We start from the raw sequence: 144179 nt of genomic DNA on the forward strand, positions 1-144179 counted from the left end.
AAAGAGGCTTAACTGTGACCTCCACAGCATCCTGCCCCCTTCACAGTGACCTCCACAGCGGCCGCCCCTTTATTAGTGACCTCCACAGTACCCTATCGCCTTAACACCTTAAGGACCTTGCCATTTTTCACCTTAAAGACCAGGCGGTTTTTTGGAAACTTGACATGTGTCACTTTATGTGGTAATAACTCCAGAATGAGTTTACTTATCCAAGCCATTCTGAGACTGTTTTCTAGCAACACATTGTGCTTCATGACAGTGAAAAATTTTAGTCGATATAATTTACCTTTATTTAAAAAATCCTAAATTTACAAAGAAAAATGAAAAATTTGTCATTTTCTAAATTTTTATTTATCTGCTTTTAAGGCAGATATTGATAAAAGAGGTATTACTTTAGATATTGATAAAAAGAGGTATTACTTTACATTTCCCATATGTCCACTTTCATGTTTGCATCATTTTGTAAATGTAATTTTTTTTTTTTGGATCTTATAAGGCTTAGAATTTTAGAAGCAAATTTTCAAATTTTTAAGAAATATTTCCTAAACCCACTTTTTTTCAGACCACTTCAATTCTGAAGTCACTTTGTGGGGCTTACATAGTGGAAACCACCCATAAATTACCCCATTGTCAAAACTACACCCCTCAAGTTATTAAAAACTGATTTTACAAACTTTGTTAACCTTTTAGGTGTTCCACAAGAATTAAAGAAAAAAGGAGATTTTTCATTTCACTTTTTTGGCAGATTTTCCATTTTAATTAATTTTTTCCTGTAACACATCAAGTGTTAACAGCCAAATAAAACTCAATATTTATTACCCTAATTCTGCAGTTTACAGCTACACCCCACATGTGGTCGCAAACTGCTATACAGGCACACAGCAGGGTGCAGAATAAAAGGAGCGCCATATGGATTTTGGAGGGCAGATTTCACTGGGATAATTTTAAGTTGCCATGTTAGGCTACTTTCACACTTGCGTTCGGAGCGGATCCGTCTGGTGTCTGTACAGACGGATCCACTCCTATAATGCAAACGCTTGCATCCGTTCAGAACGGATCCGTCTGCATAACTGTTTTTTTCATATCTGATTTTTCACTTCGTGAAAACTCAGATCCGACAGTATATTCTAACACAGAGGCGTTCCCATGGTGATGGGGACGCTTCAAGTTAGAATATACTAAAAGAACTGTGTACATGACTGCCCCCTGCTGCCTGGCAGGCGCTGCTAGGCAGCAGGGGGCAGACCCCCCCCCCCTCCCCCCCTGTATTTAACTCATTGGTGGCCAGTGCAGCCGGCCCCCCCTCCCCCCCTAATTAAAATGACCGACCCCCCATCATTGGTGGCAGCGGAGAGTTCCGATCGGAGTCCCAGTTTAATCGCTGGGACTCCGATCGGTAACCATGGCAACCAGGACGCTACTGCATTCCTGGCTGCCATGGTTACTTAGCAATTTTAGAAGCATTATACTTACCTGCGATGTCTGTGACCGGCCCGGCGCTCCTCCTACTGGTAAGTGAAAGGTCTGTGCTATAAGCAATGCGCCGCACAGATCTTTCACTTACCAGTAGGAGGAGCGCCGGGCCGGTCACAGACATCGCAGGTAAGTATAATGCTTCTAAAATTGCTAAGTAACCATGGCAGCCAGGAATGCAGTAGCGTCCTGGTTGCCATGGTTACCGATCGGAGTCCCAGCGATTAAACTGGGACTCCGATCGGAACTCTCCGCTGCCACCAATGATGGGGGGGGGTCGGCCGCACTGGCCACCAATGAGTTAAAAACAGGGGGGGGAGGGGGGGGCCGGCCGCACTGGCCACCAATGAGTTAAATACAGGGGAGGGAGGGAGGGGGGGTCTGCCCCCTGCTGCCTGGCAGCACCTGCCAGGCAGCAGGGGGCAGTCATGTACACAGTTCTTTTAGTATATTCTAACTTGAAGCGTCCCCATCACCATGGGAATGCCTCTGTGTTAGAATATACTGTCGGATCTGAGTTTCACGATCTAACTCAAATCCGATGGTATATTCTAGCATAGAGGCGTTCCCATGGTGATGGAGACGCTTCAAGTTAAAATATACCATCGGATTGGAGAAAACTCCGATCTGATGGTATATTAATAGGGACTCCTGACTTTACATTGAAAGTCAATGGGGGACGGATCCGTTTGCAATTGCACCATATTGTGTCAACGTCAAACGGATCCGTCCCCATTGACTTGCATTGTAAGTCTGGACGGATCCGTTTGGCTCCGCATGGCCAGGCAGACACGAAAACGCTGCAAGCTGCGTCCGGGTGTCCGCCTGCTGAGCGGAACGGAGGCCAAACGGTGCAAAACTGATGCATTCTGAGCGGATCCGCATCCACTCAGAATGCATTGGGGCAGTACGGATCCGTTCGGGGCCGCTTGTGAGAGCCTTCAAACGGAACTCACAAGCGGAACCCCGAACGCAAGTGTGAAAGTAGCCTTACATTTGAAGACCTTCTGATGCACCCCTAGAGTAGAAACTCCCAAAAAGTTACCCCATTTTGGAAATTATAGGATAAGGTGACACTTTTATTGGTACTATTTTTTTGGTATATATGACTTTTGATTGCTCTTTTTTACGCTTTTTGTGAGGCAAGGTAACCAAAAAATGGCTTTTCTGGCAGTTTTTATTTTGGTTTTTTACGGTGTTCACCTGACAAGTTAGATCATGTGCTATTTTTATAGAACAGGTTGTTATGGACACGACAATACCAAATAGGTCTACTTTTATTTTTCTTTTGTTTCAGTTTTACATAATAAAGCATTTTTTAAATAAATCATGTTTTTGTGTCTCCTTTTTCTGAAAGCCATATTTTTATTTTTGGGCCATTATCTTATGTAGGGGCTCAGTTTTTGCAGCATGAGGTAACTGTTTGATTGGTACTATTTTGGAGTAGTGTTGAGCGTGAATATTCATATTACAAATTTTTATCGCGGATATCGGAACTTCAAGAATTCGCAAATATTTTGAATATAGCTCTATACTTTCATAATCACGAATATTCAATTTTATTTTTTAGCCAGCACACATGATCCCTCCCTGCTTCTAGCTGGTGAGCCAATGAGAAGGCTGCAATATCTTTGTCAGAGCTTAGCAACATCCCTAGAAACCAATAGGAAAGGTGCCTACCTCTTCACTATACAAGAACCTCCCAGCAGCCATTTCCTGCTGTTTTTTGCAGTTGTGAGAGAAGAGTGTCATTTCTTTGCTTTGCTGTGTCAGACTCGTTACATTATATAGCTTATATACAGTATTATATACGGTAATACAGATAGTTAGTGGGAGATACTCAGTGTAGCTTAGTTAGTGAATAGTATAGCTGATAGGTTCAAGTGCAGGGTGTTAAGTACATTATATAGTTAGCTCATGTATACAGTGAGGAACAAAAGTATTTGAACACCCTGCGATTTTGCAAGTTCTCCCACTTAGATATCATGGAGGAGTCTGAAATTCACATTGTAGGTGCATTCCCACTCAGAGACCTAATTAAAAAAAAAAATCACATTGTATGATTTTTTTAATAATTTATTTGTCTTGCACTGCTGAACATAAGTATTTGAACAGCTGAGAAAATCAGTGTTCATATTTGGTACAGAAGCCTTTGTGTGCAATTACAGAGGTCAAATGTTTCTTGTAGTTCTTGACCAGGTTTGCACATACTGCAACAGGGATTTTGGCCCACTCCTCCATACAGATCTCCTCTAGATCTGTCAGGTTTCGGGGCTGTCGCTGAGCAACACAGTTTCAGCTCCCTCCAAAGATGTTCTATTGGATTTAGGTCTGGAGACTGGCTAGGCCACTCTAGAACCTTGATATGCTTCTTACGGAGTCACTTCTTGGTTATCCTGGCTGTGTACTTCGGGTCGTTGTCATGTTGGAAGACCCAGCCATGACCCATCTTCAATGCTCTGAGGGCAGGAGGTCGCTCAAAATCTCACAATAAATGGCCCTATTCATCCTCTCCTTAATACAGTGCAGTCGTCCTATCCTCTTCGCAGAAAAACACCCCTAAAGCATGATGTTACCACCCCCATGCTTCACAGTAGGCATGGTGTTCTTGGGATGCAACTCATCCTTTTTCCTCCAAACACGATGAGTGAGGTTTATACCAAAAGGTTCTACTTTGGTCTCATCTAACCACATGACTTTCTCCCATACCTCCTCTGGATCATCCAGATGGTCATTGGCAAACTTCAGACGGGCCTGGACATGTGATGACTTGAGCAGGGGAACCTTCCGTGCAATGCATGATTTGAAACCATGACAGCATAGTGTTCTACAAACAGTGACCTTTGAAACTGTGGTCCCAGCTCTCTTCAGGTCATTGACCAGCTCCTCCCTTATAGTTCTGGGCTGATTCCTCACCTTTCTCATCAGTGATACCCCACGAGGTGAGATCTTGCATGGAGCCCCAGTCCACAGGGAGACTGTCTGTCATCTTTAGCCTCTTCCATTTTCTAACAATTGCTCCAACAGTTGATCTATTTTCACCAAGCTGCTTGGCAATTGCCCCGTAGCCCTTTCCAGCCTTGTGGAGGGCCACAATTTTGTCTCTGGTGTCTTTTGACAGCTCTTTGGTCTTGCCCCTGGTAGTAGTTGGCATCTGACTGACTGTGGAGTGGACAGGTGTCTTTAAAAAGCTCAGACAGGTGCTACTAAGTTAGATTAATGAGTGGAGTAGATAGATTTTTCTAAAGGCACAGTAACAGGTCTTTGAGAGCCTCAATTCGTGCTGTTTCTCAGGTGTTCAAATACTTATGTTCAGCAGCACAAGACAAATAAATTCTTTAAAAATCATACAATGTGTTTTTCTGATTTTTATTTTATTCTGTCTCTGAGTGGGAATGCACCTACAATGTGAATTTCAGACCCCTCCATGATTTCTTTTTTTTTTTATCAGATTCTTTTTATTAAAGATTTTCAAATTTAACAAAAGACAGAACACTGTCACCCCGATCCCCCCACCCTCCATGATTTCTAAGTGGGAGAACTTGCAAAATCGCACAGTGTTCAAACACTTCTGTTTCTCACTGTATATAATACAGATAGTGGAAGATACTCAGTGTAGCTTAGTTAGTGAATAGCGTAGCTGATAAAAAAAAATATTTTGCTTGCTGTTTTAGTGTCATTGTCTTAGGGTTTTGTGCGCTAGGGAGATATTATTGTCAGTTCGTGTTTTTTTTATATTTTGCTTGCTGTTTTAGTTCCACTGTCTTAGGCCTCTTTAACACGGGCGAGTTTTCCACGCGGGTGCAATGCGTGAGGTGAACTTATTGCACCCGCACTGAATCCAGACCCATTCATTTCTATGGGGCTGTGCGCATGAGCGGTGATTTTCACGCATCGCTTGTGCGTTTATCACGCATTGCAGGCCCCATAGAAGTGAATAGGGCTGCGTGAAAATCGCAAGCATCCGCAGGCGGATGCAGTGCGAATTTCACACATGGTTGCTAGGAAATGATCAGGATGGGGACCTGATCATTATACCATGGTTATAAGGGAAAATAGCATTCTTAATACAGAATGCTTAGTTAAATAGGGATGGAGGGGTTAAAAAATAAATAAAAATTTATTTAACTCACCTCAGCCACTTGTTCACGCAGCCCGGCTTCTCTTCTATCTTCCTTGATGACCTAGGAGGAAAAGGACCTTTGGTGACATCACTGCGTTCATCACATGGTCCATCAGACCCCTGCCTCCTGCACCAGGCGCGAGATTCAAACTTCCTGCGCTCCTCTCTCCCCTCTTCCTGTCCAGCACCCTCACCGTGCAGCATCAGCTCCTGCGTCCCCCTAATCGTTATCCATCACCCTCCTGCACCCATCGCCACCCCGGTAGGTTAGGGTCAGTGAGGGAGAGGCACCGTTAGGAAGGGAAAGAAGGGAAAAGTTAGTTAGGGGAAGAAGAGAAGAAAAAAAAAAAAAAAAAAAAAAAAAAAAACAACTTACACTAAACTTTCTTTGATCCATCTATCAGACCCCAGACCCCCCCCCCCCCTGCCACTTTTAGTACACGAACACCCGTTGCCCCCACACACATATAATAAAGTTTGCCACACACACAGCCCACCGGGTGTTCTCGGCCGAGGAGGCATACGCCCAGATTGCCTCCGACTCAGAGAGCCCCAGTGAGGATGACCCCACGTTCCTTTTATCCTCCTCCTTTTATTATCCTCCTCACCAAGGCGGCGGAGCCAGGGGCCCCACATGCTAGGGATCCTGTGGCCCATCCTAGTACGAGCCGCCCTCGGGTTCGTACTGGTTTCACGGCCCACCAAATAAGTCCACCGGAGCCCCCTGCCGATAAACTTAGCTCGTGTCCCGCAGTGGACTTTGAGCCTGAAATTCCGGATTTTGCTGGCAATCCTGGAATCCAGATTCCCACAGTGGGGTTTACTGAAATTGACTATTTTAGTTTTTTTTTCAGTAACCCACTGGTGAATCTGATGGTGGAGCAGACGAATCTGTACGCCCAACAGTTCGTCACTCAAAACCCAGGCTCATTTTTGGCTAGACCCGGTGGCTAGACCAAGGTAATCCTGCCTATAACCGGCTGTATAAGATACGGCCGGTCATCGATCACTTTGGGGCCAAATTTGAACAGGCCTACGTACCTAAAAAGGTAGGTCGCGGTTGATGAGTCTCTCGTTGCGTTCAAGGGGAGACTCAGTTTCCGCCAATATATTCCCACAAAGCGGGCGAGGTATGGCGTTAAGCTATACAAAATTTGTGAGAGTACCTCAGGGTACACTTACAAATTTCGTGTGTACGAGGGGCGAGATTCCCGTATTCAACCCCCAGAATGTCCCCCCCCCCCCCCCACTCTGGGTGTTAGCAGGAAACTCATGTGGGACCTTATGTACCCACTGCTGGATAATGGTTACCACTTGTACGTGGATAACTTTTATACCAGCATTCCCTTGTTCAGGTCCCTTGCCGCCAGATCCACGTTCGCTTGTGGGACCGTGCGGAAAAATCAACGCTGCCTACCCCCTCCAGGTACCTATCTATCCCCAGGGGTGAGACCCATGCACTTACCAGTGGAAACCTGTTGCTGGTCAGATATAAGGACAAGAGGGATGTCCTTATGCTGTCCACAATCCACGGTAACAGCACCACCCCTGTCCCTGTGCGAGGTACCGCGGCAACGGTCCTCAAGCCCGATTGTATCGTCGACTACAATCGGTATATGGGAGGAGTTGATCTCTCTGATCAAGTCCTCAAGCCATATGCCATGCACAAAACCCAGGCATGGTACAAAAAAGTTGCGGTCTACTTGGTATAGGTTGCCATGTACAACTCTTTTGTACTATCCCGAAGCGCTGGCAGCACAGGGACATTCCTCCAGTTCTATGAGGCAGTCCTCAACGACCTGATCTTTTCGGACCGGGAAAGAGCAGGCCGGAGTACCTTGGGAACTGGAGGCGCCCGGATCGTCCCTGGCCAACACTTTCCAGGTGTGGTCCCCCATACTGGAAAGAAGGGACGAACCCAAAAAAGATGCAGAGTGTGTCACAAGAGGGGGATACAGAAGGACACCACCACTCAGTGTGAAACGTGCCCCGATCATCCGGGCCTCTGCATTATCGATTGCTTCAGGGAGTATCACACTTCCATGGAGTACTAAATTTTTAGAATCCCCAACAGTCCACTAGAGAACATAAAAAAACTATGGCTCTCAGACGTTGGAGACACGGAAAAAAAAAATTTCCCCAAAAAAATATTAGTTTTAGAGCAAGCATCCTCAAACTGCAGCCCTCCAGTTTCCTAGATGGGGTCACTTATGGAGTTTCTACTCTAGGGGTGCATCAGGGGGCTTGAAAGGGTACATGGTGTAAATAAACCAGTCCAGCAAAATCTGTCTTCCAAAAACCATATGACGTTCCCCTTCTTCTATGTCCTGCCGTTTAGCCAAATAGTAGTTTACGACCACATATGGGGTGTTTCTGCAAACTACAGAATCAGGGCAACCCATTTTGAGTTTTGTTTGGCAGTTAACCCTTGTTTTACTCATGGAAAAAATGTATTATTGGAAAATTTTCCAAAAAATAGAAATTTCGAAATTATTTCTCAATCTGCCATTAACTCTTGTGGAAGACCTAAAGGGTTAATGAAGTTTGAAAAAACTGTTTTGAATACCTTGAGGAGTGTCGTTTCTAGAATGGGGTCATTTTTGGGAGGTTTCTATTATCTAAGCCTCACAATATGACTTCAAACCTGAACTGGTCCCTAAAAAGTGGGATTTTGAAGATTTCTGAAAAATTTCAAAATTTGCTTCTAAACTTCTAAGCCTTGTAAACTCCCCAGAAAATAAAATATCATTCCCAAAATGCTACAAACATGAAGTAGACATATGGGGAATGTCAAGTCATCACAATTTTTGGGGGTATTACTATGTATTACAGAAGTAGAGAAACTGAAACTTTGAAATTTGCTAATTTTTCAAACATTTTGCTAAAATTTTTATTTTTTTAGGGAAAAAAAATTAACTTTTTTGACCCAATTTTAGCAGTGTCATGAAGTACAATATGTGACGAAAAAACAATCTCAGAACGGCCGGGGTAAGTCAAAGCGTTTTAAAGTTATCAGCACTTAAAGTGACACTGGTCAGATTTGCAAAAAATGGCCAAGTCCTTAAGGTGAAATAGGGCTGAGTCCTTAAGGGGTTAACCGCACCCGGGGACCGACGGGTGTGTTTACTCAATGGGCCCCTGGCAAGGGTTATCACCCAACATCTGCTGCCCTTCAATATTGTGGACTGCAATGCATTGCAGCAGATGGCGCAGGCCCAACCCAGATGGTGTGTCCCCAGCCGCCATTTCTTTGCCAGGAACGGCATCCCTGCCCTACACCAGCAGATTGTGCAGAATGTATCCCTGTCGCCGGATCATGCTGTCAGCGACAGGGTGCATCTCACAATAGATGCCTGGATCAGCAGACATGGGCAGGGACACTATCAGCTTCAAAGCCCATTGGGTGTCCCTCCGAGGCGCCGGGGAGAGATAATCAGATGTGGCAGCATCTCAGTTTGTGGTACCTCCCCGAGGTGTGCAGGGGAGAACTGCTGCTCTCCCTCAAGCCACTGTCTTCACCGCTGCCGAGCCCCCCAACAAGCATCCCCATAGCTACACAAGTGTGGGGCACGTCCGCTGCCAGGCCGTGCTCCAGCTTGTGAGCTTAGGTGAACAGAGACACACTGGACCTGATGTTCTGGCTGCCCTCCAGGCTCAAGTCCACAAGTGGTTGACACCCTGAAGGCTCCAGGCAGGTATGGTTGTCTATGACAACGGCAGCAACCTCTTCGCTGCCCTCCATGCTGGCAGTCTAACATGGCACATGTCCTCAACCTTGTGGTACATCGTGCAAAGGATACATAGGATTTCCAACCACCTAACAGGCGGATTGGGAACAGTGACGCGGTGGAACTCCACCCTCCACATGCTGGAGAGGTTGTGGGAGCAGCGATGGGCAGTGAAGGAGTACCTGCTGGACCTATGCACTTCCGGGCCATCACACCCACTCCCCTACATCACCAATGCAGAGTGCGGGCAGATACACCAGGTCTGCCACATGTTGGCCCCATTCGAGCAGGCAACCAAGAGTGTCAGCGGGGAGCATGTCGGCCTCAATGACATGCTCACCATAGTGTTCCTGCTGGACAGGACACTAGAACGCCTGCTCAGTGCTGAGGAGAGTGCCTTGGTGGAGCAAGAAGAGGCAACACTGCTCCACCAAGACCAGGCCCAGGAGGAGGAGGAAGAATTTTTGAGGAGATTGTTGACATGAGGGCACCGTTAGTCCGGAGGTGGGGCCAATCCCAGAGAGCAGCAGCAGGACCAAGACGTCATGGTCACGGGCAGCCAAGAAGAGTCACAGTGGGCTGTCCTCTTCCCCATGCTGCGCTGCCTCCGGAGGGACCCCCGGATCAGGAAAATTGAGAGGGATGATTTTTGGTTGACCACGCTTTTAGATCCTCGCTGCAAGGGGAAACTGGAGCAGTTCATCCCAGCCAGCCAGAGGGATGCCCGTATGCAAAACCTGCGGGTCTGTCTGCTCCTCTGGCTGGAGCAGGCCAACCCACTGCCTCACGCTCCAGTTCTCCCTGCTCATCTCACCCAGCAGGTGGCTGGCCCAAGCAGCTCCAGCCGAGCAGGTGATCTTATGGGTGAGATAAGGCTGTTCTACCAGCCTGCGCGATCCAGTAGCAGCAGTCACCACCAACGGCTGGCCCGCATGGTGGCTGACTACATGGGGTCAGTCTGTGCTTCCGACAGCATGAGCACCGACAACCCCATGGAGTAATGGGTTGCCAGGCTAGACACCTGCTGTGAGCTCGTTCAGTATGCACTGAGGTACTGTCCAGTGCAAACTGTGGCACAATTTTGGAGTCAAAATCTTCAAGATATGCGAACCAATAGTTGGTGGTCATAGAAAAGTGGCTATTCCTGCACCACATTCATCATCCAGTCTGAGTCCGTGATAAATCTGGTGCAGGTGTAGACAGCCTGTCTAAGCTTATGCCACCTTTACAATTAGTAAAGATGGGCCACCAGAAAACACTATAGGGAATGTAAAAAAAAAAAAATATATAAAAAAGCAAGCATTTATCCTGGCAATTTTTGCTGAGAAACATCAAAAACACACTGAAAAAAATAAATAAAAATAACCTATAGGATGTGATAAATATGCAGATGTACATGGCTATATTTAAAACATGAAAAAATCACTTGATAGGGGTTAACTATCAGATCAGAGGGGGTCCACTCCTTTAAGTATATACTACAGACAAAAGTAAAACATCCTGCACATGTGCACAATGTGATAAGTGTGGATGTACTGTACATGGCTACATTTAAAATAGAAAAATCACTGAAAACAACAATAGATGCAAACATATGGACTAAGCCCCCACTCTGATAACATCCAAGACTCTCAGCCGATATATTTTGATCAAAACACAGCTGTGCCTACCTACCAGCGCCAAGGTGGTCTCAGTCAGGCAGGTCCTACTCAAACCTATGCCATTGGGCATCTACATAGTGTTTTGTCTGTAGTATATACTTGGAGTGGCACCTTCAAGTCTGAATGTGGTTAAAAATATAAAAATAAAAAAAAGCCACACAAGTAGCCCCATAGACTTATGGGTGCTAAAAACTGCCATGTGATGGTTGTTACACACTCGTGTGGATTACCTGCAGAAAAACCATGGTAGTACAGTACCAGCAAAGTGTATGGGAAAAATCTGGTGGACACAGTTTCCTTAGGTATGTAAATTGACCTGCACGGATTTTGAAATCTGCATGTGAATTGTTGTGTGGATTTCACCCTTGCATTTTCCACAGACAGCACACAGACCATTGGTAGGGAGATGCTCTGGAAATTTTCAGCTGAGCAGTGCCTGTGGAATAAAGGACAACACATGGACCAAACAGATCCTTCATGGATGAATTTCTCCACATATGTTAAACGGATACAGAAATGTGAACAAGGCCTCAGCTGTATGCAGCTGTGCACGGCACCCACAGGAAAGTATGAGCCCATACAAATTTTCCACTTGAAACTGGGTTCTTCACGTTTAATTTACGAAAATGACAAGATTTCAAAATTAATTGGTAAAACTTTATTCTATTTCATTTTTGCCATTAAACAGAAAAAAAAAAAAAACCAGAGCCAAGTTTTGTTTTTGTACAAATGTAAGATAAGTCTTCAACAGAAGTTCCCAGAAATCAGAAAAACAAAAACAAAAAAGGGTATGGAGCAAGAAACCAATAAACTCTTTAACCCATAAAAAGAAATTTCTTGATCTTCCTGGTTTAAAACACTTGGGAAATAAATTATTTCCTAACAGGCAAGAGAGGGGGAAAAAAAAAAAAAAAAAAAAAAAAAAAAAAAAAAGAAACAGACTACCCACATGGTTGGGTGAGCAGCCCGCTTCAGGTAGTGACAGGTTAAACAAAAAAACAAAACAAAAAAAAAAAAGTATCAAGTGTTTTTACCATACGGCAATGCAACTAGGAACAGTATGAGGAGTTCCTGTCAACTTGGAGGACCAAGGAGGAGAAAAATCAGGGGCCGGGGAGCAGAAAATAACCACACAGTTCAGGCACATTTTATTCTTTTAAATTTCTACATGTCAAAGCTGCTGTATCTTAGCAGCAAGGGGGGGGAAAAAATAAACTGCGTTTCCAAATATTTTTAAACTTTACACTGATGGCACATGTCACCTTTGTGGTTAATCTGCATTTCCAAAGTCACTTGCTTACACAAACAAAAAAAACAAAAGCAAATAAAATGCTTTTAGAATCTAACAGCTTCCGTTCATACATCTGAAATAAAATATTCAAATCTGATATATAAAAAAAAAAAAGCAAACATTTGGCTGTCGTTAGATGAAGAAAATAAGGTGTCTGAATAGAATATATTCCACCGTTACTATGTGGTCCTCTGATAGATGGGGGGGAGGGGATGAAAGAAAAATTAAAATCAAGTTTGCAACTATCGGAGGTAGAATATATACTAAACAGTATGCAGTGCAGAGTTTTGAAGGGTAAAGTCATGGATTATTGTGGACTGGACTCTTTAAGGGAATCTGTCACTGGAAAATTTACTGTTAGACCAGGCGCAATGCCTTGTAAGGCTAGCTCAGCTAAAAGGTAATGCCAACTTTCACTTAACCATCAGTTTGTTCGTTCTGGAGAAAAATCTGTTTTAATCCATATGCAAAAAGGCAGGTAAGTGCACCGAGCACAGGCCCAAGCTATTCTGTCCATCCTTGCTCCTCCCACTTTCTCTGCCAGCCCCTCCCTCTCCATGACCAACAGAACAAAGTAAGATGACTATACAGGAACCTGGCCCTGCCAATTAAGGAGAGGCAGGGGCTGACAAAGGTGGAGAAGCAAGGGTGCAGAGTGCTTGGGCCAGCTCTTAGTGCGCTTAAAAGGGAACCGGTCAACTTTATGCTGCCCATACTAACGGCAGCCTAAAGTAGAGACAGGCGAGTTGATGTCAGCGGTCTGTCATTTAAAAGTAAGTGGTTGCAGAGAACCAACATTACAATCATTGCAGACTGGGCCTGGAAAAGCGTCCCGGCCACCTGAGAAGTTAGTTATTCATGAATTCCTGCTCTCCCTGTCCACCTGCTGATGACTGACCGGCTTCTACCTAGTTTCCTCCCTTTCTAGTAGAGAACTGCCAATCATCAGCAGATGTGCAGGGAGAGCAGGAGATTAGGAATAACCAGGACTCTTCTCAGGTAGATCTGACTCTTTTCGAGGACTGGGCTGCAATGATTGTGATGCTGGTTCTCAGCAACCACTGACTTTTAGCTCATGAGTGACACCACTGAAATCAGCATTTCTGTCACTATTTTATACTGCCCTCAGTGAGGTCAGTATAAAGTTGATAACAGGCTCCCTTTAACTGTTGATCTGCATGTGGATTAAAAAACTGTTCAGAATGAAGCGAAGGATCACCAAATGAGAGGCGTCATTACATTCATCTGAGCTAGCTCTACAGGGCATTGTACCTGGTGAACTTCCTGGCAGACTCCCTTTAAGATGCAAAACTCAAATCAAACAAGGTTCTAAGGAGGGAAAAAAGAAGCAGAGGCTCCAACTTAACTCCTCTATTGCAATGTGCATAATTTAAAAAGAATTGTGTCTTCAGGATTTCCCCAACTTGAGTGCAAGATGGAAATTTTTAAAACGTAACTGTTAGAGAATAAGGTTTTTATTTTTGGGCTGCAGAGAGATGTTGCGTTTCATAATGTCCCTTGGTTTGATCATACTTGATTGGGTAATGTGCTTTCCCAGATGGAAAAAACAAAAAATTGTGAATTAGTCGATGACACCAGCTTGACGGATCTTTCGCTCTATGCCAAATCCCTGTGAATGCAAATAAAAAAAAAGATTAGGTCAAATGTATATCTAAAAATGTATCTGCTTGTACTTGGCTACCATTTTAGGCACTCTTAGCAGTCGCACAGATTTGAATGGAGTGGGGGACACATTTAAAAAATTAACAGTTTTCACTTTCAGTATCCATAGACTATTGCTTCCCCTTTCTCACTGAATCCAGTGAGAGCAGCTCTGATGTCTTAATCTGTAGCCCTTATATCTGAATTCCTGACAACTTATGAACACTAATGCAAGCTAAGGCCTAGTTCACACTTCAGTGATTTGATTAGGGATTGTGAGCCAAAACCAGGTGTGGGTCAAAGACACAGAACAGGGGCAAAACTTTTCCTCCTCAGTGTAGGCTCCACTCCTGGTTTTGGCTCAGTCACTGAAGTGTGAACCAGGTCTAGATTTTTATCAAGCTGATCTGAATTTAGCTGCAGATCGCACTCAGAGCATCTCTGCCAGATTCAGGGTAGAGCTACAAGGCAAAGTGAATGGGATTGCCACAGCTGTCGCAAGAAATGCAATTTTATCTGAGAACACACGTAATGCATTAGCAATAGGGAAACACACCCTGGCCATTTTAATATCTGCATTTGCTTCACATAAGCAGCAGACAGATTTTGAAATGGGGAGGTACTGACAGACATTAGAAAGCTGCAGAAAATCTCATTTATACAGTAAATCTTGTAAACAGAGGGAGAAAGAACTTACCTTTGTGTTATCTGGACCTCTGGGCTGACGCACGACCATTAGACGTGGTGCACTGGCATCATCCAGTGTTATACTCTTCAAACGACTCACTAATCTATCTGGACGAGGAGCTGCCACCAGTTCAGGGCCTTTACTACAATAAAGGGGAACACACAATATTGAGGCACTTAAAATACCACCAATTACATTATAGTGTTGGGACAGAATCTACAACAGTCAAAATCCTGCCATGCACTATAATACCATCCATATATATGTAGCTTGCAGAAGGTAATTACTCAGGCCTAGCCATTTGATCCAGTGGGTACCAACTCCAGGCTTCTGTCCCAAAAAGCAATTACAATACAATACAAGCCCTGGATGATTTATAGAAAGTAAATTTTGTAGGTTATGTAGGGTGCATTACCGGACAAATGCACGGGAGAGTGCCTGGGATCGCTCAGAAGGAATCTCTTACTTTACAAATCCTTACACAATAAACTCAAAACGTGACACGCAAGATGCATAACCAATTATCTACCTGATTAGTGTGACATTACAGCCGCTGCACTTCCCAGTTCGCTGATTAAGAATAACCGAGAATTCCACTTCATCCCCAGCCTGCAGCTCAATGCCATCTTGTATCTCTTTCACATGGAAGAAGAGTTTCTTGCTGTCCCCAATTTCGTAGTTAATGAATCCAAACTAAGAGGAAAAACAAGAACATAAGCCATAGCAAAAGTCATTATGACAGTATCAGCACTACACCCAAAATAGGTAAAAAACTAACGTGTAAAGATGGCAAAACTTTCCATGGTGTTAGACTCTGGTCCATTTCATCTCATTTATTGAAATGGTACACAATGGCATGCAAAAAGTTTGGGCACCTGGTCAAATGTACCGTACTTTTCAGCAACACCTGCACAAATATGGCCTTCATGGAAGAAGACTTCCTGTATCCTCACATCTAAAGCCTGAAACATTTTGGAAACAATTCCTATGGACTGATGAGGTTAGACATCTTCAGCCACAATGAGCAAAGGTATTTTTGGGAAAAACAAAAACAAAAACAAAAACCACAAAATTTCATGAAAAGAACAACTTGTCTACCATTAAACGTGATCAATTGTGCTTTGGGGTTCTGTTGCAGGCAATGGCACAAGGAACATTGCACAGTAGGGGGAAGAATGGATTCAATGAAATTCCAGCACATTCTGGAAGCAAACACCACCAAATGTAAAAAAAAAAAAAAGCTGAAGTTGAGAAGAGGATGTCTTCTACAAATGGATAATGATCCTTAACACCTCAAAATCCACAACAGATTACCTCAAAAGCTGCAAGCTGAAGGTTTTACCACAGCCCTCACAGTCCCCCGATTGGAAAATCATTAAAAATCTGTGGATAGAACTCAAAAGAGCAGTGCATGCAAGACGGCCACGGAATCTCACAGAACTGGAAGACTTTTGCAAGGAAGAAAATCTCTCAAACAAGAATTAAAAGACTCTTGGCTGGCTACAAAAAGCTGTGATAATTGCCAAAGGGGGGTGCTACTAGGTACTAACCATGCAGGGTGCTTAAAGTTTTGCTTTGTGGCCTTTCCTTTTTTGAAAATGTAACAAAAATATATATATATATATATATATATATATATATATATATATATATATATATATTTTTATTTATTTTTTTTTCTTTCTTAAAATAGAAAAGGCAACATGTTATCTTTAACTTTGCGCCTTTTGGAGATAATTTCATCTTCAACTTTCTTAAAGGAGTTGTCCCATGAAAAAATAATTAATTATACAGTTTTGAAACCAGCACCTGGATTTCAATACTTTTGTAAAATTTAGCATAGCCACCGAGTTATGCTATAAAATGTATCTGTATAGCGCCATTTGCTCTGTTTTTTCTTATTCCTTTGTCCAGCTCATTGAGGCCGCACATGCTCCGTTTCATCCCTACACTGCCCCCTGAGCTGTGATAGGGAGAGCTGAGACACGCCCCCTGAATGGCAGCAGACAAGACACTCCCCTTGAGCTGTCAGCTTGATATAAATCCAGTAAAGCAATGAATGAGGAGATCTCTGGAGCCATATGAGGACAGGGCTGGTTCTAGCTTTGTTACAAAGAGATCGTCATGTACTATATGATGTCCGATTTAAATTTTTTATATTAGTCATGGGACAACCCCTTTGCCTTTAAGGCCCCCATGCCTTTAGATTCACCAGAGGGTCTAGAGCCGAGATCCCACGCCTACGCACATCTTTGCCTTCAGGCATGGGGACATGATCAACAGGAGAGGGGTCATTATAAAGCAGGGATGGCCAACCTGCGGCTCTCCAGCTGTTGTAAAACAACAATTCCCACCATGCCCTGCTGTAGGCAGTCTTTGCATGCTGGGAGTTGGTTTTGCAACAGCTGGAGACACGCAGGTTGGCCATCCCTGTTATAAAGCAACAGGGGCGTCGGTGAAGCAGTGCTCGAAGCGGCATACGCCCCCCCAAGTGCTTGAATACTTAATTTGCATATTTAATTTTCTCCACAACCAGAATTACAGAAGAGTTTTTTTTTGTCAGTGTCAAACCTAGGGTTGATCTGGGTAACACAGCCTCTTTAAAAGGGAACCAGTCAGTGGCAAAAGCCATCCCAAACAGCCAGCAGTACCTTTAAGTAGCCGTCAGTGAGTTTCTAATGATTTTCTTACTGCATTCTGATGAGGCAGAAGTATGAAACTTTTTTATTCTCAGTCTGCACCATTTTCAAGTCAGGCTTGAAGTCAAGGGGGCAGCGGCCTCCTTGCTTCAAGTCAAGCTAACCGCGCCCCTTTCCTGCCCCTTCACTGTGACTGACTGCACTTATGCCCGATAGCCAGCTGGCTTTGCCGAACAGCCGGCTGTCAGTCACAGGAGAAGGGGCTGGGAAGGAGGCGCAGTTACCTTGACTTGAAGAAAGGAGGCCGCTGCCCCCTTGACTTCAAGCCTGACTGGAAAATAGTGTGTACAGAGGATAAAAACGTTTTTCATACTTCTGCTTCATCAGAATGCAGTAAGAAAATCATTCGAAACGCAATGCTGGCTACTTGAAGGTACTACTGGCGGTTTGGGTTTTGCCGCTGACAGGTTCCCAGTAAGCTATTCATCTTGCATTGCTAAAAGGCAGGTGCCTCTGGGACCTTTGCTCAGGTTCTGTCTGATCAAAGCTAGGGCTACACCGTTTTTGTTGCACAGCACAATGATGAATAGTAGAGTATCTTCTGTTAAAAAAAATAAATCAAACATAAAAAAAAAAAAATAGTAAAGTAAATGGTATATTTACCTGATCTTTCACACACTCAACAGTACCCCTGCGGAGGGCCTCAATGTTACAGGCCATGGTCTGCCCATTCTGACTTAACACACAAAGCTGGAACTTAACAGCTTCTCCTTTCTGCAGACAATCTGCTTTATTTACCATTCCCACGATGCCAAAGGGAAAAAGCTGTCCTTTCATGCTACCTGAAAGTAATAATGGTATTACAGCAAGAAACGGAGTGTCAGGAATTTAAAATGACTGTTCTAGTAAAAGGGGCTTGTCACAGTAAAATCTTTCTCGCTTGATTCATTGGGGGGACACAGGACCGTGGGTATAGCTTGCTGCTGCCACTAGGAGGCGACACTAGGCTGAAAACTGTTAGCTCCTCCCCTGCAGGCTATACCCCCTCCAGCCTGGAGAGAGCATTTCAGTTTGTGCTCCAGCAGTAGGAGAGACCAAATTAAAGTAAAATTCAACAGAAAACTGTCACGAGACCGAACCAAACACAAGGTCCCAACAGACAAAACAGAAACCCCACTTGCCTCACAATAATATGTGGGTGGGTGCCGTGTCCCCCAATGAATCAAGCGAGAGATTTTACAGGCGAGTTCACAAAAATCTAATTTTCTCGCTCATATCATTGGGGGACACAGGACCGTGGGACGTCCTAGTCCCCGGGGAGGGAAAAAAATTCTCCCAAACTAACTCTCTATGGAAGTCCCTGAACTGAGGCCTGCAGAACCCTGCGGCTGAGAGAAGCATCCGCCGAGGCCAATGAATGCACCCGGTAAAATTTACTAAAGGTGTGTAGAGAGGACCAAGTCTTTACACAACTGAGACGCAGAAGCGTGGTGGAGGTGTGCCCAAGAAACCCCGACCGCTCTGGTAGAGTGAGCCGTGATCCCGGGTGGAGGAACCTTGTCCCTGGAACGATAGGCCTCGGCAATGGCCGAGCGAATACACTGAGCAATAGTCACCTTTGAAGCCGCTAAACCTTTACGAGGGCCTTCCGAGATAACGAACAGAGCGTCAGTGCGTCTAAAGGGGGCCACCACCGACAGATAGATCTTCAAGGCCCGTACTACATCCAGACGATGGAGGGAGACCTCCTGCGGAGGAGAAGGCTGAGGGCAAAACAATGTCTTAATTCACGTGAAAGGCAGAAACAACCTTTGGTAAAAAAAGATGGCACTGGACGAAGAACCACCTTATCTTGGTGAAACACCAAAAAAAGGGTTCCTTGTAGGAGAGAGCTGCCAGTCCCGAAACCCGTCAAATAGAGGTAATGGCCACTGAAAAGGCCACTTTCCAGGAAAGTAGACGGACGGAAACTTCACTCAGGTTCGAACGGCGCTGTCTGGAGTGCACCGAGAACCAGGTTCAGGTCCCAAGAATGTAATGGGGGCCAATATGGGGGAACGGTATGAGCTACTCCTTGCAAGAAAGTCTTGACCGGACCTAGGACGGCTAGAGTACGTTGGAAAAAAAATGGACAGGGCCGAGACCCGCCCTTTGAGGGAACTGAGAGCCATGCCCAGGTCCAATCCCGACTGAAGGAACACTAGAACTGTCGGAAGGGAAAAACGCCTGGGAGGAAGAGCTCGTTCCTCGCAGAAACGCAAGAAGGATTTCCAGGTCCGGTAGAAAATCCTAGAAGAGGAAGGTTTCTTGGCCCTAATCATGGTTCGAATGACCGCATCAGAAAAACCTCTGCGTTTCAACAGAAAGGTTTCAACAGCCACACCGTTAAACGTAGCGTATCTAAACTCTGATGGAAGACTGGGCCCTGGGAGAGTAGATTGGTTCCGATTGGCAGAGGCCACGGAGCATCTCCTAGCAGAAGAAGGAGTTCTGAGTACCAAGCTCATTAAGGCCAGTCTGGGGCGATCAGGATCGTCTTGATGCCTTCCTTCCTGATTCTGCGTAGGACCCGAGGTAGAAGTGGTAACTGTGGGAACACGTAAAGAAACGCAAAGCTGTCCCAAGGCACCACGAGCACCCACGCCGTGTGCTGCTGGATCTCTTGCGCGAGAGAGGAAGCACAGGAGCTTGTGATTGAACCTGGACGCCATCAAGTCCCCTTCCGGACGTCCCCACCTGAGACAGATGGCCTCGAACACCTCCGGATGGAGGGACCACTCCCCCGGGTCCACTGTTGTCCGGCTGAGAGTCTGCCGTCCAGTTGTCCACTCCCAGGATAAAGACTGCCGAAATCGGAACATGGGACTCCGCCCACTGCAAAATCTTCGCAGACTCCTGCATCACTGGAAGGCTGCGAGTCCCTCCTTGGTGGTTGATGTAGGCCACAGCTGTGGCATTGTCAGACTGCACCCTGATCGGACGACCCTGCAGAAGTGGAGTCCAATGGACAAGGGAGAGATGAATGTCCTGGAGTTCCAGTATGTTCATGGGAAGTTTGGACTCCGATGGAGACCAAACACCCTGGACCGTCCGTGTGGCGAGAACTCCACCCCAACCGCGAAGACTGGCGTCTGTTGTAATGATCGTCCATATCACTGAAAGGAAGGATTTCCCTGCCAACAGATGCGCAGACTCTGTCCACCAACCGAGGGCTGTACGCGTTTGGAGAGACAGCCGGATCCGGCGATCCAGAGAATCCGGGGATTTGTCCCAAGATGACAAAATGGCTCGTTGAAAACACCTCGTGTGAAATTGAGCGAAGGGAATGGCCTCGAAGGAGGCCACCATCATGCCCAGCACCCGCATGCAATTGCAGAGACATATTGCGGCGTTGGAGTAATATGCGTATAGATCTCTGAATGTCCATGCTCTTGTCCAATGGCAGGCGTACCATGGCTGCACCCGAGTCTAGTATCATGCCCAGAAACCTGATTTGTGTGGTGGGCGATGAGCAGGATTTCTGCCGATTGACTATCCACCCGAAGCGGGACAGGGTGCTCAAAGTGATCTGAAGACTCTCCTCGCATTGGGAGACTGTAGATGCTTTGATCAAGATATCGTCTAGATAAGGGAGGAGAGTGATGCCCCTGGAGCGCAGGCGACCCAGGAGGGGGCAAGCACCTTTGTGAACACTCTCGGAGCTGTCGCTAGGCCGAATGGCAGGGCGACGAACTGGTAGTGACATGCATGAATGGCAAAACGAAGAAAACGTTGATGAGCGGGTGCGATGGGAACGTGTAAGTAGGCGTCTTGGATGTCTGTCTATCGATGCCATGAGTTCTCCCTGTACCAAAGAGGCAACCACGGAGCGGAGTGACTCCATCTTGAACCGTTGAATGCAGAGGAAGCGATTTACTATCTTGAGGTCCAGCACTGGGCGAACATCACCTTCCTTTTTGGGTACCACGAAAAGGTTTGAATAGAAACCTGTAAACCTTTCGTGTAAAGGGGACCGGAATTATCACGCCCCATATGAGAAGGGACTGGACTGCTTGGAAGAAAGCAGCCGCCCGACCTGGATCCTTGGGCGGCTGGCAGAGGAAAAAACGGTTGGGTGGGATAGATTTGAATTCTATCTTGTATCCTGATGTCACTACCTCTCGTGCGCAAGCGTCCGATATACGAGTTCACCACATTTCCTGAAAAAGGAGGAGACAACCCCGCACCTGTAAGGGTAGGGCCGCACCTTCATGCTGAAGGGGTTTTTCCTGGGAGCGGAACTAGGCTGTTGCGCTTGCGGACACCATGCTGGCTGGGGTTTGAAGGATGGGCCTTTTCGCTGGTCCCGATTAGGTGGCCTAGATGCAGGTGAGGCCGCCGGACGAGTGCCCGCAAACCTATGAAAGGACTGATAACGGGAAGATGTGACCCTAGGACAAAAGAAACGTTTCGCCTTAGGTTGCGGTAAATGGGTGCTTTTTTCCCCCCTGTTGCTTCCGAAATAATATCATCTAGCCGGGTACCTAAGAGTGGAGACCCGGCAAAGGGAAGTCTTGAAAGAACGTTTGGAGGATGAATCCGCCGACCAGACTTTAAGCCACAGCTCTCGGCGGATAGATACCACGAGAGCCGAGGAACGGGCGACCATCGTCCCCGCGTCCAGAGCTGCTTCGCAGAGGTACTTTCCTGCCTGCGAAATTTGTACTGCCAAGGACTGGAGTTCCGCCGGAGGAAGATTGGTCACAAGGTCTTGGTTCAAACAGAGGGCCCACTCCGAAACCGCCTTGGCTACCCATGCCGATGCAAAGATCGGGCCTAAGGCTGAACCACTGGCTGCAAAGACCGACTTCGATAGAGAGTCAATGCGCCGATCTACTAGGTCATGGAGAGAGGAGCCATCCGCCACCAGAATAGTAGTGTTCTTTGCGAGGCGGGCGAGCGACCGGTGGGTCTACCTTCGGAGGCGAGGCCCATTTTTCCACACAATCAGTTGGAAAAGGGTAGAGCAAGTCTAACCGCTTTGGGACAATGAAGCCCAAACCTGGCTGGTCCCAAGCCTTTGCGACAACAACAGAAAAGTCGTGGTGTACAGGGAAGGACTTAAGGGTCTGCTTTGTACGCAAAAACGACACTCCCCGGTGGCGGGGAGTTCCTCCTGAACTTGGAAAGTGTCCCGGATAGCTGAAATCAGACTATCTACCATAGACACAATCTGGGAAGACTGCTCCAGGCCCATCTCCGTATCCGAATCCGCAATCTCACCATCTGATAGTGCGTTACCTAAAATGGAGGACGTCTGAGATCGGGAAACGGGAGGCAGAGGCGTCAGAAGAGGAATGACGACCTGATCTGGGACGCTTGCTAGTAAGCCTGCTCCTAGTTTATGCGCCTTGCGAAGGTGAGTGCTGCACTGTGGGTAATCTCTCTACCAAACGACCCAGTAATGAAAGGGTGGAATGGGAGACTTGAGAGGTCTTCTACTGCCCGGGACAGGGACCTTGCCCAGTCAGGTTCTCCATAGCCAGAGGGGTCTTGAACTCCTGTGGGTTGTGACAATATGGATGGATGGCTCTGTGGGGCCGCCTGACATGCAGAGCATAGAGAGTGACTGGCCACGAGGGAATTTAAAGTGCAGGCATAATAAGTGGTCCTGCAGGGTGCCTGGGGAGGGGTCTTGGCTGGGTCTGACATTGTGTGGCTTCTCTATGCTGGAGGGGGTAGCGATCTCCTACCATTAGAAGTCCCAGGTCCTGTGTCCTTGTGGCAAGGGAGCGCTGGAGAGGTCTTCCGGAGTGCCGCGGTGGGAAAATAGGCTCCGCCCCCCGCACGGGTCGTGTGAGGAAATGGCCGGGAAGAAGTTAATATAGTGCCGAACATGTTGCCTCAGGAGATGCCTGGAGACTTAAAGTGGGGATGAAGAGCGCTGAAGGAGAGATCGGACCACTCTCCTTGTAGTAGCAGAGCTGCTGCAGCCGCGATGCTGCCGACATTAACCGCCGCAGTGCTGTACTGCCACCGCTGAGGATCTGAGGGAGATCGCTACCCAGCAGACAGGTGAGTATTACTCCCCTGTCTTCTGTGGACTTCGCCCTTAGATGTCGTCCCAGCAGGGCCACCCAACGACTGCTGGTAGAAGACATCAGGGGTCCGGGCAGTATAGGGCTGGTGAGTAGGTGGCCCTATTGCTGGTAGGAAGCAGGGGAGCGAGGCTGCCCTGGTCCACTTGTCTTCTTGGGGGGGGCAAGGCGGTGGGACAACCGACACCGGCTAGCCTCCCAGGGAGACAGACTCCATGCGAATCTGTGCCCCATGAACCAAATAAAAATAAAAATTTCCAAAAGAGTCACCCTGCTAAGCAGGGAGGTCTGCCTCCTACGACACTAAGCTAAAAACTGAAATGCTCTCTCCAGGCTGAAGGGGGTAGAGCCTGCAGGGGAGGAGCTAACAGTTTTCAGCCGAGTGTCGCCTCCTAGTGGTGGCAGCAGCAAGCTATACCCACGGTCCTGTGTCCCCCAATGATATGAGCGAGAAAGTTTTTTTTGTAGCATAAATTGCATGAAAGAAACCTGCAAGCTGGGTCAAGTTGTGTATATGTCATTCTGTATTCTACCCTAACAAATCTTCACAAATATACTACGTCTGAACATGACTCAATACTGCATATGTTGGGATTTACCAAACATATCCCATGCTTGCTCTCATTCTTTAGTCATTGCTTCTAGAAAAATGTAAAAAATGCAATAATGTAGAAGCAGAGTTCTACAATACATAGGTTTATATGATTTTGAGCAGGATTTCCGAGTAAGTCTAAGTCCTGACAGGACTCATGGGAGATGCGGCAAGTCCCCATAACCTAATCCACACAGGATGTCTTCTGAAACCTGTAAACGCCTTGGTCAATGGGACCTCTTAAGAGCGAAGAAGCCATAGGGTTTTTCCCCAGCTCGTCAACAGGCATACTTCACAAAACTGCGTTTCCCTCCAACGCGATACAAAAATTAAAGAACCAATCCCTCATGCTCTCCTAAGGGCTGTTGCACACGAATGAGTCCATTGTGGGAATCATGATCAGTGTGAGCATCATCCTCCATTCTGGACTTGCAGGAGCACATGGCATTATGATTCATAATGCTATATGCTTCTGCTTTACCTCATTTCTATAGAATCCGGTCAGAGGCACATAGCATTATAAGTCCAGAACGTAGGGTCACGCTCATACATGGAGCACAATTCCTGCAATGGACTCACTCATGTGAACCAGCCCTAAGGGAACCATTTCAACATCAGTTTTCTATTGGCTCAACTAGAAGAGATGCCAAATGCAGGAAGACTAACTTTGCTTGTTGGTTTCAGTGCTAGCTTCAGCTTCTGCTTCTGCTTCCTCAGCTTGTTCAGGAGTCTCTTCAGCTATCTTCTGTTTGTCCTCTACTATTGGTTAAAGATGAGAATCAAAATTTGATATAAGACTCTGTAACAGTAATACTTTTAGCCAGAAACACTCTGGAAAGTAGGCTTCATTCACACTCATAATGAAAGAGGGAATTACTCAAATTAAATACAGCTAATTTTGCGTGTGTTCTTCATGGGAACGCGATATGTTGTCTTTTCTTCCATACTGCTAACATGGATCTTCAATGGTGATCTGGGTTTCTTTGAGGCTCCACTTATGTGGAGAACCACATCATAAGGTATTTGATTGTGCTTGGTGAATATGATTTAGTATGAAAAAAATATAGCTGTATAGAAACACTGATGTCTGAAGAGCTCCTTACAAGAAAGCTGCCTTTACATTAGGAATCATGGTACTAAAAAGGACCCTTTACAGGAACAGAGAATCCGCAAGATAATCGCTAACAGGCATTCGTAGGAATGTTTGTTAGTGATTATCTAGTGGTGTAAGGGTGCTGACACTTTCAGGCTTTTTCATGCAGTTTTTGAAGCCAAAAATCAGGTGTGAAAATATTTAGGGAAAGCTACAACTTCTCCACTTTTTTCAATCCACTCCTGCTTTTGGCTTCAAAAACTGCATCAAAAAACCTAAAATGCGAATCAGCACCCTAAAAGTGCCACCAATGAAGAAAACACTCATGCGGGACCCAAATTGTTTGCTGGCAGCAGATCGTGCTGTGTAAACGATTCAGTATAGGGAAAAGCGATGGCATTAGCGATCACTCCTCCCTATACTGTGGAGGAAATCGCTGCATGTAATAACAGCGGACTCTCACTTCCTTCCCAACAACCTGCAGCTGTATTGTCCCGTGTAAAGGGACCTTTAGACAAGTGTGAATGAGGCCTTACTCTCTGAACATCATAAAACCATTCAATGTTTGACACCATCCAAGGGGAAACTGTAAAGGACACTTACCCTCTTCTATAAGCTCTATCATACCCTGATATTCAGTCTGTGTTGGATCTACACTCCGTAAGGGTCGAACTACTTTACCCCAGTGCACTACTGGATTAACTTCATCAGCTGATCCGTTAACTAGTAGACAAAAATTTTGAGGGGGGAAAAAACAAATAATAATTAGACAATCATACCTGTCAAGTCTAGTTTGTAAAGCTGCACTTTATTCACCATAAATTAAATCCAATAAGTTAAATGAATACAGTCTGACAGTGACTAGAGAATAAACCATGCATAATCCAGATCCGTTCTTACCTTGATGAACCTTGGTGACCCTCTCAGCGCAAATCTTGTTTCCCTTTCCTTTGGACAAGCAGTATTCCACCATATCTCCTAGGTCTAGGTTATCCACATCTCCAGAATACTCACTTAAAAAAATAAAATAAAAAAAAGGTCTTAAAAGGGAGGGGGGGGGGGGGGGGGGGGAAGCAAAGTAAGCCTTCAGTGTAAAGATTACCTGTAGTGAAAGAAGATCTCTTTGTCATGATTTGCTGTTTCAATGAATCCAAAGTTATCTTTCAATGTGGCCACATATCCATGAAACCTTTTACTATTGGAATTTCGCCCATAAACTTTTAAGTTAACTGCACTTTGCTGACCAGTCCTTTTGGCTTCACAAATACTGAACTCGACCTAAAGAAACAATGAACATCAATGTTAACGATGCTGCCAGAGTTACAGAACATATCTAGCTCCAGCCAGTGGCAGACTCCTGCCATAGATTACTTAGGACCTACAAGTCTTCTACTGGCCCCAAGACGTTTCTACTTTAGCATCGCAGAAGCAATGTTGTTGCCTGTAGCAATCTCACTTAGGACACAGCCACCAGGAAAATACACACTAGACCAGGGATCAGCAACCTTCGGCACTCCAACTGCTGTGAAACTACAACTCCCAGCATGCATACCTATTTAGCTATTCTTGTAACTGTCAAAAAAGTGAAAAGGAGGATTCTGGGAGTTGTAGTTTCAGAACAGCTGGAGTGCCGGAGGTTGCTGATCCCTGCACTAGACAATCAGGAGATAAGTCACCACTCAGGTGTCTCAGATACCCCAAAAGAGCTACCTGGCTATATCATCCACCAAGCCTACTGGTTGTGCAGAACACTTAATGCCACAGCAGAAAGGACACCAGTCCTAAGTGTAGCCCAGAACCTCATCTTCCATCAGCTCATTTGGAAATGTCCCCGCTATATCTCCTGGAGTCAGAGGGGCTTAAAAACGTGATATGCACTTCCACAGATCCCCCACTGCTTCACACTTTATCCCTGCCAGCTCTCATCTTGACAGACACACAGTAAACACCATTAATGCATTTCCTGTGTTAAGACGGGAGCCAGAACTAGAGAGAAGTAGGGACCCAAACGCTCATCTCACACAAAAAAAAAAAAAAAAACACAACAACAACACAACAACCATACATCCTAGTACATGCATTAAATACATGATATATGGACTCACTGGGTAAACTTGCACTCAGACCCTATCCATTCACTTATCCTATTTATCACATGTCAGCCACACCAGTGCATTAGCGCAAAAACCATGTGCAGCAAAAACACTTCGAGCAACTAACTTTGTCTCCAGGTTGCGGAGCAGGTGATCCTTCCAGATCTTTCAGGTGATAGGACACAGTAAGCCTGATGCCACAGTCTTCATATGAGATGATGCCTTCTTCACCTTCCTGTTAAAATACAATTTGTTGAAGACTGGTCTTTAATAAAAATTACTTTTTGTAGGGCAAGTATACCGAGTACTACAAATTGGCTACATTACCTGTTAGATTTGTGGGAAAGAGCAGTCTAAGGAAGTTAAGCTAGCACGCAAAACGTTGCCTACTCTTTCAGACCATACATGCTTTTTGACCAGTATGTTCAGTTAATAACCCTTACCTGGTGGTGTACCTTTTCAGAAGTGTAAACAGTTATATCTACTTATTCTAGTTATGATGGATAGTTTATAGTTCTAGGCACTCTTCTCCCTGTACACAGCAACAATTGGACAGACCATCAGCAGATTTGGTTTCCAATACCATCTCTATGCTGATGACACAACTATACACTTTATTCCCTGACATCACACCTGCTGTATTACAGTTCACCAGCGACTATCTCTCTGCTGTCTCTAACATTATGTCCTCTCTCTGAAAATCTTTCAAAAACGGAACTTCTTGTGTTCTCTCCATCTACTAACCTACCTAAACCTGATGTCTGCCTCTCAGTGTGCAACAGTCATCACTCCTAGGCAGCATGCCCGCTGTCTCGGCGTGACTTGACACTGATCTTTCTTTCACCCCCTATATTCAATCTCTCTCCCGCTCATGCTGCCTGCACCTCAAACATCTCTAGTATCCTGCCCTGATCCACTCCCGCCTTGATTACTGCAACTCACTATTAATTGGCCTCCCCCTCACCAGACTCTCCCCTCTCCAATCTATTCTTAATGCAGCAGCCAGGGTCACCCATCTGTCCAACTGCTACTCTGATGCCTCCGTCCTGTGTCAGTCATTGCACTGGCTACCCATACACTATAGAATCCAATCCAAACTGCTCGTCCTCACCCACAAAGCCCTCCACAGTGCTGCACCACCCTACATCTCTTCCCTCATCTGTCTACCACCCTACCCGTGCTCTCCGTTCAGCCAATGACTTACGGCTGACTTCCACAAAAATCCAAACCTCTTTCTCCCAGCTCCAAGATTTTTCTTGAGCTGCACCGGTTCTCTGGAATGCCCTACCCCAAGAAATCAGGCTTAAAAGGGAACCTTCCACCAGTTTTATGGTGTCCTAACTAAGGGCAACATAAATAAGTGACTGATTCTCTTAGCACAATGCTGGGTCACTTTCTTTAATTGACCTAGTCAATCTGCCAACATCTTGTATTGAAAAGCTCCAGCTGATAATGATGAGTCCTGAATATTCATGAGCTCCTGACTCTCCCCGCCCACCTGCTGCTGAATGACAGTTTGTTTCCATTTGAACCAGCAGCAGGTGGGCAGGGGAGTGGCTATAGCTCTGAATTAAATATACGCTGGACTCAATGACATCACGCTGGACTCAAATCAGCTCATTAGCATGCGGCATCTTTGTGTGTATATTATGAGATAACCATCTGTCACACCAGTAAGTGAATGGATCTAAGGCACTTTTTAGTAGTTAATGATTGTATATAATTAGTTAGATTATAATCAAATATCCACATGACAGGTTCCCTTTAAATCATAACATGCCGTTTTAAGCGTGCGCTAAAAACACATCTTTTCAGGGTGGCCTATCACCTCCCTTGATCTAACCTCCCCATAGCCCATTTATCATTTCCTGAAGCTGAGCCTCCACTGCACCCAGATGCACTTTGTATATTGGCTGCTGACCGGCTCATGTGGCTTTATATCTGCTGTACTATTCTCCCAAGATGGCTGGACTATCGTACATAACAAGCACTTCTACCTTTTGTGTCACCCCTATCCCCTCATAGATTGTAAGCTCTTGCGAGCAGGGCCCTCATTCCTCTTGTTGTAGTAATCAACTTGTCTGTTGCTATGTTATTTATGACTGTACATAAACCCCTGAATTGTAAGGCACTACGGAATATGTTTGCGCTATATAAAATTAAGATTATTATTATAAGATTATTATAGCCACTATTTTTGTATGGACTTTTGGGAATGAGACTTCGTTCAGAGGAAGTTGTGTTTTTGTAACCAATAGTCAATCGTCATTTAGACAGTTAGAAGATACACACCACCTGTGGTGGTAAAAGGCTTCATTGTATTTCTTATCTGAACATAAATTCCACAATGTGAGAAGTGTCAAGATGTTCCTCCAAGTCTATATTATAATTGGTTCATGTATCAAAGTTTGTCCCTCAGCTCTGAGATAAAGCTTCCAGATGTCAAGAGTGTGTAGTGTTGAAGATGTCAGGCATGTATGAGTTAACCCTTAATGGTATGATGCTTATAGCTTATACAACAGTGCCACCTGGATATAGTGTTAGTGCTACATCAATATTGGCAGTATTCAGTGAAGATGCATATCACTGAATAAAAAGATCTAATATTGATATCAAGAGAACTTCTCTGTTGGGAATCTTTATTCCCTAGTTTCATATCAAGCCGATAATTTATAAGCTTTATTGCAATACTACCAATACAGAGATTAATCATATTTTTGGCAGAGCAAGGGGTCGTATCTGTCATTTTCTTGATTTAATTTCTGTGCATAATCAATTGATGGTATCTCTCATAATTGTAAGCAGTATTGCATAAATTCTTGTGTTGGTTAAAGGGGTTGTCAGAGTTATGAAAATATAGCACTGAAAATCTGATCTATAACTGAGCTAAGCAAGTTTTATGCAAAAAAATAAAATATATATTTTTCCTCATTTCCCTGGTTTTTTTCTGGCCCTTAGTTTACATGCAATAAAAACAATCTCTGCCCCTCCCCCTGCTCTGCTAAGGGAGTGAATACAAGAGCTGCCCTAAATGACATGTCTGCAGCATGTTGTATGTGTAGGACTACAAGTCCAAGCTGTATAATGACACTGCTAAGGGAGTGGATACAAGAGCTGCCCTGAGTGCTGGGAGAAACCAGCAACTTGTAAGTGTAGAACTACAAGTCCCACTTGTATAATGACACTTCTAATACACAGGATCTTCCCCCTACCTTCTTGTGCAATGCTCTCTCTAGTCTGTCAGCTCCTGTGCCCAGAATAGTCTCACTGCCTGCTGCAGCTAGCCAGTATGTGCAGCTGAAGGGGTTAAGAATCTTAGGAGAGAGAGCAGACGCAGTAAAGGGGGGGCATGGCCAGCACAGTAACATCTCGTTTACAGGCTTGTAAACAACCTTTATCAGAACAGGGAGAGAAGCTGACATCACAGGTCATGTGACCCTCAGTGAAATCTGAGAAACCAGCCACTGGAGATAAAGTGAGTTAATTGGAAAGCTGTTACATTTGCTTAGTTAGGAACATAGAAAGAACAAAAAAATAACTCGGATAACCCCTTTAACCACCTCAGCCCCCAGTGCTTAAACACCCTGAAAGACCAGGCCACTTTTTACACTTCTGACCTACACTACTTTCACCGTTTATTGCTCGGTCATGCAACTTACCACCCAAATGAATTTTACCTCCTTTTCTTCTCACTAATAGAGCTTTCATTTGGTGGTATTTCATTGCTGCTGACATTTTTACTTTTTTTGTTATTAATCGAAATTTAACGATTTTTTTTGCAAAAAAATGACATTTTTCACTTTCAGTTGTAAAATTTTGCAAAAAAAAACGACATCCATATAGAAATTTTGCTCTAAATTTATAGTTCTACATGTCTTTGATAAAAAAAAAATGTTTGGGTAAAAAAAAAATGGTTTGGGTAAAAGTTATAGCGTTTACAAACTATGGTACAAAAATGTGAATTTCCGCTTTTTGAAGCAGCTCTGACTTTCTGAGCACCTGTCATGTTTCCTGAGGTTCTACAATGCCCAGACAGTACAAACACCCCACAAATGACCCCATTTCTGAAAGTACACACCCTAAGGTATTCGCTGATGGGCATAGTGAGTTCATAGAACTTTTTATTTTTTGTCACAAGTTAGCGGAAAATGATGATTTTTTTTTTTTTTTTTTTTTTTCCTTACAAAGTCTCATATTCCACTAACTTGTGACAAAAAATAAAAACTTCTATGAACTCACTATGCCCATCAGCGAATACCTTGGGGTCTCTTCTTTCCAAAATGGGGTCACTTGTGGGGTAGTTATACTGCCCTGGCATTCTAGGGGCCCAAATGTGTGGTAAGGAGTTTGAAATCAAATTCAGGAAAAAATGACCTGTGAAATCCGAAAGGTGCTCTTTGGAATATGGGCCCCTTTGCCCACCTAGGCTGCAAAAAAGTGTCACACATCTGGTATCTCCGTACTCAGGAGAAGGTGGGGAATGTGTTTTGGGGTGTCATTTTATATATACCCATGCTGGGTGAGAGAAATATCTTGGCAAAAGACAACTTTTCCCATTTTTTTATACAAAGTTGTCATTTGACCAAGATATTTATCTCACCCAGCATGGGTATATGTAAAAAGACACCCCAAAACACATTCCTCAACTTCTCCTGAGTACGGGGATACCAGATGTGTGACACTTTTTTGCAGCCTAGGTGGGCAAAGGGGCCCATATTCCAAAGAGCACCTTTCGGATTTCACTCCTCATTTTTTCCTGAATTTGATTTCAAACTCCTTACCACACATTTGGGCCCCTAGAATACCAGGGCAGTATAACTACCCCACAAGTGACCCCATTTTGGAAAGAAGACACCCCAAGGTATTCCGTGAGGGGCATGGCGAGTTCCTAGAATTTTTTATTTTTTGTCACAAGTTAGTGGAAAATGATGATTTTTTTTTTTTTTTTTTTTTTTCATACAAAGTCTCATATTCCACAAACTTGTGACAAAAAATAAAAACTTCCATGAACTCACTATGCCCATCAGCGAATACCTTGGGGTCTCTTCTTTCCAAAATGGGGTCACTTGTGTGGTAGTTATACTGCCCTGGCATTCTAGGGGCCCAAATGTGTGGTAAGTAGGTAAATGACCTGTGAAATCCGAAAGGTGCTCTTTGGAATGTGGGCCCCTTTGCCCACCTAGGCTGCAAAAAAGTGTCACACATCTGGTATCTCTGTATTCAGGAGAAGTTGAGGAATGTGTTTTGGGGTGTCTTTTTACATATACCCATGCTGGGTGAGATAAATATCTTGGTCAAATGCCAACTTTGTATAAAAAAAATGGGAAAAGTTGTCTTTTGCCAAGATATTTCTCTCACCCAGCATGGGTATATGTAAAATGACACCCCAGAACACATTCCCCAACTTCTCCCGATTACGGAGATACCAGATGTGTGACACTTTTTTGCAGCCGAGGTGGGCAAAGGGGCCCATATTCAAAAGAGCACCTTTCGGATTTCACAGGTCATTTTTTACAGAATTTGATTTCAAACTCCTTACCACACATTTGGGCCCCTAGAATGCCAGGGCAGTATAACTACCCCACAAGTGACCCCATTTTGGAAAGAAGAGACCCCAAGGTATTCGCTGATGGGCAAAGTGAGTTCATGGAAGTTTTTATTTTTTGTCACAAGTTAGTGGAATATGAGACTTTGTATGAAAAAAAAAAAAAAAAAAAAAATAAGCATTTTCCACTAACTTGTGACAAAAAATAAAAAATTCTAGGAACTCGCCATGCCCCTCACAGAATACCTTGGGGTGTCTTCTTTCCAAAATGGGGTCACTTGTGGGGTAGTTATACTGCCCTGGCATTTTCCAGGGGCCCTAATGTGTGGTAAGTAGGTAAATGACCTGTGAAATCCTAAAGGTGCTCTTTGGAATATGGGCCCCTTTGCCCACCTAGGCTGCAAAAAAGTGTCACACATGTGGTATCGCCGTATTCAGGAGAAGTTGGGGAATGTGTTTTGGGGTGTCATTTTACATATACCCATGCTGGGTGAGAGAAATATCTTGGCAAAAGACAACTTTTCCCATTTTTTTATACAAAGTTGGCATTTGACCAAGATATTTCTCTCACCCAGCATGGGTATATGTAAAATGACACCCCAAAACACATTCCCCAACTTCTCCTGAGTACGGCGATACCAGATGTGTGACACTTTTTTGCAGCCTAGATGCGCAAAGGTGCCCAAATTCCTTTTAGGAGGGCATTTTTAGACATTTGGATACCAGACTTCTTCTCACGCTTTGGGGCCCCTAGAATGCCAGGGCAGTATAAATACCCCACATGTGACCCCATTTTGGAAAGAAGACACCCCAAGGTATTCAATGAGGGGCATGGCGAGTTCATAGAAATTTTTTTTTTTGGCACAAGTTAGCGGAAATTGATATTTTTAATTTTTTTCTCACAAAGTCTCCCGTTCCGCTAACTTGGGACAAAAATTTCAATCTTTCATGGACTCAATATGCCCCTCACGGAATACCTGGGGGTGTCTTCTTTCCGAAATGGGGTCACATGTGGGGTATTTATACTGCCCTGGCATTCTAGGGGCCCTAAAGCGTGAGAAGAAGTCTGGAATATAAATGTCTAAAAAATTTTACGCATTTGGATTCCGTGAGGGGTATGGTGAGTTCATGTGAGATTTTATTTTTTGACACAAGTTAGTGGAATATGAGACTTTGTAAGAAAAAAAAAAAAAAAATTCTGCTAACTTGGGCCAAAAAAATATCTGAATGGAGCCTTACAGAGGGGTGCTAAATGACAGGGGGGTGATAAATGACAGGGGGGTGATCAATGACAGGGGGGTGATCAATGACAGGGGGGTGATCAGGGAGTCTATATGGGGTGATAACCACAGTCATTGATCACGCCCGTGTAAGGCTTCATTCAGACGTCCGGATGCGTTTTGCGGATCCGATCCATCTATCAGTGCATCCGTAAAAATCATGCGGACATCTGAATGGAGCTTTACAGGGGGGTAATCAATGACAGGGGGGTGATCAATGACAGGGGGGTGATCAGGGAGTCTATATGGGGTGATCACCACAGTCATTGATCATGCCCCTGTAAGGCTTCATTCAGACGTCCGGATGCGTTTTGCGGATCGGATCCATCTATCAGTGCATCCGTAAAAATCATGCGGACATCTGAATGGAGCTTTACAGGGGGGTAATCAATGACAGGGGGGTGATCAATGACAGGGGGGTGATCAGGGAGTCTATATGGGGTGATCACCACAGTCATTGATCATGCCCCTGTAAGGCTTCATTCAGACGTCCGGATGCGTTTTGCGGATCGGATCCATCTATCAGTGCATCCGTAAAAATCATGCGGACATCTGAATGGAGCTTTACAGGGGGGTAATCAATGACAGGGGGGTGATCACCACAGTCATTGATCATGCCCCTGTAAGGCTTCATTCAGACGACCGGATGCGTTTTGCGGATCCGATCCATGTATCAGTGCATCCGTAAAAATCATGCGGACATCTGAATGGAGCTTTACAGGGGGGTGATCAGGGAGTCTATATGGGGTGATCACCACAGTCATTGATCATGCCCCTGTAAGGCTTCATTCAGACGTCCGGATGCGTTTTGCGGATCCGATCCATCTATCAGTGCATCCGTAAAAATCATGCGGACATCTGAATGGAGCTTTACAGGGGGGTAATCAATGACAGGGGGGTAATCAATGACAGGGGGGTGATCAGGGAGTCTATATGGGGTGATCACCACAGTCATTGATCATGCCCCTGTAAGGCTTCATTCAGACGTCCGGATGCGTTTTGCGGATCCGATCCATCTATCAGTGCATCCGTAAAAATCATGCGGACATCTGAATGGAGCTTTACAGGGGGGTAATCAATGACAGGGGGGTGATCACCACAGTCATTGATCATGCCCCTGTAAGGCTTCATTCAGACGACCGGATGCGTTTTGCGGATCCGATCCATGTATCAGTGCATCCGTAAAAATCATGCGGACATCTGAATGGAGCTTTACAGGGGGGTAATCAATGACAGGGGGGTAATCAATGACAGGGGGGTGATCAGGGAGTCTATATGGGGTGATCACCACAGTCATTGATCACGCCCCTGTAAGGCTTCATTCAGACGTCCGGATGCGTTTTGCGGATCCGATCCATCTATCAGTGCATCCGTAAAAATCATGCGGACGTCTGAATGGAGCTTTACAGGGGGTTGATCAATGACAGGGGGGTAATCAATGACAGGGGGGTGATCAGGGAGTCTATATGGGGTGATCAGGGGTGATTAGGGGTGATCAGGGGCTAATAAGGGGTTAATAAGTGATGGGGGGGGGGTGTAGTGTAGTGTAGTGGTGCTTGGTGCTACTTTACTGAGCTACCTGTGTCCTCTGGTGGTCGATCCAAACAAAGGGGACCACCAGAGGACCAGGTAGCAGGTATATTAGACGCTGTTATCAAAACAGCGTCTAATATACCTGTTAGGGGTTAAAAAAAACACATCTCCAGCCTGCCAGCGAACGATCGCCGCTGGCAGGCTGGAGATCAACTCTCTTACCTTCCGTTCCTGTGAGCGCGCGCGCCTGTGTGCGCGCGTTCACAGGAAATCTCGCGTCTCGCGAGATGACGCGTATATGCGTGACTGTGCGCAGCGCTGCCACCTCCGGAACGCGATCCTGCGTTAGGCGGTCCGGAGGTGGTTAAATAGTAGAGAGCACTGATAAATTTGTGTTCTGTTGGCACCATCTAGTGGCGAATTTTAAGTACTGCATATCATTGAACTTTTCATTGATTAATTTTTGATTGTATTTTAAAATTATTGTATAATAAATCATTTATATTTTTGCATAGATGCTTGTACCTTATTTTACCGATGGAACGCTTTTTGGAGGTGTTTATATGTCCACCTCAGGATCAATAACCATTTGAAAATTTTCTTTGATCGACTCTTATATAAAGCCTTTTGCTTTATATCCCCAACACTGGGTGTGTGTGGGTTAATTTTTTTTAAACATGTTTATGCTCTTTAGACATGACATTGTGTGTGTGTGTGTGTGTGTGTGTGTGTGTGTGTGTGTGTGTGTGTGTGTGTGTGTGTGTGTGTGTGTGTGTGTGTGTGTGTGTGTGTATATATATATATATATATATATATTTATTTATTTATATTTGTGGGGAGTACCTACATTTAATTTAGGACAGTGGTGGCAAACCTATGGCACGTGCGCCAGAGGGGGTACTCAGACCCCTCTCTGGGCACACGTACAGGGCCGGATTATAGGCAGGAGGCGGCCAGTACGCTCTTAAAATGTGAGGCACTATAACGTGTCCTGGACCTTTGGCAACATTGCCATGCGCAGAAAGAGAGACATCCTGCTGCGCTTCCAGCCAACGTCCTCCCCACCCTGCTACCTCAGCGTGCGGTGGACTTGTAAGGAGGCAATGAGCTATGTATTATACTGCCATATATGGAGGATGTATGTAAGGAGACTGACTGATGTATTATACTACCCTGTATATGGAATCCATATACAGGACAGTATAATACATAGTACCAAGTAGGAAAGATCAGCACTCGACTTATCATCCGCACGGGAAAAGAGAGAACTCCAAGTTAGAAGCAAAGGAATCCCAGCGAACAACAGCTTCAGTTTATATGCTTGATATTTATTCCATCAATATTTACACTAATTGGACGCGTTTCGGCCCATCCAGCCTTCGTCAAACATTTCACAAAATGATCCAAATCTCAAGTTATAGTGACTGCCCACACACGTGGGATGACGTCAGATGCCCAGGTAAGGCCGCCATAACCATCTGTGAATCACAAGTGGTAGGCGTATACACCAGCCTACACAACAAGTAATTGAATACATATACACACACAAAGTATTACAATCTAATCACAAAGTTGCTTATAATCAAATACAAAATAATAAGAAAGTATCAGATATAAAATATCAGATATAAAAATAATATTGCAAAATCAGTGTCAAACACAAGTCAGTTTCCTAGATACGCTGTTGATCAAGGATAATGAAGGTTTTTTTTTGTTTTGTTTTTTACACACTGATCTGTTTAGAAAAGAAACAGATAGAAATAGTGTACTACATTTTATGAGTGCCCATCCTTTGTCTTTAAAGAAATCTATCCCAAAATCAGCAGGTTAAACGGGCCGTTTCGGATCCAGATACTCAGGAAATTAGATTGAATGAGATGGATAGATTTAAAGAGAAAGGGTACCCAGTAGAGATAAGCGAACTTCTGTTTTAAGTTCGGCGTCTAAAGTTCGGCTTCCGGTTAGCGGAGGATCCCGATATGGATTCCGAATTCCGTTGTGGTCCGTGGTAGCGAAATCAATAATGGTCATTATTGATTCCGCTACCACGGACCACAACGGAATTCGGAATCCATATCGGGATCCTCCGCTAACCGGAAGCCGAACTTTAGACGCCGAACTTAAAACAGAAGTTCGCTCATCTCTAGTACCCAGATAAGATCCTAATGGGAGGCTACTCTCACGCCGGTAAAGGATAGATATATATGGATGGATGTATATAAAAAACAGATAGAGGCCCTAGGGTGGCTTTTGTACATAAATTCCATCCCTTCAATAGGAAATTTGATTATATTATCCAGAAACATTGGTCACTGCTGTGTAGATCGTATCCCCAAATATTAGAATTTCGTAATCCACTGTTAATATGTAATAGGCACATGAAGAATTATCGTGACCACCTAGCAAAAGCTGACATTGGCCCCTTTAAAAAGAGCATGTGACAAAGCATGCTGACGATTCAGAGAAATGGCACCTACCCGTTTACGTTGTGCGCAATGTTCCCATGTCATTAGGGGTGATTCTTTCCACCATCCATTTACCAGTAAATCTTTTAATATACAGGGCTTCTTTACTTGTGAATCAACTAACGTAATCTTTTTAATTAAAATTATTTTGGGGAGACCATGCAGACTGTAAGGGACCATATATGCAAACACAAGTCCACAATACGGACTAAGAATTTGTTGTTACCAATACCAGCCCATTTTCATAGTGCATGTCATTCTATCTCCCAATTGAGATTCCAAGTGTTGGAGCAGGTCACAAGGCATAGGAGAGGTGGAGATGTTAAGAAATTATTATTACGCAGGAAAGCCTATTGGATCCATACCCCCAGGGGACTCAATAGGGATTATGAAATTACTCAATTGGATGATAAATGTATATAATGTATTATGGTTATTGGTTTCCCTTTCAGAGGGCATATTTAAGATGACACTGATTTTGCGGTATCGTTTTTATATCTGGTATTTTATATCTGATACTTTATCTTTATTATTTTGAGTATATATATATATATATTTCCAATTACTTGTTGTGTAGGCTGGTGTATACACCTACCACTTGTGATTCACAGATGGTTATGGCGGCCTTACCTGGGCATCTGACGTCATCCCACGTGTGTGTGGGCAGTCACTATAACTTGAGATTTGGATCATTTTGTGAAATGTTTGATGACGAAGGCTGGATGGGCCGAAACACGTCCAATTACTGTAAATACTGATGGAATAAATATCAAGCATATAAACTGAAGAAGCTGTTGTCCGCTGGGATTCCTTTGCTAGTAAAATACATAGGTCATTGTCACGGCCAAAAATCGCTGGGTAACCATTTTATGTTTGTGGGCTGGTGAGGTGTGTGTGCCAGGGCTGCTTTTAAAATCGCAGTCCAACCCATGTTAATTTATGAGCTGTTTTTTTCTGAACTAAATCTTCAGTATTCAGGTTAAATTGCCATGTTGGCACTTTGCGATAAATAAGTGGGTTTTGGGTTGCAGTTTGGGTACTCTAAAAAGGTTTGCCATTACGGCTCTAGGATGTTCATCAACATCAGATCGGTGGGGGTCCAGTGAGCGTCATACATTGTATAGGGTGTGTGCCTGGTAATGCAGCCCAAGGCCCACTCACCTGAATGGGAATTAGCTGCACCTAGTCCATGTGGCCAATGTCGTCACTCACCTAGGAAGAGGCTGAGGCATAGCCCCTTCAAATAGCTGACAGAAAGGAGCCCAGAGTCAGACCATCACTGATCAGATATTGATAACCTATCCTGATCTGATCTTTGGGATTTACATATTGAAGACCTAGCCTCATCAATATGAGAGCAGCGAGTGTCCAACTCCCAGCACCCCCGCAGCTTACCAAGCACAGCACATTGTATTGCTGGTATGCTTGGTATTGCAGCTCAGGCCTATTCACATGGCCTAGCAAGAGGATTAAGCGCTCAATTTGTTCTTAATTCATAAAGTTAGTACATTACATGGGTTGAATGATATATGACATAACTGCGGCTGTAAATATTGCAGCTCAGACCTATTCAGGTAATTTTAAAAGTCTTCAAAACCATTTAACTTTTAACCATAGGGTTTGTCGGCTCTTAGGCTCAAACATGTGCCCTATAAAACCAAACACCTATTGACGATCCCATGCCTCTGGGGCCAGGAAGCGACTTGGTTGTGTGCCTGCTGTCGGCCACATATGACGCTACTGCTGTGAAGTCAGAGGACCAAGCTACTTCCTGGTCCTGCAGGGACGGCGGCATCAATGTTGGTATGGCCGGGCCATGTACAGGAGAGTTTATTTTATAGGGCACAGGTTATAACTATAGGGGTTGTCCAGCCTAGAGGTAGACAACCCATTTAAAGGCTACGGCGGTGCGGAGACCTGGGTAAGTATATTAACTGTGAGGGGCCCGGCAGTTTATAATATTGGATAACCCCTAACAGCTTTTTGCTATACATTAGCCTCTTCACATTAAATTTGTTTTCCATTAAAAGTATTGTTTTTACTCAAAAGCTTTGAAAAACAGCGTTTAGGCTTAATGCACACAACTGTAAGCATTTTGCTGTCTGCGGATCCACAAAATACAGAATCTGTCCATGTGCCTTCCGCATTTTTTTTTTTTGTGCGAACCCATTGATTTAGACATTTTCAGAAAATGTCCAGGACATGTTCCATTTGGGTGGGGGGGGGGGGGGGGGGGGGGGGGGGGGGGAACAATGTCTCTGAACTCCAGTCCTCACAATCCACCTGCTGTTCATGTTTTCAGGATATCTTTAGTATATTGGGTAGGCGATATAATTAGTGTCAGTGCATAAGGACTTACCACAGGTACTCATTCTGTGGGACACTCAAATCATTACCAATAGGTGTGCCCTGAGGACTGGTGTTGAGGATCACTACTTTGGGGAACAGACCTACAGATGTGAAAAGCACATGGATTACTTCGGCATCCGTATGTCCCTTCCGCAAGAGACAGAACACATCCTACATAGTTTATAAGACTGACAAAAAGACATCTGTCCATCCTATACTTGTGTAAAAAAAATAATAATCAGGCGGCACATTGACCGCTTCCTTACTTTGCGGATCCGCAGTTTGCAGACCGCAAAAAGCTTATAGTCATGTGCATGAGGCCTAAGGGATACATAGGTTTCTATAGAAAAACATTTGCCACAAGCGCATACATGTTCAATATTTTACATTCCTGCCTGTCTTTGTAACTTGATGGGAAACTGCGCCGCCGCCCCCCCCCTCGCATGCAAACAGACAGATCCTTTTTTTTGTCAGATCATTTTGCATACATTTAGCAGATATGAGTCTGTGCCAGAAACAAAAAAAAAGGGACGTGAAAAAGCTAAAGGGTTGGGGACCTCAGTTTAGGGACCATTTTCAAGTTCACATCACAAATTTAATTTAAGGATGCAGGTCACACCATGCTATTGAACCTACCTTTTCTTTTTTCTATGGGGAGAAAATAAAAAATAAAAATATATATCAAAATTCTAATGGCAAAGTGAAATTAAAACCCTGTGTTATCACTGAACAGTGCACTTGCCAACCAATATCACAGCTTTTTAAAAATCTTCAGTAGTTTTAGGACAGAATAGATTTCAACAATTATAAAACTATTGCTTTCAATGTCATGGATTTCCTAATGTGAGCCTTAGAGGTTGGACCATCTCATACATTTGGGGCAGGTCACCATGATATACCCCCTATGTCTGACAGGTGCGAGTCGCCCTCTATATCGAGCCCTTAAAGTGAAGGGCGGATCATGCATGCAAGGCCACCATCCATTTCTATGGGACCCATGAAAATATTTCCATCAACCCCATAGAAGTGGATGGAGCAGTGGCCGTGCGCTTTCCATTCATTTCTCTGGCACTCCCACAGGAATTAATGGAGGACAGCAGCACATGCATGGTCTGCTCTCCCTCACTTTTGCAAGTTCTAGAGATAGGTGCGAGTCCCACACCTATCATACATTGGGGGCATATACAAGCGTTAAGTCCGCAATGTATAAGATAGGCCAACCCCTTTAAGGCACATACGGTTCAATTAAAAAAATGTGACCAACTGCCACAAAGTGCTTTGTTTCCAACCAGGAGGAGGTTAAAAAAAAAAAAAAAATCATACCTTTTCCTTGCCTTTGTTTGGGCTGGTGGACTTTGGGGCAGCAGTGGCTTCTTTTTCTACAATGCCAACAAAACGGTGATCGGACTGGGTGTGGAATGAAACTGTTCCTTTGGGAAGCTTTTTAATTCGGATAGCGTGATTTCTCTGGGCGGAAAGCATGTCCTGTAATAAATGCAGTGTCGCTGGTTAGACTTTGTGATGTTTTCCCAAGTACATGTTGTAACAGAAAAGCAACTTTGCAATGTTAATAACACTAATATGAAGGTCGAACACAGGCTTCCAAAACCACAGAAAAAAATAAATGAATAAATTCTATTTAGGTGTCGGACACAAGAGGATAAAAACAAGATTGCCAGTAGGAGTGGGGGGGGGAAGCACTACTTACAGGGACAACAGTAAATTCCACTTCATCTGAAATATGAAGCTGGTTTCCATCCAGGACTTCACTGAAGTGAAAGAACATCCTGGCGTCCCGATCAACGCATTTTATAAAACCAAACCCATCCCTCATTGCCGCAATCACACCCTGTGAAAGGGAAACGGCTACATCAGTGCAAGTCACCAGATTCTCAGTTTCTGCAACCTCATTCCCTGAAGCCCATATAACCTTATGTAGTGTGAGCTACTGAAAATGGACACTTGCTAAGGAAAGAACCTGTCACCACGAAACGCAGCACAATCTGCAGACAGCACAGGAGGAGCCAAGCAGATAGTTTTGTGAGAAAAGATTCAGTAAAACTTGTAATTTATGCATTTATACACGAGGAAGTGTCATCAGTGATTGATAGTATTCTCTGTGTAAGTATGTATACAGAGATGGCCGTCAGTCACTGGTACACATGCCCAATCTTCCAAAAAAAAAAAAAAAAAAAAGGCAGTTTAAAATGTATAAATTACATTACCTGTTTTCCCACAAAACCATATTAATCTGCTCACTATAACATAATGCCAGTCAGCATTTCATGGTAACAGATTCTCCAAGAATACAGTGAAAGTGGACACAGCCTTTAAAAAGAAAAAAAAAAGGTCTCCCAAAGTGTAGAACGTGACACTTCCTTGTCAACTTATACTAACCATTTCTCTTGACTCATCTGTACACTGAAAGGTATCTGTAAGAACCTCAATATTTGTGGCACGTTCTAATTTGTCCCGACGATCTGTTGAAATGTTGAACCGCACATGATCACCTTCCAAAAGGGTCACCTTGGATTTTGTATCTTTATCACCAAAAGGAAGCTCTTTAGGGATCACAAAGTCAACTTTAATACGTCCTGGTAGGGGATCATTCTACGGAAGTCAACAAAACAGACTCCTGAAATATGTAGTTGACGCCACAACAAGAACGCATTCCAACACGTCACAGCACGTACTGTAGCTAGTAAGTCATCGATGACATGTCAAACCCTACCTGGTTTTTATTGGGTACTTTAGGGATAACTTTGGTAACCACTCCTTCAAAGTGTTCTATGCTGATGTCTTCAAAAATAACTGTTCCTTGGGGTAGGAGCCTCACATCAGTTGCAACTTCCTTACCCTGCAAAGTAAAAATTAAGTTCAGAGGTTATGTCCGTGATAATTAAAGATTTAACAAGCCCCCCAAATGCTGTAAAATAAAGACAAGGGTATATACTCCTTTATCCCAGCACCATTCTCTGTGATGCCAGCCCTCTCGTCACTGCTTGTGCCAGTATACCGCTAAGGGCAGTAACTGGCTGCGGTGGTCATGTGCTGTACCACCTGCAGGTCACCATTGTGGTTTGTAAATGTGCAGAGAAATAAATTAATATACCCCCATTTTTATTATAGAACATTCAGGGGTTAGGTCTGAAAAATTAGCTTTAGGGTAAAGCACAGAGCACGTACATTTCGATCCTTGATAGTGAATTCTACATCATCTCCAGGTTGTAAGGCTTCAAGGTCTCCCTTAAATTCACTGTAGTGAAAGAATATCTCCTTTACAACATCCCCCCTTTCAATGAACCCAAAGGCTTCCTGCAGACAGGGAAAAGGTAGACTCATTATATAACTCCAATATAGATTTGTTTTTTTACATTTAAAATAAAATTCCATTTTACCTTCATGGCACAGACCACACCCTGACAACGCATTTGTTTCCTTTTCATAAGCAGCATGATGCTACGAGCACTTACTGCTCCAGTGCTAAAAAAATAAATAAAAGAAAACGGTCTTCAAACAAGAGGCTAATGAAATCATGAATACGTTTTTAATTAATGTGGACAACCCCTTTATGTCCATCATACAACAAGCCTTAGGGCTCTTTCACACTTGCGTTCTTGTCTTCCGGCATAGAGTTCCGTCGTCGGGGCTCTATGCCGGAAGAATCCTGATCAGTTTTATCCTAATGCATTCTGAATGGAGAGAAATCCGTTCAGGATGCATCAGGATGTCTTCAGTTCCGGAACGGAACGTTTTTTGGCCGGAGAAAATACCGCAGCATGCTGCGCTTTTTGCTCCGGCCAAAAAATTCGGAACACTTGCCGCAAGGCCGGATCCGGAATTAATGCCCATTGAAAGGCATTGATCCGGATCCGGCCTTAAGCTAAACGTCGTTTCGGCGCATTGCCGGACCCGACATTTAGCTTTTTCTGAATGGTTACCATGGCTGCCGGGACGCTAAAGTCCTGGCAGCCATGGTAAAGTGTAGCGGGGAGCAGTATACTTACAGTCCGTGCGGCTCCCCGGGCGCTCCAGAGTGACGTCAGGGCGCCCCAAGCGCATGGATCACGTCATCCATGCGCATGGGGCGCTCTGACGTCATTCTGGAGCGCCCCGGGAGCCGCACGGACTGTAAGTATACCGCTCCCCACTACTACTATGGCAACCAGGACTTTAATAGCGTCCTGGGTGCCATAGTAACACTGAACGCATTTGGAAGACGGTTCCGTCTTCAAATGCTTTCAGTACACTTGCGTTTTTCCGGATCCGGCGTGTAATTCCGGCAAGTGGAGTACACGCCGGATCCGGACAACGCAAGTGTGAAAGAGGCCTTAACTCACCCGTTACCTCCCCTCGCCACAGCTCCAGTCCTCCTTGTGTAAAAGGCTGTAGCAGTGAGAAGTATACAGCATGAGACCACTGCATCCAATCACAGGCCTCAGTGGTATAAGGCACAAGACAACTGAGGCCAGTGATTGGCTGCAGCAGTCATGTGCTGTATACCTCTACATTACTGCTGTAGCTTTGTATACAAACACTACAAGGCTGACCAGAGCTGCAGTGCTGGAAATGGGGGCGGAACATGAGTTTCAGTTCATTGTTTTATGACATTTAGACGTTTTTTGGGAAGTTTTTAAATTAGTGCCAAAACATCCCTTTAAATGTGGTTGTCAATCTTAGACCTACGTGGCATACCCAGAATACATAATTTCTTATGGATGTAGGTCTCAGAGGTACAAAACCGAGAACCCCACATTCCCCTAATTTGGGGGGGGGGGGGGGGGGGGGGCTGCTGCATCCTTGCAGAAATTGAGGGCAGAGGTGGTCAGGGATTATGGAAACATTAAGCTGTACTATGGAATGTGTAGCGCACAGAGCTTGACCGCTCTTCATAATCCGGGCCATGCCAATATGCGATCGGGTGGTCAGGGGACCTCTGTTCTGGAGATAAGTGCAGGTCCCATAAATTTCAGATACACAGCAACTGGCCAGGCTGCCTTTCAGATGTGCCAGTTCTGATCACACATTGGGCATCGTTATAAGCAGACCGATCTTGCACTCCGGCAAAAAGAAAACTTACTGTTTGTTAGTTTCAATAATAAAATTAATTTTGTCTCCAGTCTCAAGCTGAACATTTCCATCCACATCTTCTGGGGTATAGGTTAGATAAAACACTTCCTGCAGTGGAGAAATAAAGTTACTAATCTGTATGTAGTGAAATGAGCAAGATGAACAACCATTTAAAAGGGGTTGTTACCATCAGGGTAAAATAAAGCCAAACAATATGGTACGTGTCAAAATACAAGAATTACATGCTTTTCATCTCATCACATGGCTAAGGAAGTCTACTGTACATAGGTGACACTGCAGAAGTCACAACGTGAAGACAACCAGCATGCCTCAGGGTCATTTATGTCAGAAGCACCTCAGACGTTTGCCCCACACTTCACATCACTGAACACTTGTGCGACAAGGCTACAGCCCCAGATCTCCGCCTCTAGCTCTTGTTATATTTTTAATCATATATGCCCAATTTTTGCAGTCTGTGTTGCATTTTTTATTTTTTTTTGCAGATCCATTGTAACCATGCCTATCCTTGCCTGCAAAAATTGGATTTTTTGTACTCACCGTAAAATCCTTTTCTCGTAGTAGGCATTGGGGGACACAGCACCATGGGTATATGTCCAACTACCACTAGGAGGCACTAGACACAAAAAGTGTTGGCTCCTCCCCGTTGGGCTATACCCTCTCCACAGGCACAAGGCTATTCAGTTTGTACAAAAAGCAGTAGGAGAGAGAAAAAAAGCAAGGAACCAACAACTCCCGTACCGGGAAAGATCAAGAGACCAGCCCGGAAAATCGGAAGTAAAAACATAGGGTGGGATCTGTGTCCCCCAATGCCTACTACGAGAAAAGGATTTTACGGTGAGTACAAAAAATCCAATTTTCTCGTGCATGGCATTGGGGGACACAGCACCATGGGACGTCCCAAAGCAGTCCCCGAGGGTGGGAAAAGAACAGCCATGCCACCGGTTGGGTATACAGGTGCAGGAGAACCATGTGACCCAACAGTAGAAAACACGGAATGGGCAAGAGGTTCCATAACAATGAAGAAACCTCAAGGAAGAATCAGAGGAGACTGTCAGCACCCCAGGAAAAATGCCTGGAAGAAAATCCCAAATGCAAGAAGGCGGCAAAAGGGAACACCGAGCTCAGCCAAGGGCTGGAGAAAAAATTAGGACAGCACCGCGTGTTGGGACTACCTAACGCTCTAAATTGTCTCAGACCCAAAGAGCGAAAAAACCTGTGGCCAACCCCTGACAGGCCAGGGGAGAAAGGAAACAAGGAAGTACTGGAAGCCAAACGAGTGAGTGAAGCCGTAGCAAGGCTCACATGAGAAGGGAGCAGGTCTCCCCTCACCGCAAGGCAGATGATGAAGTTATGCGCCCTATTTAAAAGGCGAAAACCCAAGGCTGCTAGAGGAAACCGCCAACCCTTGGAGAAGGAGGGGGTTGTAGGTAAAAGCCAGGAAAAAAGAGTAAGACCTGCGTCCCAAAAACAGGAGATGAGGCCCGAGCCTCGGAAAACAAGAAATCACTGTGAAGCGTAAGACCAGAGGAAACTCTGGGCATGTGAAGCATCAGGGAAAAAAGGAACCAGATACAGGCCCAGGAAATCTCAGCAGGACACACTGGACTGAAAGACATGGAAGTAGAAGGAGAGTACTCCAACCGCCTAAGGAGGAAAGGTTCTACAACAGGAGGAGGTCCCTCCCGAAGGAGACCATACGGCGGAATTGCAAACCGTTGTGCTAAACCACTCAATACCAGGTACTTGACGTGGGAGGATGGGAAAAGAGACACGAATCCCAAGAAGACCACAAGGTTATTGGAACCCATAAAGGGAACAATCAACCCAGGCCCCGATCCCCCCCAAAAAAAACGATTGCCATGCAGAACCTGAGTGGTCAAATAAACGGGGACCAGGGACTCCAGAAGGAGTACCCGGGATGGGCTCACAAGGAACCAGGAGCTGAACCACCAGAAGACAACGCAAGCCAGAATATCCAGGAAAGGAGAGATGAAACTACCATAGGGGAAGGGACATTGGCCATGGACAACTACCCATTCCAAGAACAGTGACTAGCAAACTGTATACATTGTCCCAGAGAGGACAAGTACAGCAGCTCGGGATGTACCACTAAATAGACAGACATCCATATGCATAAGGAATGCAGAAGTCGCCATGAAAAAGCCGGGTGAGACTACACAGAAATGTAGAAACCAGCCGCGACCGGCGTACTGAAAACTCCCAGGGGGGAGAAAGTACCAGACAGGTGCAAACGACGGCAAGGTCGAAGGGGACTGCCCCTCTGACATGTAGTACAACTAAGCAGAGAATATAAGGGAATACCGAGAACACCTGGACCCAGAAGGAACTACGGGACCCTGTCCGATGCCAGAGCAACCAGCTGAAAAATTACCTACCAGGCAGGTGTGTGGCGCTCAGTGGTCCTGTCCCTGACCCGTCAGGGAGGACGTCCAGCGATGAAAAATGCTGATGACCCCAGAAGGATTCCATGTGGCAGAGGACATCCAGCGATGACCGAAAACTGCTGCAGCGGCCGATGCTCACCAGCTACGTGCCCCAACAAGGTAGAAGATCCAGTGGAGATCCCTGTACTCCACCAGGAATAGGCCACTCTGTAATAGGAAACAACGCGAGTACTCCTCTATAACATGGGGTAACGCGAAGCGCAGCAAACCGTAGTACCTTATAGAGATGGCAAGAGCAACCCCAGCACAAAGGCCAACAACCACCTGGCCATGGTGTAGGGAGCATGGTTGTATGTGGACCACCCGCCAGATCAGAACAGATCAGCCATATACTGGAGCTACAATAAGTAGCACTAGACCGACAAGGTGGGGGTTGGGCTGGCCCACCCCTGCCAGATATGGAAACCATGCACATGCAGAACCAGGATGGCCTGTTGTAGACAGTGCCCTGAGAAGTACAAGGAGACCATTGAGCACGACAGAAACGGAGTGGAGATGTATGGAAGAACCAAAAGGGTGAAACCAACATCCGCCGCACAGATTAGAACCTGGGGGCAGAAAGCACCCAGTAATACAGAAACTGTATGGGCCACAGATTGCACCATAGGGCCCAGCACCTTGAGTAATACAACCACACGCCTAAAATATAGGGAAAGTGGCTGCATGTCTAAGGAGAGTGGAAACATAGCCACAGAATCTGGGAATGCTACTGCATTTGGAGGGTACAGGTACTCAACCTGTAAAGTAGAAATATGGCTGCGTAGTGCAGAAAACGACCAGAAAGGTGTAATGGGTACAGCATCTGGAGATGGTGGAGGTACTACCTTTAAGATCGGAGCAATGTGGCCACATGGTGCACCCTAGAACCAGAGAGGTGCAACAGCTACCGCGTTAGCAATGGTACCTATATTCCGCCCGGGAAGGGGAAAATAGGGCCGCACGGTACCACAAAGAACAAGACAGGTGCACACTACAATCAGGTAGGTGAAATGGCAACTGAAGGAGGCCCTCTATTTCGCCTGAAAAAAAAAAAAAAAAAAAGGGAAACAGGGCCGCATAGTACACCATAGAGCCATACAGGTGTAACGGCTGCAGCATCAGAGACGGTGCAGGAACTCTACCTATGAAGGGAGTAAGATGGCCGTTTAGTGCACACTATGATGAGGTAGGTGCAATGACCACGGCAATTGGAGGAGGCCTCAATATCTCGTCCGGTAAGGGAGAGAAAATGCCACATGGTACACCATAAAGCCAGACAGGAGCAACAGCTACAGCATCAGGAAATGGTGCAGGTACTCTACCTATGAAGGGACCAAGGTGGCAGCTTGGTGCCGACTAGAACCAGACAGAGGCAATTCTACGGCAATTGAAAGTGGCCTCTATATCTCGCCCGTAGGGAGAAATGTTGCCGCATGGAACACAATAGAGCCCGCCAGGGGTATTGGCTACAGCATCGGAGATGGTGTAGGTACTCTACCTATGAAAGGGAGCAAAAAAGTCTGGGAACAGACAGGAGCAATTGCAACGGCAATTGAAGGCGGCCTGTATATCCCGCCCGGATGGGAAAAATAGTGCCGCATGGAACACCATAGAGCCAGCCAGAGGTATCGTCTACAGCATCAGGAGATGGTGTAGGTACTCTACCTATGAAAGGAGCAAAGTGGCTGGGAACAGACAGGTGCAATTGCCAAGGCAATTGAAGGCGGCCTGTGTATCTCGCCCGGAAGGGAGAAATAGTGCCGCATGGAACACCATAGAGCCAGCCAGGAGTAATGGCTTCAGCATCTGGAGTAGGTGTAGGTACTCTACCTATGAAAAAGAGCAAGGCGGATGGAAACAGCCATATATAATTGCTTTTCCTTACCAACCAACAGGAGGCGCTTGCCAAGAACAGGGACCCCCTGTTAGGAGGTAGAGTGGCGAACACCAGCACCAGGATGGGGACCCGGTGGAAACACTCTCAAATGTGTAGAGCATAGCCCCTGGTATAGGGGAACCAGGAAGGCTTGTCAGGTACAGCCTATGGCAGTGGTGCAGGTACCCCCCTGTTAAGGAGAAGGCGTACGTACCAGAGACACCAAGTAGGTGACTCATTATGCTAAACACGGGGATGGCTGCCTTACCTGTGCGGTTGAATACCTGTGCAGTCAGGGGAGCGCCATCCGAAAGTCCACTAGAGGGGATACCAACCCTGGGTAGGAGAGGTTCCTCCGTGCACGTTAGTCTTGACCTCCCAGAGGCTTCTGTATGGAGGAAGACCGCCTGATGCTCTGTTCCGAGGGAATCGGTGCAGAGGTGTCCCCCGAGGCAACGGATGGGGTGACGGGAAAGGATTCGTCACCAGCCTCAGGCCTGTCCTGGGGAGGACCCGAGGATGCCGAGGAGGGGTGGAATCCTGTTGAGACCACCCGAGGTTGTACTGTGAGCTACCCCTTGCCGGACCCGGTATCTGAGCATGCCTCATCTGCAGGGAGGACCCTGGGAGGGCATAGGTGGCCGCAATTGGATAGGTAGCGGTCCAGCGACTCCGCCAGGGATTGGGAGAGTCGGACAAGGTTCCCATGGCTTTGACAAAGAGGGAGACCATTCAGAAGGGACCTACACAAAAGGATTTGGTCAGGGGACACAATGGGGTCTGGAAAGAGGTACTGCACACAAGAAGGGACAGGCCGACCGCATGGCAGCCTTCGTAGACAGCGGACGCACGTGAAAAGACGTGGCGATCCGAGGAGAGGCTGGGAGAGGAGACCCTCATAGAGCAGCCAGCAGAGGCTGTCATATCTGGACCCGGATGCCATGTTCCCCAAAGAGGTGCTGCAGCAGCTATAGAGGCTGCAGGAGAAATGAAGCAATTGAGGAGGGGTGGGGGGGAACGACTTGAGTGATCCCTATGTACAGCATTAGCTGCTTTTACATAGGACAATGACCTAAAGGGGGTCTGCAGTTCTTTTAAACTGAGGATCTATCCACTGGATAGATAACCCACGTTAGACCAGTAAAGGGTGGAGGAGATAGCCCCTCCCGAGGGCCGGGCGGGGTCAGAAAAGCCCGGGAAGCAAGGAGGAGGGGCCGGGAAGATCGCGGCCTAGCAGGCCCAAAACCCGGGGCCTCGATTTATGAGGCAGCCGGGAATGGAGCGAGGGGGGCGGGACGAATCGCGGCCGACCGAGGGGCCTCCAGACCCACAAAACTAGGTGAGGAGGGTGGGGGGGGGGGGGCGACGCCTGGGGGTGGGCGGAACAGGGCAAACAGAGCACCTGGGAGCCGGGAACGGGCCATGGAAGATGAGGCCTAGTCCCAGCAAAAGCCGGGGACTAAAGTAGCGGGGAAGGCCCAGGAGAAGCGACGCCTGGACTGTGTGGCCAGGGAGGAGAGAAAAAACCAACCAAGGGGGGAAGAGAAAGGTGGAGGAAGATGGAAGCTTCCCAGGACCCCCAGCTAAGGTGGATCCCACCCCCCTGGCCACAGGAGGGAACCTAACCCTGGGGCAGGGACAGGGGAGTATACTCACTATACTCACCATCTGATGTCTTCGGGCGCCGCAGGGTCACCCCTTCAGCAGACTCAACACGGGAACCGTGGGAATGCCGGCAAGCCACTGCGGATGCAGTCTGTGGGGACTGGGTGACCGGCGATGGTACAGAGGTACGCGCCCGCAGGGGGGGCAACTAAAGTGGAACACGATGGAGCCCCAGCCTGCAGCAGGTATAACGGTGGAGATCACCGAGACCTGCAGAAGAGAGAGAAAAAAAAAAAAAAAAAAAAAAAAAAAAAAAAAAAAAGGAAAAAAAATAAACAGCAGGACCTGCAAAAAAGCAGGACAGGTCTGCCTCCTACGGACACTAGACAAAAACTGAATAGCCTTGTGCCTGTGGAGAGGGTATAGCCCAACGGGGAGGAGCCAACACTTTTTGTGTCTAGTGCCTCCTAGTGGTAGTTGGACATATACCCATGGTGCTGTGTCCCCCAATGCCATGCACGAGAAACAGACATGCTCCATTTTTTTTGCGGGGCTACGGAACAGACATATGGACCGGGACCCATTGAAACTAACAGTTTTGCATGCTATCCGCAAAAAAGGTGGATCAGATTACAGACCAAAAATGCGTTCGTGTGAATGGAGCATAAGGGCTCATTCAGACGGCTGTATGCTATCCGAAAAAATGACCCATTCACTTCTATGGGGCCCTTTTCTATTCAACGGTTTCGCAAAACAAATGAAACATGTTCTATACTTGTCCGTGAAAATCAGGACATGGCCCCATTGAGGTCTATGGGTCCGCAAAAATACTGAATGCCATCTTTTTTACGGACATGCTGAACTGTCCGCAAAAAAACAGATCCGCATTTTTGCGGACAGCATACGGCTGTCTAAATGAGGCCTAAGAGTGAGGCCAGTTGTAAAGATAAGTGTCCAGGTCAAGAATAACAGAGCAAGCTGCGCTGTTGTACAGATCCTGGAAGAAAAGGAAATTGCCCATGGACATTCGTCACCTATCAGTTTCCTGCGATTTTATGGACAGAGCTGCGTGCCGATGAGAAAGGCCTTTCTGTAACAAGGGGACATGACTATCTAGACAAAAACTCTACAGAGCTTCTAATGGAAGTATATTGGTAAGCAGCCCATAATCCTGACTGACCCCACGAGCCGCCTGGCAAGCAGCGCAATATTACAACTGCCAAGCATGGCAGTTATGGCATTTGTTAGGCTTTCTGTAGCTCATGCGAGGGCGTCTTGATCAGCAGTGGTTGTTGTAAAGTAATTTGTTTGCCCAAAGTCTCATTTAAAGAAGTATTCTGGTTTTAAATGATTACATTTATTTGTGGAGAATAAAACTTTGAACATTTTCTATTAAAAATTAAAAATTCTGGTTGCAGACCTTTTCTATCCATACACTAGCCTTTCCCGATAGGAAAAGTGATGGTATGGCCCATATTAGTCCTGTAAAATGCACCCATAGGAGAGCTGGATAAAACTAAACATGGCATTAGTCATGTGAGACATCGTGTGACCCGGTTTTCAGTGCATAGGTATCCGACAACAGAAAACGTAAAACCATATACAGTATTACTACCTCATGTCTGGCAGTGCATGGAAGGAGATCTGCTTTATTACATGACATCACCTAGAGGCAGGCAGCCATATAACAACCACAATATGGTTATTCTAGCACTAGTCCTATGTACTCATCACATGAAGTGTCTGGGTGCTGGCCCAGCACGTGTACATCATGTAACACTGCTGCTTACTGAATGTCAGGGACTATACGATGTGACTGCTGCCATGTTTCAGATAGGCCATGGATACATTACACAGGACTGATACATAGGCTATACCATGCTACTGCATATAGGGGGTCAACCATGCAGAAATTTAAATATATTAGTATAATAGGAAATCATACCATTTTCTATGTGTTACCCATTAAGGGGTCTCTATTTAAAATAAGGTACAGAGAGAATGCCACACTGCAAAATGAAAAAAATAAAAATTAATCATAAAAAAGGGGCTACAGGACTTACTCCATTACGTTCATAGCACACACTCCCTGAAGGACTCTGGCCTGGGGCAGCCGGGGATTTGCTTTCTAAGTTATGAGGCACAGCACAGACAACCTATTAAGATACAAGAGAACAGAAGAGGGAAGCTTATTGGCTGCAAATCCAAACCAAAATCTGAATTGAAAAAATGGGACTTAAAGGGCTTCTGTCACCCCACTAAAACAGTTTTTTTATTTTTTGGTTACTTAGAATGCCTATAATGCAATTTATGCATACATACTGTAATTAATCATTTCTGTTCAGCAGATTTGGTTAAAAACGTAGTTTTAAAATATGCAAATTAGCTTGCTACCAGCAAGTAGGGCGGCTACTTGCTGGTAGCAGCCGCATCCTCCTATCTTAAAGACGCCCCCTCCGCATGTTGATTGACAGGGCCAACGGACGGGATCGTCCTCTGGCTGGCCCTGTCTGCTATCAAGATCTCGCGCCTGCGCCGTAACGGTATTCAGTCGGCGCAGGCGCACTGAGAGGCGGACGCTCGCTCCATCCTCAATGCGCCTGCGCCGATGACGTCACATCTACACCCGGGGCAGGCGCATTGAGGAAGAAGCTGCCGAGCGAGCATCCTCCTCTCAGTGCGCCTGCGCCGACTGAATACAGTTACGGCGCAGGCGCGAGATCTTGATAGACAGGACCAGCCAGAGGATGATCCTGTCCGTTGGCCCTGTCAATCAACATGCGGAGGGGGCGTCTTTAGGATAGGAGGATGTGGCTGCTACCAGCAAGTAGCCGCCCTACTTGCTGGTAGCAAGGTAATTTGCATATTTTAAAACTACGTTTTTAACAAAATCTGCTGAACAGAAATGATTACAGTATGTATGCATAAATCGCATTATAGGCATTCTAAGTAACCAAAAAAAAAAAAAAAAAAAAAGTTCTAGTGGGGTGACAGAAGCCCTTTAAAGCATGTTTCAGCAGGGTCAAGACATTCTTCATTCAAATGAGGGCTTCGGTGCACTGAGGGACAAGGCCTAATCTCTCAGTGCACCTCAGCTTTTCAGTGCTGGCCACGCCCAGTGCACAGAAGCCTTTATCCACATATGTAAAGCAAGGTTTTTAATTTGTTCTTGTAAGGCCTCATGCACACGACCGTTGTTTGAGTCCACATCCGAGCCGCCGTTTTGGCAGCTCGGATGCGGACCCATTCACTTCAATGGCGCTGCAAAAGAAGCGGACAGCACTCCGTGTGCGGACCGCAAAAAAACGGCACGGAGTACATGAGGCCCAACTTCATGAAGTTATTTAGTGCTGTCGATACCTGACCACATTTCTGCAGTATGGAGGTAACTGTACAGGTGTACTAACCTTGATAGGTACTCAAAATCCAATCAGCGGGGGTCTGACACCTCCACGCTCTGCTGCTCCATGCAGATATTGGCAGCAGAATTAGCTCTTTGAGCAGAGCTGGAAGCATGGCTCCAAGCTGAAGAGACCATGCTGGGTTAGTGCAGCTTGGTCCTTGTCTGTCAACATATGTAACGATGAGGGTCATATGTGCTGATGCAGCCAATGAGTGGCCTTAATGGTGACCTGTGCCCAAGCAGCACGTGACACAGTGATGTTCTATTTGGATAACTGGCTGCAAATGCGCACATGCCCCCATTAGTGTGGATGCTGATAGAAGGGGAACGAAGTGCAGTGCAGATATCCTAGGGAGCAGGCAAGTTTTTCTCCACAGGTTCCGCTGGCTAAGGATGGGATTAATTATCCCCCCAATTTGCAGTCAGTATCACCCACTGCTTGCTCAGCTGTTAAGTGTAAGTGTGGGACCGCATCTACTAGACCAGAGCTGGCCAACCTGCGGCTCTCCAGCTGTTGTAAAACTACAATTCCCACCATGCCCTGCTGTAGGCCGATAGCTGTAAGCAGTCTAGGCATGCTGGGAGTTGTAGTTTTGCAACAGCTGGAGAGCCACAGGTTGACCAGCCCTGCACTAGACATTCATGTCCTGTGAGCAAGCAATAGATGGCTGGTATACTGCCAAGCTGCCTATAAGGAGGAAAACATATGACCATAAGGAGACTCCACAATTAGTTACCCACCTGTCCATTGATTCTTTCTTCTGGCATAATTTCAGTTTTGATCTTAACCAATTTAACCGCAATTGGTTTACCAGTACGTCGGTCTGATGACACTTCAAACTCAACATCATCTGCAGAAAAATAAAATAAAAAAAATTCTTAATTGCCTCCATACAAGGTTTTTTTTATCAGACGTTTTTACTTTTAAAATTTTAAATAAAAAAATAAAATAAAAAATAAATTCTATAACATTAGTCAGCTCATCCCGTAAAAAGATGATCACAGGTCAGGCTGTTGAAACCCCCAGTGGCCACTGCAAAGAAATTGTATTACAGATCCCATTCAAATGAATGATCAGCCAAGTAATACACAACAACCAGTAGTGGGGAGTTGTGAGTAATGAGCACGTTCATGTCACTACTACAACGGACTCGAGATGTCCATTGGTATAACCCTTTCATACAGAACAAGGAAGAGAGAAAATAAATAAAAATGTATGCATACCTCCTACTTTAAGTTCTTGCAAGTTTCCATTGTATTGTGAGCAGTGGAAAAATAGTCTAGCTTGACGTTCTGAACACTGAATAAATCCGTAAGATGTTAGCAGTTTCTCGATAATGCCTGTTTCACGCAGTGCTGAAGTACCATTGGGGTACCCATTGTGTCCATTGTTGTGGAGAAGGTTTGGGTCAAAGCTCATCTGATAGGAAAGGAGACATTGTTAGTTTCAACCCCTCTTCAAAAAAAAGGAATAAAAATAAAATAAAAATGCAGTTAAGTGATTTACAACACCATGTTAATATACAGGAAAAAAAAAAAAAAAAAAAAACACTTCAAGAGAAATAATAAAATGAGGAAAAACTAAAAAGCAACATTAAAACAGAAACATGGAAAACACGATGATGTGAATGTGGGGCTCCAGGTTTTTCCATTTAGTTCAGATATTTGACAAAAAAAAGAAAAAAAAAAAAAAGAAAAGTTAGTTACTTTATCTACAGCAGGTCCAAATTAAAGGGGTCAAATTTAGACTACAGTTGGTCAAACGGACACAACCTCCCAAAAATAAAGCGATCTGGTGGAGACACATAAGCCATTACATGCAACAATATCAAATCTATAATAAAAAATAAAAAAACACACAACCAGGAAGCCACACAAGATGCCTAGAGTTAGCCCAGATATTAAACTTAGTATGTTAATACAGAGTAAAGACCTGACGCTGGCAGATACTCATGCTGGGGGCCAACAACTCCCTGACTTACAGATCTCTGATACAGTGGGGTCCTCTTCTGCTTTTTAGAAGTGCATGAGGTGGGACTTACAGGGACTGCAGTAGATGGTGTAACGGACTCTGATACAGTATAGAGCTTCTCCATCACATACAGCTAAGATAAACAGTTAAATGTAAAAATCAGAAGATGTGCTAACCTAACAAAGGCCAAGCAATTTGGGGCCAGACAAGAAACAAGGAAAACCTAATACAAGTTTATCTACTACCTAAAAGATCTCAGTGCATCTTTAGGAAACACTTAGAGAAGCGCTCCTACATCTGTCTGGTTAGTAATGAAGATGTAAAAGGCAGGATAGCTCAATTTCTGGATGTGCTGCCCGGATACAGAATTGAGGACCCGCACTTTCAAGTCTGCAATTCCGTTCCCGAAAAAAAATGGAACATGTCCTATTCTTGTCCACAATTGTGGACAATAGGCATATTCTATTAGTGTCGGCGATGTGCAGTCCCCAAAATGCGGAACGCACATTGCAGTGTCCGTGTTTTGTGGATCCATGTGAATGGAGCCTTAAGGGAGTTTTCTGAAATTTTTTATACTGATGACCTATCCTCAGGATAGTTGTTTGAAAAGGAACTGGTGCTCCTGCGAGCACCTCGCCTTCTCTCAGCTTTTCTGAGGCCAGCGACGACCCGTTTATCAGTAACATGGCCAGGACTGCAAGCCAAAACCCACTTTATCACAAAGTGCCAACACAGCAATTTAACCTGGAGTACTACAGTCCAGTATAGTATATCTTCCATGTACTTTATCATGTAGCTGCAATAGGCTGCCTACATTCAATGCGCTGCCTGTGCTGTTCATAGTGGGCCCTGGACTGATGAATGGCAGGAAAAGTCTAAGGTATATCGGTACACCATAGACTTCCAGGGTGTGCACACAGAGGCCTCCGAGTGCTGCCTCTGGCATCCGTGCCGTAGGTTTGCCAACACTGGCCTAGGTGCAGCTCCATGGCTCTGAGCTGCAATACCAAGAACAGCCATACTGCAGTGCTTGTAAGCTGCAAGGAGGCAGCAACGCTCACAGGAGCTCTGATGTATTCTCAAACAGCTGATCACGTAGGTCCCAGGTGTCAGACCCCCACCGATCCGATACTGATGACTTATCCTGAGGTCAGGGCATCAGTAGTAAAATCTTTGAAAACTCCTTTAAAAGACTCTGTGGCACAACACGTGACTGGCACTCTGAATTTTAGTTTTTGGCTGGACTGGAAGTCACTATCCCTATGAATCACTCAATGTGTCTCACAAGAACGTATACAGAACAGGACTTCTAGCCCAGCCAAAAACGCTGCACGAATCAGAGAGTCAGTCATAGCATAGAGTGGGCAGCGCAGGAATAAAATTGAACTCTCCTGCTAGTCTCATCTTACACTACTAACATGCTAGATTGGGGTTTTTTAGGACATGTTTTTTTAATAGACCATAGCCTAAGAGCAAAAGGAGTCCACGTGCCGCCATGTGGCACTTCTGTGATGTACAATACTATCTCCACTACACAGAATGTAATGAAATGCACGACCATTTAAAGTAGGACGCAAACAGAGGTATAATATGTCCTTGCAACTGTATTACATATCTGTTCAATGCAGCACTGTAAGTGTAATGCAGAGGAATCACATGGTGGCACACAGTCATAGCAATTTAAGGTGCCCTAAACTTAGAGGGATTAAAACAAAAACAGCTAAACATCCAGGACTCAAGACACTGAAGGAAACTAGCAGAGATTTGCACAGCTTGTGCTAATCGATTTAGTTCAGAACATTGCCTTGACCGGACACCACTGTATCCACCTTAGCACAGGTTTATAGCCAAACAGGGTCCTCACTGACAACACAGTCAGGTCCATAAATATTGGGACATCGACACAATTCTAACATTTTTGGCTCTATACACCACCACAATGGATTTGAAAAGAAACTAACAAGATGTGCTTTAACTGCAGACTGTCAGCTTTGAGGGTGTTTACATCCAAATCAGGTGAACGGTGTAGGAACTACAACAGTTTGCATATGTGCCTCCCTTTTTGTTACGGGACCAAAAGTAATGGGACAGAATAATAATCATAAATCAAACGTTCACTTTAATACTTTGTTGCAAATCCTTTGCAGTCAATTACAGCCTTAAGTCTGGAACAAATAGACATCACCAGACGCTGGGTTTCATCCCTGGTGATGCTCTGTCAGGCCTCTACTGCAACGGTCTTCAGTTCCTGCTTGTTCTTGGGGCATTTTCCCTTCAGTTTTGTCTTCAGCAAGTGAAATGCATGCTCAAAATCGGATTCAGGTCAGGTGATTGACTTGGCCATTGCATAACATTCCACTTCTTTCCCTTAAAAAACTTTGGTTGCTTTTGCAGTATGCTTTGGGTCATTGTCCATCTGCACTGTGAAGGGCTGTCTAATGAGTTTTAAAGCATTTGGCTGAAAATGAGCAGATAATATTGCTCGAAACACTTCAGAATTCATCCTGCTCATTTTGTCAGCAGTCACATCATCAATAAATACAAGAGAACCAGTTCCATTGGCAGCCATACATAGAAACATAGAATGTGTCGGCAGATAAGAACCATTTGGCCCATCTAGTCTGCCCAATATACTGAATACTATGGATAGCCCCCGGCCCTATCTTATATGAAGGATGGCCTTATGCCTATCCCATGCATGCTTAAACCCCTTCACTGTATTTGCAGCTACCACTTCTGCAGGAAGGCTATTCCATGCATCCACTACTCTCTCAGTAAAGTAATACTTCCTTATATTACTTTTAAACCTTTGCCCCTCTAATTTAAAACTGTGTCCTCTTGTGGTAGTTTTTCTTCTTTTAAATATGCTCTCTTCCTTTACCGAGTTGATTCCCTTTATGTATTTAAAAGTTTCTATCATATCCCCTCTGTCTCTTCTTTCTTCCAAGCTATACATATTAAGGTCCTTTAACCTTTCCTGGTAAGTTTTATCCTGCAATCCATGTACTAGTTTAGTAGCTCTTCTCTGAACTCTCTCTAGAGTATCTATATCCTTCTGGAGATATGGCCTCCAGTACTGCGCACAATACTCCAAGTGAGGTCTCACCAGTGTTCTGTACAGCGGCATAAGCACTTCACTCTTTCTACTGCTTATACCTCTCCCTATACATCCAAGCATTCTGCTGGCATTTCGTGCTGCTCTATTACATTGTCTTCCCACCTTTAAGTCTTCTGAAATAATTACTCCTAAATCCCTTTCCTCAGATACTGAGGTCAGGACTGTGTCAAATATTCTATATTCTGCCCTTGGGTTTTTACGCCCCAGGTGCATTATCTTGCACTTATCCACATTAAATTTCAGTTTCCAGAGTTCTGACCATTCTTCTAGTTTTCCTAAATCCTTTTCCATTTGGCGTTTCCCTCCAGGAACATCAACCCTGTTACATATCTTTGTGTCATCAGCAAAAAGACAAACCTTACCAGCGAGGCCTTTTGCAATATCACTTATGAAGATATTAAACAAAATCGGTCCCAGTACAGATCCCTGTGGAACCCCACTGGTAACATTACCTTGTTTTGAATGTTCTCCATTGACTACAACCCTCTGTTGTCTGTCACTCAGCCACTGCCTAATCCACTCAACAATATGGGAGTCCATGCTCAATGACTGCAGTTTATTGCCAAGTCTTCTATGTGGGACAGTGTCAAAAGCCTTACTAAAATCTAGATATGCGATGTCTACTGCACCTCGCCTTGACACTACCACCACCATGCTTCACTGATGAGGTGGTATGCTTAGGATCATGAGCAGTTCCTTTCCTTCTCCATACTCTTCTCTTCCCATCACTCTGGTACAAGTGGATCTTGGTCTCATCTGTTCATAGGATGTTGTTCCGGAACTGTGAAGGCTTTTTTAGATGTCGTTTGGCAAACTCTAATCTGGCCTTCCTGTTTTTGAGGCTCACCAATGGTTTACATCTTGTGGTGAACCCTCTGTATTCACTCTGGTGAAGTCTTCTCTTGATTGATGACTTTGGCACACATACACCTACCTCCTGGAGAGTGTTCTGGACCTGGCAAATTGTTGTGAAGGGTGTTTTCTTCACCAGGGAAAGAATTCTTCGGTCATCTACCAGTTGTTTTCCGTGGTCTTCCGGGTCTTTTGGTGTTGCAGAGCTCACTGGTGCGTTCCTTCTTTTTAAGAATGTTCCAAACAGTTGTTTTGGCCACGCCTAATGTTTTTGCCATCTCTTTTTTTTCAGCCTAATGATGGCTTGCTTCACTGATAGCGACAGCTCTTTGGATCTCATCTTGAGAGTTGACAGCAACAGATTCCAAATGCAAATAGCAAACTTGAAATGAACTCTGGACCTTTTATCTGCTCATTGTAATTGGGATGAGGGAATACCACACACCTGGCCAAGGAACAGCTGAGAAGCCAATTGTCCCATTACTTTTGGTCCCTTAACAAGTAGGAGGCACATAATTCCTACACCGTTCACCTGATTTGGATGTAAATACCCTCATATTAAAGCTGACAGTCTTCAGTTAAAGCACATCTTGTTTGTTTCAAATCCATTGTGGTGGTGTATAGAGCCAAAAATGTTAGAATTGTGTTAATGTCCCAATATTTATGGACCCAACTAGCTAGGAAAAAAGTGAGGGTCATTCAACAGTGGTGGAACTTAATGTACACAGTAAGCACGACTCCAAGCAACCGAAGCCAGGACCGTGGGATTGACTAGTTCGAAACTGCCTGACCCAGCCACAGCAGCTCCCACCAAAAGTGGTGAGGGACTAGCAAGGAGAGTGCAGCCAGACTTAGATGGGCTGCTACAAAGATTGACTATGCCCCAAAGGAATAGGTCCTCTTACTGTTCAGTAGACCCTCAACCTTCCCCAGCCCCAAGTGTGAATGCTCTAGAGGTAGAAACCTTCTAGGAGGCAAGAGCTCCCCAAGACATCCTTGCCGGTGGACAGAAAACCAGAACAGATGTAGAGGGGAACCTTTTTACCTTCCCAGGTTTCCTGTCCTGGATAGAGGTCCTTCTCACATGGGTCCTGTCGTGGGCAAGGGGAAACCTCTTAAAACCATTCTCCTATGGCCACAGTAAAGAGCAACAGGGAAAACAATCAGTCAAAACCCACCCTGGCGTTCTTAGCAAGTTAAGCACGCACAAGCATTATGGTTTCTGTAGGAGTCAGGACAACTGCATGCCTTGAGGGTACAACCAGGTGGAGCGGCTGTAACCGCTCTTAAGAAGCAGGCGATTACCGCAGCTGCATCCAATTAACCAATTACCATCACCATTGTTAATGACCGTGTAGTAAGGAGAAGTGAGAGGTCCTCTTTAAAGGGTACTCAGACATAAAATAAACCTTACTAATGGTGCTGCACAGTAAGTCCCACTGTTCTAGTTCTGCAACTGCCATCCCCTCTGGACCAGGGGAGAGGATGACCCCTACACTCCCATGACTGCTGCAAGCCAATCAATGGCCTCGGCAATCACATGCAGTTCTCCTACTGTTCACCACAGTTGGCAGAGACATTGATATGTGATGTAGACAGGCATTTTATACAGTCTTAGGGTCCATTCACACGTCAGTGTGTGTTTTGCGGATCTACAGATCCGCAAAACATGGACATCGGCGATGTGCGTTACGCATTTTGCAGACCGCACATAGCCGGCATTCTCATAGAAAATGCCTTTTCTTGTCCGCAATTGCGGACAAGAAAAGGACACGTTCTATTTTTTTTTTCGGGATCGGAATTGCAGACCCAGAAGTGCGGATCCAGGCAGCACATCGTGCTGTCCCATAGAAATGAATGGGTTGGCAATACCGTTCCGCAAAATGCGGAACGAAATTGCGGACGTGTGAATGGACCCTAAATAAACTTCGCACTTTAATGAATAAGCTTGGCACATTTTGGGCTGTCCTTGCACTAGAAACTGAAATCACATTCACCAATTTCTGGTCCAAATTATGATAAACCTGTCATCCTGCAGGAGGCCCAAACAGCTTTTCTTAGCACTTTTCAAAAGTTTCAAGAAGTTTAAGTGTCCCGATCTGACATTCCATATTCTGCTCCATTCACTGATACATCATTCTTTTAATTTGAGGGAGGAGTCCTTATGGTCTCACTATCCTTTGAATATGTTCTTAAGTTTGGGCAACCCCTTTAAGTATCCCTTTGGCTAGGATGTATGCTCTTCAATGATAACCAAAACCTTCTTGAAATGGTATTCCTATGACAGGTACAAGATACAATACACTAGCACAGAAGGCTTGGCTTTAAGACCATGTGCATACAACTGTACCCATTTTGCTTTCCTCAAATTGTAGATCCACAAAATACAGATGCGCCGTAGTCCGAATTTTGGGAACATTTTATCTTTTTGCGGAGAGGACATACTGCATACTATAGTTGTGGAGCACACAAGTTCTGTTCTGGTTTATTCTGCGACTGTCCCATACATCTGATCAGGGACTGCAGAAATTCATACCTTTACAACTAAAAACAACCCTATCCGGGGGAAATGGATCAGATTTTCTACAAATATGCCCCATGTAAAAGCTAGTCTACTATTGTATTCCATAACCTTTTGGAGGTATAGGGAGGTCCAGCAACCAGATGTCAAAAGGGGCATCCGTTGAGCTACCGCACAATAAGTGTACATCACAAGTGTCATACTGCACCAGCATAGCTCACACAGCAAAGTAGTCAGAATTCTGGGCAGGGGGTGGGGAACACTTTAATGAATACAAATAATGGGATTTGAATAAAATGATTAGAGACTAAATAAAACTTAAGATTAGTAAAAACTTTCACAAAAAAACCTAGTGGGTAGGGATGAACTAAACAGAAGTGGGATGCAAAAAAAACAAAAAACAAAACAAATGAAGTAATGGGGGAGGGGGATAAAAAGCCACCGTTGAAGGCAAACACCCCATATGGACTAGAGTAGTTAACCATTAGAACTGGAATGGTGAAATAACTTACTGATCGGCCATAAGGTGATAAAGCCAGTCCGACTGGAGATGCATTGCCCAGGTTGGCACTAACGTATGCAGTAGGGGGAGAAGACGGCATGGAAAATTCAACAAATTCTTTCCAGGTGCTTGCCATATTCCTACTCCTGTTTCAACTTAATTTTACAATGCTGCATATAACAAAAATCAGACAAGACAACCTTATCAATTCCAGCGTGGCTGTAAATGAGAAAAAAAGCTCATTGCAAGATGCCAGCCCTAGGAGGTGAAAACAGGTTAGCGGTCTAGACTACGATGACAGCAATACATGGCATTTAATCCAGTTGTGGATGGGTGCAGTTTGACTGACAAAGGACGAGAAACACATTCTTTAAGATGTTCACCAATGGACACACATCATGCAAGGCACGTAGTGAACACAGTGACATGAACCAGACGACCACCCCAGATCCAGGCCATTGTGGAGAATTCTCACTCAAAATGAGAAGAAACAAACACTTGGAAGTTTCTCACATAACTTGGCACCAGCTTTACATGCACCAGGTGGCAGTCTGGCAATTCTATAACAGATCTCAATCATCTCAGCTCGGACACGTGTCAAACACGCATGTTAAATAAACGAAAGGAAGCAGAAAGAGCCAAGCAATACAGAATACACTATGGGCGGCCATGCGCATGCTGCCCGCTGACAGCCATCTCTCCTGACTCCCCCTATACACATGTTCTGTGCATTCATTCTATAGGGAGACTGGAGAAAGCTGCTGTCACTGCCGGCCGTGGCACATCTCAAGGAAAATCTTAGTTCTGCCCGATCCTTCTCGCCCAACATACACATTAACCTGTTGGTGGGTTTGGCCAACAAGACACTAGTGTGTATGGGACCTTAAATCCAGCGCTGTCATGCGCAATAGACATCTTTTAGGTGCCCGATGCATGGAACAAAAAAAAGAATCATACTAGGACATAGGTCAGACAACAGCAAACCTCATGTGGCCCCTACAAAACTAGACAGCTTGAGAGCCACAATGTTACATGTCTACATGTAAAAGCTGGTCCAAAGTATGCTCCAGTGTAACTTCTTCTATAACTGTACGACCGCTGGGACCACCACGATCACTACAGCAGGGGTCCAGTCTCTCTGCATGTCAGAGTGTGACTGGAGCCCTAGTAACTCTGCTGTCAGCACCATGGGCATTGAATGGAGCGAGAGGGTGAATGCTCATCTGTCGCTCCATTCAAACCCCTCACATCACCTATTCTACTAATATCCTGCTCATCTAAGGGAACCAGGAATCAGGTCCACCGATCGTAACTGGCTTACATCTCTTCAGCCACCATTGTGAAGTTTACCCTCCATTAAAATTTACAGGGAAAACAAAGCTTCTTCACCCGAAAGGTATGAAGGTTTCATTCCAAACCTTATGGCAGAGAACCTCAGCCCTGGAATCAGTGGGGGTCCCAGCAGTCAAACATCTAATAATCACACATTAACATGTCATATCAAGAGCCAGCTTCTCCAACTGAAGAGCAGTCATATTGGTTACATGAAAGCCTAGATTGAGGTGGCAGGGGAACCAACAGTGCATAAGCGGGCATGGTCTTTAACAGTTTGTAGCAAACTAAGACAGGCTGGTAACCAGAAATCTGTGTCTATTCCTTAGCCCAATAGGACCATGCTCATACAGGGATCATTGTGCCATAACATTTTTTGACCCATTGTTCACGACAGGTGACAGAAAGTGTTAAAAGTTAAACTAGCATTTATCCAGGAAGACATGCTGCATATTCTGGAGAGGTTGCCCAATTAGGCCCCTTCGCACATAGAGCCACAGGAACTGGCCAGGCATCTCTCCATTTTGATATGTACATACATTTTTATAACAGGGTGTACCCACTTAAATACAAAATATAAAGAACTATTCCCTGAACTCTCAAAAAACACAGGCCATTAAGATAACCTATGTAATTTGTATGGGTAGAAACATGGATATGGATTTCATTCTATCCCAAAATCAGAGGAAACCTATAAATAATTCATGCATGGAGGGTATTCCTGGCAGACATTAATGAGATCTGTGGATATCCGAGAAAGGCCTGAGAAGAGGGGTAAACAGCCACGTGCTCAGCCATCTGCGTAACTCCCATAGAAGGAATACAGACAGGACTGCACATGGAGAGGGACTGACAGGAGGGAAGCGCCTCTAATGTAGCGTGGCCGAGCTCTGTTTGGTCCGCGGTACAGGAGCTTTTGTTTCCTGTACCCGGCTGGACTGACAGGAAGTGCTCACTTAGTGTGCACTTCCTTTCAGTCCAGCCGGGTACAGGAAACAAATGCTCCTGTACCGCAGACCAAACAGAGCTCGGCCACGCTACATTAGAGGTTTGGAGGAAGAGAAGAGAAAAAAAAAAGAAAAAGAGCAGAGAGAGACACAAGGGAGGGGGGAGAAGAGAGTGACAAGGGAGTCCCCCAGAGCCAGGGACTTCCCTGCACTTACTATTATTCCTGGGCGCCGCTCCGTTCTCCCGGTATAGGGTCTAGTATCTTCACATGTTAGGCTCCACCCAGTGGAACCTGCCGGCGTCTCCTTCTCCCATGCTGTAGCGCTGGCCAATCGCTGCGCTCAGCTCATAGCCTGAGAGAGAAGAAAACCTCTCAGGCTATGAGCTGAGCGCTGCGATTGGCCAGCGCTACAACATGGGAGAAGGAGACGCCGGCAGGTTCCACTGGGTGGAGCCTAACATGTGAAGATACCGGAGGCTATACCGGGCGAACAGAGCGGCGCCCAGGGATAATAGTAAGTGCAGGGGGATCCCTGGGCGCCGCTCTACATGTCTGTATAGTTAGTTTACATTTTTTAATCTAGTGAAAGGTCCTCTTTAACATATCACAAATACTATATCTATATATCTATGTAAGAAACCCAGGGAGGGAATAAGGAAGGGTGCTGTCATTGGGTCTGGGAAATCCAATTACCGGTAAGTGCAATCATTTTCACCTTCCCCCATGACAGCACCACAGAGAGAATTACAGACAAGAATATCCTTCCTTAGGGAGGGACCACCGCTTGTAAGACCTTTCTACCAAAAAAATAGATCAGAGGAAGAGTTTAGGTCCAAACGATAGGGTCAGAAAAAGGTACAGGGAGAAGACCATGTGGCAGCTCTACAGATTTGTTCAATAGTTGCACCAGATCTGCCAAAGAAGTGGACACAGAACGAGCCTTCACCGAGATTGGAGGAGAAAAGGACCAGCCATCTAGACAAGGTACTTTTGGTAGCCTTCTTACTCTTATTTGGTCCAGAGAAGAGGACAAACAAGGCTTAAGATTTTCACGACCACTGCGTAGATTTGAGATGGTCTTACATCCAATGTATGAATTTTTTTGGGGGGGGGGGGGGGGGAGAGAGCACAATTTCCTGTGATCTATGAAATTTGGAGGAAACTTTGGTTAAGAAGGCGAGGTCAGGTTGAATAATAGTTCTATCCTCTAGAGTTTTTAGAAATAGCATGCAACTCGCCAACTCTCCTGGCTGTGGTGAGTGCTACTAGTAAAATCCTTTTATAGTTAAGATGCTCGATATTGGACGATTCAATGGGCTCAAAAGGGTGGCTGTGTCGGAGCTCCTAGAACTAGATTCAGATTCCACAAGGGAACTTTCAGGGAAAAAACTGGGGCCATCCCATCTACTGCTCTAAAGAACCCAACTACCCAAGGATCAGAGGCAAAGTTTTCTTCAAAAAAGTACCGAAAGGGCAGAAACCTGCACTTTTAATGTATTTTTAGCTAACCCCAAAGTCAGCCCTTTTTTGAAGAAATTCCAGAACATAGGAATCAAATCAGGCAGATTTTCAGGATTGATTTTACAAAATTCTATAAAATTTCCTCCATGTCCTGGCATAGATAGAAATAGTCACTGGTTTTCTACTCTTAAGTGTAGCAATCAGCTTCTGTGAAAACCCCCTTTTTTTTTTTTATTAATAGACCGCTTTCAAATACCATGCTGCTAAATTCAGACCCTTTACTGCTGGATAGAAAACCGGACCCTGGGACAGCAGAATGGGAATCTCCGGAAGTATCAAAGGGTCTGATACTGACATTTTGAGAGGAGTGAACAATGCTCTCTACGGCTAGAATGGAGCAGTCAATTACTCTTGCCCTGTCTTTTCTGATTATTTTTTATAGAACCAACGGTAGTAACTGAAAGGGGGAGGGTGGCACATAGGCCAGTGTGAAGTCCCATTTCAGGAGAAGGGCATCCACCCCATAAATGGATTCCCTCAGATCCAAGAAACAGAATAGATCTACTTTTTTGTTCTGACATGAGGCGAACAGGTTTATCACGGGCATGCCCCATAATTTTGTGATCATGGAGAAGACTAATTGTTCAAGGACCATTCTCCCCGTTTTAAACGATACCTGCTCAGGAAGTCCGCTTAAATATTTTTTTCCCCTCATATGTAGGGCTGAAATATGACTGACTTTGTCCCCCCTGGTGATTTATATAGGCTACCGTAGTCAGATTGTCTGATAGGTTCGGGCCATTTCTCTGCCAAAAGCTCTTTCCTGTTGGAGGAGCCTTGCAGCCTGACATCTAGAATTCCTTTGCTCTTCTTGAAGGCCTGTAATTGACGAGAATGTAGCTGAGCCCACCCGACCACCGGAATACAGGATACTAGGGACCCCATGACCGACATCGCATTCCAAAACATCAGAGTGGGAGATGCAAGGGATTTTATTGGAGTGGAAATTCTGCTTCTTTTCCTCCGGTAGATATACCTTCAGAGATACAGAATCTAGAACTAGGCCTAGAAATATGACATTTTCCCAGCTTTGGTTTGGACTTTGTCGTTGATCATCCAACCCAATTCCTGAAAAGTGCTTACCACCATCTGTACTGCTTCTCTCCAACTGCGATGGGATTTTGCGATTATTAAAAAGTCATCCAGATATGGCCCTAACATCACGTTCTATAGTCTTATGAATGAGACCATTTCCACTACCACTTTGGTAAAGATTCTTGGGGCCATAGACAAGCCAAAGGGTAATGCCTGAAATCAGAATTTCTGTAGCTGACCTTCCATAAAGACTGCAACTCTGAGAAACTTCTGGAACTCTGGGTGCATTGGAATGTGGAAATAGGCATCTTCCAGATCCATTACTGCCATGAAACAATGCGCAAACAAAAGCTGTATCGTAGTTTTCATTGTTTCCATCTTGAACTTTCTAAACACAAAAAACTTGTTTAGGACCCTCAAATTGATGATTGTTCTGAAGGAGCTGTCTGGTTTTGGAACTAGAAAAACCTGTGATAAATATCCTTCTGATAGTCCTTTTTGAAGGACCGGAATTAAATGGGTTCTCTCATCTCAGACAATGGGGGCATTCCGCTAGGGTATGCCCCCATTGTTTTACAGGTGCGGGTCCCACCGCTGGGACCCGCACCTATATCGAGAACGGAGCCCCGAAAGTGAAGAGCGCACTGCGCAGCCGCTCTCCATTCATTTCTATGGGGCCGCCGAAAATAGCCAAGCACTGGCTCAGCTATTGCAGTCTGCCCCATAGAAATGAATGGGAGCATGGGCCGCGCATGCGCGGCACGCTCCCATTCACTTCTATGGGAGAGTCGCGGGATTAGAAAATGTTAGTCTTTCTCACACTTTTGGCTTGGCGTCATTGCTGAGACTTTTTTTTATTGACGAGGTAGAGTTTCCAAAGAGGAACCCTTTACCCGCCAAATTTCTGGACCTCTGTTCTTGGTCCCTAAACTGTCTACTACCCGAATTACCTCCTGAGGACCGTCTAGTCCTAAAAGAGGAAAGACCTGAAGGATTTGGGAGGAGGGGGGAGAAGAGAGATCTTTTCTTCCTATCCACCGCTTTTTCTAACAAATCTGGGCCAAAGAGAAATTTACCTGGACAGGGAATACCACATCTCCTCCACTCTAGTACTTAAGCCAAAGTGCACTACAAGTGGAGTTAGTAAGAGGTGCAGTCTGAGCGCCAAGCCTAACCATAGGCATCAGCTTAAAAGTTAGCTGCCTTCTGTAATGTGGGTAGGGAAAATAAAAACTGCTCCCTAGGACTTCTTTTTTAATTGAACCACTAATTGTTGCAGCCAGAAATTTAATGTTCCAGCCATCACCATGGCCGCAATGTTGGGACGAAATGAGGAAGTGGATGCTTCCCCAGTACCCTTCAGGAAGGACTCAGCCTACTTAGCCAAAGGGTCCCTAAGAACACCCGTGTCCTCTAAGGGAAGAGAGGATCTTTTAGAAACCTTAGAAATGGCAACATCTATTTTGAGAGCCTTCTTTGAAAGGGTATTTACGTTAAAAAGTTTTGGAACTAAAAACCTTCCTACATGGTTTCTTCCATTCCTTTTGAATTAGGGAAAGAACACTTATGCACAGAGAAGCATCTACCCTTTTTTTCTCCCTGCAACCCTTCAGTCTGTTACCGACGTATCTTCTTTAAGATCTTCAATGTTCATAGTGGATCTAATAGACTCTTAAAAGTTATCTGTATCTTCAGGAGGAAAAGGCTCTTTCTACAATTTCTTCTTCTGAAGAAAAAAGGTATCCAGAGGGGAGTCACTGTCGCCAGAAGAAATTAATTGAGATAAGTTGTCCCTTTCCGTCACCAAGTTTCTTACTGGTTTTAAACGTATTCTTAACTTCCATCCTAAGAAAAAAAACTGTAGGTCTCCTACTGCAGGGACAGGAAACCACTGAAGGGGTAGAGAGGCTCCGCCTTTTTATTCTTTAGGTTTCTTGTCCCTGGGGGCGGATCATCTGTGGTAGTGTCGTACACGGACATCTGTATTTTTTTGCGGACTGCAAAAGACAGTCGTGCACACCCTAAATTGATGCCAACCAGAAGATCGTTGCCAAAACAGTCAGGTCTATACATTTGTAAAACTTTAAGGGTTTCCATTTGTTCACACCCCATCTCTAACCAGATTTCAGTGGAGCTAGCACCACGTCTTTCAGTATACACATCTTTCAAGTGATGTGTGCCATGTTTCACATCACTACAGATATGATGGCTGCAAAATACAATAAAGCAGGGAAACAAGAACATGTACGTGGTTTAGGAGTCTGGTATCAAAAAAAGCCAAGCCAGCTTTGTAGTCTTTGTGACTATCACAGCGCTACAAAGACGACCTAACACTGGTTTCAGGCTGGTGTCTCACGCAGCATTTTTTTTAAAGCAAAAAATGCCAGTTCCAAATGCTACATGGAAGTCTATGGGAAATAAATGAAGCACACAGAATTTAGCAATGGTGTTTTTTTGCCCTTGCTGTGCATTATGTGCACCAATGTATTTACCCTGCATAACTCTGTATGTAAGAAGTGAAATTACATGGGGATACACATTTTCATAAATATATACAACACTAAGCAAGAGTTTGTGTTTTGTTTTTTTTTAAACCTTACAAACACAAAAACTGAAGTTAATTGGCATTGACCCAGAATAACAACTCACCACAACTCCATGCTGGAGGAAAACTGACCGCTGGGACACCCGCAAAAAAAAAAAAAAAAAAAGTAGGGCCCTTTCCCTCCCCGTTTGAGGGAAACACTCGAGAATCCACATATTCTCTATAGATTGTGCCATGCAATCTATAGACCTCGCTCATCAACAGCCCTACAGACTCAACGGGGAGCGGTAGCAGAAATGCCGCTACATTTAAACAGCACACCCATTCTTGTGACTGATGGAGGTACTAGTGGTCAGAAATCCCCCCCCCCCCGAACAGACCTCTATGATCTATCCTCTATATAGGTGGAAAGTGCATTCTGGAACAATGCTTTAAAGAGCATCTGCTAGCAGGATCAACTTTATGAAAACTAAAAGGTTGATCCTGCTGAGTAAAAATCTCAATTATGAAGTAGACTGCGCTATTCCTGAGCAATTTCACCGTATTTGGGCTCATGCACACGACAGTATGCCCTTTGAGACAGTCTGTGAGAGGGCCATATGTCCAGAAGCAGCATACATCGTGCACACAGCATCATAGGTTACTATGATGCTGTGCGCATCGGGCCACCCGCGGAACTATTGCCCAGCACTCATGATATTATGAGTGCAGGACAATAGTTCCACATGCGGCCCGATGCGCACAGCATCATGGGTTACTATGATGCTGTGCGCTCCCATGCGCACAATGTATGCCGCTCCGGGACATATGGCCCACTCATTGACCGTATGTCTCAGAGGGCATACGGTCATGTGCATGAGCCCTTAAAGTAAATTAGGTCTTCAGTGAGCCAATTTACATATAAACCAGCTTAAATGGGTTTTCCAAAAACAGGTACTGATTACCTATTCTCAAGAAAAGTCATCAGAATCTGATCAGTGGGGGTCTGACACCTGGGTCTTCCACTGATCAGCTATTTGAGAAGATATGGGTGCTCGCAGTAGCGCCACAGCCTTTTAGCAGCATTCCCTAGGCCATGTGATGTCACATTCATCAGTCGCATAGCCTAGGCCCAGCTCGGTCCCATTGAAGCGAATGAGCCCGAGCTACGATACCAAGCACAGCCGCTATACAATGTACAGCGCGGTGCTTGGCGAGCATGGAGAAGGCTGTGGCGCTCACAGGATGGTCAGTGCTTTCTCAAACAGCTGACCAGTGGGGGTCCAACTCTCACTGATCAAATACTGATGTCCCATCCAGAGGATAATGTCTTGCAAAACCCTTTTAATTACTTTGCAACTGCAAATCTTCATAACTGAAATTGTTTTACTTGGCAGAATATGCCTGGTCGTTCATAGGGCAGATCCTGCTGACATAAGACTGGTAAAGCAAGCAGCAAGGAATAGGACACCATTTAACAGCATACCCACCTTGCTGAGATATTCAGGTATTGCACTCAGTAGTATTACCGATTTGTGTAGACAGCAGATGGTACAGAAGGTTGTCGGTTGCTAGTTTAAAAAGAGATAGTGAGAAAATGATCTACTGAGCTAAGAAAGACGACTCCCGCTACACAATGCGAATGCAGAGTGTGGCGCTGAGAATAAAACAAAGACTAATAGCAGCGTTGGGAAGTGCTCTTGTGTAGCTGTTGAGTAGGCACAAACTTCTTGTTTCAGATCAAGTGTTGTGTCTTCAGCGCAAGTTCTCTTCTTTGGTCTTGTAGGTTACTATTGTGGCAGATGTTCCTTGACTGATCTGAACTTGAAGCAGCAGTTTCAGGTGGTAGTTTCTGTTCTGTTAAACTTCATACTGAAAGACAAACCAGCACTATGATGAATGACAAAGACCAACATACGTAGACACAGCAGGCTGGTTACACGTACTGGGCAATACAAGAGCGTACACCAGCAAACACTAGGCATCATCTCAGTCATGCTTCGGTTTACAACTTACCGTATTCTTTGCCCTATAAGACGCAAAGCGTGTGTGTCTTATGGTGAAAATACTAATGAGCACTTCCATTAAGAAAGTGCTCATTAGGACAGGAGTGGTGAATGCCACACTCCCCAGGGTCTGTACTCATTCCTGGTCCTCAACCCCTCACTGTGCTATAACTGCTCACAGCACAAGTACACCAGCGCTCTGATCTCACGCTGTGTGGCGTCAGGTCAAAGCACAGCAGGAAAAGCATTTTTTGGGTTCGCAAAAAATGTGGACAGCACACCATCTGTATTTTTTGCAGACTGCACGATACATATGGTCAAGTGAATGCACCCTTACTCCTGTCTTTAGCAGCACAGAGACTGAAGGAAGTGGGTGCATCTCTTCACCGGCTGGTGCGTCTGAGCTGAGTGCAGAGGCCCCTTCGCCATCCAGGGCTTAGAGCTTGAACACTTGAGGAGTTCAGTGTACAGACATCCACATCTTCCCTCTCGTACACAATTAGGCCACAATACATGGGGCACTGGCCATGTGCATTCCACATCACAGATGTGGACCCATTAACTTGAATAGGTCCACAAATCTGGAGATGCTGTGCGGAACGGAACCCCACAGAAGAACTACGGAGCACTTCCGTGGGGTTCCGATTCGTTCTTCCATTACAAAAAATATATAAACTAAAATATATAGAACTTGTTCTCTCTTTTTGAGGAACGGACGGATCGCGGACCCATTCAAGTTGAATGGGTCTGCATCCTTGCTGGCCGTGCTAATTGCGGTACCCAATGCACGAAACGAAACCAATACGTTTATGTGCAAGAGGCCTTAGGCTACTTCCACACTAGCGTTTTTATTGGATCCGGCAGGGTTCAGCAAAAACGCTTCCGTTAACTGATAATACAACCATCTGCATCCGTTATGAACGGATCCAGTTGTATTATCTTTAATATAGCCAAGATGGATTAATCATGAACTCCATTGAAAGTCAATGGAGTACGGATCAGTTTTCTACTGTCAGAAAAAATGGATCCGTCCCCACTGACTTGCATTACGGGTCATGATGGACGCGTCTTGCTCCGCATCCCAGGACGGAAAGCAAACTGCAGCATGAGAACGGAACGCATTTTGGAGCATTCCGTTCAGTCACGTTTTGTCCCTATTGACAATAAATGGGGACAAAACTGTTTGGAGAGTCTGCTTTATTATATTGTTCTGTTTAGGATCGTGTCCTTTATCATCTTGGGGCCTGTGTGTACATATGTGTTATTGGTCATGGTGATGTAATTACTGTTCATGATCCTGTTACTGATTCATCGCGATATTGTTTTACTCAGCATCTTTTCTATATTGTATTCAACTAGTGCGGTCTGTGTAGAGCCGGGATGGTGCTTTTTTCTGTCACTTCCTCCTTTTCTTAATGGCATGATGAATGGTGGTGATCAGAAATACACATGACGTACCGGTACGTCATGTGCCCCTAAGAGGTTAAAGGACCTTAAGGAGTAACTACACTTAACACTTTAGCAAATTACATTTATGTAGAGAAAGTTAATATCAGGCACTTACTAATGTAGTGCGATTCTCCATATTGTCTCCTTTGCCAAGTTGATTAAAGGGAACCTGTCACCTGGATTTTGGGTATAGAGCTGAGGACATGGGTTGCTAGATGGCCGCTAGCACATCTGCAATACCCAGTCCCCATAGCTCTGTGTGCTTTTATTGTGTAAAAAAACAGATTTGATACATATGCAAATTAACCTGAGATGAGTCAGAGCCTGAAAAATATGACTCTTCTCTGGTCACACAAGATATGACTCTTATGTTAAATTTGCATATGTATCAAATCTGTTTTTTTACACACTATACCCCAAATCCAGGTGACAGGTTCCCTTTAATTTTCCTTCACATTATACACTGCTCGTTTCCATGGTTATGACCGCCTTGCAATCCATCAGTTGTGGTCGTGCTTGCACACTGTAGGAAAAAGCACAGGCCTCTCTGGTGGCTGGGACCATGGGAGTGCATATAGACTCATGCTTCTTCCTATGGTGTGCAAGTACGACCACCACTGCTGGATTGCAGGGTGGTCATAACCATGGATACAAGCTGTGTATAATGTGATGGAAAAATGAATCCAGCCAGCAAAGGAGACAAAAATACATAAGTGGTTTGTATTAACTTTCTCTACATATCAAAGGGGCTGTGTCGCTTCAAATGGCATTTAAGCTTTTGATAAAATGTCCTAAAAGCCCTAATACGTTTTGTAATATATATTTTTTTTGCACACCAGGTTAATTTGCATATGTATCAAATCTGTTTTTTTACACCAGGTTAATTTGCATATGTATCAAATCTGTTTTTTTACACAATAAAAGCACAGAGCTATGGGGACTGGGTATTGCAGATGTGCTAGCGGCCATCCATAGATAGGGGGGGCGCGGGCTAAGTGCACCTTTAGGCCCCGTGTGTGTCTAAAAAACAGTTTCCATGATATCACCACGACAGCATACAAGGAGATTGACCCCTGACCTCTGTAGGGGCAGGAACAGAGAAAGGTTAAATACCCCCCTCCCACCACCAACACCAGTGTTTCCAAAAATCACAGAGTAACCCGGTGGTGACAAAAATAAACAGTGAAAAAGGTATTGCTTCATACCTTCTGGAGACCCTCCAGAGTTAAAATTTAAAAACATATGTAGGGAGGGAATAACGTGACATCGTGATGATCCCATGTTAACAGAATTACCGGTAAGACTAATTCCGGTTTTTCCATAGCATCATCACGACAGCATACAAGGAGATATATAAAATAAAAAAAATAAAAAGTTAAGGCGGGGCTACGGCCTGGAGGACTTTCCGTCCGAAGGACAGATCAGAGGATCTGGAAAGATCCAGGCAGTAGTGTTTTATAAATGTATGAATACTGGACCAAGTGGCAGCTCAACTTATTTCTTCCAAGGATGCCCCAGCTCTCTGCCTGAGGGGAAAACATGGCCCTAATGTTGACTGGACACGGAAGATTTTGAATTTGGTAACACAGGCAAATAGTTTCCTTGATCCATCTAGCAATAGAAGACCGGGAGGCTTTCTGGCCCTTGAACCTTCCTCCAAAAGAGAACTAGCAAGTTGTTGGATTTTCTAAACTTTTCAGTCGCAGAAATATAGTTTAGAACTGCCCGTCTAACATCCAGAGAGTGGAAGGAAGATTCTTTGTCATTAGAGGGGTGTTGACAAAAAAAAAAAAAAAAAAAAAAAAAAAAAGGCAGGGTAATTTCCTGGCTCTGATGAAAGCTGGATACTACTTTAGATAGAAACCCAGGGTCAAGTCGGAGAATGATCCTATCATCTAGGACACGGAGGTAGGGTTCCCTAACGAATAGAGCCTGCAACTCGCATGATCTGCGGGCCGAGGTTATTACAATTAGGAAGGCAGTCTTTAAGGACAATAATTTTATTCAACAATCGGAAATGGGTTCAAATGGTGGTAGAGTGAGAACCGTAAGAACAATATTTAAATCCCAGGAGGTGACACGGGAGGCGATTGTTGGACGGAGTCTGGTAGCTGCTTTAATGAATCTTCTGATCCAACAATCACTAGCTATATCCTGGTCAAAAAAACAATTTAGGGCTGAGATTTGGACCTTCAGGGTAGAGGGTCTAAGCCCCAGGTCGAGACCCTGTTGTAGGAAATCCAGGATTCTTTGAATGTTGGGTCTATGCAGGTGTGGAGACTTATCGTCAATCCAGGAACAGAAGCACTTCCAGATTTTAAGGTAGATTGCGGATGTTACGTTCTTTCTGGAGGCTTTCAAGGTAGTAATAACTATCTGACAAGCCCTGTCGTCTTAGTCTGGGACTCAGGATCCATGCTGCTAGTTTCAGAAACTGTGGGTTCGGGTGCAGAACCGGACCCTGATGGAGTAGATCCCCCCCCCCCCCCCCCGCACAGAAAGGGGCCAAAGATCCTGGAGGGAGTATTTCTGGAGAGAAGTGAACCAGCTTCTCTTCGGCCATAGGGGAGCAATCACAATTACCGTGGCCTTGTCCTGGCGAATTTTCTGGATTACCTTCGGAATTAAGGTAAGTGGAGGGAAAGCATAGCATAGTTTCCAATGCCAACGGATGGCGAAGGCGTCCAAGGCATGAGGTCCGCTTCCCGATTCAGCGTTCCTTTCAGGTGAACTGCAGAGATGGAGGCCACTTTCTGCTCCGCCCATACAATTTTTTTTGTTGTCAGCGTTTGAAGAGTTGTTGACCGCGTTCCCCCTTGATAAGAGAGATAAGCGATGGCAATAGTGTTGTCTGATAGCACTTTTATATGGTGAAGACATAGTATTCCCTCTGCTGCCTTCAATGCTTCCCAAACTGCTCTCAGTTCCCTGAAATTTGACGACTGGGATCTGATCGATTATGGCCAGGTGCCCTGAAAGAGATGATCCCCTACCTTTGCGCCCCAGCCGGACAGACTTGCGTCCGTTACTACTTGTATCAGGGGAGTTTTCTGCCAGGGAGCCCCCTTGGATAAGTTTCCGTGGTTCTTCCACCAATTTAGAGTCTGAAGTACCTGGATTGGTGGGATCACTTGACGATCCAAAGAGGATTGACGCCTGTTCCAGACGCCCAGGATCCAAGCCTGAAGAGGTCTGAAGTGAATCTGGCACCAGGGAACTGCCGGAATACAGGATGTTACAGACCTAGCAGACTCATTGCCTCTCTGATGGAGCATGACCTTTTCTGAAAGGATCAGATTTTTTTGCTGAAGATTCAATATCTTGTCTTGGGGTAGGAATACCGCTTGCCTTCGGGAGTCCAGAATCATGCCCAAAAATCTAACTTTTCTCGAGGGGGGTGAGGACGGACTGGTTTTCGTTTACAATCCACCCGAGGTTGTTTAGAGTGGAGAGAAAATATTTCAGATTTGAGTTGATCTGATTGAGATCTTCGCTGATCAGAAGAAAATCGTCTAAGTAGGGAACCACCATAAGTCCCTTTCTTCTGACAAAGGCAACCATCTCTACCACCACCTTTGTAAAGATTCTCGGGGCCGATGAGATCCCGAAGGGAAGGGCTTTGAAGTGATTGTAATGAGTTTTTCCCGTTACATCCTGGATTGCAAATCGGAGAAAACTCTGAATCGGCGTGAATAGGAATATGGTAATAAGAGTCTCGCAGATCTATTGTACACACGAAGACGTCTTTGCTTAAAAGTGGTATCGTAGATGCAAGGGTTTCCATCCTGAATTTCCGGTAAAGAATAAACTTGTTTAAGGGTTTCAGGTTTATGATTGTTCGGAATGTGCCTTTTTTCTTGATTAGGAATAATGTTGAAGAGTATCCCCGGCATCTTTCTGGAGGTGGAACTGGGGAGATTAGAATTCATCTGATGAAGATTCTGGACTCCCTGCCAAAGGTTGGGTTGAAATAGTGTCAGTGAAAATTTGTTTGGGGTTTTTAAAGACGACTCTATTTGATAGCCAGTACCGACTACCGAATTTTGAGAGTCTTCCCCCCACTCCGGCATCATTGTTTGCCAGATGATTTCTGGTGGGAGGAGGGTTGACCCCTTACTCTTCCCCCTTTGGGATAACTCCAGCGCCCCGACTTCCCCTTTCCCCCTGTAGCTTTTCTCTTGAACCGAGGAAGAGCGAAAGGGAAATCGGAGCCTGAAGGGACGATCTTCCCGAAAACCCTTTCTTTTTGTCCGCGGCTTTCTCTAAAATCTTATCTAGGACTGGGCCGAAAACATATTCCCCGGAAAAGGCTATAGAGCAAAGTTTTAATTTAGAAGTTTTGTCCCCAGATCAGCACTTCATCCAAAGTGCCCGTCTGTCCGAGTTGGAAAGTGCCACATCTCTGGAGGAGAATCGGACCGACTCGGCCGAGGCATCCGCCAGGAAAGCCGTGGCAGATTTTAAAAGAGGAAGGGAATTGAGGATTTCTTCTCTAGACGTTTTATTTTTTATATGGTCTTCTAATTCTCCCAGCCAGAGAAACATGGATCTAGCGACTGAGGAAGCCGCAATGTTCGTTTTAATATTAAACATGGCAGCCTCCCAAGACTTCCTGAGGAGGCTGTCGGCTTTGCGACCCATAGAATCTTTGAGTTGGGAAGCATCCTCAAATGGAAGGGATGTCTTTTTGTTCACTTTAGCAATCTGAACATCAATTTTGGGGATCTCGTTTAAGATCTTGGGACTCCTCAGGATCAAATAGTAATCTATTTTTAAAGGAAGCAGAGACTCACAGACGTCTTTCAGGGTCTGCCCATTCTTCTAGAACCATTTCTTTAATACTTTTGTTATTGGGAAACACGCCTGTTTTTTTTAATCCTCAATCCCCTAAACATTTCTTCCTGTACGGAATGGGTACGTTGTACTTCCTCCACCCCCATTGTGGATCTGACCGCTCTTAATAGGTCGGACATATCTTCCATAAAAAAATAGTATCTACGGCCACTATCTACCGAGTCCGAATCGGAGACTCTTTCCCCCTCTTTCCATGACCTGACTGAGTGGACGCTTTCGACCGCTATAGCTTCCGAGTCCGAAGGGGAAGGTGATCTAACACGCTTTCTCTTGGTTTACGGTAATTAGCCGATAGGTGGGCTAGAGATTAACGAATTTCCTCCTGTATCATAGATTTAAGTTCTTCCTTCAGAGAGGGTGCTTCGTCACGTACAATATTAGAGATACAATTTTTGCACAGCTTCTTGGGATAATTGTCAGGAAGTTTGCCACTACAGGAGATACATCTGAGGTATCTCTTGATCTTTTTTGGGTTTCTTTAGACACTTAAGAGGAGAAGGTAGCTAATAAAGGGAAAGATCAGAAGGAGTGGCAAAAAAAAAAAATAGGGGGGGGGGGGCAGAGCTGAGGAGAAACTCCCACATGAAAGATTTGCTCAACAAAGGGGGGGGGGGGGGGCACCTCCCTAGGGATGGAGAGCAGACCCATAGTATTCTTAGACTGGGGGAACAAAATTCCCCCCCCCCTTTTTTTCTCATTGCAGGAGGGGGGGGGGGGGAAATCAGCAGACAAGTGCTATGCCAGGATTAGCGGAGCGGGCTGCATTTCAGCTCTTAGCTTGGAAGAGCAGGCACAGGCAGGAGCCCACTGCACAGGCAGGAGCGCTCTTGCCTGTACTCCATGCGCTGCGGCCCCATTCATAAACTGAACTCCGTACACCGCTAGATCACAGTATCCAGATTGGTTTGCATGTGATGGTTCACTCACTGGCTACTTCACATCTGCATTCATCTCTCCGGTTTTGAGATCCGGCAGAGGACGTCAAAATCGTTGGAAAACGCTTACATTTTGTCCCCGTTCATTGGCAGTGGGGACCAAACTGAACAGAGCGCACCAGAATACATTCCCATGCCGGATCCAACACCAAACCTATTGACTAACCAGTCACAGCTAGAAGAACCAAAATCCATTTAAAGGGGTTCTGCAATTTGTTTTAACTGATTATCCTCTGGATAGAGGATCAGCATCTGATCGGCAGGGGTCCGACACCCAGGCCCCTCACCAATCAGCTGTTTGAGAAGGCAGCGGCACAGCCTTCTTACTGTTTACCGCAGGCCTAGTGACGTCACGACTAGTATCACTGGCCTGGGCGCGGCTAAGCTCTGCTCACTTGAATGGACCTTAGCCACGCCCAGGCCAGTGATACTAGTCGTGACGTCACTCGGCCAGCTGTAAACAGTGAGAAGGCCGTGCCCCTGCCTTCTCAAAACGCTGAACGACGGGGGTCCTGGGGGTCGGACCCCCGCCGGTCAGATGCTGATCTATCCAGAGGATAGATCAGTTAAAAGAAACTGTAGAACCCCTTTAAAGAACTTCTGCAAATAAATGTTAGTTATTCTTTGCCCTGCTAGAGAGGCACATGATGTAATCTGTAGTGAAGGTAATCTTCTCATCAGTGACTGTGGGTGAGCTATCCACTCCCTTCTGATCCTCAGCTGTGTCATGCGACCAGCAATCAGACTTTCCAAATAACACTGCTGCTTCTGTGTGGACTGGAAGTCAGTTTCTTTATGTATTCCTAGGGAGCCTCAATCTCATAGGAAAGAATGGAGAAGTAACTGACTTCCTGTCCTGTGTCAACTGGAGAGTCTGATTGCTGGTCACATGACACAGCTGAGGATCAGAAGGGAGGGATAAACAGTCACTGATAAGGATTACCTTCACTACAGATTACATCATGTCAGAATATTATTTTTGCGGGAGTTCTTCTTTAAGTATAAAACCCCCAATGTCTCCATGAGAATACCAAACGTCCCATGATGTCACAAGGCTATAAGTTCTTTCGAGAACGCAGCATCAGGATTCGGGCCTACCATGTGCATGCACAGACCATTACAGAGGCTCCATTTTTATTGTATGGGGTTGGTTTAACACAACCTTTAGCAGATCACATCCAAACTAATTTAGTGAAACATGGCACCAGAGACGATACGCGGTCCCCTCTAGCACCAGGCGGCTGCAAGGAGCAATGTGACAATCTACAACCATCTTATATGTGCTTTCATGGAGAAAAATAAATACGTTTTAGATTAGGTGTAAGCACACGAAAAATCCAAGTCAAACAAAGGTGAACGGAGGAGGCACAAGATGGCCCACAAGTGATGCACGCCTCGAACAGCTGCTCCTCCATCTGCAAGCATTCCTGTGCGGTTGTTCTAGATGTCCCCCTCTAGTGACTATTAATAGGCCGCTAAGTTGGAGCATTGTGCGCGGCAGCTGTGTGTTCTACCCGCTTTATTCCGGGAATGTGGCGTACGGTACTGACGAGACTGCTGATACCTCAGAACTAGTGCCATTCCTCCACTTCTAGAATGAGAGGTTAGGGGTGGAGAGGAATCACCACCACCATAAACTACACAAGGTCACCTCTAGTGTCTGCCGTACCCAAAATCAGGGGCCCCTAACAAGACACACTCCATAATATTAGTGAATTACCCGTTCATGGGCCATACATCTAGAAAGGCCTAAGCTCTAGAAACTGCACTGCTACTCGTGCCCCACATGTCACCAGAGCCCAAATCAAGTGTACTACAGGGACCGGAGTAAGCCGACGCCCGACATCTGTCCGAGTGCAAAATGATGGGGCATACTGACAAGCAACATGTCTGAACCTTCTCCCTCCTGCAAGACATCAGCGCAGAGTATGGAGGTTCCCCATACACAACAGACTGTTGGCTGGTCCCACCAGAATGAAAAAAAAATATAAATATATATATATATATATATATTTTTTTTTTTAGACCAACTTTCCACAGGATTGGGCATGTTGGATTTTTATCATTGACTGGCCAGTCAGAGGAGCTGTGCAGCAGTGTGCTCTCTCCCTACAGACGGCATATATGTGTATGGGGGGGGGCAGGGCCATCAAGGAAGACTACTTCTGCTAATCGCCAGGCCATCCCTCTGTACCTATGAATATGGAAGCACAATAGGAGCGCCCCAGACATACAATGAACAGGATCACTACACAAGCAGTTGAAAGGTTATCACCAAGGGCTGACATCACACAAGCATCCGGTCTATTGAGTTTAGGGGGGTAGGCTACTGCAAGAGGATTGGGTATATGGGCCGGTTCCCAACTAATCCATTGGCAAAGTCTAAAGCTGTGATGGTTAGCCTCCAGCACTCCGGTTGTAGTAAAACGACAGGAATGAAAGGAGCACGCTGGGAGCGATAGTGTCACCACAGCTGGAGTGCCAGAGGTTACATGGGCCCTCAGCAATCACTGTACATGATCTGGCAGAAGATGCCAGCCGGCCAGGGTCTGCACGGTCATCAGCCGGTGTACAAGCGCCTTGCTCTGAGGAGGCTCTACCACTGCTGAGGGAGCGAGGACAAACCCATCCATCACGTCGCCCTTGTAAACAGCTACATCAGGGGTTCCTCTAGGCCAGAGGATTGCGACACGCAGCTGAGGGAAAACAAGCACACTGCATTTCACAAACCACGGCGCCGCTAGGCCTTCTGGGATACGTAGTGCCAGCGGGGAGGCCGCGAAAAGCAGGAGGCAGTGCAGGACTACAGCTCCCATCTGCCCCTGCGCCGATCACCAGGAGACAGTCAGATCGCACCCTGCCTGCCAGCTGCAGACTAGCCGCTCCACCCGCCTCCTGATTGGACGCCCAGACACCCAACTCCCCACCCCCACCCCGCATCGTGAAGCTCTTTGTCCACCCGCTACAAGCATCGCTGCGAGAGGCGGACGAGCTGCACCCCAGCACCGGGCCATGGCTTCCATGAGCTCAGGACGTTACCTCAGGCCAGTGAGCACAGTGCAGACACGAGGCCAACCCCGTATTGCAGCGCTGACGGGGCACGACGTGACAAAGCAGCTCTCCCCACACACAACCCCGGGCTAACGGCAACACCGACCACTCTAAGCACGTCCAGCCCCCCGCCCGCAACACGCAGAAGCCAAACCCGACATTTCCTGCCCCCAAAACCCAGAATAAAAGGCAAACTCACCCCAACAGCTCACAGCACTATCACCAGCGCCGCCATAAGCAGCACGGCACATTACGTAGGAATAAAACACAGCCTTCTCGCGAGAACTTGTATTGCCACGGGAGGAGGCGGCAAAACTGCACATGCGCAGTCTCAAATATAGAATGCGGCGCTGGCTGTGGCCCCGCGCTTGCGCAATGGACGCTTTTCAGGCGCGCTGGGGTGATGTCATCGTATTGGCTCGAAATCAGTTTTTACCTTTGTGCTAAAAGTAATGGACGACTTCTGTGCGCTTTATTACTACGTGCGGTTTTATTAGCGCGGACATACTTCTCAACCTGATTAGAGAAGAGACTTAGTATATGATTTTGGTTCCTAACATTGTTAGTTTTTGATGGCCATTTTGCATCAATGTGTGTATCCATGTTCTGTATATTTATCCATTTTAACGACTGCTTTGCGTTGCTATGTAATAGTCCTTAAAAATGGCAGCTTCATAGTTTTCTTTTTATATCCCACCCCCTGCAGTGCCATCAGTAGGGATGAGCGAATCCACTTTGGGTGAAACATCCGAAGTCGATTCGCATAAAACTTTGTTTCAATACTGTACGGAGCGAGCGCTCCGTACAGTATTAGAATGTATTGGCTCTGATGAGCCAAAGTTATTACTTTGCATAATAACTTCAGAAATTGATTTATACTGTAAAAAAACATTTCCCGAACCCGAGTTCACAGTTCGGGAAATGTTTTTTTACAGTATAAATCAATTTCTGAAGTTATTTTGCGAAGTATTAACTTCGGCTCATCAGAGCCAATACATTCTAATACTGTACGGAGCGCTCGCTCCGTACAGTATTGAAACAAAGTTTTATGCGAATCGACTTCGGATGTTTCACCCAAAGTCGATTCGCTCATCCCTAGCCATCAATATATATATATATATATATATATATATATATATATATATATATATAAATTTCCCCATCAATCTGTATGCATTACTCTATAATGAGAAAGTGAAAGCAACATATACATGCTTATTACGCTTTGGCCAAAATGTACACCAATGCCTCATCCAGCATAGAGGCAGGGCAGAATGCTGGTTGCAGAGTGCCATTGCATTTGTGTCTTTAACATTTTAGAAATGTTTGCAAATGTATTACAAAGGAAAAAGTTACATTTTGCAGAGACATGAGTATTGAGACCCTTTGTGATGACACTTGAAATTTAGCTCTGGGGGCTTCTCATTTGCCTTCATCATCTTTGAGATGTTTCTACACCTTGATTAGAGTCCACCTGTCAGGTGTGGACTGAGAACTTAAAGGGTAAATGTCATATTTTACCTTATAACAGCAGCTTTCATTAATGTCCTATGTCCCATTCCACTGCTCCCTTAAAAGACCGTTACTAGGGCTTGTCTGTCTTCCTTTTAGTATAAACAGAAGACGGAGGGGCGGTCCTTCACACTGCATGCCTGCATTAGGCTTCAGAGTGAGGAGGCGTGTCTCTCAGTAATCCAATCTGATTGGCTGGCAGGGAGCTGTTGGCTACAGCAAGTGTGTATGTGAAGTGAGGGAAAGCAGTTTTGGCCTCAGAAAACTGGCAGAGGAACCATCTTGGGAAGGTCCTCATATTGTAAATGTTTAAACAGCCGTAACTAAGGGAAAAACTCAAAGAAAACAGTGGTATGTGAAGAAACTAAAGATTGCTCTATGCATAATGCTGCTGCTGCAGCAGTAGCAAAAAATGAAGAAGCCGCGGCACTCAAATGGATCAATCCCAATTTCTTTTATTTCACCTCTTGTGGCAACGTTTCGACCGTATGGTCTTTATCAAGCACAATACAACAATGGTACAGTGAACAATGGTACAGTGAAATACCTCACATTGGCCTCAGTTTAGACATGCCCTTTTAACCCTCTATGTACATTATACCGTTTCCAACATACAATACAAAACACAAATCCTCATTAATTCAGTTGTTTAGGTCTTTGCCTACCGTGCCTCCATGCTGTTTGAGCCCCGCCCGGACCTACATTGCTCCGGTGTATTAGCACACTGTGTATTTCGCCTGGCGTCCCTCAGTTCCAGCTGCGCTTGCACCGGTAACGTCACTTCCGCCCTTCTGATTCACTTCCGCAAGTCCTTCGACAGAGTTCCCGGTCACATGACTGGAAGTCTAAGGTGACGTATTGTCACCTGATCATAGGTTACTATGCTACCGGACGCCAGGCTCTAATAATATGTATACAACTTCTGAAGAGGATCTTTCTGGGACGCAATGCGGGCGATCCAGAGCACACCAGAGCTGGAATGTATGGTTACGTCATGTGACCGGGAACTCCGTCGAAGGACTGGCGGAAGTGAATCAGAAGGGCGGAAGTGACGATACCGGCGCAAGCGCAGCTGGAACTGAGGGACGCCAGGCGAAATACACAGTGTGCTAATACACCGGAGCAATGTAGGTCCGGGCGGGGCTCAAACAGCATGGAGGCACGGTAGGCAAAGACCTAAACAACTGAATTAATGAGGATTTGTGTTTTGTATTGTATGTTGGAAACGGTATAATGTACATAGAGGGTTAAAAGGGCATGTCTAAACTGAGGCCAATGTGAGGTATTTCACTGTACCATTGTTCACTGTACCATTGTTGTATTGTGCTTGATAAAGACCATACGGTCGAAACGTTGCCACAAGAGGTGAAATAAAAGAAATTGGGATTGATCCATTTGAGTGCCGCGGCTTCTTCATTTTTTGATACATACTATGGGAACTCCTAGACCGGGATCCAACGCTGCAGGCACCACCACGAATTGGAATAGTGAGTAGTGCTGACCTAATATATTTTTTGTAGCTGCTGCAGCAGTAACATATGCAAAAAAAAATTTTTTTTTATGAAAACATGACAGTTACACTTTAAAGTGGCCCTGGAAAAAAAATAAACATGGCCACATAATGTAGGTAGGTCTAAATGGAAAGATATATATACACACACACTTAACATATACCTCATGCACAATATATTACTTTGGCAGCAGTCCACCATTACAATCACCAGAGCAGCTGGGGGTCTACATGGACCGTTGAGGCAAATGGGGGGCTGTGGGCAGCAGCTGGCAGGTCAGGAGCAGTGACTGACGCAGCCAGGCAGGATCCCCTCTCAGCAGGAGAGTCTCCATGGAACAGGACACAGGAGGGAGGCAGACTTCAACCTAGCAGTTGCAATAGAGTAAACCACAGCACTTGTCTGTGTATGTTAGGTGGCATCAGTGTGACGCCCTCTGTCATGTGACATTCCTGATGCTGAGAGTGTCAGGTCCTTAGCCTGCAGCTGGTTTTAAATGCTGTACACTTCTCTTCCATTCCAGGTCTTTACGCTATTAAATTCTGCCCCCTTTTTTTTTACCCTATAGAGATGCGGACATGCACGACTAGATCGCCGCTAGCATGTCCACAATATACCTGTCCCATATCTCTGAGTTGTTTTATTGAGTGTAAAAAATGATTTTATATATATGTAAATCAGCCTGGTAAGGAGCCCAAGGGGCTGTACTAGCCGTTCTGGAGCCCAGCCACGCCCCCTTGTGAAGGAGCCCAGCACCGCCTGTATCCAGGAATCTCCTCCTTGCTCACAAAGTCAGATCAGACCCATGCTGTATGCGCTGGCATCGGTGAAAACATATTAGGTATTGCCGCGTCCGTATCGACCAGCTCTATAGAAATATCACATGACCTAACCCTTCAAGTGAACACTGTCAAAAAAATAAAATAAAAACTGTGCTAAAAAAAAAGGTTTTTTTTGTCACCTTGCATCACTAAAAGTGCAACACCAAGCAATCAAAAGGACGTATGCCCGGCAAAATAGTACCAATCTAACCAACACCTCATCCCACAAAAAATGAGCCCCCATCTAAGACAATCGCCCAAAAAAAAATAAAAAAAAATATGGCTCTCAGACTATGGAGACACTAAAACATGATTTTTTTTGCTTCAAAAATGTTTTTATTGTGTTAAATGTAAAAAATAAATAAAAAAGTCGACATATTAGGTAGCGCCGCGTCTGTAACAACCTGCTCTATAAAAATACCACATGACCTAACCTCTCAGGTTAACGCCGTAAAAAAGATAAAATAAAAACGGTGTCAAAAAAGCAATTTTTTGTCATCTTACATCACAAAACGTGTAATAGCAAGCAATCAAAAAGTCATATGTATCCCAAAATAGTGCCCTTCAAACCGTTATCTCATCCTGCAAAAAATGAGAGCCTACCTAAGACAATTGCCCAAAAAATAAAAAAACTATGGCTCTCATAATATGGAAATAAAAAAATATAGTAAGCAGCACTACACACCCCACTGTGGGGTAAATCATATAAAAAAAAATTCAGGTACCAGATATAGTGGTCCAGGATGGTGCCGGCAGAAGGAGATCCACGCTACGGGTTCCTTGGAATAGTAGAATATATAAATTTCCACAGCACTCTTCAGTTTGTGCAAAAATCTGGTTCTTTTATTCAGTCAGCAGCATACAATTGCGAAGTAAAATCAGTTTTGAATAACTTGAGGGGTGTAGTTTCCAAAATGGGGTCACTTATTTGGAGTTTCTATTCTAGGGGTGCATCAGGGGGCTTCAAATGTGACATGGCAACTTAAAATTATCCCAGTGAAATCTGCCTTCCAAAAACTATATGATGTTCCTTTCCTTCTGCACCCTGCTGTGTGCCCGTACAGCAGTTTACGACCACATATGGGGTGTTTCTGTAAACTACAGAATCAGTAGTAAATAATTATATATTTTGACTCAAATTTACCACTGTCATGAAGTACAATATGTGACGAGAAAACAGTCTCAGAATGGCTTGGATAAGTAAAAGTGTTTTAAAGTTATCATCACATAAAGTGACACATGTTTGATTTGCAAAAAATGGCCTGGTCCTTAAGGTGAAAAATGGCAGGGTCCTTAAGGGGTTAAAATAATAGTACATTTTAAGTTTTTTAAACACAGTAAAGGGAGTGAGGAGGGCAATGGTGGATCAGGCTTTCCACTGGGCATTGGCGCATCAGGAATGTTACTGGGGGTAGGGGCGTCTGTGGCCAGTCCACCCCTACCACCTGTGGTAAATTTAATTCATAAGACATGATTTGTCACAGCTGATAATGCATAGCAGAGCAAAAACCAAGCCTTCAGGAGGAAAGAACTGCATGTAGAGCTCAGAGACAAGATTGTGAAGAGGTTCAGATCTGGGGAAGGGTGCAAAAAAAATTCCTCTGCACTGAAAGTTCTCAAGAGCATAGTGGCCTCCATAATATTAGTGAATTACCTGTTCATGGTCAGTACATCTAGAAATGCCTAAGCTCTATGAACTGCACCGCTACTCGTGCCCCTCAGTCTTGGGCTGACCATACACACATTTCTCCTGAGCCGGATCCAAGTGTACTACAGGGACAGGAGTAAGCCGACTCCAGACATCTGTCCGAGTGCAAAATGATGGGGCATACTGACAACCAACATGTCTGAACCTCTCTCCTACACGACATCAGTGCAGAGTATGGAGGTTCCCCATACACAAAAAAAGTATAAAACACATTAAAAAAAAAAAGTGTACGCAAATATTCCTCAACTGGGCAAACAACCCTTCTGAAATGGAGAGAGTATGTTTATGGCCGCTGACTACAGACTGCTGTAAAATGCAGACTGGCCATACTTTGTGGGGAAAGGGCATTTCACATTTTGACTTTGCTAAAGCTTTTTTCTAGACTAAAAATGGAGGAATACGAAAAAGACTGTATTGTGCCCGATCCTCCTCAAAATGCATGAATTCACAGGCATTGCCTTTCATTTGTTGTGCCCCTACAGAGGACACAGTCATCTACTTGGGCAGCCTAAAGGAACCCATATAGATTGAAGTTAGACCAGCCACACCAACAGAAGATGGTCAGGGAAGAAGGATTGGGCATGTTAGATTTTTATCATGCCTAATCCTTGTTCTTGTAGGAGACCGGCCACAGTCAGAGGAGCTGTGCAGCGGTGTGTTCTTCTCTCCCTACAGGCGGTATACACTCACCTAAAGAATTATTAGGAACACCATACTAATACGGTGTTGGACCCCCTTTTGCCTTCAGAACTGCCTTAATTCTACGTGGCATTGATTCAACAAGGTGCTGATAGCATTCTTTAGAAATGTTGGCCCATATTGATAGGATAGCATCTTGCAGTTGATGGAGATTTGAGGGATGCACATCCAGGGCACGAAGCTCCCGTTCCACCACATCCCAAAGATGGGTTGAGATCTGGTGACTGTGGGGCCCATTTTAGTACAGTGAACTCATTGTCATGTTCAAGAAACCAATTTGAAATGATTCGAGCTTTGTGACATGGTACATTATCCTGCTGGAAGTAGCCATCAGAAGATGGGTACATGTTCTCATTCTGTTTACGCCAAATTGTAGCCTCTTTTTCCTATTTGTAGTGGAGATGAGTGGTACCCGGTGGGGTCTTCTGCTGTTGTAGCCCATCCGCCTCAAGGTTGTGCGTGTTGTGGCTTCACAAATGCTTTGCTGCATACCTCGGTTGTAACGAGTGGTTATTTCAGTCAACGTTGCTCTTCTATCAGCTTGAATCAGTCGGCCCATTCTCCTCTGACCTCTAGCATCCACAAGGCATTTTTGCCCACAGGATTGCCGCATACTGAATGTTTTTCCCTTTTCACACCATTCTTTGTAAACCCTAGAAATGGTTGTGCGTGAAAATCCCAGTAACTGAGCAGATTGTGAAATACTCAGACCAAGCCCGTCTGGCACCAACAACCATGCCACGCTCAAAATTGCTTAAATCACCTTTCTTTCCCATTCTGACATTCAGTTTGGAGTTCAGGAGATTGTCTTGACCAGGACCACACCCCTAAATGCATTGAAGCAACTGCCATGTGATTGGTTGACTAGATAATTGCATTAATGAGAAATAGAACAGGTGTTCCTAATAATTCTTTAGGTGAGTGTATATGCACTTAGCTGAGCCTAGCATGTGTATGGGGGAAGGGAGGGGGGGGGGGCTGCGGATTAGCCTTCAGTCGACCAGGTACCTAAACTTTATTGGTCACTTTAGAGCAGCAGATGCATCAAGGAGAATGCCTTCTGCTAATTGCCGTGCCATTCCTCTGGAGGGAGGCAGACTTCAACCTAGCAGTTGCAATGGAGTAAGCCACAGCACTTGTCTGTGTGTTAGGTAGCATCAGTGTGACGCCCTCTGATATGTGACATTCCTGATGCTGGGAACAACAGGTCTTTAGCCTGCAGCTGGTTTTAAATGCTGTACACTTCTCTTCCATTCCAGGTCTTTACACTATTAATAATATATGTTGCGGTCCTTGTACAGCAGACCTGACATCAAGTTCTAAAGGACATGGAAGGCAGCCCTTAAAATAATTGTACGTTTTAAGTATTTAAAGAGGACCTTTTTACTAGAATAAAACATCTAAACTAACTATACAGACATGTAGAGCGGCGCCCAGGGATCTCCCTGCACTTACTGTTATACCTGGGCACCGCTCCGTTCGCCCGGTATAGGCTCCGGTATCTTCATAGTTAGGCTCCACCCAGGGGAACCTGCCGGCGTCTCATTCTCCCAGGCTGTAGTGCTGGCCAATCGCAGCGCTCAACTAATAGCCTGAGAGAAAAAAAAGCCTCTCAGGCTATGAGCTGAGCGCTGTGATTGGCCAGCGCTACAGCATCGGAGAATGAGACTCCTGGAGGTTTCCCTGGGTGGAGCCTAACTATGAAGATACCGGACGAACGGAGCGGCGCCCAGGTATAATAGTAAGTGCAGGGAGATCCCTGGGCGCCGCTCTCCATGTCTGTATAGTTAGTTTAGATGTTTTATTCTAGTGAAAGGTCCTCTTTAAAACAGAGTAAAGTGAGTGAGGAGGGCAATGGTGGATCAGGCTGCCCACTGTGCATTGGCCCAATCGGGAATTTTCCTGGGGGGGGGGGCGAGCGTCTATGGCCAGTCCACCCCTTTCACCTGTGGTAAATTCAATTGATAAGACATGATTTGTCACTAGAAATGGCCTTGCGGTTCGCCCAGTGGTCGTTTCGCGGCCAACTTTGCTCGTTCGCGGTTTGCCGAACAGGCGAACATATGGCGATGTCCGCCGGCGCCATTGTCATGGTCTTACCTGCTTGCTGCTCTCCTTCGTTTGACATGTGCTGGCGGCCATCTTGGTTTCTGGGTTTCTTGTAGCCTTCCACCCTGCGGCTCCTCCTTCCCCTGGGAGGAGCTGGATGCCTAGCTCATATATATAGGAGGTCTGTGGCTTCAGTTCCTTGCTTGGTCCTCTTGTGTTCACATGCTTCTAAGACTGCTGCTGCTTCTGGTTCCTGATCCTGGCTTCGTCTGACTACCCTTCTGGTTCCTGATCCTGGCTTTGTCTGACTACCCTGCTGGTTCCTGATCCTGGCTTCGTCTGACTACCCTGCTGGTTCCTGATCCTGGCTTCGTCTGACTACCCTGCTGGTTCCTGATCCTGGCTTCGTCTGACTACCCTTCTGGTTCCTGACCTCTGGCTTCGCAAAGACTCTGCTCGGTTTCACCATCCGTTTGGACTTTTGCTTTACAGCTTTATTTTCAATAAAGCCTTCTCATTTTCACTTATCTCTTGTTGTACGTCTGGTTCATGGTTCCGTGACATTAGGACCAAGCCATGAATTCTGACGGTACAGGGCCATCCTCGCTACCCACGCTGGTTGCCAGACTTGATCAGCAGGATCACCTGTTGGGTCGGTTCGCTGTGGCGTTGCAAACCCTGCTTGAACGCACGGCTCATTTCGCTCCCGTTGCCGATGGGTCTGTTGTCGCTCCTGGGCTCGCTCCTACTGCCGCTCCTGTTGTTGCGCCAGAGTCTACCCCGACACCTGTTGTTGCGCCTGCGGTGTTTCGGGGTATGACCGGTTCTGCCCCTCTTCCACAGCGCTTTGGGGGAGAGCCAACTCAGTGCCGAGGTTTCCTTAACCAGGTGGGCATTTATTTCGAGTTGCTGCCACATGCCTTTCCTACTGAGAGATCAAAGGTGGGCTTCTTGATCTCGCTGCTCTCGGACAAGGCCTTGGCCTGGGCCAGCCCTTTATGGGAGAACAACAATCCGGTGGTTGCCGAGTTTTCCGGTTTTGTTGCTTCTCTTCGGAAGGTATTCGATGTGCCGGCTCGTGCTGACTCTGCTGCGAAGCTCCTTATGTCCATCAGACAGGGTTCACGATCCGTAGCTGAATACGCCATTGAGTTTCGTACCCTGGCAGCAGAGGTGGGCTGGAATAATGAGGCTCTGGTCGCTGCTTTCTCTCATGGTCTCTCGGATGCCTTGAAGGATGAGGTTGCAGCTAAGGACCTACCAGTTGAGCTCGAGTCTCTTATTTCTTTCCTGATTTTGATTGACACCAGACTCAGGGAGAGACCTTCCTTTAAGGAGAACCTGCGGAGGTCTTCTAACAGATTGGTGCCTACGTTTGCTGTCCCACCCGTGCCTCCCTCTCCTCCCACGCCTCCTGGGGATGACTTGTCTGGGGGTGAACCCATGCAGCTGGGGTTTGCTCGCCTGTCCGAGGGGGAGAGGGCACTCCGGAGACGTGAGGGCCGATGCATGTACTGTGGTCTCGGTGGGCATTTTCGGTTGGCATGTCCGAACCGTCCGGGAAACGCTCGTACCCTGAGATCCTGTCGGGGGCAGATCTTGGGTGGAGTCTCCTCGTCCCCGGTTTCCCGTGTTGACAAACCACTGATCACTGTTGTCCTCTCCTGGGTCGGGGGCTCGGTGACGACCCAGGCGTTGGTGGACTCTGGTGCTGGTGGTTTGTTCATTGATAGTGTGTTCGCTGCCGCCAATTCCATTCCTCTGCAGGCTCGAGGTTCCCCACTGGCTCTTGAGGCGATAGACGGCAGACCCCTTCTGCCGCCACACGTGACTCATGAGACCCTTCCAGTGGGGATAGCCATTGGTGCCGTTCACAGAGAGTCGGTCTGCCTCCAGGTTATTTCGTCTCCACACTACTCGGTGGTCTTGGGGTACCCCTGGCTCCAGAAGCATAATCCGACTTTCGATTGGAGATCGGTCGAGATCCTCTCGTGGTCACCGCAGTGTGGGGCTAGTTGCATCCATGGGTCTGTCAAGTTGCTGTGTACTTCCTCGGACTCTCTGTTGCCTCCTGAATATGAGGAGTACCGGGATGTATTCGATAAGGTGCGCGCGGTTGCCCTACCTCCGCACCGCCCATATGATTGTGCCATAGAGTTACAATCTGGTGCCGTTCCTCCTCGTGGCAAAGTCTATCCACTGTCGGTAGCGGAGAATGAGGCCATGGAGGAGTACGTGAGGGAGGCGCTTTCACGCGGACACATTCGCAAATCTTCGTCCCCGGCAGGGGCTGGATTTTTCTTTGTGAAAAAGAAGGGCGGTGAGTTGAGGCCTTGCATCGATTACAGGGGTCTCAATCGCATCACGATCAAGAACGCTTACCCGATACCCTTGATTTCCGAGCTGTTCGATCGCCTTAAAGGGGCCACGGTCTTTACCAAACTCGACCTGAGGGCGGCATATAACCTGGTAAGGATCAAGGCGGGCGATGAGTGGAAGACCGCGTTTAACACCAGGACCGGTCATTACGAATCCTTGGTTATGCCCTTTGGGTTGTGCAATGCGCCCGCAGTCTTTCAGGAATTCATCAACGATGTTTTCCGTGACCTGTTGCAGCAGTGTGTGGTAGTCTATTTGGATGACATCTTGGTATATTCTGAAGCCACTGGTGTGTAATCGTTTCACTTCCTCGGTTCCTCGGCCTCGTCCGGTCCAAGTGGGCAATCGTGAGGAATATGAGGTGAGCAATATCCTGGACTCACGCCTGGTCCGCGGTCGGTTGCAGTTTTTGGTCCATTGGCGTGGTTATGGTCCAGAGGAGCGTTCCTGGGTTCCCTCCGCAGATGTCCATGCTCCTGCCTTGCTCCGAGCCTTCCACGCACGCTTCCCTCAGAAACCGTTTTGTGCTCCGCGGAGGAGGGGCCCTTGAGGGGGAGGTACTGTCATGGTCTTACCTGCTTGCTGCTCTCCTTCGTTTGACATGTGCTGGCGGCCATCTTGGTTTCTGGGTTTCTTGTAGCCTTCCACCCTGCGGCTCCTCCTTCCCCTGGGAGGAGCTGGATGCCTAGCTCATATATATAGGAGGTCTGTGGCTTCAGTTCCTTGCTTGGTCCTCTTGTGTTCACATGCTTCTAAGACTGCTGCTGCTTCTGGTTCCTGATCCTGGCTTCGTCTGACTACCCTTCTGGTTCCTGATCCTGGCTTCGTCTGACTACCCTGCTGGTTCCTGATCCTGGCTTCGTCTGACTACCCTGCTGGTTCCTGATCCTGGCTTTGTCTGACTACCCTGCTGGTTCCTGATCCTGGCTTCGTCTGACTACCCTTCTGGTTCCTGACCTCTGGCTTCGCAAAGACTCTGCTCGGTTTCACCATCCGTTTGGACTTTTGCTTTACAGCTTTATTTTCAATAAAGCCTTCTCATTTTCACTTATCTCTTGTTGTACGTCTGGTTCATGGTTCCGTGACAGCCATATTCTTTGCATTGAGCAGAACTTTGGCCCATGACGCATCCATCAGGTGGACAGAACAGCCAACTGAGACGTTTCAGCACATGGACACCCCCCCCCCCCCCACCCTATAAATAAACCCGATCTGGCAGCCATTTTACATTCTGTTTTTTGCCAGTGTAGGGAAAGGTTGCTGTGTTGAGCAGGGACAGACTGTTAGGGACACCAAACGCTAGCTAATAGGGCCACAAAAGTCCTTTTAAGGACTGTTATAGGTTTGCTATCGATAGGTGTGACATACAGAGGGGTGTGATATACTTATAATATACTTTCTAACATAGAAAGTATATTATAGTGCATTTGTATTGTGCTGCAGTTGTGTGCGGTTCTGCTGCAAAACTGCAGCTAGATAGAGGGACAAACGCTACTGGAATAAGTAATTGCAACAGGTGTGATATACCTGTTGCCCCCCAAAAAAAACTGATAGAGGGGTGTGATATACCTATAATATACCTTCTAACATAGAAAGTATATTATAGTACATTTGTATTGTGCAGCAGTTGTGTGTGGTTCTGCTAAGATACCGCAGCTATATAGAGGGACAAACGCTATTCAAATAACTAATTGCAACTGGTGTGATATACCTGTTGCCCCCCCCAAAAACTGATTAAGGGGTGCAATATACCTGCTTCCACAAAATACTGATTGAGGGGTGTGATACACCAGCTTCCACAAAATATTGATTGAGGGGTGTGATACACCGGCTTCCACCAAATATAGATTGTGATTCCAGCTTCCAGCAAATACTCATTATTGGTTTCTATATACCTGTTTCCACAAAATACTAATAGAGGGTATTTATATACCGGATTCCACCAAATATTGATTGAGGCCTGCGATACACCAGCTTCCACCAAATATTGATTAATGGGTTTGATTTACCAGCTTCCAGCAAATAGTCATTATTGGGTTCTATATACCTGTTTCCACAAAATACTGATAGAGTGGTTTGATATATCGGCTTCCACCAAATATAGATTGAGGCCTGCGATACACCAGCTTCCCACAAATATTGATTAAGGGGTTTGATTTACCAGCTTCCAGCAAATACTCATTATTGGGTTCTATATACCTGTTTCCACAAAATAATACTGATAGAGGGGATTGATATACCAGCTTCCACAAAATATTGATTGACGCCTGCGATATACCTGCTCTTCTATAGGGACTTTGTCACAGGGTCATTTTGAAAATGACAGTCAGAGGAATTTTGCAGGCCATTCGAAAGGGGTGGTAGGGGTCAAGCAGATGCACCAGGCCAGAGCCTAAGTGGGAAAATGGAGAAGGTGCGTGCGATTACGTCAATGGATGCACCAGAGTTGGTTGAGTGGCTCACTCAGCCTTCCACTTCTGCACCCTCCTCATCCTCTGTATCAGCACCCTCCTCACTCGCTGCTGTGTGCACCCCCAAAGACACCACCACCACCATCATAGCCCCTCCACTCGTGTCAGAGGAATTATTTTCCCATCCATTCCCAGACCTTACCAATGCGCAGCCATTCTTGGCATCGGATGAGGAAAAGGAGGTAGCAACGGCCGCCACCCAGCGGTCTGACGACAGTACCCAGATCAGCCCAAGGAGGGTTGTCCCTGCTGTTGCTGCCTTCTCCGAGATCTCTAATGTCAGTAGTGGTGAAGGTGACGATGATGACGTGTCAATGGACGTCACGTGGGTGCCCACAAGAGAGGAAGAGGAGGAGAGTTCAGAGGGAGAGACTGAGCAGCAGATAGGGAGGAGAAGGAGAAGCAGGCCGAACTCGCACTGCACAGGAGGCAAAAAGCAGACTGCAAATTTATCTGAAGCGAGCTATCCACCATGCACGGTCACATCTTGCGCTCCCAGAACGCTGGCACATGGCTCCGCAGTGTGGGCTTTTTTAACGTGTCAGCTGCTGACAATAGTGTTGCCATCTACAGCCTGTGCTGTCAACGCATAAGTCGCGGTAAGCCCAACACTCACCTAGGGACGACCGCCTTAAGACGGCACCTGGCCTCCCATCACCGAGCCCAGTGGGAGCAACACCGTCAAAACACACAAAGCCACACTCCTGACGCTCCAAGTCCTGCCTCTTCTCCTTCTCTCTCCTCCCATTTGTCCTCCACTCCACCGTGCCATCGTCACATTCATCTGGCAAAAGGCAGGCTTCCGTGGCCCAAATGTTCAAACGTAAAAAGTTGATGATGCCGGATAACCCTCTTGCCCAACGGCTAACCGCGGGCTTGTCGGAACTGCTAGCCCGCCAACTACTGCCATATAAACTGGTGGACTCAAAGGCCTTTCGAAAATTTGTGGCCATTGGCACACCGCAATGGAAGGTCCCCGGAAGGAAATCTCTGGCTATTTGAGAAGATCTTACACGGCCATGGCTCGCTTTGCTGAAGTTCAGCGGCGACACCACTTGCCAATCAGACATCTGATTTGTGACTGCTTGATAGGCTGCTCCAGCAGAAACGTGCCGTTAATGACTACCTGTACGAACTCTGCGGCAGGACAGGTCTGGGGAGCTTGTTTTTTTTTCACCGTGCCAGTGGCTGCTCATGCGCGATGCATGCAGACTTCTGCGGCCATTTGATGAGATCACCAAACTGGTCAATCGCAGCCAGGGCGCCATCAGTGACATCGTACCTTACGCTTTCTTTCTGGAGGGTGCATTGCATTGTGTCATTGATCAAGCTGTCGAGGAGCAGGAAGATGAGGAAGTCGCAATGCTGAATGAATTCCCAGGAGGAGCTACTCCATCTGAAACAAGTCAGCAGGAGTCTGAAGAGGAGTCAGAGGAGGATGGTGCCTGGGGGGAGGAAGAGGAGCAAGAAGAGCAGGCTTTAAACTTTTCTGGGATCCCTGGTGTTGTCCGTGGCTGGGGAGAGGAGACCGAGGACGACATTCTCCTAGGTGATGAGCAGGAGCCAGGCCGCTCCACCGCTTCCAATTTAGTGCAAATGGGGGCCTCCATGTTCCAGTGTTTGAAGAGGGACCCCCGTATAAAAAGCATAAAGGGCAAGGACCAGTACTGGGTGGCAACGTACTTAGACCCCCGGTACAAACACAAAATGGCAGACATGTTACCACTATCACAGAGGGCTGTCAGAATGCAGCATTTTCAGGCCTTGCTTCGAGAGATGCTGCATTCTCCTATTGCGGGTGCTGGCAGAGGAATTTCTACCCACAAAGAAACAGTTGCGGGTACCAATCCTACAGCGCATGCAAGAAGAGGGCGATTTGAAGATGTGTTGGTCACTTCGGATATGAGATCATTCTTGCAAACAACCCATCGACAGCATCCCTCCGGATCCAGCCTCAGGGAACGCCTAGACCGACAGGTGTCCGACTACAACTGGTTAATAGCCAATGTGTACACTCTGAGAAGCGAGGAACCCCTTGTCTACTGGGTGTCCAGGCTTGACCTGTGGCTAGAGCTGGCACAATTTGACATGAAACTCTTGGCTTGCCCCTCGTCAAATGTCCTGTCCGAAAGGACGTTCAGCGCAGCAGGGAAAATCGTGACTGATAAGCGCACTCGCCTAGCTCACGACAGTGTGGACTACCTCACATTTCTAAAAATGAATGAGGCATGGATCTCTGAGGAATTCAACACCTGTGACGACCATGTTTAATTGAATTTCTTAATACCAGCCCACACATATCCGCCACCACCCAGAACAAATAATGGTCCCTGTCTTATGTAAATACAGTGGCATAAAAGGCCTTTTCTGTCCGGTGAATGCCTAATGTTTGGGGCCACGGAGGAATTCAACACCTGTGACGACCACGTGTTATCGAATTTGAACTATTATCAATTGGGGTTATTTCACGAGGGGGGATTTCGTTAGCCATGTTTTTAATCCTATTGTATATTTTTAGTTCTTCTAAAATTGATATCCAATGACCGTCTAATAAACCTCCAGCCACATAATCACTTGTTCTTTTCTGTACGTTGAATGAATACTTTTTAGGGCCTCTACTCCACTGGTCTGAAGTAAAATTGTTATCCAATGACCGTCTAATATACCTCCAGCCACATAATCACTTGATGTTTTCTGTACGGTGAATGCCTAATGTTTTGGGCCTGTACTCCAATGGCCTGCAGTAAAATTGTTATACGGTGACCGCTTAATGTACCTCCAACCACATTATCAATTGTTCTTTTCTGTACGGTGAATGAATAATTTTTGGGGCCTGTAGTCCACTGGCCTGCAGTTAAATTGATATCCATTGACCGTCTAATATACCTCCAGCTACATAATCACTTGATGTTGTCTGTACGGTGAATGCATAATGTTTGGGGCCTGTATTACACTGGCCTGCATTAAAATTGATATCCAATGATCGTCTAATATACCTACAGCCACATAATCACTTGATGTTTTCTGTCCGGTGAATGAATAATTTTTTGGGCCTGTACTTCACTGGCCTGAAGTAAAATTGTTATCCAATGACCATCTAATATACCTCCAGCCACATAATCAATTGATTTTTTCTGTCCAGTGAATGCCTAATGTTTGGGGCCTGTACTCCCGTGGTCTAAAATAAAAAATTTCTAGGCTCCGGCAGGGTTTCCTTTTAAAATGCATAAAAATGGCCCCTGATTAAAATACATATTTTTTGTGGGAATTTTTGCCATTGATCCCCCTCTGGTATGTCAGTGTCTTTGTTGTGGGACGATTTGTGCATTTCTAGTAAGTATTTGGTGGCTGCAAATATGACCTGAAGGTTTTTCAGGTTCGCCCCCCATTAAAGTGAATGGTGCCCGCCGCGAACTTGCAGTTCGCAAAACATTTGATTGCGTTCGCGAATCCTCCCGGCCGATGTTCGTCCATCACTATTTGTCACAGCTGATAATACATAGCAGAGCAAAAACCAAGCCTTCAGGAGGAAAGAACTGCCTATAGAGCTCAGAGACAAGTGTCACGGACGTTCCCCCGACTGGTGGCAGGAGATCGGTGAGACTGGCAACACGACGTTTGATCTGACAGGTTTCCTTGTGGATCAATAGGCGTCTGTGTTGTTTCTGGTATGGCCACGCCCCTTGCCTCAGGTGTTGCTAATGTGGTCATTTAACCTTCCTTATTTATAGTTGCTTCTCCCACAATGCTGTGCGGTTTATAGCTTCACTTTCAGTTGTGTGTTGCAGTGTATAGATCTCGGCGGAGTTCCTGGTGCTTCCATTGCTTCTTTGACGTTATGTCTTTCTTTTCCCTTTTGTATTTTGTTTGGGTTCTGTGAGTTGCATTTCCCTATTGTTTGTATTAGGCCTGAGGGAGACTCCTGTTCGTCCTTCCTTTTGGAGGAACAGGTAGTCTAGTCCCTGTCATTAGTACCAGGGTCCTATAGGGCTAGAAAGGACTCTAGGTATTTCTGTGTATGAACACACCTACCTCTGGGGTCTGTTCATACAGATAGTCAATCAGGATTTTGGTTAGTATTTTACTAGGAGGTGTCCATCTTCCTTCCTTAGTTCTCAGGCCTAATTCCCTGTTACCCCCTTCCCTCTTGCTCGGTGTGGTGTTTCCCTCCCACACCGAAGCGTGACATTATAAACCGCCAAAACCGTAATTTTTTTGTTTGCGTGCAGCCATGGATCCTATTGCTGCACTGGCAGGTCACCTGCAGGGGCTGTCTTTGGAGGTAGCTGATCTCCGCACGACCGTCTCGCAGATGCAGAGACCACAGGCTGCTGGTCCTAGTGGTGGTGGTTACCAGGCCTCTCTTGAACCTAAAGTTGCCCTCCGGGACAGATTCTTTGGGGATGTGATAATTTCATTTTGTTTAGGGAGGCTTGCAAACTGTATTTTAGACTGCGTCCACACTCATCTGGGGATGAGAAACAGTGAGTCGGTGTGGGTATTTCCTAGCTTAAAGGGGATGCGCAGTCATGGTATTTTTCTCTGCCGACCGGATCGCAGTCTCTCCAGTCGGTAGATAAATTTTTCGAAGCTTTGGGTCTTATCTATGATGATCTGGATCGACCTCTCTAGCCGAAACCAAGCTGCGCAGCCTTCGTCAGGGTGATCAATCCGCTGAGATTTATTGCTCTTGAGTTTAGGAGGTGGGCTACGGATACGGAGTGGAATGATCCTACCCTCCGTAGCCAGTTTTGTCAGGTATAGAACTAATTTTTGCCCCAACTATAGGAATCTATGTTCATTAGCTAGTCACTGTCATAAGTATGACTACACACATAAGCCTATGGTATAACTAAAAAGTAAATACCTATAAATGACTACCAGACTGCTTATAAATCAATATCAATTTATTACATGATTGCAAAAACATATATAACATACATAATTAAAAAGGGGTATAAGTGCAGGGAAACGGCGACATCATCTAAAGGAATGACACAGCGGATACAGAGTTCATATATATGTCCATATACACAAAAGCATAAATTCACAATAAAGTGCAAGTGCAATTATATCACATAACAATCAAATGGACAAAGAACAGTTACCCATGCTGTGCTCCCTCCGTTTCGGCGAACCTTCGTCTGGGGGCCAGTTTTATCGGAGCGGCTGAAGGATGCCTTGGCTTTTTATGAAACCCCAGTGTCTCTGTAAGCTGCTGTGTCTCTGGCTATACGCATGGATAGACACCTGAGAGAAAGATCTAGGGGCCCCAACTCGCAGGACGTACTATCAGATGATGTATCGTCCTCCTCTGATACTTTGGGTGAAGCTACTCCTGGGTTTATGTCTGGGGACGAACCCATGCAATTAGGGGGAGCTACTCCTGGATCCGCTTGTAAGCATACTGGTAATAGGAGGGGAGTGTGCTTTTTCTGTGGGCAAAAGGGAGATTTTATCAGAGTATGTCCATGCATTCAATGGCAAAAAGAAAAAAGAGGGACATTTAATTCCCATTGGACTCTTGGAGGGGTGAGAGGAGAGTCAGAAATTGTGCGTTTGCCTTTTACTGGCAGTACCCGATTTCTCCTGGCTGCTGAGGTGGGGCTAGAGTCAAAAACTGTGGGGATGAGGTATTTATCGACAGCGGTGTCGGGGTGAATCTGATTGATGCTCAGTTCGTCCATATGCACGGGTTGTCACCGAGTGCATTAGAAAAAACATTTCTGTTTTTGCTATTGATTCTGCCTCTCTAGCTCAGAAGTATTTATCTCAAGTGGTGCATGATATCAGATTAAGAGTTCGTGACTTTCATCAAGAATTTATCTCGTGTTTTGTGTTGGAGGGTCTCCCTGCACTGGTGGTTCTGGATTTACCGTGGTTAAGCAAGCACGATCCAACTATCAATTGGCAAGCTAGACAGATTCTGGATTGGGGTGATTATTGCATTGACAATTGTCTGAATACATCTTTTTCTGTTTTAACTACTAAGACATTACCCTGTTTTATATCTGATTTTGCCAGGATTATAGTGGATGCCAGGATTTACCTCTGCATCGGGAATATGATTGTTCTATCAATCTTATTCCCGGAGCAAAATTGCCCAAATCTAGGCTGTATACGTTTTCAGAACCTAAAAGACTGGCCATGAGAGAGTATATTACTGAGAGTTTGGCTAAAGGACACATAAGACCTTCCAAGTCTCCAGTGGCAACAGGGTTCTTATTTGTTAAAAAAAAGGACGGAGGTCCGTGAACTCAATCAGATTACTGTTCGTGATCCTTACTCTCTTCCTTTGATTCCCGATTTGTTTAACCAGATTATTAGTGCCAAGGTGTTCTCCAAATTGGACTTAAGGGGGGGCATATAATCTGGATAGGATCAAGGAAGAAGATGAATGGAAGACGGATTTTAATACTCCTGAGGGGCACTTTGAGAACCTGGTTATGCCTTTCAGGTTGACCACTGCTCCTGCTGTTTTCCAGCATTTTGTGAATTAAATTTTTCATCACCTTGTGGGGAGGTTTGTAGTCGTGTATTTGGATGACATTCTAATTTATTCTCCAGACGTGGAGACACATCAGGATCACGATAGACAGGTGTTACAGATCCTAATTGCATATCCCCTGCATAAGTGACAGGGAAATAAATCTACTTAATCCATTTGTTAGTTTGGTGGGTGACATATGCAGTAAGCCGGATTGGGACAGATGCACAGTGGCGCAATATTAATGGTTTTGAGTTCGTGACGCCAATTGCAGCTTGCGCAGGTACTGTAACAGGGCACTTTAAGATGTTATAGCTCACGTACTAGGTTAGGAATGCCAGAGGGGGATATTATCTCTGTGTGTTAGATATTGTGGTGTCAACGGTGTCTCCTACCTTAGTACGGCTGAACTCCTGTATCCTGGCTCACATGCAATAAAATGCGAGTGCTGTAAATAGGAATGATGGAATTCCACACAGATAATAGGGTCCAACTTGTCTTTACTTGATGTTATAAGTGGCAGCTTTAGATCCATACAATTTACAGCAATAGTCTTGGGGTCCCAGCAGGTATTGGCAATATGTGGCAGGAATAATATATATCTATTCTGCATCTGAACATACGCCTAGTAGATCTGGCAGGTATCTGTCTTCTGCTCTGTCTTGGGTTCTGCTTGGTTTGGGCCTGACTAGCTATGGAGGTACTTATCTTCTCCTTGTTCTGGAATCTGTATCTGTATCCATTTTTTGTGAGAGGTACACCTGCACTGCATTCGTGACAGGGAAATTAATATAGTTAATCCAGCTGTTACATCAGTGGGTGACATATACCCATTTTTTTGTATGAGGTACACCTGCACTGCATACGTGATGGGGAAATTAATATACAGTAGTTAATCTGGCTGTTACATCGGTGGGTGACATATACCCATTTTTTGTGAGAGGTACACCTGCACTGCATACGTGACAGGGAAATTAATATAGTTAATCCAGCTGTTACATCGGTGGGTGACATATACCCATTTTTTGTGTGAGGTACACCTGCACTGCATACGTGGCAGGGAAATAAATCTAGTTAATCCATATGTTAGTTCGGTGGGTGACATATACCCATTTTTTGTGTGAGGTACACTTGCACTGCATACGTGACAGGGAAATAAATCTAGTTAATCCATCTGTTAGTTCGGTGGGTGACATACTGTATACCCATTTTTTTGTGTGAGGTACACGTGCACTGCATACGTGACAGGGAAATTAATATACAGTAGTTCATCTGGCTGTTACATCGGTGGGTGACAAATATCCATTTTTTGTGAGAGGTACACCTGCACTGCATACGTGACAGGGAAATTAATATAGTTAATCCAGCTGTTACATCAGTGGGTGACATATACCCATTTTTTGTGAGAGGTACACCTGCACTGCATACGTGACAGGGAAATTAATATAGTTAATCCAGCTGTTACATCAATGGGTGACATATACCCATTTTTTGTGTGAGGTACACTTGCACTGCATACATGACAGGGAAATTAATATACAGTAGTTAATCTGGCTGTTACATCGGTGGGTGACATATACCCATTTTATGTGTGAGGTACACCTGCACTGCATACGTGACAGGGAAATAAATCTAGTTAATCCATATGTTAGTTCGATGGGTGACATACCAATTGTTTGTGTGAGGTACACCTGCACTGCATACGTGACAGGAAAATTAATATAGTTAATCCGGCTGTTATATCGGTGGGTGACCTAAAAGAATCAGGAGAGCATCAAATAAGGGACGTGGCCCTGGTCGTGGTGCTGCTGGTGTAGGTGGAGCTTCTGTTGCAGGGAGAGGATGTGGACGTGGTCGATCTTTGCCAGCTACACGACCAAATGAAACAACTTCCTCAGGTACACGTAGGCGACAGAACGTTCAGCGTTATTTTGTAGGCCCAAATACCGGTGTACGAATGGCGAGGCCAGAACAAATAGAGGCGGTAGTAGTGCCTCCAGTTCCTTCACATTGTCTCCCACCCGGTCCCCTGCTGAAAGCACAGAGTTGGCAAGCAGTATGAGCCCCAAGTCATGCAGCAGTCTCTTATGATTTTTGATGACTCTGCTGGCAGGGTTTCCGTCGGCCATCCACCTAGCCCTGCCCCAGAAGTGGAAGAGATTGAGTGTACTGATGCCCAACCACTTATGTTTCAAGATGAGTACATGGGAGGACCATCGCAGCACGTCTCTGATGATGACGAAACACAGGTGCCAACTGCTGCGACTTTCTGCAGTGTGCAGACCGGCAAGGAGGGCAGGGGTGAAGATTGGGTGGAAGATGATGTGGAGGATGATGAGGTCCTAGACCCCACATGGAATCAATGTCATGCGAGTGACGTGTGCAGTTCGGAGGAAGAGTTGTTGGTCACACAGCGCCAGCCGCATAGCAAAAGAGGGAGCAGGGTGCAAAAGCAGATTGGCCGTCCCCTAGCCAGTACGCCTGCTAATGCCCACAGCACCCAGGGACTGAGCACACCAAAGCCAGCTCCAAGGAGTTCCCTGGCGTGGCTGTTCTTCAGACAATGTGCTGATGACATGACGCGAGTGGTTTGCACGCGGTGCAATCAGTGCCTGAAGCGAGGCATAAATGTTCTAAACCTAATAAATGCAAAGCACGAGCTGCAGTGGAGTACACACCCCAAAAACCACAAAAGATCTCAGGCTCCTCCTGCTCCCTCTTCTGCTGCGGTCTCGGCCTCTTCCTCCCCCTCTGGAGTGACAGTGGCACCTGCCACCCTGCAAATAGAGGATGTGGCAACAACACCACCACCGTCACCAAGCATCTCCACACTGTCCCATGGACGCGTTCAGCTGTCCATCCCCCAAACACTAGAGGGAAAGAATAAGTACCCCCCTACCCACCAGCGATCCCTGGCTCTGAATGCCAGCATTTCAAAATGCCTGGCCTTTGAAATGGGAGGAGGTTATTTCCACGGATATCAGTCCAGTCATTCACAAGTGGCTCGGAGGATAGGTTCCTGCACCAACAGAGGCCAGGTACACAACTGTCCAGCCAGGACACAGTTCTGGAGGATGAGGAGGAGGAACCGTGTTCACAGTAGGATGGCACCAAAAGCAGCTCATGGGCATCACTGAAGTGTGGCTGGGGGGATACAGAGGACACAGACGATACACCTCCCACAGAGGACAGCTTGTCGTTGCCTCTGGGCAACCTGGCACACATGAGAGACTACATGCTGCAGTGCCTGCGCAACGACTACCGAGTTGCCCACATTCTAACCAGTCCTGATTACTGGGTGGCCACTATGCTGGATCCCTGCTACAAGGACAACGTGCCGTCCTTACTTCCATCACTGGAGTGTGATTTGAAGATGCGCGAGTACAAGCACACGCTGGTAGACGCGCTGCTGATGGCATTCCCACCTGACAGCGGGGGCTCAGTGGAAGCACAAGGCGAAGGCAGAGAAGGAGGAAGAAGTTGTCAACGCAGCTGGGGCACCGCCAGCACCTCAGAAGGGAGGGTTAGCATGGCCGAAATCTTTGTCAGCCACAACAACCAGCACCACCAGCTGATATGGAACGTCTTAGCAGGAGGCAGCATTTCAGCAACATGGTGGAACAGTACGTGTGCACACGCCTTCACGTACTGACCGATGGGTCTCCACATTCAACTTCTGGGTCTCCAAACTGGGCACATGGTCTGAGCTTGCCCTTTATGCCTTGGAGGTCCTAGACTGCCCCAGGGCTAGTGTATTGTCCGAATGTGTGTTTAGCACGGCGGGGGGGTGATCACAGACAAGCGCAGCCCCCAGTCCACAGCCAACGTGGACAAGCTCACATTCGTTAAAATTAACCAGGCATGGATCCCACAGGACTTATCCGTACTTTGTGCTGAATAGACAAGTATACCGGCCGCACCCAGTTATTGTTAGACTCCAGCGCACTTTCTCTTTGCATTCTCTTTTCTATTTCTGAATGTTTTGGGGTCTTCCCAAATTTATGTAAAGGGATAGAGGGCTGCAAATGGCAGAAAAATGTGGTTAAGAGCATGGCAAGTGCTCTGCAAACAAATGTGGATAGGGAAATGACTTAAAATAACATAAAATATGTAAAAATAAAAAATAATAATCTTGATCTTGGAGGACGAGGTCCATATGGAGTAGGAGGTTAAGGAGGCGGTGTCACTACCAGAGCTTTGAGACGTTCTCACAGCTCTGTTTCTCCACCCCTGTGATGATGTCACTACTAGAGCTTGGAGGAGTTCTCTCTGCTCTGTTTCTCCGCCACTGTGATGAGGTCTTTACTTTCTGTTTCCTTCCTCCCAGCTGTTCCTTCTGTGTTTGATTTCTCTGCCTTTAAATCACCCCTCCTCCTTTCTAGGGTGCGGATTATATTTCTCATTTGAGTTGTATCTCTCGCTTGAGCATCTTCACTTGTGTGCTATCATTTCACTGGACCTGTGTTCTGCTGCAGCAAGTACTCTGGATATTGCCAGCTGTCTTTGGATCTGTCTTCTCCGCTGCATGCAGCTCCTTCAGTTAAGTGTGCAGACATTGTGTGTTTCTGTTTGTTTGTTGACTGGATCCGAGACGACCCCGGTTCCGTCCATATACTGAGCAGGGCACCGGTGGCCGTGCCCCTTCCACTATTGTAGGGGTTACAGTGGTCATCAGTCTTAGGTACGCGGGCATGCCTCGATCCACCATTTGGATCCGGGCATGTGCTTAGCAGCATAGGGAGAGCTTTGAGGTTCTGACAGGGGTCACCCTTTATCCTCCCTAGTTTGGGTCCGGTCAGTAGCTCTATTTACTGTGTATGCTCTTGTTGCTCACATACAGCCATGACATTATAATCCGCCAAAAACCGTCCTTTTTGACATGGATCCGCTTTCTGGCCTGGTTGACCGCATGCAGGGTCTTTCTTTGGAGGTAGCGGATCTCCGTCAATCTATGACTCAGCTTCATGTATTGGGCTATGCTCCGGCCCATGGAGTCTGTTGCGAGCCAAAGGTCTCACTTCCGGAAACGTTCTCCGGGGGCAGTGAGAATTTTGTTTGCTTCAGAGAGGCATGCAAACTCCATTTTTGCTTGTGTCCCCATTCCTCTGGTAATGAGGAGCAGAGGGTGAGGATTGTCATCTCCCTGCTCAGGGGTAATGCTCAGACTTGGGCTTTTTTACTGCCATCGGGGGATCCCTCCCTTCGATCCGTGGAAAGATTTTTTGTGGCCCTGGGGCAGATATATGATGACCCGGATCGTGTTGCTCTGGCCGAATCTAACTTACGTTTTTTATGCCAGAACAAACTGTCTGCGGAGCTTTATTGTTCTGATTTTCGTAGATGGGCAGCTGATTCAGGTTGGAATGATGCTGCACTCCGGAGTCAGTTCTGTCATGGTCTCTCAGAGAGATTGAAGGATGCGTTTGCTTTCCATGAGAGACCAACGTCCTTAGAGTCTGCCATGTCATTGGTGGTACGCCTTGACAGGCGTCTAAGAGAAAGAAACGAGACCTCTCTGTCCAGCCATTGTCAGTCTAGGGGCAGTGGTGCGGACTCATTCAGTGTGCAAGGGCCTCATCCTGTCTCGGTCCCCTCTGAGGAGGAGCCCATGCAGCTAGGTCGACTTGCCCCTGATAAAAGAGGATTTAGTCCTCAGAGTATGGTGTGTTTTTGTTGTGGGGGCATAGGTCATTTGGCAAATGTTTGTCCGTCTAGGAGATTCTTGAACTATACTAAGAGTGATAAGAGAAAAACCTCAAAAGGTAAATCATCAAACTCTGCTTCATCTGCTACTTTGGGCAAAGTTGATGTAGGAATTGATGCTTTTCCTCTGACCTGCAGTTCCTGTTTTTTCCTGTCTGCCAGGGTGGCGCTAGAGAGCAAAGTCATTTCTTGTGAGATTTTTGTCGATAGTGGAGCGGCCGTCAATCTTATTGACACTCAATTTGTAGCCATGCATGGTTTTCAGGTTTGCACATTAGAAAAGGATATACCTGTTTTTGCTATTGACTCTGCTCCACTCTCACAGAGATCTCTGAAGGGCATTGTTCACAATATCCGGTTAGCTGTAGGTGACACTCATGTGGAGGATATATCTTGTTTCGTCCTTAACGGATTGCCTTCTCCTTTAGTTTTGGGGTTACCCTGGCTCACTAGACATAACCCCACTATTGATTGGCAAGGAAGGCAAACAAATGAGTGGAGTGACTTTTGTAGAGAGAATTGTCTCACAGCGACTTTTGCAGAGGTGTCTACTAAAACTGTGCCATCATTTCTCTCTGATTTCTCGGACGTGTTTTCCGAGAGCATTGTTCAGGAGCTACCTCCTCACCGGGAGTTTGACTGTCCCATTAACCTCTTTCCCGGCGCCAAGCTGCCAAAAGCACGCCTCTACAATCTCTCACAACCGGAAAGAATCGCAATGCGAACCTATATCTCCGAGAGTCTCGAGAAGGGGCATATTCGTCCCTCAAAATCACCTGTTGCCGCTGGTTTTTTTTTTTGTTAAAAAAAAAGATGGCTCTCTGAGACCTTGCCTAGATTTTAGGGAGCTGAACCGTATCACGATTCGAGATCCCTATCCCCTTCCTCTGATCCCGGACCTCTTCAACCAAATTGTTGGGGCCAAGGTTTTTTCCAAATTGGATTTGAGAGGCGCGTACAACCTGGTCAGGGCCAGAGAGGGGGATGAATGGAAAACGGCCTTTAATACCCCTAATGGGTATTTCGAGAATCTCGTTATGCCTTTCGGCCTGATGAATGCTTCGGCCGTCTTTCAGCATTTTGTTAACAGTATTTTCTACCATTTAATGGGGAAATTTGTATTGGTGTATATTCATGATATTTAGATTTTTTCCCCTGATGTTCAGACCCATCAGGATCATCTTTTTCAGGTTCTGCGGATTCTGCGGGAAAATAAATTGTACGCCAAGCTGGAGAAATGTGTTTTTATGGTATCGGAGATTCAATTTCTGGGTTTTCTCCTCTCTGCTTCTGGTTTTCGCATGGATCCGGAGAAGGTCCGTGCTGTACTTGAGTGGGAGCTTCCTGAGAATCAGAAGGCATTGATGCGCTTTCTGGGTTTTGCGAACTATTACAGAAAGTTCATTTTGAATTATTCCTCTGTTGTCAAACCCCTCACTGACATGACAAAAAAGGGGGCGGATTTTTCCTCTTGGTCAGAGGAGGCGCTTGCAGCTTTTTCTAAGATTAAAGAGAGTTTTGCGTCTGCTCCCGTCTTGGTGCATCCCGATGTTTCCTTACCTTTTATTGTTGAGGTGGATGCTTCAGAGGTGGGTGTGGGTGCGGTTTTGTCCCAGGGCCCTTCTCCTGCCAAATGGCGACCCTGTGCCTTTTTCTCTAAAAAACTCTCCCCGGCAGAGAGAAACTATGATGTGGGAGATAGGGAGTTGTTGGCCATCAAGTTGGTTTTCGAGGAATGGCGCCATTGGTTGGAGGGGGCCAGGCACCCTATCACCGTTTTTACCGACCATAAGAATCTGGCATACTTGGAGTCGGCCAGGCGTATGAATCCGAGATAGGCCAGATGGTCTCTGTTCTTCTCCAGATTCAATTTTGTCGTTACATTCCGCCCTGGGATCAAAAATGTGAAGGCTGATGCTCTCTCTCGCTGTTTTCCGGGAGGAGGAAACTCCGAGGACCCGGGTCCCATTTTGGCGGAGGGGGTAGTTGTTTCTGCTCTGTATTCTGATTTGGAGGCCGAGGTCCAGGCTGCCCAGACTGAGGCACCTGCCCGTTGTCCTTCTGGGAAGTTGTTTGTGCCTCCTGAGCTACGTCACAAACTCTTCAAGGAGCATCATGATACTGTTCTTGCTGGTCACCCCGGGAGTAGAGCCACGGTAGATCTCATTGCTCGGAGATTTTGGTGGCCGGCTCTTCGTAAGTCGGTGGAGGGTTTTGTGGCTGCTTGTGAGACGTGCGCTCGCGCTAAGGTCCCTCGTTCACGGCCTTCAGGTTCCTTTCTCCCGTTACCCATACCTTACCGTCCTTGGACACACCTGTCCATGGACTTTATCACGGATCTTCCTCGTTCCTCAGGGAAGTCAGTGATCCTGGTGGTGGTGGACCGTTTTAGCAAGATGGCTCATTTCGTACCTTTCCCTGGTTTACCCAATGCTAAAACGTTGGCGCAAGCTTTTGTCGACCATATTGTTAAATTGCATGGCATTCCCTCTGATATTGTTTCCGATAGAGGCACGCAGTTTGTGTCCAGGTTCTGGAAGGCTTTCTGTTCTCGCCTGGGGGTTCGGCTGTCCTTCTCTTCTGCTTTTCACCCGCAGTCGAATGGTCAGACTGAGCGCCTTAATCAGAATCTGGAGACATATTTGCGCTGTTTTGTGGCAGAGAACCAGGAGGATTGGTGTTCTTTTCTACCTCTTGCTGAGTTTGCTCTGAACAACCGTCGTCAGGAATCTTCTGATAAGTCACCATTCTTTGGTGCATATGGGTTCCATCCGTAGTTTGGGACATTCTCGGGAGGGGCTCCTTCTGGTTTGCCTGAGGAGGAGAGATTTTCCTCGTCTTTGTCTACCATTTGGCAAAAGATTCAGAGTAATCTTAGAAAGATGAGTGAGAAGTATAAGCGTGTGGCTGATAAGAGACGTGTGCCTGGTCCGGACCTGAATGTGGGTGATCTGGTGTGGTTGTCTACAAGAAATATTAAACTGAAGGTTCCCTCCTGGAAATTGGGTCCCAAGTTTATTGGGCCTTATAAAATCTTGTCAGTCGTCAATCCTGTTGCCTTCCGTCTTGATCTTCCACGGGTTTGGAAGATACATAATGTATTTCACAGATCTCTCTTAAAACCATATGTCCAGCCCACGGTACCCTCCTCTTTGCCTCCTCCTCCGATTTTGGTTGATGGCAATCTGGAGTTTGAGGTTTCCAGAATTGTGGACTCTCGCATTGTCCGCGGTTCTCTTCAGTACCTCGTTTATTGGAAGGGTTATGGTCCTGAGGAGAGGATGTGGGTTCCGGTGTCGGACATTAAAGCCACTCGCCTCATCAGGTTATTTCATAGGGCTCATCCTGAGAAGGTGGGTCCTGGGTGTCCGGAGTCCACCCGTAGAGGGGGGGGGGTACTGTCACTACCAGAGCTTTGAGACATTCTCACAGCTCTGTTTCTCCACCTCTGTGATGATGTCACTACTAGAGCTTGGAGGAGTTCTCTCTGCTCTGTTTCTCCGCCCCTGTGATGAGGTCTTTACTTTCTGTTTCCTTCCTCCCAGCTGTTCCTTCTGTGTTTGATTTCTCTGCCTTTAAATCACCCCTCCTCCTTTCTAGGGTGCGGATTATATTTCTCATTTGAGTTGTATCTCTCGCTTGAGCATCTTCACTTGTGTGCTATCATTTCACTGGACCTGTGTTCTGCTGCAGCAAGTACTCTGGATATTGCCAGCTGTCTTTGGATCTGTCTTCTCCGCTGCATGCAGCTCCTTCAGTTAAGTGTGCAGACATTGTGTGTTTCTGTTTGTTTGTTGACTGGATCCGAGACGACCCCGGTTCCGTCCATATACTGAGCAGGGCACCGGTGGCCGTGCCCCTTCCACTATTGTAGGGGTTACAGTGGTCATCAGTATTAGGTAGCGGGCATGCCTCGATCCACCATTTGGATCCGGGCATGTGCTTAGCAGCATAGGGAGAGCTTTGAGGTTCTGACAGGGGTCACCCTTTATCCTCCCTAGTTTGGGTCCGGTCAGTAGCTCTATTTACTGTGTATGCTCTTGTTGCTCACATACAGCCGTGACAGGCGGTGGATGTGGCGGTGTAGGTGGAAGCGGCGGTGGATGAGGAGGAGGTAGCCTACACTGCTTTTTGGTTTTATTTATTTTTATTTTATTTTTTTGTTTAAATTAGGGTACACCCCAAAACATTGGGAAATATAACCTGTGATAACCCCTTCCACCCATGCTAAACAAACGTTCAGACAATACACATACAGGTCAGGCCAGCACCTCCAAGGCGTTAAGGGCAAGATCAGGCCATGTACCCAATTTGGAGACCCAGAAGTTGAAGAGGGCCGACCCATCATTCAGTACGTGTAGGCGTGTGCACACATACTGCTCCACCATGTTGCACGTCCCCTTGATGTCCACGATCCAATTGGATATCTTCTCTATCAACTTTCGATGTTCTTTTATGCGCCTACCATGGTGATCACGGGTAGCGGGGAATCAGGGTTCCAGGCCGGAGAGGGAGCGTGAGAAAGAGATACCACATCCAAGGGAGGTCAATGGCTCCAATGTGATCGAGCGAAAATGTGGGACAAGTTGTTAAAGTTGAAGCATCGAATGAAAGGAGGGGGCTCGCGTCAATTAAAGACAAATTTTTGAAATTTAATTCCCTGTCACCTATGCAGAGCAGGGGTTTTTCATTGCCAAAAATGGGTTAATTTCACCCTCCAACGGAACAGACAATTTTTTAACATTTTGGTCCCTGTCAAATATCCAGAGCAGAAGTTTATTCACGCAAAACTGTGTTCATGTCACCCACCAATTGAACAGACAATTTTACAAATATTAGGTCCCTGTCACCTATGCAGAGCAGGGGTTTGTATACGGCAAAATTGGTAAAATGTCACCTAACAATGTAACTGGCGATTTTTAGAAATTTATGTCCCTGTCAACTATGTAGAGCAGGGGTTTATTCATGGGAAAAAATGGTAAAATGTCACCCAAGAATGTAACAGACGCTTTTGCACCCTGCTCCCTCTTTTGCTGTGCTGGTGCCTCTGTGCGACCACCGCCTCTTCCTCAAAACTAGACAGGTCACTAGCATGACCTTGATTCCATGTGGGGTCTAGTATCTCATCATCCTCCACATCATCTTCCACCCACTCTTTACCCCTGCCCTCCTTGTCGGTCTGCAGACTGCATAAATCCGCAGCAGTTGGTATCTGTGTTTTGTCATCATCAGAGACGTGCTACGGTGGTCTTACAATGTCCTTATCCTGAAACATAAGTGGTTGGGCATCAGTGCACTCAATCTCTTCCACTTCTGGTGCAGGGCTATGTGTATGGTCCACGGAAACCCTGCCAGCAGAGTCATCAAAAAGCATAAGAGACTGCTGCATGACTTGGGGCTCAGACTGCTTGCCTGATTTGCAAGGGGGTGAGTGGAAAGACAGATGGCCATGGGCTTTAGGTGCCAACTCTGATCTTTCAGCAGGGGACTGGGTGGTAGCCAATGCAAATGAACTGTAGGCACTGTCAGCCCCCCAATCTACTATAGTCTGTACTTGTTCTGGTCTCACCTGATTAGTTCTGTCCTAAATGCAGTGTAGGCCACAAACGTACTTTCTAGAGCAAAAGATGAGCATTTGTCACCCAACAATGTAACAGACGAATTAGTGAAATGTATTTCCCTGTCCACTAGGTAGAGCAGGGGTATATCACAGCCAAAAATTGGTGAATGTCACTCAACAATGTAACAGACAAATTAGTGAAATGTATTTCCCTTTCTACTATGTAGAGCAGGGATATATCACAGCCAAAAATTTGGGATTTTCACCCGACAATGTAACAGACAAATTAGTGAAATGTATTTCCCTATCCACTAGGTAGAGCAGGGGTATATCACAGCCAAAAATTGGTGAATTTCACCCGAAAATGTAACAGACAAATTGGTGAAATTTATTTACCTGTCTAATAGGTAGAGCAGGGGTATATCACAGCCAAAAATTGGTGAATTTCACCCGAGAATGTAACAGACAAATTAGTGAAATTTATTTACCTGTCTACTAGGTAGAGCAGGGGTATATTACAGCCAAAAATTGGCAAATTGCACCCAAAAATGTAACAGACAAATTAGTGAAATTTGCTTACCTGTCTACTAGGTAGAGCAGGGTTATATCACAGCCAAAAATTGGTGAATTTCACCCGAAAATATAACAGACAAATTAGTGAAATGACATAAAATAAAATAAAATACGCACAAATAAAAAAAAAATAATCTTGATGTATGAGGTGGAGGTCCATATGGAGTTGGAGGTTGAGGAGGCGGTGGATGTAGCGGTGTAGGTGGAAGCGGCGGTGGAGGGGGACGAGGTAGCCAACACTGGTTTTTGGTTAGAATTTTTTTTTTTCTTAATTAGGGTACACCCCCAAAAGAGTGGGAAATATCAAAAATACAACAATGAGCAATTGCGCTGTAGTATAACAATGGCTGGGTAAGGCCGGTATACATGTCTATTCTGCACAAGGTGCGGACAAGTCCTGTGGGATCCATGCCTGGTTCATTTTAATGAACGTGAGCTTGTCCACAATGGCTGCGGACAGGCAGCTGCGCTTGTCTGTGATAACGCCCCCTGCCGTCATGGGCGTAGGAAACGGGGGGGACGGATCCCCCCCCAGGAAATAATGCGGGGGGGGGGGGACAGGTTTGGTCAAATATCCCCCAGCGGCAGTGTGTGCGGCGGCGGCGGCGAGGCAGGCACTGAGATGAGCGCTTCCATTGTGGAAGCGAAGCGCTCATCTCCATAGTGATCTGACTGTTTGTATCACCGTCCTCAGGACAGCGATACAAACAGAAGGCTGCGGAGGAGCATGGCAGGGAGGTGTGTCCCTTTCCTGTTCCTCTGATAGGCTGCCGGCACTACTAGGCTGGCAGCCTATCAGAGGCCGGCGCAGGCGGCGCGATGACTTCATCGCGCCGCCTGAGCCGTACAGCGCTGGAGTCGGGACACAGGCCGGAAGAGTCCTGCATCGCATCGCTCCAAAGAGGTAAGTATAAGTGTTAATTTTTTTTTTTACTGGCACATAATGGGGGGGCCCTATTACTGGCACATGATTGGGGGGGGCCTGTTATTACTGGCACATAATGGGGGGGGCTGGTTATTACTGGCACATAATGGGGGGGCCTGGTTATTACTGGCACATAATGAGGGGGCCTGATTATTACTGGCGCATAATGGGGGGGCCTGGTTATTACTGGCACGTAATGGGGGGCCTGGTTATTACTGGCACATAATGGGGGGGCCTGGTTATTACTGCCACATAATGGGGGGGGGGCCCTGTTATTGCTGGCACATGATTGGGGGGGGGGGCCTGTTATTACTGGCACATAATGGGGGGGGCCCTGTTATTGCTGGCACATGATTGGGGGGGGGCCCTGTTATTACTGGCACATGATTGGGGGGGGGGTTGTTATTACTGGCACATGATTGGGGGGGCCCTGTTATTACTGGCACATGATTGGGGGGGGGGCCCTGTTATTACTGGCACATGATTGGGGGGGCGCTGTTATTACTGACACATGATTGGGGGGGGGCCTGTTATTACTGGCACATGATTGGGGGGGGGCCCTGTTATTACTGGCACATGATTGGGGGGGCCCTGTTATTACTGGCACATGATTGGGGGGGGCCTTGTTATTATTACTGGTACATGGTTGGGGGGGCCCTGTTATTACTGGCACATGATTGGGGGGGGGGCTGTTATTACTGGCACATGATTGGGGGGGCCCTATTATTACTGGCACATGATTGAGGGGGGGCTGTTATTACTGGCTGATGAGAGGCGCTGGGGGGCTGATGAGGCACTGGGGCTGCTGGAGAGGCACTGGGGGCTGCTATGAGGCATGGGGCTCTTATCTGAGGTCTGATTGGGGGTCATTCATATTGGGGTCTGAGCTGAGGTGTGATCTGAGGTCTTATTAACATTGGGGATCTTATTGGGGCTGTTAGCTGAGGTCTGATTAACATTGGGGGTCTGATTGGTGGTCTGACATGAGGTGTAATGAAAAATATTTTTTTCTTATCGTGCCCACATCCAGCCCGGAGCCCAGAGTACTGATCCGGAGCAGCTTGGAGAAAAAGGCCTCACAGTCTCCCACACTCCTTCTGCCCGGCCAAGCCAGCACCCCTGAGTCTTCAGAACTGTAAGTTTATACCCGGCGAGCAAAAATGCTGTTCCCCCCCAGATTTTTGGGGGTTCCTACACCCATGCCTGCCGTGCTAAACACACGTTCAGACAATACACTGGATACAGGGCAGGCCGGCACCTCCAAGGCGTAAAGGGAAAGCTCAGGCCATGTGCCCAATTTGGGGACCCAGAAGTTGAAGGCGGCAGACCTGTCATTCAGTACGTGTAGGCATGTGCACACATACTGCTCCATCATGTTGCTGAAATGCTACCTCCTGCTAAGACGTTCCATATCAGCTGGTGGTGCTGGTTGTTGTGGCGTGCTGACAAAGCTTTTCCACATTTCGGCTATGCCAACCCTGCCTTCTGAGGTGCTGGGGTGTGCCCCAGCTGCGTTGGTGACCTCTTCCTCCTCTTCGCCTTGTGCTTCCACTGTGCCCCCGCTGTCAGGTGGGAATGCCACCAGCAGCGCGTCTACCAGCATGCACTTGTACTCACGCATCTTACAATCACGCTCCAGTGACGGAGATAACGACGGTACGTTGTCCTTGTAACGGGGATCCAGCAGCGTGGCCACCCAGTAATCAGCACAAGTTAGAATGTGGGCAATTCGGCGGTCGTTGCGGAGACACTGCAGCATGTAATCGCTCATGTGTGCCAGGCTGCCCAGAGGCAACGACAAGCTGTCCTCTTGCAATGAGCAGGACCGTGGTACGGTTACACGGACGCCAACATATGCAATGGGTCCGGATATGGGTATAATAGTCTATGTTTTTTGTTTGTGACGCCAATTGCAGCGTGCGCAGGGTACAGTCTCAGGGCCCTTTAAGGTGTTGCAACTCACGTACCAGGTGAGGAATGCCAGAGTGGTGTAATGTCTCTGTGTGGTAGTAGGTATAGTGTCAACGGTGTCTCCTACCTTGGTACGGCTGGACTCCTGGATCCTGGCTCACTTGCAATAAATGAGTGTGTTGCTAGTAGGAGTAATTGAGGAACTTGGTAGCAATGAATGAGATCCAGACTTGAAATATAATTCAACTTGTCTTTACTGGAGGCAGCATTAATCCATATGAGGTACAGCAATAGTCTTTGGTCCCAGCAGGTATTGGCAATGTATGGCAGGGATCAATATCTCTTCTGCTTCTATCATGTGCCTGGAGAATATGGCAGGAATATATATCTTCTGCTCTGTCTATCTTCTGCTGTGTATGGGACTGACTAGCTGAGGAGGAATTTGGCTTCTCCTGGTCTCTGGATGTTACTCACAGTTATGCTCACAGGGATTGGTTCGTCCTGGAGGTCTGGAGATGGCTGCTTGCTTGTCACCAGTTGAGGCTGAAGGCTCAGACTGGGGATGAAGATCTTTGGTCTCAACCGAGACACAATCCTGGGTTGGGATCCCTAGAACTGGGAGCTCCTACCAGCACAGCCTCCCCGTAGCAGGGGTGACTGGCACACTAACATTAACTTCCTTTCCTCCCCATGAGGCAAGATGTGGGAACATTCCACACCTCCTCAAAGAGGGGGTAGCTAAACTGGAATGTACTATTCCAGTCTAGATATGCTAAACTGTTACTAAAGCCCTGGTAACACATTGCTGCCACCTGCTGGTGTACATGAAAATTACAGCAAATACATGTAACAGGCTTAGAATATGCACATTTGTGAGAATGTGATGTTAAATAATTACACAGGATGACAATGCAAATACACTTAACAGGTTGTAGCGGAGTAAAAGAAATTAGTAACATAACTCTGGGATGTTACACTCTGTGGGAGGTGTATCGTCTGTGTCCTCTGTATCCCCCCAGCCACACACAAGTGATGGCCATGAGCTGGTCTGGGTGCCACCCTGCTGTGAACACGGTTCCTCCTCCTCCATCTCATCCTCCTCATCGTCATCCTCCAGAACTGTGCCCTGGCTGGACAATTGCGTACCTGGCGTTTGTGGGTGCAGGAACCCACTCTCGGAGCCACTTGTGAATGACTGGCCTGAAACCCTATGAAATGATCCCTCTTCCTCCTCCTCCTCCTCCTCCTGTGCCACATCCTCTTCCATCATCGCCCGAAGTGTTTTTTCAAGGGGGCATAGAAGTGGGATAGTAATGCTGAGAACGGCGTCATCAGCATTGGCCATGTTGGTGGAGTACTCAAAACAGCGCAACAAGGCACACAGGTCTCTCATGGAGGCCCAGTCATTGGTGGTGAAGTGGTGATCACTAATGTTCCACAGAGCGACTCACCCGTGCCTGCTGCAGCTGAAACTCCACAATCGCCTGCTGCTGCTCGCACAGTCTGGCCAGCATGTGCAAGGTGAAGTTCCACCTTGTGGGCACGTTGCATATGAGGCGGTGGGCGGGAAGACCAAAGTTACGCTGCAGCACTGACAGGCGAGCAGCAGCAGGTTAAGAACGCTGAAAGCACACACAGATAGCCCGCACTTTCTGCAGCAGCTCTGACATATCGGGGTAATTTTTAAGGAACCTCTGCACCACTAAATTCAGCACATGCGCCAGGCAAGGGATGTGCGTCAAAGAGTCCCAGAGCTGCTACGAGATCTCGCCCATTATCGCACACCACCAGGCCGGGCTTGAAGCTCACTGGCACCAACCACTCATCGGTCTGTTGTTCCATGCTCGTCCACAGCTCCTGCGCGGTGTGGGGTTTGTCCCCCAAACAGATAAGTTTTAAAACTGCATGCTGTCGTTTACCCCTGGCTGTGCTGAAGTTGGTGGTGAAGGTGTTACGCTGACCGGATGAGGAGGCGGTAGAGGATGAGGAAGCGGAGTAGGAGGAGGAAGCAACAGGAGGCAAACTGAAGTGCCCTGCAATCCTCGGTGGTGGAAGGACATGCGCCAAACTGCTATCCGCCTCAGTGCTGTTAGGGAGATTTAACGTTTCTGACCGTACTTACTGGTCCACGTATCGGTAGTTAGGTGGACCTTGCCACAGATGGCGTTGCGCAGTGCACACCTGATTTTGTACCCCACTTGGTTGTGCAGGGAAGGGATGGCTCGCCTGGAAAAGTAGTGGTGGCTGGGCATGACGTACTGTGGGACAGCCACCGCCATAAGGCTTTTAAAACTCTCCGTCTCCACCAGACGGAATGACAGCATTTCAAAGGCCAGTAATTTTGAAATGCTGGCATTCAGGGCCAGGGATCGCAGGTGGGTAGGGGGGTACTTCCTCTTCCGCTCCAGTGTTTGGGAGATAGACAGCTAAACGCTTCCATGGGACATTGTGGAGATGCTTGGTGACCCAGGTGGTGGTGTTGCTGGCAGATCCTCTGTTTGCGGGGTGACAGGTGCCACTGTCACTCCAGTGGTGGATGAAGAGGCCGAGACTGCAGCAGAAGAGGAAGCAGGAGGAGCCAGCGACCTTTCTTGGTTTTTGAGGTGTGTACTCCACTGCAGTTCGTGCTTTGCAATTAGATGCCTGGTCATGCAGGTTGTGCTCAGGTTGAGAACGTTTATGCCTCGCTTCAGGCTCTGATTGCACATCGTGCAAACCACTTGTGTCTTGTCGTCAGCACATTGTCTGAAGAACTGCCACGCCAGGGAACTCCTTGGAGCTGGCTTTGGTGTGCTCGGTCCCTTGCTGCGTTGGGCAGTAGCAGGCGTACTGTCTAGGGGATGGCTCTGCACCCTGCTCCCTCTTCTGCTGTGCTGGTGGCTCTGTGCGACCACCGCCTCTTCCTCCGAACTACACAGGTCACTCGCATGACCTTGATTCCATGTGGGGTCGAGGACCTCATCGTCCTCCACATCATCTTCCACCCAGTCTTCACCCCTGCTCTCCTTGTCGGTCTGCACACTGCAGAAAGCCACAGCAGTTGGCACTTGTGTTTCGTCATCATCCGAGTCCTCCCATGTACTCATCTTGAAACATAAGTGGTTGGGCATCGGTGCACTCAATCTCTTCCACTTCTGGGGCAAGGCTATGTGGATGGCCCTGGGAAACCCTGCTAGCAGTCATCATTAAGCTGAAGAGACTGCTGCATGACTTGGGGCTCAGACTGCTTGGCTGATTTGCAAGGGGGTGAGGTGAAAGACTGATGGACATCGGCTGCAGGTGCCAACTCTGATCTTTCAGCAGGAGACTGGGTGGGAGACAATGTGAAGGAACTGGAGCCACTGTCAGCAACCCAATCTACTATCGCCTCTACTTGTTCTGGCCTCACCATTCGTAAAGCTGCATTAGGCCCGACCAAATAACGTTGAAGGTTCTGTCACCTACTCGCAACTGAGGAAGGTGTTTCACTTGTGCGTGTAGCTGGCACAGATCGACCAAGTCCTCTCCCTGCAACAGGAGCTCTACCAGCAGCACCACGACCGGGGCCACGTCCCTTATTTGACGCTCTTCTCATTCTCCGCAAATTTAGGATCTTTCCTAAAATGGGTGTTTTTTTTATAACAGAATATAACAGCAGTATCTAACGCTTGTATTTCACACTGACAAATGCACAGATGTAGGGTATTGCCAAAAATTGGTGTTTTTTTTAAACACAGAATATTATGGCAGTATTTCAAGATTGTATTTCACACTGACAGATGCAGCAAAGGCCGCCAATTTAGTATTTTGCCCAAAATGGGTGTTTTTTTAATAACAGAATATTATTGCAGTATTTCAAGCTTGTATTTCATACTGACAGATGCAGCAAAGGCCCCAGATGTAGGGTATTGCCAAAAATTGGTGTTTTTGAAACCCAGAATATTATTGCAGTATTTCAAGCTTGTATTTCACACTGACAGATGCAGCAAAGGCCGCAAATTTAGTATTTTGCCCAAAATGGGTGTTTTTTTTTATAACAGAATATTATTGCAGTATTTCACACTGACAAATGCAGCAAAGGCCCCAGATGTAGGGTATTGCCAAAAATGGGTGTTTTTTTAAACCCAGAATATTATGGCAGTATTTCAAGCTTGTATTTCACACTGACAAATGCAGCAAAGGCCGCAGATCTAGAGTATTGCCAAAAATGGGTGTTTTTATTAACCCAGAATATTATGGCAGTATTTCAAGCTTGTATTTCACACTGACAGATGCAGCAAAGGCCGCCAATTTAGTATTTTGCCCAAAATGGGTGTTTTTTTTAATAACAGAATATAACAGCAGTATCTAACACTTGTATTTCACACTGACAAATGCAGTAAAGGCCGCTAATTTAGTATTTTGCCCAAAATGGGTGTTTTTTTAATAACAGAATATTATTGCCGTATTTCAAGCTTGTATTTCACACTGACAGATGCAGCAAAGGCCGCAGATGTAGGGTATTGTCAAAAATTGGTGTTTTTTTTAAACCCAGAATATTATGGCACTATTTTAAGCTTGTATTTCACACTGACAGATGCATCAAAGGCTGCAAAATTTGTATTTTGCCCAAAATGGGTGTTTTTTTAATAACAGAATATAACAGCAGTATCTAACGCTTGTATTTCACACTGACAAATGCAGCAAAGGCCCCAGATGTAGGGTATTGCCAAAAATGGGTGTTTTTTTAAACCCAAAATATTATTGCAGTATTTCAAGCTTGTATTTTACTGTCACAAAAGCACAGATGCAGTGCTGGTGCACTGAACTTGCATAAAATGCCCACCGACGCCCACTTAACTAACAGACGGATAAAAGTTATTTTTCTGTGTCACTGGGCTCAGGGCAGGGTAAAAAAATTGTGCACTGCACCCACAAAATAAAATCAATGTAGATCGCTGAGTTAAACCAGCACTTCTGATAAAAGATTCTTTCCTATTCTCTCCCTGACAGCAGCATCCTATCCCTACACTAATCAGAGCAGAGTGACGTGCAGCGCTATGTGACTCCAGCTTATATAGAGGCTGGGTCACATGCTGCACTGGCCAATCACAGCCATGCCATTAGTAGGCATGGCTGTGATGGATTCTAAGGTCACACGAGTTAAACGCTTGTTGATTGGCTGCTCTGCAGCCTTTCAAAAAGCGTCATTAACTTGCCGAACACCGAACCCGAACCCAAACCCGAACTTTTACTGAAAAGTTTGAGTTCGGGTCCAGGGTCCAAAAATCCTAAAATTCGGTACAAACCCGAACTTTACAGTTCGGGTTCACTCAACCCTAAAGATAAAAAAAAAAAAAAAACAGTGTTGGCTACCTCCTCCATTGCTTCCACCTACACCACCACGTCCACCGCCTCCTCAACCTCCTATTCCACTTTGACCTCCGCCTCCTAGTTCAAGATTATTATTTTTACTTTTTTTTAATATTCTATGTTATTTTAAGTCATTTCCCTATCCACATTTGTTTGCAGGGCAATTGTCCTGCTCTTACCCCCATTTTGCTTCCTTTTGCAGCCCTCTAGCCCTTACTATGACTATTTTACAGCCATTTTAGTGCACCAAAGTTCGGGTCCCTATTGACTTCAATGGGGTTTGGGTTCGAGTTCGGGTCAAAGTTCGGGTCCCAAGCCCGAACTTTGACTCGAAGTTCGGCCCAACCCGGCCAACCCGAACATCCACCAGTCTGCTCAACCCTAGTCACAAGGTGTTTGAGGTACATCACTGTACGGTTCTTACGGGACACCCTGGGAGTAGATCCACTGCCGACCTCACCTCTTGTAGATTCTGGTGGCCGGGGTTGCATAAGTGTGTTGAGGACTATGTGTCAGCCTGTAGTTGTCACGGTGCCTCGGGTGATTGGTGTCAGGAGATCAAGGAGACTGGCTGAGTGGTGCGGATTACCTGCACATGATCTGGGCCTGCTCGGAACTTCGAGCCTACTGGAATGGTATTAATAATGTCCTTTTACAAAACCTTAAAATACGGATTCCTTTTGAGCCTCAACTGTTCTTACTGAATGATTTTTCCTCCCTAGATAACTACAATTACAAATATAAAAAGAACCTCTTAGGTAGAATATTATTACTGGCCAGGGTCTTGATTAGTCGGAGTTGGTTTGCACATCATACTCCAGAGGTAAATAATTGGATAAATCTGGTTAATAAGGTCAAAAATTATGAACGAATTCTTTATAAGCAGAGAGACTCATTTGAGAAATGGATTAAGATATGGGCTGACTGGAAGTGATGAGTTAATTGTTCCTCTCTTTTTTTTTTTTCTCTCTTTCTTCTCCCCTCTCTTCTCTTTCCTCTCCCCTTCCTTCCCAGGTATATAGGGAGGGGGGGGGAGTGGGCTGGACACATCACAGGGGAGGGGAGAGCAGGAAACGGGGGTTAAGGGTAAAGTGGTAACAAATAATTATATTATTACATCAAGTTGAAGCTTGTTTTTCTTTTTTTCTTCTGTATTGCCTTGGTATATTAATAAAGGTGTTGAAATTCAAGGAGACTGGCTGAGCGTGGAGGAATCTAACATCCTCCTTGATTTCTCTTGATTCAGTGTTGATAGGGTTAATGACCACTTTCCTTTTCTCAGCTGTTGCTCAGTGGTCATCACTTCTACCCTTTATAGTCTGACCCCACCCTTCTGACTATGCGGTAGATAGCTTCACTTGGGTTTGGCTGAGCTGTTGTGAGGTTGTCTCTGGTGTTCCTGCTTTTCCCTCTCTTCAGAAGTTAAGTGTCGCGTTTGTTTGTGTTTGTTATATTCCCTGTTGTTTGTATCTGGGCCTGAGTCAGAGACTTCCATTCGTCCATCTGGGGAGGAATCGGTAGTCTCTGGTCCTAACCTTTTTCCAGGACCTTATAGGGAAATTAGGGCCTAGGTATCCTGCATATGAATATTCCTACCTTCAAGGTCTATTCATATTGATAGGTAGTTAGGGTCCAGATTGAGGTTGTTTAGGAGGTGACCTGTTCCTTCCCTAGTTTCCAGGTCCAGTTACTGTTCCCCACACTGATCGTGACAGTAGTACCTATGCACCTGCTAAGGTGACACAAACTCGGCCTTCCGGATCTCTACTTCCGTTGCCAATCCCGTCGAGCCCATGGACTTACTTATCCATGGATTTTATCACTGATCTACCTAATTCTTCAGGAAAGACAGTTATTCTGGTGGTAGTTGATCGCTTTAGTAAAATGGTGCACTTTATAGCGTTGCCATGATTACCTAATGCTAAAACACTTGCACAAGTGTTTGTTGACAACATTGTGAGACTCCATGGCATTCCCTCTGACGTGGTCTCGGATCGTGGGACTTAGTTTGTTTCCAGATTCTGGAAGGCGTTTTGTACTCGACTGGGGATACAACTGTCCTTTTCTTCGGCTTTTCATCTTTAGTCGAACGGACAGAAGTAGCGCACTAATCAGAGTCTGGAGACTTACTTGAAATGTTTTGTCTCTGAGAACCAGGAGGAGTTGTCTTCGTTTTTGTCTTTAGCAGAGTTTGCCATAAACAATCGTAGACAGGAGTCCACTGGTAAGTCACAGTTTTTTGGGACATATGGGTTTCACCCGCAGTTTGACACATTTTCTGGTTCTGATACTTCTGGTATCTGTGAGAAGGAACGTTTTTCGTCATCATTGTCATCTATATGGCGGAAAATTCAAAATAACTTGATGAATATGGGCAACAAATATAAACGTGTGGCTGGCAGGAAACGTATGAATGGTCCGGACCTAAGAGTGGGTGATTCTGTGGGGCTGTCCACAAGAAACATTAAGTTGAAGGTACCTTCTTGGAAGTTGGGTCCAAGATTTATTGGTCCATATAAGATCACTGCCATTATTAATCCAGTAGCTTTTTGTCTTGAATTTCCTCAGACCCTGAAAATTCATAATGTGTTTCATAAATCTTTGGAGCCGTCTTCCTTGTCACCCGCTCCTGTCATGGTGGACGGTAGTTTGGAATTTCAGATCGCCAAGATAATTGACTCTTGATTTCTCCGTAGATCTCTTCAGTATCTTGTTCACTGGAAGGGTTATGGACCAGAGGAGTGGATGTGGGTACCGGTATCTGACGTGAATGCCAGTCGTTTGGTGAAAGCTTTTCACAGGTCTCACCCGGATAAGGTCAGTCCTGGGTGCCCGGATGTTCCATCGACAGGTGGTCTGTTCATACGGATAGTCAGTCAGGATTTTGGTTAAGGTTTTACTAGGAGGTGTCCATCTTCCTTCCTTAGTTCTCAGGCCTGATTCCCTGTCCCCCCCCCCCCTTCCATCTTGCTCGGTGTGGTGTTTCCATCCCACACCGAAGTGTGACAACAAGATTGTGAAGAGGCTTAGATCTGGGAAAGGGTACAAAAAAAAATTCCTCTGCTCTGAAAGTTCCCAAGAGCACAGTGGCCTCCATAATTTTTAAATGGAAGAAGTTTGGAACAAGCAGGACTTTTCTTAGAGCTGGCCACCCCGCCAAACTAAGTAATCAGGGAGAAGGGCCTTGGTAAGACAGGTGACTAAGAACCCAATGATCACTGTGTGATCTCTCCATAGATAGTGTGTGCAGATGGGAGAAACCTCCAGTAGGCTAATCATCACTGTAACACAAAGAAACCTCTCCTCAGTAAAAGTCAAATGGAGTTTTCAAAATTCACCTAAAGGACAAGATTTGCTGGTATAGTGATTTAACTTTTTGGCCTCAATTCTAACCATCATGTCTGGAGGAAACCAGGCACTGCTCATCACCCACCCAATGCCATCCCTACAGTAAAGCATGGTGGCGGCAACATTATGTTGTGGGAGTGTTTTTCAGAGGCTATGGTTGTTTAGGATTGTTAGAAAGCTGAATGGAGTGAAAGTACAGACATATTCTTAATGAAAACCTGATTCAGAGTGCTTTGGACCTCAGATTGGTCAATGTACCACCTTCCAAAAAAGACAATGACCCTATGCACACAACCAACATAAGGCTACTTTCACACCTGCGCTAGGTGCGGATCCGTCTGGTATCTTCACAGACGGATCCGCACCTATAAATGCAAACGATGGTATCCGTTCAGTACGGATGCGTCTGCATACACTTAGTCAAAAAAAAGTCTAAGTCTAAGTGAAGTCAAACGGATCCGTCCTGACTTTACATTGAAAGTCAATGGGGGACGGATCTGTTTACAATTGCACCATATTTGTGTTAATGTAAACGGATCCGTCCCCATTGACTTTCATTGTAGGTCAGGACAGATCCGTTTGGCTCCGCACCGCCAGGCGGACACCGAAACGCTGCACGCAGGGTTTTGGTGTCCGCCTCCAGAGCGGAATGGAGGCGGAGCGTAGCCAAACTGATGCATTCGGTAAGGATCCGCATCCATTCAGAATGCATTGGGGCCAAACTGATCCGTTTGGGGCCGCTTGTGAGAGCCTTGAAACGGATCTCACAGGCGGACCCTGAAACGGCAGTGTGAAAGTAGCCTAACACTGAAGTGGCTTAGGTACACCTTTGTTAATGTCCTTGAGTAACTCAGCCAGACTTGAACCCAATCGAACATCTCTGGAGAGACCTGATAATGGCTGTCCACAAATAGTGCCCATCACACCTGACAAAGCTTGAGAGAATCTACAGAGGAAAATGGCAGAAAATCCCCAAATCCAGGCCTGTAATCACACCCAGGAAGACTGGAGGCTGTAATCGCTGACAAAAGTGTTTCAACTGTACAGGCTCTATCATAGGGATGGGCTGCACCTCAATGGGGAAGGTGCAGCTGTTTTGGGGAGAAGATGGCTAGAAGGTTGAAGGAGTGTTTAAACTAGGGATTGGGGGGAGGGTAATTACATTATAGGAGAGGAAGATAGAGATAGTGCAGATAGAGACCTGGGGCAAGATAATCGAAATGGGCGAGGAATGGAAGGAGAGACTAGAACAGTTGATAAGGAAAGGTGTAGGGTAAAATATATACATAAACCTCTCAATTGTATGTACACTAATCCCAGAAGCCTGACTAATAAAACTGGTGAACTGGAATTAGTGATGTGTGAGGAGGACTATGACATAGTGGGCGGTTAACGTACAGGGTTACAGTCTGTTTAGAAAGGATCATCAAAACCGGAGAGGGGGAGGGGTTTGCCTTAATGTAAAATCCTGTCTAAAGCCCACACTCCGCGAAGATATAAGTGAGGGACAAGAACATGTGTAGTCACTGTGGATAGAAATACATGGAGGCAAAAACAATATTAAATACTGATAGGAGTTTGTTATAAGCCACCTAAGGCTACTTTCACACTTGCGGCAGAGAGATCCGGCAAAACGTATGCCAACTGATGGCATTAGTAAGACTGATCAGGATCATGATTAGTCTTAAAAATGCCTGATGAGTCAAAAAAATGCATTGAAATGCCAGATCCGTCTTTCCGGTGTTATCCGGCAAAACGGGTCTGGCATTTACTTTTTTCACCTTTTCTTCGGTCTGCGCATGCATTCAGGCAAGTCTTCAGTTTTTTTCGCCGGAGATAAAACCGTAGCATGCTACGGTTTTCTCTTTTGCCTGATCAGTCAAAATGACTGAACTGAAGACATCCTGATGCATCCTGAACGGATTACTATCTATTCAGAATGCATGGGGATATACCTGATCAGTTCTTTTCCGGTATAGAGCCCCTGTGACGGAACTCTATGCCGGAAAAGAAAAACGCTAGTGTGAAAGTACCCTAATATACCACAGTCCACAGAAAATATACTACTAAGGCCTCTTTCACACTTGCGTTGTTGGGATCCGGCATGCACTTCCGTTGCCGGAGGTGCCTGCCGGATCCGTAACAACGCAAGTGTACTGAAAGCATTTGAAGACGGAACCGTCTTCCAAATGCTTTCAGTGTTACTATGGCACCCAGGACGCTATTAAAGTCCTGGTTGCCATAGTAGGAGCGGGGAGCGGGGGAGCGGTATACTTACCGTCCGTGCGGCTCCCCGGGCGCTCCAGAATGACGTCAGAGCGCCCCATGCGCATGGATGACGTGATCCATGTGATCACGTGATCCATGCGCTTGGGGCGCCCTGACGTCACTCTGGAGCGCCCGGGGAGCCGCACGGACGGTAAGTATGCTGCTCCCCTGCTCCCCGCTACACTTACCATGGGCTGTCAGGACTTTAGCGTCCCGGTAGCCATGGTAACTATTCAGAAAAAGCTAAACGTCGGGTCCGGCAATGCGCCGAAACGACGTTTAGCTTAAGGCCGGATCCGGATCAATGCCTTTCAATGGGCATTGATCCCGGATCCGGCCTTGCGGCAAGTCTTCAGGATTTTTGGCCGGAGCAAAAAGCGCAGCATGCTGCGGTATTTTCTCCGGCCAAAAAACGTTCCGTACCGGAACTGAAGACATCCTGATGCATCCTGAACGGATTACTCTCCATTCAGAATGCATTAGGATAATCCTGATCAGTATTCTTCCGGCATAGAGTCCCGACGACGGAACTCTATGCCGGAAGACAATAACGCAGGTGTGAAAGAGCCCTAAATGAAATAGACGAGGTGGCAAATCATAATGAGATCATTATTATGGGGGACCTCAGCTACCCTGATATAGACTGAGAAACTGAAACCTGTAGAACTCATAAAGGAAGCAGGTTCTTTGCAATAACCAAAGACAATTACCTTTCCCAACTGGTTCAGGACCCAACTAGAGGAACAGCCATACTGGACTTAGTATTAACCAATAAACCTGACAGAACAACAGATGTGCAAGTTGGGGGACATTTGGGAAATAGTAACCATGAAATTATAACCTTCCAACTGTGATTCCAAAGAGTGTTTCTTCAGGGAGGAACAAAATACAAAACTTCAAAAAGTCAAAATTTAGCCAACTAAGAGAGACCATTGGCCTAACTGTGACAAAATCCTCAAAAATTTAAATACAGCGACAAAATGGGATATTTTTAAAAGCATCCTAAAATCTAATTGTGATTGGTACATACCTTTTGGGAATAAAAGGGTAAGGAACAAGAAAAAAACTATATGGAGAAATAGAATTGTAAAGAAAGCAATAAATGACAAAAAGGAAAGGAAAAAGGAAAAAATAGAATACGTAAAAAAACTAATAAAAGAAGCCAAACTAGAGACAGAGAGATTTGTTGCCAAAGAGTGTAAAACTAACCCTAAAATGTTGTTCAATTATTAAAATGGTAAAAAGTATAAATTTGCCGGTGTCGGCCCTTTAAAGAGTGATGAGGGGGGAGTTGCAGACAGTGATGAGGAGAAAGCAAAGCTATTAAATATTTTTTTCTCCACTGTATTCAATCAGGAAAATAAACTGTCAGATGAACTGCAGAATGTAAAAGTAAATTCCCCAATAAAAGTGCCCTGTCTGACGCAGGAAGAAATACAGTGGCATCTTAAAAAGATTAAAATAGTCAAATCGCCGGGACCAGATGGCATACCCCCTCGTATCCTAAGAGAATTAAGTAATGTCATAGCCAGACCCTTATTTCTAATATTTAAGGACTCTATACTGACAGGGAGTGTTCCACAGGATTGGCGCATAGCAAATGTGGTGCCAATATTCAAAAATGGTCTAAAAGCAGAGTCTGGAAACTATAGCCCAGTAAGTTTAATCATAAACATAAACTGTTTGAAGGTTTTCTAAGAGATGCTATCTTGGAGTCAATGAAAATAAGCAAATAACGCCATATGAGCATGGCTTCGTGAGGGATTGGTCATTTCAAACTAATTTAATCAGTTTTTATGAGGAGGTAAGTTCTAGACTTGACCGCCGCAAATCAATGAATGTCGTATATCTTGACTTCTCCAAAGCATTTGATACTGTACCACATAAAAGGTTAGTATATAAAATGAGAAGGCTTGGACTGGGAGAAAATGTCTGTATGTGGGTAAGTAACTGGCTCAGTGATAGAAAACAGAGGGTGGTTATTAATGGTACATACTCAGATTGGGTCACTGTCACTAGTGGGGTACCACAGGGGTCAGTACTGGGCCCTATTCTCTTCAATACATTTATTAATGATCTTATAGATGGCTTGCACAGTAAAATATCAATTTTTGCAGATGACACTAAACTGTGTAAAGTAATTAACACGATAGAGGACAGTATACTGCTACAGATGGATCTGAATAGATTGGAGGCTTGGGCAGAGAAGTGGCAGATGAGGTTTAATACTGACAAAGGGTTTGCCCAATGACAACGTATCCCCTATCCTGTGGATAGGGACTATGTGTTTGATCAGTGGGGGTCTGACCACGGGGGCCCTGTGTCCACCACTCCAAACAGAGAAACAGCGGGACCCCCTTAAATTGGACACTTATCCCCTGTGTAATATTTTTAAGCCCATTTCTACCCAAAAACAGTCCTGAAGAAGACGCACATACAGATCATCCATGTTGTGGCAGCAACAGGCAGCCAAGATTTTTTTAAGCATGTGTTTTATGGACCAGTCAAACAGTGGTAAAGAAATGGACTGGAGCCTTGTAAAGTGTATTAGGAAAACTCTTGAAATAATAATAATTATTATTAACATTGTAGATAATAATGTATTATTCAATTAGTTGAAAGAATCGCACGTAGAGAGGTCTAAAGGTCTTACCTACATAAAACCTCCCACATGGGCAGAAAATCACATATACTAAAATAAAGCTGCAAAAAGGAAGTTGATGGTGAGTGCCGCGTTTTTTCTTCTTTCAACTATTTAAATATATGTCTACTTGGCAGAGCACCACCGAACTGAAGCATGTTTATGGTGCAGGTGTGGATCCTGTTGGACATTAACCACATTAGTCAGCGGCGACTGCGTTTTTCTTTATAGGGAAATAATGTATTAGTAGTAATAAGCTTGAGCCACTGGTCCAGGATTAAGTGGATTGTGCAGGATCCTAAAAAGTGTAATTGTGTAAACCTCGTCTAGCCTCCTACAGAGCCTATTAGTGTACCTGTCAACTTTTCCTAAGTCTTCAATTCAATCTTCATGCTCCCCTTGCGCTCCATTGTTTACAACCCTAACTTCCAGGTTGTGAGCGTAGATGAGCTGCAGCCACAACACTTCCCATACTGGTGTGTGCTAAAAAAGATAAGGCAGAAATGTAAGCGCCTATCACACCCTTCTCTGGGCTGTAAGCTCCACCCACTACATCATCATCCCCTTGCTGTATCCTCCTAATATTTCTTCTCACACAGCTTCCATATAACAAGCAGCGAACTCTGCCTACCGTGCTTGTGGATTTAGAGCATCGACCAGCCCATTCCAAGATCACATGGGTCTGACATCATGACCATTTGGGCAGGGATTCTGACAGAGGGGATCATGGAAGTCCTGGTTGTGATGTTAAAGGAAATAGAGTCTCCACAGAGGGCTCAGTCCCGTGACCATTCTCCCAATCTCCTGAGTTAGAAAGAAAAAGTAGTGCAAGTAAATTACTAAAATGCAGGGTATGGCAAGGGAAGCACAGTGAAAGGGAAAAATATCCAGATAACCCCTTTATATACTAGTGACTCATGCTTCATTCATGCTTCTGAAAAATAGTAATGACCTTAAGAGTCCTGGAATCTATTGTATTACACTGACAGCATTATGTCAGTGTAATTCAGTAGATTCCAGGACTCTCAGGGACACTGCATTATAAATCATTATAAAGGCTTATTCAGACAACTGTATGTACGAGTCTGTATCCGTTCCGCAATTTTGCGGAATGGATGCAGACCCATTTATTTCAACGGACAGCACACCGTGTGCTTTTTGCATCCATGCTTCCATTCCGTGGCCCCGCAAAAAAGATAGAGCATGTCCTATTATGGGCCTCAAAAATCGGTCCAAGGCCCCTTTCTAGTCTATGGGTCTGTAAAAATGCGGATTGTACACGGATGTGTTTCTGTATGTAACCCGTACAAAGGCCAACAGCACTACAGAAAAATATTGCTTAAAATTAAAATATCGGGACACTGAGTGAGGCGGCTTTCTAATACCTATGTGTTTGCCATCCAATGGCCTTATGCAGTTTGGAAACTGTATGAATTGATAAAAACTCTCAATGATTCTCAGCCAATCTTCCGCCTTGGGTTGGGGAATCACCGCATCTCTGAGTCGCTACCAGATAAGTTGACATATGTGACAGACGATCCCAAATATGGTTGAGATTCCCAGCAGATACTCATAATGCAGTGAAGCATTGGTGCATGTGCAGATGAAGCATGTTACCTTGGTAGAAGATGTTATAAAGTGAAACAACCGACTTTTGAAATACATATAATCGTATTGGATCATGGTTAGTGTAATATTTGAAGTTGTTGAATTCCACAGAACTAGAAAGTCAAACTATACAGTAATATGAAATCAGAGATAAGCTGCTCTTTTCACTTCCAAAAGATACACATTAGATAGCCGTCAGCGGAGAGCTCATTCGGCCAACCACTATCTCTCGTTGCTCCCCCCCCCCAAGCATTCACAATCAGTTCGACTAAGTATGCATGTGTTCTCTACATGTGTTATCTACGGGGAGAGGGAAAAGAGCCATTGGGGTTGATGGTTGGCCATTGCCACCAAAATTGGTTCAGCTGAACTTGCATAACTGTAAACACATTGCCTTATATATGTTAGGCTACATTCATGTATACAATGTGAACTCTGGCAGAGGAACAGACTGTATGCAGGAGTTTTTGTCCAACCAAAAGCTGGCATTTATGCTGGAATGCACCCAGGTCCCCGTCAGATCTTATTTGTAGTGAGTGGGCATCCGGCGGTGCATGGCCGTATCAAGCTTTGCAGGATACAGTGAACTCTAGCAGTCTGTTCCTCTGTCAGATCAAACTGCTGAGTTCATATCACATATCACATATGTGAACGTAGCCTAAGTATACAATGGCATGCAGTTTGGGCACCTCTGCTCAAAATGACTGTTATTGTGAACAGTTAAGCAAGTTAAAGATGAAATCATCTCCAAAAAGGCATAAAGTTATAGATGACAACTTGTCTTTGTATTTAAATCAAAAACTATTTTTTTCCATCTTTTACATTTTCAAAATAAAAAAAGGAAAAGGGTCCAAAGGAAAACTTTGGGCACCCTGCATGGTTAGTACCTAGTAGCACCCCCTTTGGCAAGTATCACAGCTTGTAAATGCTTTTTGTAGCTAGCCAAGAGTCTTTCAATTCTTGTTGAGGCATTTTCATCCATTCTTCCTTGCAAAAGTCTTCCAGTGCTGTGAGATTCCTGGGCCATCTTGCATGCAACTACTCTTTTGAGTTCTATCCACAGATTTTAAATGATGTTCAGGTGAGGGGACTGTGAGGGCCATGGTAAAACCTTATGCTTGCACCTTTTGAGGTAATCTGTTGTGGAATTTGAGGTTTGGCTAGGATCATTATCCATTTGTAGACGCCATCCTTTTTTTAGTCACAGCTTGTTTGCAGTTGGTGTTATGTTTGCTTCCATTATTTGCTGGAATTTCATTAAATCCATTCTTCCCTCTACCCGTGCCATTGGCTGCAACACAACCCTAAAGCATGATTGATCCACCCCCATGCTTAATGGTAGGAGAGGTGTTCTATTCATGAAATTCTGTGCCCTTTTTTCTCCAAACATACCTTTGCTCATTGTGGAAAAAGAGTTCTATTTTAACCTCATAGATCCATAAGACTTGTTTCTAAAATGCATCAAGCTTGTTTAGATGTTCTTTTGAAAACTTCTGACACTGAATTTTGTGGTGAGGACGCAGTAGAGGTTTTCTGATGATGACTCTTCCATAAAGGCCATAACTGTGCAGGTGTCGCTGAACAGTAGAACAATGTACCACAACTACAGATCTGCAAAATCTTCCTAAAGGTCTTTTGCAGTCAAGAGGGAGTTTTGATTTGCCTTTCTAGCAATCCTACGAGCAGCTGTCTCTAAAATTATTCTTAGTCTTCCAGACCTTGTCTTAACCTTCACTGTTGCTGTTAACTGCCATTTATTAATTACTTTTCGAACTGAGAAAATTGCAATTTGAAAATGCTTTGCTATCTTCTTATAGCCTTTTCCTGCTTTGTGGGCCCCAACCATTTTCATTTTCAGAGTGTTAGGCAACTGCTTAGAAGGACCCATGGCTGCTGTTTTTTGGGACAAGTTTAGAGGGCTCTGGGTATTTATAAAGCTTAAAATTTTCATCACCTGGTCTTTTTTAATGATGATTTTGAACAAGCCTTAATCCTAACAAGCTATTTAAGGTCTGAGACCTTGGTCAAAGTTATCTGAGTGCTAAAATCTCATTCTTTTCTCATACTTTTGCAAGGTACTCCTTTTATTTTTCACTCTAAAATTGTACAAAACAAAAATAATGCACTGATATTGCTTAAAATGTTGAAAAGTGTGTTTCATTTTTAACTGTATGCCTTTGGAGATCTTTTCATCTTCAAGTTGCTTAACTGATCACAGTAACAGTAAGTTTGACCAGGGGTGCCCAAACTTTTGCATACTACTGTATGTTGGTTTATAGGCCTGGATGTGGCATTATACTTTGTTCACAAAAGAGGTGAATAAAAAATAAACATGATGGCAATTGCGGCATGCGAAAACTCCAGTACTATTAAAATATAAAAATATTTATCCAATATGACGAATGAAATAAAAGAAGTTATGGGGGTCAGAATATGGCAATGCAAAGAACAAATTAGGGGAAGATTTATCAAACTGGTGTAAAGTAGAACCAATGGCTACCAATTAGATTCCACCCTTAATTTTCCAAATGAGCTATGAAAATTGAAATGTGGAATCTAATTGGTTGCTATGGGCAACAAAGCCAGTTTGATAAATTTGTCGCTTAGTTTTTTCCAAAGTTTTTTAGTTTTTTTCAGTATTAAAACACAAGTAAAACTACTGTATATAAATGTGGTATTGTTGTATTCGTACTGACCCTGAGAATGAAGGTAACAGATCAGTTTTACAGCTTAGGAAATGCTACAAAAACTATAAAGCTGCGGCGGAATTGTGCTTTTTTTCTAATTCCACCCCATTAGAGATTCTTTTCCAAATCCACACTACATTGTGTGCATCAGTAAATGATGCCATTAGAAAGTACAACTGTCCCACAAAAAACAAGCCCTCATTTGGCTATGTGAATAGAAAAATAAAAAAGTTATGGCTCTGGGAAGGCTGGGAGTAAAACAATGCAAAAAAAAAGAAAGAAAATGTCCCGGTCCTGAAGAGAAACCCTGCCCTTGCCCAGGTTACCCAAAGCAGTCTTCACCTATTACTTGTTCTACCAGAGTTGAAGTTAAAGGGGTTATCCCATGATTAATGTAAAAAATGAAAATCAGACATCATATAGTCCCCGCTCAGCGGGAGAAGAGCACAGTAAAGCTGAGAGAGAGAGAAAAAATCGAAAAAATCAAAGAAGGTAAACAGACCGGACTAATAGCATTAGCGTTTGCTTTTATTGTTTATTAATATTTTAGGACTTATAATCACTTTCTACGCAGCAGTTATATATATATATATATGCTCCTTTATACAATAGGATATTGATAGGCTGATCCCAGCACATCGCCCTCTTCTTCACAGATCCTATCACAATACAAGGGGCATATTTAATATAGTAAGCAAGCTCTATTGGGAACAGCTGTTTAGCTCGTCTACCAGCGCCGGTCTCTTATATCATCCACGGGTGACATACTAGTGATACATATAACTTCCCAATTAAGGAGGACAACAGCACCTTAACAGATCACCGAGCAGCGGAACCTCCATTTATAGGTAGGCTGACGATTCTAAACAACGGGAGCGCAGGGGGATCCCCTTTTCATTCATTTTATATATTTTTTTTAAATTAAATTAAATTACAAAAGTATTCAGATCCAGGTGCTGATTTGAAAACATATATTTTTTTTTGTGGGACAACCCCTTTAAAAGTAGCCTTGTCTTTGGATATGGAAATGTATCAATCAATTTATCAATCAACTTGCTGGAGATCACCAGGCAGATGCGCAGATAGATTTAATCTGCCTGGTATCTCCAGCCATGCACTGCGCATGATAGGAATGAGTACATCTACACTGCCTGGCCCTATAAGAGAAAATGATGGGGGCACGGCCAGCAAGAAAAATGAGAGGAGCCTCGGGTGTAACAGCAACACAATGCACCAAGGGGCTAACTTGCATAAAGTTAAAAGCCTTATTTCTCAGAATTGGGGGAACGGATAAGAATAGGACAAAAAACATTACTATAGGCTGAGAGATATTGGTCAGATCATTTGTTGGTGTAATACAGGCCTTAGGTTACGGCTAGATGCCGTGGCTTACTGAATGCTGCTAGGCCACACCCATGGTTGGGCTTGGCTTGGTCACACGTGGCCAGTCGTACGTTCTGGCTGTACCCTTAATATGTCTAATGTCGCTGTTACCGTGCTGGGTGCTGTGATGGATCAGTACAGTACAAGTCATGCAAAATATTTAAAAGTTAATCAACTTTTCTTTAGATTATAGTTAGATATACATTGTAAAATTATGTTTGAAGGCCATATTTCACACAAGAAAAAAAAACATAACCTAGGTTTTTGGATACGTTCACACATAATGGTGCTTTCGCACTGTAAAAACAGCACTAAGTTCACGTGATGGCAGTAGTGGGATACAGGTATATATATGTTTTCACTGTCTGGCCCTGTCAATCAAAGTGGAGAGGACACAGCAGTTGCAGAGAAAGCAGAGCCTCTATGTGTAATGACAACGCCTCCATTCCTCCTAGAGGCTCATTTGCATACATTAAAACGTTATTTTTCTCAGTAATGCAGTCACTTATGAACACGGGACCAACACAGATGTCTGCAGCTGTAATGCACTAGTGATGAGCGGCAGGGGCAATATTCGAATTCGCAATATTTTGCGAATATTTGGGTGAATAAATTCGAGAATTCGCCATTAATTTCTTGATTGAGAAAATCGGCAATGTATTATGCGCATATTGCGCGCGCAATACCAGCGTGGGTCACTTTTGCTACATTTTTCAAGCTGCTAGAAGTTTCCTGAGACTGGGGAAAATGGTTGGCACGGCAGAACATTACAATAGCTTTATATGCAGATAGAGTGCTCAAATATATTCCCGATTGTGCAAATCAGCAATTAATGATTTTTACGCAATACGTGCAACTTCACATTATAGCAGGTCTGACTACATATTACTGATTGGTGCACTAAGTATTGTTGTGACATCACAGCACTATGTCTGCAGCATGTATGTATGGACAGCACAACCTATCACACTAACTAACACCCTGCACTGGAATCAGCTACACTATATCACTATCTAACCTACACTGACTATCTCCCACTAACTGTATTATATATATAAGCTAACTAACTATCTAATGTAATGACACAGCAAAGCACAGAGCAACCCTGCTGTCTCTCTCAGAACTGCAAAAAACTGCAGAAAATGGCTGCTGGGGAGGTTCTTATATAGTAAGGGGTAGGCAACTTTCCTATTGGTTGTTAGGGACGTTGCTAAGCTCAGACAAAGACATTGCAGCCTTCTCATTGGCCCACAAGCAAGAAGCAGGAGGGATCATGGGTTCAGATTTAAAAAAAATCTAGAATATTCGCAAATACGAATATATAACACTATATTCTAAATCTTCGCGAAATCTCAAAGTAGCAATATTCGCGATTAAAATGTCCGCGCCCAACACTATAATGCGCACCTACAATAGGTCAGCCAGTATCATAGGTACAAATCTGCTGACAGATGAACTTTAATTTGTGTTTATTTTGCCACGTTTCTGTGGCGATTTGACTTTTACACAACTGCACACGTTGCGGATTATGCACGTTTTTTCCACGTGGATTCTCATGCAGAAAAATCTTTGCGTAATACAGCACCAGCAAAGTGTATGAGATTAGACAAATCGCCTGTACACTCTGATTTTTCATTCCGTGCGGAAACTGACCTGCTGTGCAGATTTAGAAGTCCGCAGCAAGTAAATTTGGTTTGCGCTTTTTGGTGCGGATTTTACCTTTTTCAAAGGAAAGGTGAGATCTGCAGCAAAACTGACTCTAATCCACACCAAGAAAGCGCAGGTACCACGTGGGTTTTGGTGTGGAAATCCACACCGAAATCCACATGGAAATTTGTGCGAATCTTCTGCATGGTTACCCATACCCATGTAGCCTAAATGGTTCTATGGATTATGTGCCATACATGCATAAGCTTCTACATATTCTGCATTGCACTGTAGAGAGCCATTTAGGAGCACTGACTACCAATAGCACACACAAGTGCAATTAAAGGGAGTCTGTCACCGCTATATGGCCATATACAGCGCTTACATGGCTCTGTAGCACACCTATACATGAATGTAATGGTACCTTTGTTCTTTTCTTTAGACATCCAGAAGCAGGAAAAATAACGTTTATTTCATATGCAAATGAGCACTAGAGGAGCGGGATCACGGCCAGACCTAGGGATGACACAAGGGACTTGGAGAACGGGCAAAGGAAGAGGCTGGGGAGGAGTAACGCTAAAGAAGGCAGAGCCCTGGGCTCCTACACACTGAACGCCGCCCCTGGGCACTTGCGAGAGCTCATTTGCATATGAAATAAACATAGTTTTTCCTGCTTCTGGACGTCTAAAGAAAATAACAAAGGTACCATTACATTCATGTATAGGTGTGCTACAGAGCCATGTAAGCGCTGTATATGGCCATATAGTGGTGACAGACTCCCTTTAACAAATTGTCAGACTTTCAGATGGAAGTGTACAAGCAGTTTTAAGGTCTCTTAAGGTCGAGAGCTTGAAATCCAGTTGTAGATTTCAGCATACGACAGAGCAAACAAGCCACGTCTCTTCCAGGAAGATTTGCACTAATAAAAATGACAGTGAGTGTTTCCTAGTAACTCTCTAAACACAGACAACTGTCCAGGCTTTCCGCACGGTAAACACTGTCATGTGAAGCGGCTCTAAAAGTAGACTTCAGCAGTCCCGTGACTATTACACCCATTCTCTGCTGTTACACTCTTCCAAAACAAGACTTCTCTGCTGTGGGTACGAATGGTACAATGCAACAAAATAAAAAAAACTCCAGGGAATGTATCATTTTATTGAAACAACAGTGAAAAGAATTTCTAGGAGAGATGGGAACATCTGCTTTAGCCTACATGCACACAAACGTGGTTTGGTTCAGCACCCGAGACGCATTTTTTGCGGCTCGGGTGCGGAACCATTCACTTCAATGGGGCCGCAAAAGATGTGGACAGCACTCCGTTCCGTAGCCCCGCAAAAAAAATAGAACATGTCCTATTCTTGTCCGTTTTGCAGACAAGGATAGGCATTGTTACAATGGATCCGCAAAAAAAGGATGCCATACGGACGCCATCCATTATTTTTTTGCGGTCCGCAAAATACTAACGTTCGTGTGCATGTAGGCTTAAATGGGTTGTCCAGGCAGTAATTTAGTTTTTTCCTAAAGAGGGTCAAAATGGCTTAAAGGGTTATCTCACTTCAGTAAGGGGAATTTATCATGTAGAGAAAGTTAAAGGGGTTCTCTCATTTCCGTAAGGGGAATTTATCATGTAGAGAAAGTTAAAAGGGTTCTCTCATTTCCGTAAGGGGAATTTATCATGTAGAGAAAGTTAAAGGGGTTGTCTCACTTCAGCAAGTGGCATTTACCATGTACAGAAAGTTAATACAAGCTACTTACTAATAAATTGTTATTATCCATATTGCCTCCTTTGCTGGTTGGATTCATTTTTTTATCACATTATACACTGCTCGTTTCCATGGTTACAGACCACCCTGCAATCCATTAGTGGTGGTCGTGCTTGCACACTATAGGAAAAGGAGTCAGCCTCTCTGGTGGCCGGGACCATGGGAGCTCACATAGGCTAGTGCTTTTTCCTATACTGTGCAAGCATGGCCACTACTGATGGATTGCAGGGTGGTCTGTAACCATAGAAACAAGCAGTGTATTTTGTGATGGAAAAATGAATCCAGCCAGCAAAGAAGGCAATATGGACAATCACAATACATTAGTAAGTGCCTTGTACACTGCTCAAAAAAATAAAGGGAACACTTAAACAACACAATGTAACTCCAAGTCAATCACACTTCTGTGAAATCAAACTGTCCACTTAGGAAGCAACACTGAGTGACAATCAATTTCACATGCTGTTGTGCAAATGGGATAGACAACAGGTGGAAATTATAGGCAATTAGCAAGACACCCCCAATAAAGGAGTGGTTCTTCAGGTGGTAACCACAGACCTCTTCTCAGTTCCTATGCTTCCTGGCTGATGTTTTGGTCACTTTTGAATGCTGGCGGTGCTTTCACTCTAGTGGTAGCATGAGACGGAGTCTACAACCCACACAAGTGGCTCAGGTAGTGCAGCTTATCCAGGATGGCACATCAATGCGAGCTGTGGCAAGAAGGTTTGCTGTGTCTGTTAGCGTAGTGTCCAGAGCATGGAGGCGCTACCAGGAGACAGGCCAGTACATCAGGAGACGTGGAGGAGGCCGTAGGAGGGCAACAACCCAGCAGCAGGACCGCTACCTCCGCCTTTGTGCAAGGAGGAACAGGAGGAGCACTGCCAGAGCCCTGCAAAATGACCTCTAGCAGGCCACAAATGTGCATGTGTCTGCTCAAACGGTCAGAAACCGACTCCATAAGGGTGATATGAGGGCCCGACGTCCACAGGTGGGGGTTGTGCTTACAGCCCAACACCGTGCATGACGTTTGGCATTTGCCAGAGAACACCAAGATTGGCAAATTCGCCATTGGTGCCCTGTGCTCTTCACAGATGAAAGCAGGTTCACACTGAGCACGTGACAGATGTGACAGAGTCTGGAGACGCCGTGGAGAACGTTCTGCTGCCTGCAACATCCTCCAGCATGACCGGTTTGGCATTGGGTCAGTAATGGTGTGGGGTGGCATTTCTTTGGAGGGCCGCACAGCCCTCCATGTGCTCGCCAGAGGTAGCCTGACTGCCATTAGGTACCGAGATGAGATCCTCAGACCCCTTGTGAGACCATATGCTGGTGCGGTTGGCCCTGGGTTCCGCCTAATGCAAGACAATGCTAGACCTCATGTGGCTGGAGTGTGTCAGCAGTTCCTGCAAGACGAAGGCATTGATGCTATGGACTGGCCCGCCCGTTTCCCAGACCTGAATCCAATTGAGCACATCTGGGACATCATGTCTCGCTCTATCCACCAACGTCACGTTGCACCACAGACTGTCCAGGAGTTGGCAGATGCTTTAGTCCAGGTCTGGGAGGAGATCCCTCAGGAGACCGTCCGCCACCTCATCAGGAGCATGCACAGGCATTGTAGGGAGGTCATACAGGCACATGGAGGCCACACACACTACTGAGCCTCATTTTGACTTGTTTTAAGGACATTACATCAAAGTTGAATCAGCCTGTAGTGTGTTTTTCCACTTTCATTTTGAGTGTGACTCCAAATCCAGACCTCCATGGGTTAAAAAATTTGATTTCCATTTTTTTATTTTTGTGTGATTTTGTTGTCAGCACATTCAACTATGTAAAGAACAAAGTATTTCAGAAAAATATTTAATTAATTCAGATCTAGGATGTGTTATTTTTGTGTTCCCTTTATTTTTTTGAGCAGTGTATTAACTTTCTCTACATGATAAATGCCACTTACTGAAGTGAGACAAACCATTTAAAACAAGGCACTTACTAATGTATTGTGATTGTCCATATTGCTTCCTTTGCTGGCAGGATTAATTTTTATATTGCGTTATTCACTACACATTTCCAGGGGTAACGACAACCACTGCAGAGCAGACATGAAGTGGCCAGGATGGGAGTGCCTATGCATGCTCCCACGATCCGAACCACCAGAGAGGCCGGCGGTTTTTACTATTGGGTGCAAGCACGCAATCCAGCAGTGGTGGCCTTAAAGGGGTTGTCTTACTTCAGCAAGTAGCATTTATCATGTAAAGAAAGTGAATACAAGGCACTTACTAATGTATTGTTATTATCCATATTGCTTGCTTTGCTGGCTTGATTGATTTTCCATCACATTATACACTTCTAGTTTCCATGGCTACAACCACCCTGCAATCCAGCAGTGGTGGCTGCGCTTGTCCACTATAGGAAAAGGCGATGTACTCACTGGTGGCTGGGACCGTGGGAGCGCAGCACTTTTTCCTATAGTGTGCAAGCACAGCCACTGCTGCTGGATTACAGGATGGCCATAACCCCTGGGTATGAGCAATGTATAATGTGATGGAAAAATGTATCAAGCCAGCAAAGCATACAATATGGACAATCACAATACATTAGTGTCTTGTATTACCTTTTTCTACATAATAAATGCCATTTACTGAAGTGAGACAAGAAACCATACCAGCATTACCAATTCCTCCACTTCTCCAGTTGTGATGCTTCCCAGGTATCTGCTTCCTGGTCCCTCTCCACACCAGATATGTCACCATTCAGCCAGTCTCTCTGGCCATGGGACATTGATGAGTATGAATTCCTTTAATTTTTTAAGCTATTCTGACCTCTTATTTTTCCAATCAAATATTTCTTTTTACCACCCTCGCCCTCCTTCAGACATTCCACGGTGCAGCATCCCCAGAATGGCATACATCACAAATAAGATAGATGATAAACACCCACCTCCTAATTCAAAAATGCCATTTACCTTATTTAGGGTTCACGGAGCTGCAAAAAATACGGATAATGTCCATGTGACATCTGTATTGCATCCATTTTTTATTTTTTGGGCAGATCCATTGTAACAATGCCTATCCTTGTCCGAAACAGACAACAATAGGACATCTGTCTTTTTTGCGGAACAGCCATGTAAACATATGGAAACGGAATGCACATGGGGTCACTCCAGTTTTTTCTGCGGACCCATTGAAATGAATGGGTCTGCATAAGGGCCCCAAAAAAACGGACATGGAATTTTTTTTTTCATTCTAGTGCGACATATCCTTTTACCAGATGGAAAAAAAAAGGTTTGTGTGCATGAGCCCTTATACAGTATATTCCCTGCTCATGGGTGGAAAGGAGGGAGGGGGGGGGGGGGCAATGTAAAGCCAATGTAAGGTAATTTCCCTACTGGATATAGCAGCATCACCACTGCATGACCACTGGCATTTTTATGTCAAATGTATTAGATATAACCTATTAGGCTCAATTCACACCTGAGCGTTTTACAGCGCGTTCCTACGCGCTGTAAAACGCTCAACAAGGAGAAACCAATGCTTCCCTATGGGAATGGTTCTCACCTGGGCGTTTTACAGCGCGTACGATCGCGCTGTAAAACGCCCGACGCTCACACAAGTACAGGAGCGTTTTTTTGGGCGCTTGTCGCGCGTTCCCGTACATAGACTTTCGGGAACGCGCGACACTGTGTGCACACTTGTCTCTGTATGCGCGCTTGTAAACGTCCGTACAATCGCGCATACAGAGCGCTCCTTTCAGAACGCTCAGGTGTGAATTGAGCCTTAGTCTCAAGAAGGGATAATGTAGGGGCCAGCTCCAGAATATACTGTATGCCTATTTCTCCCCTGTAATTGAGCCCATATCTCTCTCCCAT

At 45.6% G+C, this 144179-nt stretch overlaps 1 protein-coding gene across 7 annotated transcripts; it reads right to left on the reverse strand.

Annotated features, from left to right (window-relative positions):
• Positions 1-13735: 13735 nt before the first annotated feature.
• CSDE1 (cold shock domain containing E1) lies at positions 13736-83639 on the reverse strand. Of its 7 annotated transcripts, none has more exons than XM_040423932.1 (23): positions 83532-83639; positions 72528-72909; positions 56694-56816; positions 55936-56131; positions 55453-55562; positions 53372-53464; positions 45373-45470; positions 43691-43775; positions 43479-43607; positions 43024-43149; positions 42690-42902; positions 42001-42141; positions 41616-41777; positions 40929-40940; positions 27248-27355; positions 26130-26305; positions 25928-26040; positions 25631-25750; positions 24601-24690; positions 17929-18107; positions 15156-15319; positions 14636-14768; positions 13736-13906 (listed from the first exon to the last, which is right to left on the reverse strand). In XM_040423932.1, the coding sequence occupies exons 3-23, from the start codon at positions 56805-56807 to the stop codon at positions 13859-13861; spliced, it is 2610 nt and encodes an 869-aa protein (XP_040279866.1). In that variant the 5' UTR covers positions 56808-56816; positions 72528-72909; positions 83532-83639; the 3' UTR covers positions 13736-13858. The 7 variants fall into 7 exon arrangements, with proteins under 7 accessions (XP_040279866.1, XP_040279865.1, XP_040279868.1 ...); XM_040423931.1 differs by having other exon boundaries at positions 24601-24693; XM_040423934.1 differs by lacking the exon at positions 56694-56816 and having other exon boundaries at positions 24601-24693.
• Between the last annotated feature and the right edge of the window lie 60540 nt (positions 83640-144179).

The sequence above is a fragment of the Bufo bufo genome, chromosome 3, assembly GCF_905171765.1.
Source record: "Bufo bufo chromosome 3, aBufBuf1.1, whole genome shotgun sequence".
NCBI classification, from domain to species: Eukaryota; Metazoa; Chordata; class Amphibia; order Anura; family Bufonidae; genus Bufo; species Bufo bufo.

What these genes read in the sequence shown, in the direction of transcription:
- CSDE1 (XM_040423931.1), bottom strand. Translation starts at nt 56,807, where the DNA reads ATGGAGAAGCTCTATACTGTATCAGAGTCCGTTACACCATCTACTGCA. An exon ending in CACTGAAACCAACAAGCAAA is followed by an intron (nt 18,108 to 24,600) that starts GTTAGTCTTCCT and finishes TATTACTTTCAG; the next exon opens with GTAGCATGAAAGGACAGCTT. An exon ending in GAGGTCCAGATAACACAAAG is followed by an intron (nt 13,907 to 14,635) that starts GTAAGTTCTTTC and finishes TTGCATTCACAG; the next exon opens with GGATTTGGCATAGAGCGAAA.